At 32.2% G+C, this 144179-nt stretch overlaps 2 protein-coding genes across 2 annotated transcripts; one reads left to right on the top strand and one right to left on the bottom strand.

The window, feature by feature from the left end:
- Nucleotides 1-27533: 27533 nt before the first annotated feature.
- Nucleotides 27534-28647, bottom strand: LOC129226431 (proteasome assembly chaperone 1-like). Its single transcript, XM_054861033.1, has one exon. The coding sequence runs from the start codon at nt 28565-28567 to the stop codon at nt 27758-27760; it is 810 nt and encodes a 269-aa protein (XP_054717008.1). The 5' UTR covers nt 28568-28647; the 3' UTR covers nt 27534-27757.
- A 337-nt stretch (nt 28648-28984) lies between these two features.
- Nucleotides 28985-141156, top strand: LOC129226409 (signal transducer and activator of transcription 5B-like). Its single transcript, XM_054861008.1, has 23 exons — nt 28985-29149; nt 50539-50577; nt 52416-52543; nt 66554-66701; nt 79755-79844; nt 81164-81256; nt 82019-82100; nt 88903-89018; nt 91627-91778; nt 92985-93146; nt 96050-96184; nt 97484-97531; nt 100582-100669; nt 101439-101480; nt 101569-101649; nt 105448-105540; nt 107993-108131; nt 110175-110322; nt 110623-110762; nt 122535-122687; nt 124702-124762; nt 128341-128445; nt 136293-141156. Exons 3-23 carry the CDS (start codon nt 52416-52418, stop codon nt 136360-136362), a joined length of 2274 nt encoding a protein of 757 aa, XP_054716983.1. The 5' UTR covers nt 28985-29149; nt 50539-50577; the 3' UTR covers nt 136363-141156.
- Nucleotides 141157-144179: the final 3023 nt, after the last annotated feature.

The raw sequence follows: 144179 nt of genomic DNA, 5'->3' as shown, positions 1-144179 counted from the left end.
TCTTGAGACTGTTGTGTCGTGTGTTGATTGTAATAGTAACGCTGCTATGAACCACACCTCTTTTGCAAATAAATTCGGAAGTAATCTCGTGGCGCATGCGCCATTTTTTTTACAGGCGCATATGTTCATAACTTTTACGCCCTTGAAAAGTTCCTGAAAAAAAAAGTTTATTTTCCAAGTGCTTGAAAGCCTTGAAAAAGTATGAAAAGTTTCTTTATTGCTTGAATTCTTTCAAAAATCATTACAAGCAATCTAAAGCATACTTTAGATTGCTTGTAATTCTTTTAAAAATATTTCATCAGTGCAATTTTTTGAACATAGGTTCGATATGCAGTATCGCGAGAAATTGCTTTCGTGTTAGAGTTTTCAATCCTTTTGCATCTTGTAAATATTTTGATATTTATGACATTAGGAAGTCATTTTGACATATACTACTTTAGATTAGCTTATTTTTCGTTTAATTTCGATAATTAACGAAGGAATTAGTTTAGAAACCATCACAACATTGAATTTACTCGCACTTCGCGGAAAACTGATTCTCGCGTTTGAAATTTCAATCCTTTTGCATCTTGTAAATATTTTGATGTTTATGACAATAGGAAGTTCTTTTGACACGTAAAATTTTAGATTAACTTATTTTTCGTTTAATTTCAACAATTAACGAAGGAATTATTTTGGAAATCATGGCAACATTGAACATACTTGGACTTCGCGGAAAATGAGTTTTAGTTTGAAATTTCGATAAATTCCTGATTCGGTGACACTGGGTGTGGAACGGCTGTGCGTGGCGGAGTGTTGCATTGGAAAGGAGGAACCTGTACAAGGTTGCGTACGGAGGTGTTATATTTTTGTCTGCACGTTCGACACGTGCGGAGGTAACTCTACTGATTTATTTCTTATTAGAACCATATTCGGTAAGTCCCGTTTTTCTTTTATTATGAGAGTTCAACATGAAAAATTCGTCCAAAAGAAAAGTAGAGAATGTTGAATCTGCAAGTAGCAGAGAAAAAGAAATAAAAACTGACAACAACGTTTATGAACCGGCAATAAATATAGTAAAAAAAGCCAAAATAGCATTCAAAAATGGCTGTGAAACAATAAAGCTGATAATAACAGGCGTTGTCAACAAAATCCCCACAAATAACACTAAAACCCTCAACGAGCAACTAGACAAGATAATTGACGCGGATGACACTATCAATCTTACAGGCAAACAAAACCTTGTAATCACAACCAAGAATTTAAATACAGTGATTAATATCTCTAAAACCAAAGAAATTTGCAACACGGAAATCATTACCAGAATAATCGACGAGACTGTAACCTCAAAGTACATAATCAAAAATGTCGACACAGAAATAAAATTGGAAGAAATAGCGGAATACTTGACACAGGATAAAGTTCAAATAGCTCAAATAATAAGGTTCAACAGGAAAGGATCCAAAGAGCCGATACCAGTTATTCTAGTCAAAGAGCTTGGGAAAACTGACAGAAAGGAAGTAAAAATCGGGAGGATCATATACAAAACGCAAAAATACATTGAGCAACCGAAAGTTTGCTATAACTGTCTAAAATTGGGACATCAAAAGAAAGACTGCAAGGGAAAAACAAAATGCATGACATGCGGAGGGGATCATGCTAACTGCGAAAATGACCCCAAATGTATAAGATGTGAAGGCAATCACCTATCAACAGACAAAAACTGCCCAGTATACAAAGAAAAAATCAAAAAAGCCACCCAAACACAATTAAAAACCGACACCCCTGATAAATCTTGGGCCAGCGTTGCCAAGGCAGAAGAACCTGCGAAGGGGCACAACAAGGTAGAAAGAAAAAACAATGCAAATATCACTATAACGGAACTTAGCGACAAATTAGATAGCAGAGATAAGGAAATCAAAGAACTGAGAGCTGAAATCGAAAAATTAAAAGTCTTGATAACATTAACCAATCAAATTAAATCACATCAATGCGAAAGCTGTAACCTAAAAAGCGCGGAAATAGAGAAATTAAAAATAGAAATCTTCAAACTGAATAACTCAGTGACAAGCGAGGGATCACTCACCGATCTACCTTACTCAAGCCCATTCGAACAAAACGAATTTCACACAGAAGACATTGAATTGGATACGGGAGATATTTAGTCTCGCTGTTTTGTGTTCTGTTGTCTTTGCTGTTGTTAATATGTCGTCGTGGTCTAATTTTCTTCTTTCTTGGAATTTACGAGGACTTCTTGCCAATATTGATTTTCTCAAATTCATTGTCGCTTGGTCAAACCCCCCCATCATCTGCGTCCAAGAGACATGGTTACCCGATAGCAAAATACCCGGACTTAAAGGATACACAGTTTATAGTAAGGAAAAGGACTTTCCCCATAAAGGTGGAGGAGTGTGTACATATGTCAAAGACAATTTACCCTCATATATTATTCCTTGCGAAATCCATGGCATGGAATCCTTGATGATCCACGTAGTTCTCCACAAAAGGACCTTTAAAATAATTAATTGCTATAGACCTCCAGGAGTTTTCAATGACACGACGATCGGGGAACTCAACAATATAATCGACAAATTTTCAATCTTCGTCGGAGATTTTAACAGCAGAGCGCAAAGCTTGGGAGATAGGCTTACCACCCCCAGTGGGAAAAAACTAGAAAATTGGATCCTAGACAATAATCTACATATACTGAACGAAAATATACCAACCAGAATAAATAAAGGCAAAGAAGATGGCATTCTAGATTTAGCAATAATAGAAAACAGTAATAATAAAATTTTCTCATGGATACGCCTAGATGAACATGGAAGCAGCGACCATTACCCATTTTTAATAAAAACAAACATAGAAAAGAAAGACGAAACCTATATTATTAAATCGTACAAAAACTGGAAAAACATCACAGAGGATCTAAAAAACAAACTTCCCACGAACTCTCCACTAAATACCATAGACATTCAATACAACCACATAACCAAAAACATAAAAGAAACGATCAGACAACATTCTGTCAGCATAAGTCACAAAATAATGAACAACAACTTTTGGTGGAATCCAAAATGCGCAAAATTAAAAACAGACAGAGATAGGAAGAGAAACAAAGCAAGAAGATCCTCCTCTTTGGAGGACTGGATTAGCTACAAGAAAGCTAACGCCGTACTCAAACACCATATCAGAAAAGCAAGAAGAGAATACTGGAGAAAACAAAATTATAAAATAAACAACCCCCAAGAGCTTTACAATACTGTTAACAGAATTAAAAAAAATCTAGAAAAGGAATACACAAACAACAACCTAACAATAGAAATCAATGGAACCAAGGTAACAGATATTCAAGAACAGGCAAATCTATTTGCGAAACATTTCTCTAACAGTGACAATACAGAAAAAACGGTCGACACAGTCAACATTTCTCAACAAGAAGGAGAACTTAAAATGTCTGAGGAAATTACCATTGAAGAAATAAAAAAAGCCTTAAAAACAACAAGGGATAAAGCCCCAGGCCCAGACCAAATCTCAAACAAAGTTCTTAAAATTCTACCAGACGAGGGACTGGAAGTATTAAGAAACGTCTTTAATCAAAGCATTCAAACTGCCAAAATTCCCGAAGACTGGAAAATTTCAAAAATAGTCCCAATTAAGAAACCTGGGAAAAACCCCAAACAGATCAACAATTATAGACCTATTGCACTAACCCAAAATATCAGTAAACTAATAGAAAAAATAATATTATACAGAATCAACAGAAGAAAAACTAAAGTGTTTCCAAACTACATATATGGCTTCGTCAAAGAAAGAGGTACGGAAGATTATCTTTATGACCTTTACAACTTAATTTACTACTTAAGGGGGAAAAAAAGATTTGTGTACGCCATCGCCATAGACATTAAAGGAGCTTATGACAACGTTTGGATACCAAAGCTGATACAAAAACTCATACAATTCAAAATAGACTACAAAATTATAAAATGGATTCAAAATTTCCTCCACAATAGAAAGATAATAATAAGCTGGAACAACAGGAATTCAGAAAAAGCCATAATTAACCAAGGAATAGCCCAAGGGTCAATCTTATCACCATTTCTATTTAACTGTTTTATTTCCGACATCGGAAATCATATAAAGAAAGGAAGAATATTTTGCTATGCAGATGACATGACAATCATTGTATCCGGGAAGAACAAAAACGAAGCAGAGGAAAAGCTAAACCAAAACTTATTATCCCTAAAACAATGGAGTAAGGAAAACAAAATAACTATTTCAACAGAAAAAACCGTCTTAATTGACTTCTCCCCTAAAAACGAGAAAAACTCCACAAAATTTAACTTACAGGGAACAAAAGCATCAAATGGACAACAAATCACAAAATCCTAGGAACATATTTTCAAAACAACCTAAAGTGGAATGTTCATACAAATTACCTAAATGGAAAAATGAAGAAAATGCTGCATGTAATAAATTGGCTTGGGAGCATTCAATCTGGCGCCAGTTACGCTAATATTCTCAACGTCACAAAGCAAACAATTATAGCTAAAGCCAATTACGGAATTACAATCAGAGACAAAGATACAAAAGCGAATCAAAAACAAATTGAGACAACAGAAAATAAAGCTTTACGGAAAGCACTAGGGGTTAATACCTTCGCTCCAAATAAATTAATCAGGATCATTACAGATACAGAAAACATAGAAACCCGCATCAAATGGAATTACATAAAATACATCAGCAAACAAAAATTTAAAAAGAATAAAAATTATATCACCTCAATCAAAAATTTCCAAAAAAACCAACCACACATGTTTGAAATAGTCACTAACCTTGAAAAAATAGAAAGAGAAACCAGGGAGAACGAAAACTGCATATGTAAAGAATACATAAAATCGGAAACAGACATCAGCAACATCGAGTATATCCTGAAGAACAAAGAATTTCAAAAACCAAACCCAGACTACATCATCAGGCAGAGCTTTGAAGAATTCAAAACACAACACCCCAATTATAACATCTGGGCCACTGATGGTTCAAAATCAAATAATACAGCATTTTCTATCTATAACAAAAAGGAAGGATTAAAAAGGAAAATAAAAATCCCACCCATCTGTTCAGTTTACACGGCGGAACTAGGGGCTATCTGGTACGCTGCAAAATTCCTTATTAAAAAGGAAATCGGTCAATGCAGGAACGATCCTGACAGATAAACGGGAGGCAACCCTATATTTTGGCGCTAAATGATATCATTCTCAGACTTGGCGACAAGGATTCTTCCTGTACCTCGTGCGTGGTTTAAAAATGGCTTGAAGAATGTAATAATGAGTAATGTGTTAATGTATTTATTATGAAGAGATTTTTACAATTGAATATGCATGATAGTAAGTGAAACATTTTCTTGAATGTGACTATATTAAGTTGTATCTTTTTGTTTTTTTTTTTTATTTTGAAAAAGAGCATGTTCCTTTATGCTTACTCTCTGACCACGGATTGTATCGAATGACCAACACCGTTTTACAGCCGGAAATGGATAAATTTATTTTTTACCGATGTCAGCTTTTGCAGAAGCAGAGTCTCATTCAAATGAGCGGAATACGTGCATCAAATTTTTACTTTCCCCCCTTATTCACATAGATTCGTTGATCTGGACGTTTGAAAATTCCATGCAATCTGTGGTTGGACAGTACAACGGTCATGAAATTAAAAGCATGTATTAAGATTTATTATGGCTAGGCCTTAGGTTTTTTTCTAGATTATCATTCTGTGCATCTGTACTTTCTATCCGGACAAAATTTATATTTATTTATGCCATAATTAGACGTCTTTCAGATATCTAATATAATATGGGAAATTGTTGTTAGACGTTAGCTTGCATAGGTGTGCATTAAATAAACGTTTCTCGTGTGCTTGAGATTTTTGCTTCCCCCCCCCTTGAATAATCGAAACTATTAGGCTTCTTTTAATTTCCCGCCTAAATTAACGTACATTTCTTTAAGACGTCCTTAAGGATTCTTCCTGCAAGCGTGCATGTATTCACATCATTAAACGTTTATCCTTTGTGAAGCATTTAGATGTTTCCTTTTCCTTGCATAATTAAAGCTACTGAGTTGCTTAATTATCCAAAATTAACAATCATTTTTCTCAGACGTGTTGACTTTTGTCAGAATTGTTCCTGTCAGCCTTTAGTGTGCGTAGATCTGCGTCAACTAGAAATCTGTTATCGTGAGTAAATTGTTTAATTTCCTTCATTTAGTAAAACCATTTTGATGTATAATTAATTTAATTACAGCCAGAATTTAATTTATTCCTGTCATCTATTCTTAAGGGCAGATTCCTCCTGTTAGCCATTAGTGCAAAGATGTGTTTCTAATGAACGCTATTGAAAACTACTGTAAAGCATTTTTGTTCCTTGAACAATTAGGAATATTTAGCAGCAAATTTAATTTTCTGCCAAAATTAACTTTCTTTCAGATATCAAGTCTTAAGTAAGGATTCTTTCTGTCTCCTGTGTAGTTGAGCATCAATTGACTTCATTCTGACATTTATTTTCTTTTCCTGTTGCATAGTTGAAACTATTTAGGGCCATTCCTCCGTCACATGTGGGACAAAAATACGCTTAAATTTCATTAACATTTCATCATATCTCTTAATATTTCAATGAAACTGGGGCAAGCAATTATTTTAATCTTTAAATTTGATACAAAGATACTTCTGAAACAATTTTGTTATTTAAATTAAAATTTATTTACATGCGTCACGTACAGAACATCTAAAGTCAACCTCTGGTAACTTGCTTGTGGATAAGCTAATATTTTTGCTCTATTAATACAGCAATGACGAAACAAATTGCAGATTTTGAAAGCTATGGTTCCAATGTAAAGGAAACATATCTCATAAGTTTAGAAATAATTATTTAAACCATTGAAGAAAAAAATATGTCTATGCCTATTCCATTGAAAATGGTCATTTTGTCCTGCATGTGACGGTTTCTGTATTTCATAAAAAAGAAATAATTTTTTAAGAAAGTTTTGGCTAAAGAAGTCACACATGCATTTGTGATGTCTTAAGCAACAAAATTTTGTTCATTATCCTTTTTAATTATTTTTTATGAAATATACGAAGCGTCACATGCGGGAAAAAATTACTGTTTTCCATGGAATAGCCCTTTAACTGTTCAATTTCCCGGCAAAATATTTCCTTCAAAAATTAACTCTGTAAAGGTTCCTCCTGTTAAGTCCCCTTCCCTTCAACTATCATATCTTTTCTTCTTGTTGAATATTCTCCCTATTAGCCTTCCCGGGTGTGCCAAAAATGAACATTTATTAATTTTCATATTCTTGGTGTCAGAAATCAGTATGCTGTTTAATTTACTGTCAAAATTCATGAATTTTAGGTATTATTCTTATCCAGCATTATAGATGTGTAACAAATAGGTGTTTATCATGAGTAAAATACTTATTTCCTAATCCTTACATAATTGAAACTATTTAGCTCTTTAATTCATTACTTAAAATTATATGCCAGATTTTTAATCTCTACTGAACTTTAACTTTGTCTAGCAACAAATGAAAGATTTTTGTAGTTTGCTAAGAGCTAAATTATTTAAGCATGAAACACTATTCTATTAAATTAGTAGGACACCTGGTACATTTGTCAATAGAACCTGAAGTATAAGTTCACCTTTCAGTGAGCAGTCATTGTTACAGCAATGATTGAGATCTTAGAGATTGGGTTTTTCACTGGTCAGTCATCAGTTCCAAGTTCATCTGATGCACAAAATTCCTGCGGACATGTGTATAAAAATGCTTTATTTCAGTGTGCCCAAAGTTTAATGTTCTATTTGTATTATGAATACATTTTTCGCTTATTGTTTATTTTTCAGAAGGGTTCCTCCATGTTAACCAAGATGTCAATTGTTTGGTCCTGAATAGCAAGAAGTTGGATGATTTCATGGAAACTTAAAGCACAACACTAGTTGAATTTAGACTTTGCATGACAGTTACTTTATTAAAGTCTGCTGCAAAGTCTTAATTTTGCTGGTAATAATGCTTTAACTGGACCTTTCAATGAACAAGAACAACCATTAGAATCTTTGAAATGCTGGGTCTATGCTTTGCAGTCAGAAATCAGTATTAAGTTCATCTGATGCACAAACTTCCTGTGGGATAAGTATAAAAAAAATTATTTCAGTGTGCCCAAAGTTGAATGTTCAATTTGTATTGTGAATTATGAATACATTTTTTGCTTATTGTATATTTTTCAGAAGGGTTTTTCCATGTTAGTTTACCAAGATGGCAATTGTTTGATCCTGAATAGCGAGAAGTTGGATGATTTCATGGAAACTTAATGCACAACACTAGTTGAATTTAGACTTTGCATGACAGTTACTTTATTAAAGTCTGCTGCAAAGTCTTAATTTTGCTGGTAATAATGCTTTAACTGGACCTTTCAATGAACAAGAACAACCATTAGAATCTTTGAAATGCTGGGTCTATGCTTTGCAGTCAGAAATCAGTATTAAGTTCATCTGATGCACAAACTTCCTGTGGGATAAGTATAAAAAAAATTATTTCAATGTGCCCAAAGTTGAATGTTCAATTTATATTGTGAATTATGAATACATTTTTTGCTTATTGTATATTTTTCAGAAGGGTTTTTCCATGTTAGTTTACCAAGATGGCAATTGTTTGATCCTGAATAGCGAGAAGATGGATGATTTCATGGAAACTTAAAGCACGACACTAGTTGAATTTAGACTTTGCATGACAGTTACTTTATTAAAGTCTGCTGCAAAGTCCTAATTTTGCTGGTAATAATGCTTTAACTGGACCTTTTAATGAGTAAGAACAACCAATAGAATCTTTGAAATGGTGGGTCTATGCTTTGCAGCCAGAAATCAGTTTTAAATTCATCTGATGCACAAACTTCCTGTGAATATAAGTGTAAAAATAATTATTTCAATGTGGCCCAAACTTGAATGTTCAATTTGTATTTTGAATTATGAATACATTTTTGTTTATTAATGTATCTGTTTTTCAGAAGGGTTCCATAGTTTACCAAGATGTCAATTGTTTGATCCTGAATAATAAGAAGATGGATGAGGTTATAGAAACTTAAAGCATGACACTAGTTGAATTTAGAACTTACACAACAGTTACTTTATTAAAGTCTACTGTGAAGTACTAATTTTGCTGGCAATAATGCTTTAAAACCGACTTGTTAAAATTCAAGTGCATTCAACATCAGTCATATAGTATAGTCTAAATATATGATTCTTGTGTCTGATGTATTAAAAAGCATTTACAGAATTAATATAAAGGGATGTTGTCACTTAATTTATGACTAAAACCCTCTTTATAAATGCTAACATTTTTTAAGCTAATTTTCCTCGAGATAAAAAGTTTAGTTAGAATATTTTTACTTGGTCACAGATATATTTTATTTCTGGTGCAATTATTTTGCTTAGAATTGTAACACAGCCGGCTTTAAAAAAATTTGTGTATTATTCTATTTTAAAACAAATTCTTGCTGTTATCATACTAAGAATGAATATGCTTTTCTAAGTTATTCCTGTAGTTAGCTCTACTCTAGTTTTTTCTGGTGCATAAGTTTCATAAATGTCAAAAGAAAAGCATTTACAAAACTTCTTTGGCATGCTGGCATTAAAACTTGGAGATCACTATCTGTAATTTTATGGTGTAAGAAATTAGGGGTATGAGGAAAGTAGAAATTAAGCAAAGTATTCTAGTGAGTGAAGAAAATGAGCATTAAATCAACATTGCATTTTAAGTAAAAGGTATCAGCAAAACTTAAGTGTATAATAGTAGTGGTATATATGCTTTATGTTATTGATATGTTTCAAAAATCCCGTCAAAGCAATGACATATATAGTTTTTTCAATTATGTATTTAAATATTAAATTTCAAAACTATAGTTAAAAGAGAAAATGATTGTCTTTCTTTGGGTCAAATATATTTTTCTATTTATATTTTCGTGATATAACACGAAAGTTATCTTTAATAAAGAAGACATTTCTTTTTTGTTTAATACATTCTGTTAATGTTTGATAACTCTAATGAGGTTTTACTTTGTTTTTCATGAAACTTGGTTTCGATATAACACGATAGACATGCTTTGATTTACATTATTTCTAAGTCTCGTCACGGTTTCGATAAAACACGATACATATTGACATGATTTTTACTATGTACATGATTAATTAGTGTAAAAAAATATGTTAATAAGTTTAAAAAAGTCTCGTATAACATGATTTCGATACTACACGGAACGAATACGAAAGACGCCTGTATATTTACAAGAAAATTATTCAGCTTTATATATTAAATAGTTTTATTGAGAATTGTTATTTAACTTTATGTTTCGCATAGAGTTTTATTAAGAGTTTGTCAAATTTTAATCTATTCAGAATTCTATCATGTATCATATGAAGCACATTACTTGGAAAAATCTTTTCTATTTTAAACAAGTGTTATCGTTTTTTTTTTCTCCTTAATCCGTTTGCTATATGAACATTTTTCTGTATTAAACGTTTTTTTTTTTTTTTAATTACTAAAAAGTCATAGTTTTGATTTTTTTTTTTAATGAAGGCTATTTTGAGTGTACAAGCACCTGACAGGCTCGTCATTTCAAAAAAAAAAAAAACCAAGGGAACGATGCGGAAAATACTCAGTTTCTATTGCAGGAGAAAATCAAGAGTAGGGAATTTTTAAACGAGCAGGGGGGAGGGGGAGGGTGCACCCCTAGTCACGTTAATTTAATGTCTGTTACTCATGGAGTAGGAGAGGATAGGAATTTTTTTAGTTTGTCAGTTTGAACATACATTTGCCCTTTTTTCTTTCTTTCTTTCTTTCTTTCAAATGTTTATTGAGGCTTCTGCTTCGCTATTTGCCCTTCGTATACTTATATGCACATATTATATAAATTGGGCTAAGTAAATAACTTAATGAAGTAGTGACTTGCTCCTTGCCTTTTCGCTGCAATAAATTAATAAATAATAGTTTAACGTAACAAATCGGTGGGTAGCCTTAAGTCCAGGTAGGTTTGCGTTTTCTTTGAAGTGGAAGGGGGGGGGGGGGGAATTCTAACATATTCTCTATTAGGGGGCAGCACAATCGGAAATATTTTTCTGCGGTCCTTCATTTCGAAATTTGACATGGAGGGAGGGGGGTGTGCACTCAATGGGAATTGACTTGGGGGAAAACAACGAAAAACACGCCCACTATCCACTTATAACTAATAAAAAGCATTATTTTTCCAAAGCAAGGGGGACTTTCGACCTTCCTCCCTTTCGTCCACATGGAGGGGGGGTGGCAAGTGGGGGCTCAAGCCCCACCTTGGAAATTAGAGCTTCCTTGCTTTTAGTACTTTTTTTCTAGCAAGAAAGTAAAAACATTTCTCCAGCCATTAATGAATAAATTATTAAAAATGTCAAATTTTAATAACTCTAAACTGTACTGAAATCGGTTTCTATGCGGAAAGTATCTTACTAAACCATGGAAAAAATATCTGACCCCCTCCCCCCTTAAAATTTTGCTTATGCGCGCCCATGCCCCGAACCCCCTAAATGACGACGAACTTACTTGTGGCTCATTAGCAATCTTCGTGTTTTCATAAGCACTGAAGGATTAGTGAGAACTGCTTGAGACTCAATGAAGATGCCCCCCCCCCCCTCCCAAAGCCCAATATCTAAGGTTGTGCTTCTGTTTTTGGGCGTCCACTGATGTCCTGTGAATTTCTTCATTTGCAAGGAAGTACTGCTTGGCCTATTTACTCACGTTCTTAATAAGTCATACATATCATTTTATTACCAATCTCTGAACTCTCAATATTTATTGCCACAGTATCCAACTATTTATTGCTGCTTTTTCCAAAGCTTATGCATAACGGCATGGGGTTGGAAAAGCGATATACAGTTTATTTTGACACAAAAGTTAATATTGTTTCTCTTGAAAGTTGCGTATGCTGTATCTGTGTTACAAAAAAAGAAAAGAGAGAAAATATTAAAATTTTTAATGAACCATTTCTAATGAAAAATGTTACAACTATTATTTTGCAGATTAAAAAATTTTGAAAAAAAAAATAGAACCGACTTCAAAATTGCTCTAAAAAGTGAAAAATAATTTTATTCTTTAAACACCATCGATAATACTTTTAAACATAATTTTTGAAGTTGGCGCAAAAACGATCGATAAAATCATTCACAGCCATAACTCAACTACAAGTATAAATTTAACCAGGTTCAGTTTCTTCACTACCACATGCATTACGCATTGATGACAGCATATTTGAGTAACGATATAAATATTTCGTTCCTAACTTTGGATGATTTTTTGATAAAAATATGAACGAAGCATGATTACAATGGATTTTACTTTTTGTTTTTGCGCCAACTTCAAAAATTATGTTTAAAAGCAGGCCCGTGTCCAGATTTTCATAAAGGGAGGGGTTTTAATCTTACCTGTGGGGGGGGGAGGGGATTCAACCTCCCACAACCTTTAGTTTTACGACAAACTGTCGATCCCAGTATGGCGTTTATGCATCTGTAAGTACTGCTGAACTCCCCCCCCCCACTTCCCCTAGAAGGATAATTCTGTCTACACAAGTGACCAAAGTATTCCTTCATTTTACAGGTTTGCTTTAATTGAACCTTGTTTGTTTATTTTTAATTAAATAATCTGTTTCCTATGCAGTTAATTGCAACAAGAGTTAAAAACTCCACGAACTCTTTTATTATGTAGAATGAATATCAGATTTTATGTTCTGAAATAATGCATAATATGTAATTACTCGTAAACTAAACAAGAACGAGCTTATTGTAGTTGCAAATTATATTACTAAACACAGTCACTAAGACATCTTCATAGCTGCAACATATGCCAAATTCATCATTACCTCTTTACAATAAGCAATATTAATGCTTTGTATTGGTAGATCATTCAGCGGTTCTACCAATTAAATCGCTGGTTCTACCACCATAGTTTCCAAAATATTATTTCAGTCGGTAAAGCTTTAACAACTGTAAATTACATAACATTTGAATGTTTTGTTAAACTTTTTAAGTTAAAAAAAAAAGAAAGAAGTGCAAGCGTTTAGGTCCAACTGAGTTGAATTAGAGAAAAAAATTACAGAATTACTGGATTAAATCGCAGAAACACTTCAGAGAGAAATAAAACAAAAAAACGCTAAACGTAGACTTTCACATTAAAGTTAATTTAAATCAATCGTTTTCTTCACTTGACACATACTTTTTTTTCCCAATGGGAGGGGTTTAACCCCTAAAACCCTCCCCTTGGATACGGCTCTGTTTAAAAGTATTATCGATGGTGTTTAAAGAATAAAATTATTTTTCACTTTTTAGAGCAATTTTGAAGTCGGTTCTATTTTTTTTTTTCCAAAATTTTTTAATTTCATTCTTTTTAGTGTAAATGTAGATATTTCAGTAAAAGTAAGAAGTTACCTAGTAAGAAGTTCGGCTCTATATCACTGTATTGCTTTAGAAAAGCCTTTATTCAAAATTATCATTACAATTACTATTAATGTTACTGTTATATGTCACCAAACTTTTATAACAATGAGTTTCATATTGTCGCGTAGATGAAGATAGCGAAGACAATGTGAAAGCCAAATGAAGCGAATACTCGTTAGTCTCAACTCGAGGTCTTTATTCAGAACTACGAATGAACGTTACATCCCGTTATATACAAGAGAAAGTGCTGGAACTTTCCAGACTTCGAAAGATACAGAAATTAATGGAACATTCGAGAAAATACGGGAAACAGTAGAAATGAAATTTTAGTAAAATTCACTTTGTCCTAGTCGGGATTTGAACCCGGGTTGCTCGTTGTGGGAGGCGATAATTCTACCACTGAGCCACCGTTATCCGCGGAAGAAAAGTGCGAACTTCGCTACAATATCATTTAATAGGGAAATTGCATAAAAATTACTGTTTTTTTGCCTATAACTTTTTTTCTAAAGAACAAATATGGTCAAACAAAGTAATGGGACCTAAGTTGAGCCATCCCCTATCCATTAAAAAAAGAATCATCAAAATCGGTTCACTAGGTGAGACGCTATGAGTGGACAAACAAACAAAAAAAAACATACATACGGTATGAACTGATAACCGCCTCCTTTTTGAAGTCGGTTAAAAAAGTTTGCAAAATTACTGCATCTAGGGGTTCCCCCCTCCGCTTAAGAGCAAGGATGCACCCCCTCCAAAATAAGACCCCATAACAGGGAAAATACCAACTCGAAATACTTTCTTTCCCCCCATAACAATTTCGATGGTGCAGCGCGCCATGACCTCCCCAAGGAGGGTACCCCTCTGCATCTATGTGTTTCGTAGTTGTCCCCTCCCCCAATCGTGAGCAGCACCCAGGATACCCCTTAAAATTTCTATGGTACGGTTCGTGCCACGATCCCCTTGAGTGGGCACTCAAGGGGGTCAATTTATATGTTATCAAAATTAAGGTAGTTAGTACAACGAGGGGGCCTCCATAGCTCTGTGGTAGAAGCTTCGTCTTCCAAGCCGAAGATCGTGGGTTCGAATCCCGCCTGTGCCTTGAGTGTTATTTCCTTTTCTAGTGTTTTAAATCTTTCCTGTGTGTGTCCGGAGCCAAGGCGCTTGGCACGCAGTCCTCTATCTATGTGAAGCTGTCTAGCTTCTAAATTAATAGATAAATAAAGTGCAACGAGTGGGACTTCAGAGCAGACAACATGATTGAAATTTTTAGGGAGAGGAGGGTTTGCTAAAAGTTGTCTTTGTCGTTTTTAGGGGATCTCATTTTGGGGATGCATTTGAGGGGAGGCGACGTTATTGTTCTTGAGGGGGAAGAGGAGCATCTCTGATTTAGGAAAGAATTTTTTTGGTGCAAATGGAATTTTATAAAAAATGCGAAAAAACTGTAACGTTATTTAGTTTGTTTTATTATAATTCAAAATATATAACTTTAGAATACAGAACGAACCAGTTTATTTTCTTAAACTAATTTGCATTTAATGATGTTTATCATTCTTGAAAATACCAATACATGAAAAAAAGTACACTTAAAATCGGAAAGAACATACTCCTTCAGGAAGTGTTTCCAAAAAGGAGAAATAAACTGCAACTGTATTGCTTATGGTATCGCACTTTTTTTTTGGCATCATGTTCGTCATGTTGATAAGAATTCGCCTTGAAATAGATGAAGTCGCCAATATGGTAACCATGGACCCAGGATCGTTCCTGCATTGACCGACGTGTTATTAAAAATGACTCCCCAAATATTATTTTATCCGATTCCCTAAGTGCCATTACAGCACTAAAAGAAGAAAATGAAAACGAAGACGTACTGGTATACAACACAAGACACCACTTATCGGAACTCTCAAAAAAGAACAAAACCAAAATAGTATGGGTCCCTGGGCATAAGGGAATACCAGACAACGAAGAAGCGGACAAACTAGCTAAAGAAGCAGAGTCATGCTCCCAAACTCCTATGTTTCCTATCTGTACATGGAACGACACGCGAAATTAAATAAAAAAAGAGAGGAATAAAGAGTTGCAAATCATATGGGAGAGATCAAAATATTTCTCCAAATACAAAAATATTGTAAATTCAATCAATGAAAAGTATAAGTGGATTAAGAACAGAAGCGAAGAAACAAAATTGAATAGAATCCTAACCGATTCCTTCTTAACTAAAGAAAAACTGTTTAAACTAAGGAAATCAAATTCCCCCATCTGCGAGACCTGCCAAAAAATTGAAAATACCCAGCACGTAATATGGAATTGTAGTAAAAACACTGAACAAAGGAACTTTATTATAAAAACTATAAAGGCTAATAACTTATGTTCAAATGACATCTTTAGTCTGGATTTGCTTAGGGATCCGAGATACGGAAGGGCTATCCTTGCCCTCTTCTGATCCCGTCCTCTCTTTGCTCTACTTTTATACTATCTGATTACTCCAGTTATTTGCATATTATACTCACATTAATGCAGTTGCTTCATCCATCAAAAATAAAAAAAACAAATAAATAAATATATATATAAATTATATAATCCTAAGCAATTTATAATATATTTAAGACGGCTAAAAAAAGATCTGCCTTAACACAACTGTTTTAAATTCAAAATAAGATACGAAAGGGAGGCAAAGCGCTCTGTACGCAGTCCTCAACAATATATTCTTCCGGGAACTCCAGAAGAAGAAGAAGAAGAAGAAGAAGTTTGAAATTTCAATCTTTTTGCATCATGAAAATATTAAGGGGCCGTGGTAGCCTGATCGGTAGGGCATTGGACTCGGGGCCGGAGGGGCTCGGGTTCGATCCCCGCTGGTCGAAGACCCACCGTCGTCATTAAAGGGGACTGGGCGACGTTAAATATGCTCGTGGTCTCAATGTCCTCCAAGTGAAACGATACCTCTGGGGGTGCTAGTACCAGGTAGCTATTAGCTCTTGGACTAGTTCTAAATTCTCATTAACTGTTCGATCCGGTGATGGTGCTGCCATCTATCGGTATATAAAATAATGGAGGCAAGGCACTAGTATGCAGACCTCGACATAAATACAGTTGTAGTCAGTTGTGACTCTTGAATAGAATAGAAAATATTAAAATATTTTGCCCAATCGAATGTTACTTTCCCAAATGCTACCTTAGATTAGCATGTTTTGTGTTTAATTTAGTAGAAAATAAATAAATTTATTTTTTGGAAAGTATGCCAAAATTGAACTTGGTTCGTGAAAATTTGCTTATCCGAGCTTTCAATTGGCGATTCCAGCGGTCCAAGACGCCCTCTTCTGGCTTCACGATTAACCACAATAGCCCTTTAACCGCTGTTCCTCTGAATAGCAATCGCATGTTAATCGAAGTCATTTGTTTTCGTATTTCCTAATCTCAAAAAAAGATTTTGGCGAAATTAACGAATTGTTTGTGTCTGAGATGGAATAAAGTTTCAATTAAAATAGCTCGGTTGTGGATTTTACGCTTGGTGATTTGTCTAGAACCGTCTGTATAATGTGCTTGTTTTACATTTGCACAGTGTTAAGTGATGGACATTTACTTCGCTAGTTATGCCTCATTTATGTGAAATGTCATCTTTGTTTCGGTCGCTATTATTGTGAAACATATTCCTGAATATAATGTTTAGTTTTGCTAATCGATATGTTGTGAAATAGCTTTTGTTACCTTTTTGTGATGTTGTTACTGAATCGTGCGTATCTTGAGTTTAATATGTTTTGGAGTGAAGATGATGCATTTTGAGCTTGAGAATTTTATTCAAGTGATTTGTTCCTGTCAACTCTATATGAATGATATGGATTTATACTTCGTTTTAACTAGTTGGATCGTTGCACAGTCAGAAGTGTTTTATAAATTTGTTCTGCCTTGCAAACGATCTTACTGGCATGTTGACATTTTAAATGCTGAATTTCCATGAGAGAATGAAGCTACAAGTACTGAAAATTCGTATACATAACTTCAAAACAGTTTCAGAAGAAAAATATTTCAATGAATGTTTCAGCAGAAAAGTATTACCTTTCGAAGAGGTAAACACATCTGATAAAGGCTTGTGTTGTAAATTAAATCTGATTAAAGTGCTTCGCTGCAAATATTGATGTTGTCAAGGCCTATTCAAGAATAAAGCTCCTTAAGAATTTGCTACAAGAAAATTTTAATTAGTGTGTGACATAAACCCAAAAATTACTTTGTTCTGAAATCTGTAAAAAATGAGTAAAATATTAAAAATTCTGAAGTTATAAATAGACTCCTCAGCCCCATCTTTTGATGAATATCCATCTTTTTTTGTTGTTTTCCTCTACCTTGATCTTTTAATTTTAATACTCTATACTTGGACGAATTTTGTTCGGAATTAAAGTGTTTGGCCCTGTTTCTCGACAACCTCTCTATACTGAAATTTAAATTTTCTTGGCATTTACAGCATTAATTCAGTGTTGTCCATTTTACAAAAACCTCAATCTCAAATTTAGTTTGCTGTTTTTTGAATTCAATCCCCAGCAATCTTTATCAATGGTAAAACTTAGTGACAGAAAAAATTTCCACCTGGTATTAGCAATCATATAATTCTCCAAGTTTTGTGAAACATGTAGTTCAAGGAAAACTATATGTACAAAAGATCGTGTTTTCCATCAATTTCATCCACTCGGAGACTGGGGGAAAGAGGGCATTTTTGAGGAGTGAAAATGAATCTAGAGTCTTACTTTCGAGTCCACCGGTAACAGTTTTTTTTTTGTTCTATTCCTTCATATGTTTAAATTGCTTTGATTATTGAAAAAGTAAAAAATATCGACATTTTTGAATGAAAATCATTGAAAGATAATTTTTATCCTTGAATGATGCATGAACTTGCTGTCGATACTATCTCTTAAATTTAAAACGTGTAATCAAAGCATCATACTATAGAATGTTGAACGATATCAATAAAAAAGAATGTCAACCCTTCGACTTGCTTATTTTCATAACTTTTATCAAAACTCTCTCAAATTTTCTTCTGTCCCCGTGGAATCGCAATATGTAATGGTTGTTAATTATAATAAATTTAGCATTTTTTGTTGAAAATGCTAAATGTTGTAAATGTTTAAGAGTTATTTTTAAAATGTTCAACTCGATCTCCCTACCTTAATTATTAAATGCTGTTAAAAGTAATGTTTTTGGATGCAGCACAAATTCATTAGGTTTTTATTTATTGCTTGTAAAAATCAATCATTTTTTCATTCGGACACTTTATTGCCAGGCACAATATGCTGTGCAGCAACAGTACCCAGGCTTTAAGAAACACTCGTTCGGTGACAGTAAAAAGCATACCATTACACGATTAATGATTTACTTTAAAGTGCACATGTCGGAAATGCATAGCATTAATCGGTTATTAAATTTACATTGATTCTATAACTCGGCATACATTATATCCTTTAAAATTATGATAGTTGTTGCAAATACTAAGGCATTTTTCCTTATCTTGGCTCTCAACATAAACGCTGGATTGGATTCATGGCGATAGCGATTGAAGAAAAATAGTCAAAACTTCATTCTTATATTAAATAGAAAAAAATTTTGTTCCATGAAGTATCTAATCAATTACTCGACAAAATGATTCAGTTAAAAGCAGCTGTTAATATCTAGTAATCATATTGCTGTTGGAAGAGATGAATTAAATACCGAATATTCGATAAAAATTTGAACAGAATATCTAATGTTGAGTTATTTTTTTAAAATCTGTATGTTATTTTTTTAATACCAATTTAAAATAGTTTATCTATTTTGTGTCTAATGTGAAATTTCAATCTAGTTCCATTTAAAATCCTAATAGCATAATCATTAATAAAAAATAAATAAAGAAAAATCATTCCAAAAGCAAATTATTTATAAACTCCTGATTAAGGAGCTAAGTTAGGTTCATCAAAATTCTGCTAAGAAAGTATTTTCTTTCCAGTATATGGATTCATCTGATAATCATGATCTAACTAGGTCAGTGGTCGGAAGTAGCGGCGCTACTCTGTCATAGCTACAGTCGGACACCGATTTAACGAAATCATCGGGACTGAAACTTTTATACGTTAAATTGGGGTTATTCGTAATATCTGGGTGATAAAAAAATTTAAAAAATAATACACTCAATCTGTCACAAAGTTACTAGAGCCAAACTCAATTTTCTTTTGAAATTGAAAAAAAAAAAAATTCATCAAAATTTAAATTTTTAAATCTATTTTGATTCAAATACTTTTATTTTAGTGGTACCCCGCAGGCTTTGCCCGTAATAGAAAAATTAAAAGGTCTTTTGGTTCGCCAGTGTATTTACAATGTTATCAATGTGTGGTGAATTTTCTCGCCAGTTGGCTTGTGCCCATGTTACGGTTCTATGTTATAACTTCATAATTTACTCATCCATCTTATGATAGTTGTGTTCATAAAATTGGAATAGAAAAAGAACCGCATCGAATTTACGAAAAATCGCTTCGAGGTGCACAAACCCATACTACAACCTAACTTTATGCCTAATTTCATGAAAATCGGCCGAACGGTCTAGGCGCTATGCGCGTTACAGAGATCCAGAGAGATTTTCAGATTTATTATTAGTAAAGAAGACAGGCAGCGGCTCTTCCTACCCGCCTACTTCCTCTAGATATGTCTGTGGGCATTAACTGAAACATAAAATGAGAAATATAAATACAGTCAACTCTAGACAACTTGAAGTTCTAGCAACCAGCTAAAACCTTTGAGTTATGGGAAGTTCCCATAGCCTTGCCAAGGGTTTGAGGCCTATTGTAAACTTCAAGATGAAGGAATATTAAACTTATGAGGTGTCAAGTTATCTCAAGTTAACTGTAAAATTTTCTTTTCTCTATAAAATCTTCTTTTCCCGAAAACTAAAATTATATTGACATTTACACTTTGCAAACCCGACTCCCCCCCCCCCCCCCAGTTTTAGCTTCGATATTTTAATATTTCTTCTTGGAAAAAATAAAACTGGTTTTTGCCAACCGTAGTTCAAACTGAAATAAAAGTTAGTGAATGTATGAGAAATACTTTATTTGAGTTACATTTTATGTACACTTAAAAAGTGACAGCACAACATTTAAACACAATAAAATTGTAGCAGATATATCAATATGTAGATCAACTCACTATCAGTGCCACTCGGTAAACTACAAAAATAGATTACCTCTATTAAGAACGAGGCTTGCAAACTTGTTAAACGGTGATTCTTCTAGAAGAAAGCTTGTTTTGACAATGATTGATTTGATTAGCCAGGATTAATTTCATTTTTAATTACTTTTTAAGTAGATTTGCCCACAGAAAAATTCCAACAATTGTGACATGGACTGTACTAAGAAATATATTTTCACAGGTTTCAAAAAATGGGATGTTTTGTTTCCAGTTTTCAGGTTCTTCCAGCCAATCAATCCTAAATCAAATTCTCTCTGAAGCAATAGCAAAGAACATTTTCTAATTTCTACTCCAATTTTATCCATAGCACTGTGATGCCGAAATAATTGATTAGCAAGTTACCAATATGACAGATAATTTTGTTTATTAAATCTGCCAATATTGATAAACCAGCTAGTTTTGAAAGGAACAAGTGTGATACTTGAATTAAATCTTCTGCAAAAATGACAAGAACAGGGTCAACGAAATGCTTTTTCTCCACATAGTTCTGCATTTGCTTGCCAATGCACCAGGGTCCTTTAACTTGAATACAATAACTATAAACTTTCTTGTTGTTACATCACTCTACGAGGGTCCCCTCTTTCTATCACTGAAGTGATTTCCCGATGTATGGGGCCCACGGATCTTGTTGTTACAGTGGCCGCCGCTTATATGAATCAACTTTCTTCTAAACAGCTTCAATAAAGCTGAATTTTGTTATTTTTGACAATTTGATATTATCAATGCAGTTTATTCAATTAACCGGTACACACTGTATTAGCCTTACTTTAGTCATCTTTTGAATCACAGAAAAAAACCACAACATGAAAATTTTACTATGATTAAAATATAAAGTATGTAATAATAAATATACTCTTTTGAGCTCATTTGCAACTTATAGATATCAAAAGTCTCCAACTGAGAGTACTTTTAAACCCTACAAATCTATGTACACTGAAATCTCCCTACCACAAACTTCAAGGAGCCTCACATTTTGTACATTGCTACCGGGAATTTTTGTTGCAATGGAATTTAAGCAATGCATTGAAACTCAGACCAGGAATCAAATTTATTTTTTTACGTTGAAAAGAATATTTCATTGAAAGTTCGTCACAACGGGATTTCATTCCCTGTATTCTTTTTCAATCAAACCACTTGAGACTTTTGTAAAAAGTTTTCAATACATCACAAACTGAATACAAGGATGTAGCAATGGAGTAGAGGACATACCCCTCCCCAAAACTCAGAAATTTTCCCTTTTTTTGACTAAAAAACAAACCATCTATCTTTCCGTGTTTGTTTATCCAACTAAACATGCATATATGTATGGAAGTTTTTTAGAATTCAATTTTTATATCTCAAGACCATTTTTAAAACATTAATATTTCTCATAAGATATTTGGACATTGGATAGTTTTTAACGTTCGATATATAAGGGGAGACAAAATTTATCTATCATGTGTAGTATTTTCAAAGTTTTTGTTTTTACCTATGCATTATCAAATGCTAAAATTAGTCTGAGACTGTTAGATGTTTGCACTTTAGTTTTACATTTCAAATACCACTCATTGAGTATAAACAAAGCCACTATCGCAATGTGTACTTCTGATAAAATTTTTAAAGAAAGTGCATGGAAATGAAGAGAAATTAACTTGAAATAAGTAAAAATGAGCAGTGAACGAAAGCGTATTGCAGTATCATTTGATTTTCAAAACATTCCGCTGTAACGAATCTCTTCTGCCAGAAAATGTTTAAAATAAAAAAAGCACAGGGGGTACAATTATCTTTTTGCAATTAAGAGATAAAAAACACTCGAAACATGCAATGCGGAGTCAAACGCTATATCAGTAACATTATAAATTCACACCGATAACGTAAACATAACAAGGAAGCTATGTTAGTACTACTTGACATTAATGACAGTTGTACAGATATTTTACTACAACACTGGACGAAACTATACATAATACCCCCCTAACACTGAAATATATAAAAATACTGCACAAATAAGAGATTATTATGTAAAAAGAAATGCGAAATAGGCTAGAGCTCGCAACAAATGGGAAAATCAACAAAGCTTGCTATGTAAAATGCGATTACGGCCACGGTTAGTTACAGGTTTCGGTCCGACATTGATCATCCGGGCAACGCCCACTTTTTCTCATTGGAATCGCCAATCGTTTTGCATCTAATAAATATTTTTATATTTTTGGCAATTTGAAGTTGTTTTGACATGCTGCATTAGATTAACTCGTTTAAATTTTTATTTTAAATAACTAAATAATTAATAATTTTTTTTTAAATTCAAATTTCTAGTTTTGCAACCTTAACTTGCAAACTCAAGTTTAATTATTATTAGCTTTTTTTCGGTTATTACTGTTTCTTGTAGGGGGGGGGGATATTAAATGTAAACAATTGAGTGCATAACATTTAAACTTAGTGCTTGTATTTAAAACAAAGTTAAAATATAAAATTTTACAAAGGTGAATTTTTGTACATTTTTTTCATTGTCATGATGCCTGCTAAAGAGGGGAATTAGTCCCCCCCCCCCACCCGCATAAAAGTTCAAAGCACTCATAGTCTTGCAATCATGGAGTTTTTTTTTTTTTTTTTTTTAAATCTAAGTTTTATGATTCTTGAAAATATACTTTGAATATGAAAATTGTAAAACTAAGCCTCATGTGATCTGCTTCTCTTTGTGATTAAGCATTTCAGACATTTTTAGGAAAGCTTTCCATACAGTAAACCTTTTATTAAAGTGTCTCTTGTAAAAAAAAAGCAGTTTGTTTTCGTATACTTTTTATATTACTTTCTTTTATTTATATGTTAGCATTAAATGAAATCTGCATGTAATATTTATAGTGCGAATTTAGGGTAGTACCTTGAAGAACATTTTTTTACTCTTGAAAAGTGCTTAAATTTTTTTTCCCTCTAAAGGATATGAACCGTGTGATAAAGAGATTAAATTTAAAATTCAAATATAAAATCATTTTATTATAAACTCAGTTGTAGCTTTGTTGAAAATCAAAACAATACGTATTAGGTTTCGGTGTGAGTCATGGGGAAGTGCAAATTTCTCAGCAAATAGTTAGATGAAACTGATGAAGATGGGAACAAAATTAGAGACTGGGGAAAACAAGAGAATAAAGTTTTTTTGTTTGTTTGGTGTATGATAACGCTATATTAAGAAGCATTAAAAGACAGAAAAACATAAAAATAATTTTTAACTAAATAAAGATGAAGTGCAACTTCACCTATCCTTCATGAGACTACCAGCATCCCTGGTTCAAGTCAAAATCTATCATCATGCCTATTTAGTTCTAAAGAGGCTGCCTTAAGTGCTGAACTAAGTGCCCTCCCCCCCCCCCCCAATGTTGTGCACTCTTATTAATGGATAAAAAAATCAGTTTCACTGGTGATAAAAGAATTGCATCTCTCATTATTATAGTTAATTAACGAATTATCTTCACGAATTTAGCAGCTGGCAACTAATTTGCCTTTTGGTACTTCATGGGTTTAACTATGAGTGGTCCTCTTTTTGATCCTAACTGGTCCTCTTTAGTCTCCTTTTTGATTGAAAATGGTCCTCTTTTACCCTTTTCTGAAGCTAAAATGTGTTGGGAGCCCTGCAGGTAGTTAACTTTACAGGTTTTACTGTATATGTGTAAAAAATGTATGCAATTTTTTTATGAAGCACATATTATACGTATTTATGGGAAAAAAAAATATTACAACAAACTTTCATCCTTCTCCCACTTTTTTTTTTCTTTTTGCTGCCAAATAATATTAAAATTGGAATTAACGAACGGCTGAACAAAAAGATACCAATGCTGCTTATTTCCACATGCAAAATTTTAAGTACATTGATAAACTGTCAAAAGGGAAAAAGTTTTGTGAGCCATCTTTTTTAGAAAGTTCCAATAAATAAGAGTTCTATTATAAAAAACTGGGAAAGAAGCTGCTGATCATTAGGATTTCAGAACTCCAAAGCCTCAAATGGTTGGATGCGAGTAGGAGTGCTTTTGACCTTTTAGTGTGACATGATCTCTAAGACTTGGTTTAGGGGTCTGTACCGGGGGGGGGGGGGTTGGTCTGTTGTGACAACATATTTTCATTTTTATTTTAATCTTTTTCAACTCTTGATTTTTACATGCTGAAGGACAGTAACGAAGTACTCTTCTGGTACAGCACTAATTTTGATTTGCAATAATAGCAATGTTTTCTTCAAAGAGGTATTAATTTGATGCTTTTTAAGCACCTCGGAAATTACTATCTTTAATCATGAAGCTTTCGGGAGTCTTGCTAAAAAGACATGAAAAGATAAGACTAGCTTATTAAAATTTAGAAAATAGTAAAAGAAAAATTTAATTTCAAAAAAAAAAAAAAAAATATTTATAACTTAATATGTGTATGAACTGTAGTTTAAAACAAATCATAAGAGAAAAAAAAATCTTTCTAGTTTCTGTTACCCAGTTTCTCCAACTGATGATGTATTTCCATATTTGTACTAAAATCAGACAAATTCAAAATAAATAAATTTTGAAAATAAAAATACTAACATTAAAATGTTTTACATTTTTATGATCCATACTGGTAAACAGATCTTGTAAAGATCTTGGTTGTTTCTACAGTAAGTACTACAGATGACTGTGATATGGGTTTTCCTCTGTCAGTGCCGGATCTCATGGTAAAGAAGCGGGGATGGCAAATTCACTCTACTTCTGCTTTTCTCCCCCCCCCCCCCCCCCGCCATTGAAATTTGATATTAAACGTTCAAGGAAAAATTGTAAGGGTGGCTACTGAACAAGATTCGCCCTGGCTGAGAAAAATTTAAGACCAAGTGATGACACCTGTGACAAGGTGGTTAGCATGCCTGAAAAAATATTATCAGACAACACAAAAAAAGTAAATAAGTATATATATATATAAATCAAAGAATTTGAATTTCGATATCATAAATTTGAAATTTTCTTTTTTTGCAATCATTGGCACACAGGTCAAGTCGCTCTAAAAATCAAAAGACAGATACTCAAAATGATCAAGTGAGAACAAGGAGTCATTTGCGTTTTTTTAATAACAGGGGTCTGTCCAGGATTTTGCACAGGGTCCGTTTTTTGTGAAAAATCAAATAATTTTGTGAAAAATGAATTAATTTTTTAATTTTGTGAAAAATCAAAAAATTTTGCAAAAAAAAAAAAAAAAATTTTTTTTTTGTTAAAACGAAATTTTAGAATTTAGAGATGGCACAAACTGCATCAATTAAACTTCAAGTTGAGTGTTTTCCTCTTCTACGTCGAGAAAATCATTCTGGATTTTTTTTCTGATATTTGGCGGGGGGGGGGGGGCATCGATCTTTCAAGTATCAATATTTATCTACCATTCTACATTATGTTAAATTATACTACATATATTTCTGTACAGTACTTAAAATAATTGTAACAAAAATATAAATAAATAAAATAAAATTCAAAATAGGGTTCAGCATTCAACTTTTTGATCCAAGACACTCTTAAAAAGCACAGAATTTGGTTTAAAACTTCTAAATTCCGTGATTTTAACAAAAATAAAAAGATATTTCAATTGTTTACCTCTTAACAAAGCGTAATAATCATTAAAAATTCGAAAAATCGGATTCCCATAGCCGATGCAAAGAGATCGCAATTCTCAAAGTGAAGGCATCAAAAGTATAAAAACAGCTTGTAAAAGAAATATATTTTGATAAAAGTATTTTAAAATTGCATTTTAGAGTCCTATAATAAACATATTAATATCTGTGGACACAGTTGACCCAAAAAATAAAATAAAATAAACCATCTATTTAGCATTTTAAGTTTTGACTCCTAACAGAAAATGGAATTTTGCTTTAAAAACTTGAAATGAGAGTTCTAACAGAAATAAAGAGACTTTTCATTTATTTGAATCCTAATAAAGCGAAGTTAGCTTGAAAAAAGAACAAAATGTGATTCTCATATCGGATGTTAAAAGATTGCATTTTTCAAAATGTAGACATCTAAAGAGAAAAAAACGGTAATTAAAAGAGTTTATTTAAAGTTAATCATCCTTGTTAGCATCGAAAAATCAAAACCCATATAATTTTCTCCCAAAATAACAATTAAACATCGCACCGTAAAAACGCAAATATTGACAAGCTGGCAAAATGATGAGAATATTTTCTAATCAAGTCATTATAAAGGTTCAACGCCAGACGCTAAGTGGTGATAATTTTGAAGTTGGTAACACTATCTGAAGCGATCATATTTTTTCCTCACCCTTACTATCCCTTTGCAGTTCTAAGTTCATTTCGCAGATATATATTATATATATATTATTATTGTTTATTGAATCATGAGGGGAGAAAAGTGCTTACCAATGCCTTTTCAGAAAAGTTTACAAAAACACCGCTGCTAATTAGCTGTGATAAAACAAAGAACCCTTATATTTATTTGGCAGTAGCCATTATTTATCGCTTGCAGGAGCATTCCAAGAGTGCCGATTTTTTTTTTTTTTTCAAAATTAGCCGATTTTGTATAAGCTGATCCCTCTAATTTGACTTAAAAAAAGGTTCCAAAAATTATCGGTTTATGCACAGAAATATGCGTTATTTTGCTTTCAGATTTGCTCTTTCAATAAACAATTTGACAGATCCGATCTTGTTTATCAGAATTTTGTGAAGGGTCCGTTTTGTTTGATCGGGATTTTGTGAAAGGTCCGTTTTGTTTGATCGGAATTTTGTGAAAGGTCCGTTTTGTTTGATCGGAATTTTGTGAGAGGTCCGTTTTGGTTGATCGGATTTTTGTGAAAGGTCCGTTTTGGTTGATCGGATTTTTGTGAAGGGTCCGTTAACGGACCCAAATATCCTCTGGCCAGACCCCTGAATAAAAACAAGGAATAAATACAGTATTTAATAATTTTTTAATCTTGATAACATTTCAATGCAACAGAATACTTTTGCACATCTTTTATAATTTTTCTCATAGATGTAAAAAAATAAATAAATAAAGACAAGGTAACTCAGTTAAAGAAAACTGAATTGATTTTCATTTTTTAGTTCTTGGTGAAACAGAAAAGGTATGACCATTACATATTTGCATTATTTTACCAACATATCTAAGTATATAAATTTGGTGCTTTGCAATGAGCTTCTCGGCAAAGTTCAAACAATCTAGAGTTCCCATTAGCATTCACTTGTAGGTTGGAAAAGACAGGAATATCGAACAGAGCTTTATAAAACTCTGAATTCATAAAATCTACAACATTTGTATCGACATAACTGATGATACACAGTGCTGGTTTTTTTCTTATTTCAAATTTTGTGAGAAGGGCTGCAGGAAATTTAGATAAGAAATTGGGAACTTGCAATTTTGGAATGTTGCAAGCATAATTTGAAGCAAACGAGGAGGTTGTCAGCGTTTTCAAAAATCGGGGCTGCAATTTTGAAATAGCCTTCTCAGATTTAAATGCCGAAGCATGGACAGAAGTTAATATAATACCAAGATCACAACAGAAATGGTTGTGCAGCATATTACATAGAATTGTTGATAATTCTTCTGGAGTGTTTGAAGAAATGTCGAAAAATAAATGGTCTGCGTCAATGAGATATATAGCTGCAATGGATCTCGCATCAGATGAAAGTGAATTTTTTATACCATTATAAAATTCCGAACTATCGTCGTTTTGTGTCCTCAAACATTTTACTTTTGCAATGGCAGTCGCATTCTCCGGTAAAAGGTACGATTTCACAAAAGCCGAAGGCGAATCTCCAACAGCAAATATGCCAGCTTTGCAGGGAATATTACTACATGCCTTAGAAGTATCTAGTGTTTCCAGTTGAATTGCGAATTTTGGTTGATTGTCAACTTCTTCATCGTCAACAGCTCGAGAAGAAAGCTCCGATACTTCTCCAAAAAAACTAGCCATGATTGTCACTTTTTGACTGACCTATATCAGACTAGTGCCTCTCTGGTCTCCGTCTGCTCGGCAAATTTTTAATATTTACTAAATATACAAAAATTCTGCAGAGTAATTTAAAGTAAAACACAGTCAAAGTTAAGTGGGACCCAATCTAAGAGTTGTCATGGGGTATGTTCGAATAGAGTAACTGGTAACTAACCAAGAACGTTATAATCGAGCTACCTGATGAAAACTAAAGGTTTTTAAAAGACTATTTACAGAATATTTATTCAAACTGATCTTTACTGTAAGTTGAAAATCACATCTTGTCTCTTTCGTAAACATTTATGGGCATAGGAAAACTTTCACTATACCTTCCTTCTGACGTCACTAGAAGGGCCTTGGCCTTGGAATTTCTCAACAATTCTCGGAAAAAGCAAAAAGTTGTATTTTTGCTGAGATTTTCCTTTTAAGTTTTTTGTAAACTAATTCTTACGTTACGCGAGTTCATTTGTGATTAAAAAGTAAAGCATTGTCGCCTCAAATTTCAGTCTGATGTTATTTATTTACCTCATGTCGCAAGCGTTAACTGATGACTTATGATCGAAGGTATGTTGATGAATTTGTTTATTTTGTAGTTTTGTTGTGCACACATTTTTTCAATCAGTTGTTATACATGTCACAATTTTATATTTATTTTTTTCTTCTTTCGTTTTTCTCAAACCATTTTCCATCAAAATTTGCAATTCTTTTCTTTGATTTATTGAAATATTTTATACAGCTTCCTTTGTTTCTTAGGTTGTTTGGGTGCGTTCATTATATTTGGACGTAATCAAATGCTGGTCTCGTATCGATTTCAAAATGAATTACCATTGAAATTTAACTTTAGAAATCGCAGTTTAAATAACGTTTTGAACAAGTAAATGATTTAACTTTTTTCGTGTCGAAATGTACTCGCGTCACTTTCAGCATCAATGGGAGCTGTCAGTGAAGAAGCATTGCGAAAAATTTGAAGAAGCTTTGTGGCAATGTGTTCAATTATGATTCTACGGAAAGTAGTGAAAGCAATGCAGATGTTATTCTAAATGTTGTATATGAGTAGTTAGTAATTGCATGACATGAAGTTACTAGGGTTGCAATTTGAATCGATTAAAAAATATAGAACGGTATTTGAAAATGAGAATTAGTGCAGTTTCAAGGGAAAACATTTTCTTTTCTCAGAGATTAATTAGTTTTTAAAATTAAAATTTTGCAATTTTTTTCATTCATGTAATTTCCAGACAGACTACAAAAAAGGAAAAACAGCTAAAATCAGAATTTAATAAAAATTAAAAGGTGTTGAGAAGTTTGGCCATACATTGAATTATGTAGCGTACATTGTGCACGTTGTGCATGCTTCTCATGACTATGATGCACTTTCAGCAAACAAAAATTTCCTGATTTTGCACCATTTATAAAGAATATTCAGAGCATATTAACAATCCCATACATTATGCAACGTATATGTTTGATACTCCTAAATTAAATATCAATTGCAAATTTCTTACTAGAATTTATATATGAAAATTAACGGGAGTAACTGGTCAAAAAGCGAAATATTAATTTAATAAGTTTCTAATTTCTTAAAAACCAAGGAAGATATCTTTGCTCAATGTTAGCTGCAAATCTAGGCTCCCATTTTTTTTTTTTTTTTTTTTTTTTAACAGCAGTAGCACTAGCAGAAAAAATTGGAGCTAAATCAAACTAACAGTGGAGTTACTTTGTCAAATGCACACTAATAACAGTTTTAACATTTGGAAGGAGCCATAGGAAATTCAGTGTAGTAAGCAGAAATGGAAATATTGGCTAATGACATACGTATTATGATCATCAGGCACCTGGTTTTCCCTGAAGGTTTGTGCAGTACTTTATTTTTCCAAATTTTATGCTGAAGCAAAAATGCCCCCCCCCCCCCCCCGGTTTAAACTTATCTTTTGGCGGCTTTGACAATAGTCGGGAACAAAGAAAGGGCTTGGTACTGAACTCTAACTATTCCTTCACTTCTGTTAGTGAAGAAGTTTCTTTCTATTATTCATTTCGCCGTACATCAAACTTACCATAAAAGAGCATAATCTCTTCTCACAATGATTGCTTAAGACAGATATACAAATGGCTGAGAAACAGACAACCTGTTTGGATTTATGAGTGGAAAAGATAGTTTCAATTTGAAGAATTGAGCTTATCATAAAAAGTATACTAGCAGTACTCTCACAACGATGCCTGTGCTAAAAATTTAATGGAAGTCCGTTGAATAAAAAAAAATTGATGCCCCCCTCCCCATCTTATGTGAAATGATCATTTTTCTTTGTATAAAATGCATACTGGCAGTTCTCAAAAGGTGGGAACAAACACAGACCTCAACTTTGAAGCTTCAACACCAAATAACTTTCATTTTAATTAACTCAAAAATTTTTGAGTTAAACTATAATACTGTATAGAGACAAGAATTGACATAAATTATGGAAAAAATGCTCTTCAAATGCCCTTAAAAAATATTTTCTTTGCTAAAAGGCACAATTTTGGACATACCAAAACGTTAACTGAGCAAATGTACCATTAAAAAAATTTTTTTTTAATTATTTCCATACGTTTCAAAAAAAAAAATTAAAGGTATGAATCTTACACTGAATAACTTTTTGTTAATATTTTACACAGATAACAAAAATAAAGATAGATTATTTACTTTGTAAACGATTTAAAAAAAACGTAACTTTGAAATTTGATGTATGTCCAAAAGTTGCGATCTTTAAAATGCTATTATTTGAGAACTAAGTATATGATGTTTTTGTTTTAAAGGTATTTATCGATCCTCAGAATCAATTTTTAATTGTTTAAAAGTGTTTTCATAAGCTTTTATGCAGTATCTTAGAAGAAAAATGATTTTTCTTAAACATACATGTGAGATGTCCAAATGGCGTTACGATCTTGATGCCGATAATTCTGTCCGTTTATTCATAATTTTTGATGATCCACTGTCTTCTAACCTCAATAAAAAAGGTTATTATAATGTTATCTTTTTTAATCCATTGGTATTTTGCATAATTAATACGTTACACATTAAACAATGCATAAATTACAGTAGTAACATGGCTTTCTATGATCGAACGAAAGCCATTTTGCGCTAACATCGCCAAGCAAACTTCCGCTGGCGACATTGGCGACAACACAGCATACGATACGCTAAAGGTTACCAGAGGGGAATTCCAGTCTGACAAATGTAGTTTATCGTCAGCTGTACCACTTTTGGCGACTTTATCACCTGCGCTAGCAATTTTTTTTTTTCCGCTTTTATTATTTTAGAATTCTTTTTCTCTTCTTTCTTTTGGAAACATAATTTAACGATCTCCAAATAGAAATACGAATTTCTTTCTTCAATATTTTTTTTAGACATCATTTTAATTCTTATGACATTAGAAAAAATATTCATTATTAAAACTGATGTCACTTTTTACAATTGTATTATTTTTAATTTGAAGCTTTTTTTTAACTTTGCATCAATTTCTTCAAAATCATTCCAAAACTTTATTAAATGTAAGGAGCAGCATGTATAGCCATTCAAGTATTTCATTAATATCCTCTTTATTATTAAATTGCAAAATTTAAAAAGTAATAAATAAAATTTTCATTGGAAAAGTTAAAAATCAGATTAACAATTGTCAAAAATGATGAAACTTACGTTATGATGATGTCCAAAATCCGTTACCTACAGGAAAGCAATGTCCAAAATCTGTTACCTACAGATTGCTGATTTAATTTGCTAATTAACAATTTTTACAAATACCTGCTGTCTTTTCATGTTCATATATTGTGTTCTAGGTATGCATACTATAGAATAAAATCAAAATTGATGTCAAATTCGAAAATTTTTGAAATTGCTCAAAGTTAACTTTTTTGTTCCCACCTTTTGAGAACTGCCCATACACACCTTTAAAAAAATCAAAATGATTAAAATTTCTTTGGAATTTAAAATTTTTTGTCAAATCATTAAATTAAATTTACAGTTGCTTTAAAGCTATTTAGCGAGTGAAGTGGTTTTTACTGCAATTTAAAATATTTTGCCAAAAAAACCAAAAAAAAAGACATCAAGTAATATCTTTCGAATGTAAATTTGTTCCCCAACTATATTGTTTATCGCCAAACTCGTCCAGCAACCACGCTATCATAATCCATCCGTCTAACGAAAATAAAAAAATCCAGTGGAACATTAAAAAACCATTGTCGGTAAAAAAGAAGAAAATATCGTACATTTCACTCGGATAAAAACAAATCAAAAGTTTCTTTTCTTTCAAAACAAATCGCTAAAACAATGAATTACATTTACGGTTGCTTTAAAACAATAATCCTAGACTGAACTGCTCAGCACAAAGTGACCATGCTACCGGAACCCAGCCCTTTTGCGAGTGAAGTGGACGCTTTTCTTTGGCAATAATAAATGTTTCGCCAAACAAACAAAAAAGTATGAAATCACATTAACAATAGCTTTTAAATCTTTATATATTAAGAGCTGCGTTGCCCGGCTTTGCTCGGTCTACCTTGAAAATAAAAATTGTGTCAAGTGACATATATTCAACAATCAGGCTTAAATAAAAAAAACCTTGCAAAATTACCCTTCCATACAATGAAGACAGATATTAAAATACTTTTAAGAAATTTTAAAAGCGTAACCCTGGAAACAAGAAATAAAATAAGTTTAAGAAATTAAATGCAAAATAAGGAAAGAAACAATGGATTCAAAAAGCATAACCATGGAAACGTGAAAATAAAATGTTTGACAACCTGAATCAAAATGACATTTTTTGAATTTGATTTAAAAACGCTTGTAACTTTTCCTTTGAAGATAAAAGCTAAGTTCAACCTTGAGATCAATAGAGATCTGGAGTAAAAAATGTCGCTTTTTCCAATGGTGTCAAAAAGAAAACTGGGACAATTCCTTCACTTTTTATTGATAGATTTAATTAAGAAAGTAGCACCTAAATTTCAGCTAAGCCTAAAAAAGTTAGAGCTAAAAACGCAAATTACTCCCGCAGTAATTACGTTAGAGCATTGAAAATAATCGTTTAAAACGCCGAAAATTCTACCCTTTTCAACGATATATAATACCCTATGTGCAAGTAATTTTTCACTCCGATGTTCGGGAATTTATGTGAAATTTGGGCCTAGATTGCAATTAAAAAAGAACTATTTATCAGATTTTTTCAAATTATATCCTATGTTACTCAGTAAAAAAGCACTTTTCATATAGAGTTAGAATTTTTGAAATAGTTGCAGTGGTTCCGGAGATTATCTAGAACAAATAAACACACAAAAATCCGCCCGCTCTCTTTGTAATATTAGCATACTCGCCAACTCTACTGTTTTTACGGGAGACTCCCGTTTTTAACTTCCATCTCCCGATTTCCAGTTTTTACAATTTTCTCCCGTTTTTTCAGTCGATCATCAAAAAGTTTCATTTTTTTCTCAATAGATTGCGCCCCTTTCTAGCCAAGCCTTTCCACCAATGTCAGGGAATAAGAATGTTTCCAGTTAATAACTCTGTTAGTAAAAATTAATTTTTTGGAAGCTTTCCACATTGCATGTTCAACGAGGCACGTGCTGCGCCGAAAATTGCAGCAGATTTCAGTCTTTTTGCATCTTGAAAATATTTCAATTATTTTTAAAGTTTGAAGTTATTTTAACATGTGCTACCATATACCTACTTATTATATATGGGTACGTCCACAGCAATTGAACCTTTTTTCACAAATTTTTTTTTTCATGAAACCTCAAGTGTTATACACCATTTTAATCCTCAGAAATTGATGTTACTGAAAATGTAACTTAAATTTCCACATAGATAAATATACAATGAAAATTTAATGGGAATTAAGATCACTCAATTTTATTTCCACTAAGGCTTAAAATGTTGATTTTGTAAAACTGACTAAGGATCTCCCTTTTTTCAAAAAAATAGATACTTTGCATTTAATTTAATAGAGTATAATCTTATTTATCATATGTATGTAGTTAAAACATTTTTATTATTAATTAATAGCTAATTTCAAGTGCTTAATTAGTAGTCAATACATGCATGTCACAAGAGTAACAAAAACATATCAAAGCTTTAATTTTGAAAAAACTTTTTAAAATTTTCACTTCAAACTTCATATTTTCTGATTTGTTAATATCAGACACATTTTACACTAAATATTTCATTTTTTTAATCCATAGATTAAGCTCTGGGGTGATGTCACAAGAGTAACATTTTACTGTCACAAGAGTAACATTTTGTTCTCAGTAGGTTGACTTCTAATTCTAAGTAATACTAAAATGAAATCAAATAAATAAGATCAAAATAAAAATAAACAACAATCCTTCAAGTTGAGTAGTTATCTTTCTGATCAGAATAATTCTGAAGTATTTAATTAGACACTTAATCAAGGTGATTAATTCTTAATTATACTTCATCAGTGGATCAATTCTTCAAACACATTATACTTTTAATTATGCTATTAGTATATATTTTCATATACTTTCTAATTGTGTTTTATTTGGAATGTATGAAATATATAAGGTTTAGTGAAACAGCTCAACTTATTCATTTTTAGTTTAATATGCACATGGTGTTTGCTTTCTTCTTAGTGTTACCATTACTTAAAATTTCATTTTGGTTTCAACAAGAAGTCTGTTTGCAATGGAGGAAATAGCTCAAAATAAGAGAAAAAATGCTGCAGAGCGTCAGAAATTATGGAGGCAAAGGCACAAAAATGGAAAAGAATATTTGAAGATGAGAAAGAAGCAAAACAAAACATATTATGATAAAGTGAAAGGATTGATATCAGAATCTGAAAAGGCTTTGGCAAGAGAAAAGGCGAAGCTTAGGAAAAGAAAAAGTAGAGAATTAGCAAAAGTCAGACATGGTAATGAAACAAAGAAATCTTTAACTCCGCAAGCTTTAAGGAGAATGATGAAGCGTATAGAAAGAAAACTTCCAAGATCGCCTACTAAGAAGCTTTCTATCATTACAAATTTAGCTCAAAAATCTGGTGTAATTCTAAAAACCACCCCAGTTCCTAAAGCTAATGTTTGTTTAACTAGCACAACGCATAAATTAGTAACCGATTTTTATCTTCGAGATGATATAAGTAGAGTTGATCCTTCAGCTAAAGCTGCATTAGTACGGCGTAAGAAGAATCAAAACAATGCCATAAATCCTAGGCGGTATTTATTATTCACAATAAGGGAAGCTTTCCAAATATTTAAAGACACATTTCCTGACATTAAGATTGGGAAATCATCATTTGTAGCAATGAGACCTAGTTTTGTAAAACCATATAGAGGCATTCCCCAGAACATCTGTATTTGTCGATACCATGAAAATTTCGAAGAAATTTACAAAGCAATAGCAGAAGTATTACCCACCTTTAATGTAGGATCACCTAAGGATTTAATAGATTTTATTTGTTGTGATACATCTTCATTTGAGTGTATGAACTCTGAATGTGTGATTTGCGAAGATAATATAAAAATACTTTTTGAAGAAGTAGATATCCAAAATGAAGAACAACGTATTAGTTATTTTCAGTGGAAAAGCATTGCAGGACGTTTTGAGAAGATAAAAGTAACTGAAACCATCATTAATGCTTTACATGATTTGAGAAAGCAATTGTACCCTTTTCTGCTTCATTTATTCACTCAATCCTCAACTCAGGCATATTTTCAGTATGCAAAGAGCAACACAAATACTGAAAGTATTGTGTTGCAAGTAGATTTTGCAGAAAACTATACCTGCCTTTATCAAGATGAGATCCAGTCTGCACACTGGTCAAATCCGCAAGTTACTGTTTTTACAGCAGTCATATGGTGTGAAAGTGGCCAAGTGAAATCGTATGCTATTGTTTCTGATAACATAACACATGATAGATTTTATGTAAATGCATTTCTTCGCAAAATTTTAGAAGACTACCTTAAAGGAAACGCATCTGTAAAAAATGTAAGCATTTTTTCTGATGCTTGTGCAGCACAATTCAAACAAAAATACAATTTTTCTAACATGTCTTTGATTAAATCAGATTACAATTTGAACAAACTTAGTTGGACATTCTTTTCAACAGCGCATGGAAAAGGAGCTGTTGATGGAATTGGTGCTGTTGTTAAAAGATACGTTTGGGGTGAAGTACGTGCTAAAAAAGGAATTGTACGAAATGCTGCAGACTTCACAAAAATCGTTGATGGAAAAACAAAAGTCAATGTTATCCACATTTCAAACGAAGAAATCGAAACACCCAAAGAACGTGTGTCACCTCAATGGGAAAAAGTAAAAAGTGTGAAAGGCACGCAAAAAATACATTTTGTTGAAGCAAGGCGCGATGCAATCCACTACAAGCCCTATCCGCAACATCACTCATTCATAAAATATAGATTTAATACCGAAAACATTGATGAAAAAAGTGACAATACTGATGATGACAGTGAGGTTTTACTTAGCTCAGAAGCAAAGAATGAGAAGCTGCAATGTGGTCAATGGGTATCTTTAACATATGATGGTGCATGTTTTTATGGCATGATAACTGCTGTTATGAATGAAGAATACCAGGTTAAGTGTTTGGTCCCAACAAAAATAAAAGGAGTTTTCAAGTTTGAGCCTGATGAGCACAGTATTTGGTAAAAAAAAAACCAAATTATAGCTAACGCTGATGCTCCCACCTTAATCAACTCTCGAGGATTTTATAGAATATAATTGTTTTATTATTTATTAAATTTTCCATGCCTTAAAATGTAATAAATGTTTAAAAGTTCTATTATATGAAAATAAATGTATCAAAGTATCAATTTAGTGTCTTAAAAGTGTATCAAATGTTACATTTGTCCAGAAATACTATTTTGGACAAATTGTCACAAGAGTAACGTCACAAGAGTAACACTCTGTTTTTTACAAAAACAAGTACAATATGTTAACTTGTAATCAGATAACTTTTTTGCTACTATCCTTTTCAAGAGCAATAATACCTTTGGTAAATCTCTGAATTTCAATCTATTATTCCTGTACAATTCACAGGACTTGTAGCTCAAACTTAAAATTTGAAATTTGCCTTTTCCATTGGTCACAAGAGTAACAAATGTTTAATCTTCTCCCAAGGGAAGCAAAATTTCTTAAATTATAATTCAAATATGTTTTTTTAAGCAAAACACACATGACTTTCTGAAATAATCCTGAATTTTAACCTAAATGTATAATGTGACATAATAATTGGAAATAACCACACAAATTTTCTCTGATGGTCACAAGAGTAACGGTGGACGTACCCAATTTGACTGAAAACTGTATCATTCTTCTTTTTACCTTTCTCTCCTCACAGTTAAATAATACTGCCGAAAAATATACTATCTGCCCCAAAGCATACAAAATACTTCGGTGAGTTTCGCTTTGTATTTCGTTTGTATTTACAAAATGGTTATGAATCATTCATTTCATTCATCATTGTATTATCCTTCAATTTTTGTTCTATTTCAAAAACAGCGATTTTTCATCAAACCAGTTTTATTGTCGTTTAAATATCATAATGATCTTGCTCATTCATTAACTAAAATGTTTTATCATCTTAATGTAAAATATAGTCATAACTAAAATTTTATATAATTTATAGTTATTTGTTCTTATTTCTCCCTCATGAGTGCCCATATAGGGCGGCAAGTGGGGGCTCAAGTCCTCCCCTCCTCCCCCTGTGGAAATGAGAACTTCCTTGCTTTTTGTAGGGTCACACGGGGGAATTATGGGTCCCACTCTTTCTGGGGTAAATAATGGTCATCAAATTTTTACTGTTAAAAAATGCTTTTGCAAAAAAACTAAATTATGCTAAGTCATCCTTATACATTCAATTTTCCTATACTAAGGTCAAAAACAATGCAACAGTAAAGTAAATAAGAGAGAAAAAAGAATTTTCACACACTTCTATAAAAACATCTTCCAAAAAAGGTTGCCTAAAAAAATCATAATTTTTTTTCAAGATTCGTGTCTGTGAATACACTGTTGAAGGAATAATTTTGTTGGTGCTGTTTTTTAATATCAAACAATCTAAGCTTTTCATACCTACATACATTTTTTTCTTCTTTTAAAAAAAAAGTTAGAATAATTCTGAGTCAGTACATTTTCTGATATTTTAGATGTTTTTCTTGTTTATTTCTGCGTGAATAATATAAGTATTAACTTCAACTTATCCTTTTCTGTGCCAAACTCTCTCTTAAAAAGAAATTTTAATGCTCTAAGTGCAGCATTATAGATATTTTCTCATCTTCAATTGCTGCCCTTTTGGCTAGCAAATCAATTTCAGCTTTGCAGATAAACTATGTCAGCATGCAATTATGGCACACTTCAAGAACTAAAATAAGCAACAAGTTAATACAAATCATTTAAGTACCAAACAAGGAGACAAATTCGATAGTTATAACAAATCAAACTCGCTTGTCTATCCCTTAACTGCAAGAGAAATCGAATTTACAAATGTAGTCAAAATGAGAAAAACTCTGCTTGCAAAGAAATAAAAGTACCTCAACCAGCTAATATAGACAGCACTTAAATGCAAAATGAGCTTATTTTGGAATTGTTTATGACAACAACAAAAAAGAGGAAAGAATTTGCAAAAACAATCCTGTTTTAAAAATTTCAAAAGATGGTGCTATAACCAAATTCATTCTGTACTTGAAAATCAGATATACTTTGTTGTATATGTTGATAGTAACATTTCTACAACAGGAAAGTAACTTAAATTTTGGACAAAGAAAAAGCAGAAATGAATTTTTCTGGAACAAGGTGTCGAAATTTTAGTTAGTTCAAGCGAGACATTTCTAGAAGTAATTTGAAATAAGTTCATTTTTTTCAGTCTAGTTAATTGAAATTGAAATGAAAATCCTTGCGGTTGATAGAAACATGAATGATGAAGGAAGCATACAACTATTAAAGAAATTTCTTCATTGGAGTGTAGGCTTTGAGTGTGATTGGCAAAGTGCAATAGCCAATTGTAGTTGACTAGTAAGAGCAATCTTGCATAATATAGACGAACGCGCGAACGGAGTTCGCAGAAATTTTTTTTCGAACTGCTAACGTTGATTTAAAAAAAATAAAAAAATGTAAGGGAATTTTTAAGAAAATCCCAGAGTTTATTTAAGTTAAAGCCTTTCTCCAAAAGCCTTTTAAAGCACATGTGTAAAAAAAATAATGGTTTTGGCAGTTTTCTTCAGTTGGTGAAAAATAAGCAAACTATATGTTATTGTAAAAAAAAAATGATTTAAAGCATTTTTTTTTCTTTTTTCATATTTAAATATAAATTTAATTTTTTATTCAAGAGTGAGTTAGGCAAAATAATTATTTGCAGAAAATTTTCCAGTTAAGATTTGTGTTCGCAGAAAGCTTTTCATTTTATCTAAGTCTGAGTAAGAGTAACTTCAAATTTATTTCAATTATAATGTGTTATTTCTTAAACATAAAACTTTTTGTTACTAAGAAATGATAATTTAGAACAATTAATCACTTTTAACATGGATTACTTTAAAAAAAAGGGGAGGGGTGACCCATATTTGCCCCATGAATGACCCATAATTGCCCCGATCTGGGGAAATTCCTGGTCACTCATTAATTTAAATAAAGTAAAAAATAATGTAATTTTAGGTAAAGGGATTATTTGAATAATTTCTAAATTGTGTAAGCTTACTCCCTGCCAAATTAAATCGTTTTATCCTTTATACTTAAGAAAATATTAAAATGTTATGGTATTTTGACCCATAATTGCCCCGTCTGACCATACTTTTTCTCTGGAAAAATGTAAAAACATTTTTTCACCAACCATTAATGAATAAGTTATCAAAAATGTCAAATTTTGATAACTAATCTGTACTGAAATCAGTTTCCATGGAGAAAATATCCTGCTAAACCATAGGGAAAATATCTGCCCCCCCCCCCCCTTTTTAAAATTTTGCATATGCCCTTGCGACCGGCATATTGCCATGCGCAATTCTTTTTTGTACCCTAAACAAGAATCACCTTAGTCCTGTGATGCAATCAGAGGGGGGCCCACAGTGCCCGTTGTCACAACAGAATGCTGAGTTGAATTGTCTTAAAAGATCTTTCTTGCAGAAAAGAAGAACAAAGAACGTTTCTTAGGGGAAAAAAGTTATTTTAATATGAAAAAAAAGTTAGGAAAACCCATAATTCTTTGAAAAAGAAATTGTTGAATTAAAAACTTAACAGTTGATGACTATTGATCATCTAATTCTGCTCCTTTATGTCTCCTGTTAGTTCATTCCCGTCTTCTTCAGTTTTTCTCTTTTCTACTTTATCTGAAAATAAGAGAGCTGTGCCTCCAAAGCATACCCCGCCCCCCTCCAAAACCATTATAGATAGTTCCGAATTTTGTTTTCAGGGCCCTAATTTTTAAGCGATTTCCTGAAGAAGAGCCCTGATTTCCGCTATCTAACAACATTGAGGATGATCTCGAATCTCATCCCTCTAATATCTGAAGAGAAAAAAAAAAACGACCAAAGTTGCGTTTTTTGAATTTTAATTTTGCTAATTTCATGAGCCTAAATTCCTTTTTTTTTTTAAATATCATCAGGTTGTATACAACTTCCTTTTTGGAACTTCGATTTTGAAACATTGAGTGAAGGTGGTAAATCGATCAAGAGACATTTCTTGGGACCCGTTACTTTTTTTAACGTAAGCAAATGCTGGACTTTTCAGTAAGCAGACCATGATAATAACGTTTTTAAGGCCTTAATTTCAAAAACTTTCTGGTGAGTGTATAAACCTTCCCTTCCTTTAAGATAACCAAAAAAAATTTTTTATTGCGTTTTTCAAGCGTAATTTCGGAAATTTTCCAGGGTAGAACCCCCTGAGGTTCAATATTTTACATTTTTCCTACAGGGTTTTCATTCCCCCTTCCTTCCTTTTTTGAATGTATAATTTGAAATATATATCATCGCCTCACAGCAACAGTAAGATATATTAGTATTATTTCTGGGATTAGATGTCTTACTGTTGTTCTGAGGCGACAATATATAAATATTTGTATAAACAAGTAAGCCCACCCCCCTAAAACGACTTTCTGGGTGCGCCACTGCCTCAGCCGCCCCCAGAACAAAATCCTGGATTCCCCATTGCTCAATGTCAAAATTTGACTGGAAAAAATTGCTTTTTGAAACATTTTTTTTTTTTTTTTGCAAAAATTTCTCCTGACCCTAGTTTGGGCATATTTTGCAATTTTGCACTCCTGATAATATATAATAATGTTGAAAAAAACATCTGGAATGAACCATGTTACTTTTCTCTAGAAAAGAAATATATAAAAATAGACGTCACATACATATTTATACATTTGACATCATTCAATTCAGATCTTAACGTTCATTTTATTGTATGTTATTTTTTTTTCAAAGGTAACAAGATAAATAATCTTTCAATCATTTCTTCACTAGAAATAATTTAATGATATTTTACCTTTTTTTTTTTTTGAAAAAGTATGTATCCTTTCTATCAGTGAAAAAATATTGATTTTTTTTAAATTATTTTTTTAAATTAATTTTTTTCCTTGCTAGTTTTTTTTAAATAAAAAGTAGCATACCAAGAAAAAAAAAGAAGTAACCTAAAATTAATCAGCACATTAGAACAAACTCTTTTTTTTAAGCCGCACCACCCAAGTGCTCAGTCATAAAAATGATATTTTTGCTAAATTTGATTAGTTGCAGAGTGGGTATTCGACACTCTTCTGTAATGAATTTTTCAATAATTAAGTTATTATAATATTTTTAAAACATTTTAGTTTAGTAATATTAGTACTAGCTGACACCTGCAAAGCATTCACACTTGAGAGCAATGATTCAAAATTCCTATTTTTTATTATTAATAGCAGGGTTGTTTGGTTTAAACCAATTGGTTTTTTTTAAAAAAATGGTTTTAAAAAAAAGCCCAAAAAAAAAAAGAAAAAAAAACATTTTACAGGTTTACATTGATTTCCCCACACATATTGAAAAATGTAAAATTCCATTTATGCTAAGTTGCAGAGATAAATACTAAAATTGCAAAGTTGCTTCTTTAAAATGTATTACAAGCTTTAATCGAAAAAAAATATTAACATATTTTTTATTTCATATATGTGCCATAAAGCAGGTTTCAGTCAACTTCCATCATTATGCTTAATTTGCATGATTAGTTAAGATTTACTAAGGATTGAATCTTTTATTGTAGATGCAATCCATTATATTGCTCACTCCTGTTGCAGGGGTGTGACATTTTTGCCCATTTATTTGCACTTTCCTGGAATTTTATCTTTGACTTGTAAGGTAATTAACAGTCTAACTTAATTGTTTGCACCTAGTGATGTAAAATACCCGGGTATTTATTTTTAGGGGTAAATACCCAGGTTATATACCCGGGTAAATACCCAAAATGGGTAAATACCCAGGTATTTATTTCAAAAATTTATATTCAACTAAAATACTTTTCTGTATACAACCAACAATATACAAAACAATAAATTTTTGCCCAAAAATTGTATTTTGATCACATATTTAAAGAATTATTGTGTGAAACAGCTTAGCAATCTAATATGATATTCACATTAAATGTGTTGGATATGCCTGATCAATGTCGATAGCCAAATTTCAGATATAAAAAGCCATTCTACAAAAAGTAAAAAGATTAACTGGTTACAAAAAAAGCAAACATCAATTTTTTAAGGTCCTAGTCTTTTATAACGCAGTAATATGTCCCTGCATGACATCAAAATGTAACGAAATGTCGCTCAATTTATTATTACTATTTATTTACTTATATCTTATGCAGAAATTTCCTCCAAACTTAGTTCAATTGTTCAGGTGTATTCTGTATCACATACACACACATATATATACACACACACACATAATATACATAAACATTTAAAATTTTTAATCTTTTATTTTAGGATTTATGTTTAAAAAAGAAAATAGTCACCTTTTAATACCACCTAAAATTTTTTTGCAAAATGCGCAATTATTAGGGGATTTACCCTGCCTTCGGAAAAATACCCAAAAAAATATTTACCTTCCCACCCTACAGGGGAGCAAATGCAAATGAGCAAGGCAACAGAAAAGAATATTTTGCTTTTTTTTGCTTATTAATGTGAAAACTGTTTCTATATTTTCCATGTTATCACTTAAATATCAATAAAATAAATAACACGATAGTCTTAATAACTTCTCAGTTTATTCTTCCAAACATCCCTCATGCTTCCTTTTTTTTCATTTTGGATATGACTAACCTAGATTGTGATTTTGTTATCCTGAAGTTCATAATGAATTACTTATACTTCTCCAATTATGACATTGAAAAGAAAGATTCTTTGGTTCACCATATGTTTCTTTCATGATTTCATCAAGTCTTTCAATAAAAAAATATTATAAACTGTGTAATACATATATGTATCTATCAGTTTTACCAATTATTTCACATTTAGATTTTTTTTAAAAATCCCATTCACTTTTTTGCAATTTTTGTAAAATACCCAGTTTTTGGATATTTACCCAGGCCTTGGGTAAATACCCGGGTAAATACCCAAAAAATATTTACCTACCCGCTGGGTATTTACCTGATCCACATCACTATTTGCACCTAAAAATAAAGATTTGTTCTGCAGGTGAACACAGATAATATTTTTCGAATCAAATTTAAAAAAAAAAAAGTTTATACTTCATATTATGATACATAATAGTTCCTTATATTATAATGTGGGAAGATTAAAAGATAAATTTTTAAATTCCCAGAACAAAATGCAAATGTATGTGTAAAAATTGATTGAGAAATATATAAATCTTTACATATAAACTACACTCTTCATTGGTGTTTTTTTTTTTTTTTTTTTGGATTCTGTGTGCTCAAAAGATTTTGATTGGCTATACTCCTATGCTGCTTTATGACTACTGGGTGCAGATAATTCTTAGTTTTTTCCCCCCTTTTGTTCATTGGAATTGGGATTTTGGTATTTGCTTTGCCTTAGCTAACCTGTGCAGTTTACAAAAGTTACTTACTCATATTGTTTTAAAAAGAATGTCTAATTCTGGTAGAAAAAAAGACCTAATCTGGCTTTCATTTGATGAAATCAAAAATGAAGCCAGTATTTTGTATCATAAAGGGTCTATATATACATGCATACTAATATGTTAATCAAGTCAAACATTTCAATCAATATTTCCCCGCAGAAAGCTATTTTAATTATTTAATTTACAGGGGTCTGTCCAGGATTTTTTACAGGGTCCGTTTTTTGTGAAAAATTAAATAATTTTGTGAAAAATGAATAAATTTTGTGAAAAATAATTAATTTCGCAAAACAAAAAAAAAATTTTTTTTTGTTAAAACGAAATTTTATAATTTACAGATGGCACAAACTGCATCAATTGAACTTAAAGTTGAATGTTTTCCTCTTCTATGTCGAGAATATCATTTTGGAGTGTTTTTCTGATATTTGGCGGGGGGGGGGGGCATCGCTCTCTCAAGTATCAATATTTATCTACCATTCTACATTTTGTTAAATTATACTACAAATATTTCTGTCCAGTATTTAAAATAATTGTAACAAAAAAATAAATAAATAAAATTCAGAATAGGGTTCAGCATTTAACTTTGTGACCCAAGACACTCTTAAAAAGCACAGAATTTCGTTTAAAACTTATAAATTCCATGATTTTAACAAAAATAAAAAGTTATTTTAATTGTTTACCTCTTAACAAAGCGTAATAAACATCAAAAATTCGAAAAATCGGATTCCGATAGCGGATGCAAAGAGATCGCAATCCTCAAAGTGAAGGCATCAAAAGTATAAAAACGACTTGTAAAAGAAATATTTTTGATAAAATTATTTTGAAATTGCATTTTAGAGTCCTATGATAAACATTTCATTAACATCTGTGGACACAGTTGAAGCAAAAAAAATAAATAAATAAAATAAAATAAACCATCTATTCAGCATTTTAATTTTTGACTCATAGCAGAAAATGGAATTTTGCTTTAAAAACTTGAACTGAGAGTTCTAACAGAAACAAAGAGACTTTTCATTTATTTGCATCCTAATAAAGCGAAGTTAGCTCGAAAAAATAACAAAATATGACTCTGATATCGGATGTTAAAAGATTGCATTTTTCAAAATGTAGACATCTAAGGGGGAAAAAACGGTAATTAAAAGAGTTTATTTAAAGTTAATCATCCTTGTTAGCATCCAAAAATCAAAACCCATATAATTTTCTCCCAAAATAACAATTAAACATCGCACTGCACCGTAAAAACGCAAATATTGACAAGCTAGTAAAATGATGAGAATATTTTCTAATCAAGTCATTATAAAGGTTCAACGCCAGACGCTAAGTGGTGATAATTTTGAAGTTGGTAACCCTATCTGAAGCGATCATATTTTTTCCCCACCCTTACTATCCTTTTGCAGTTCTAAGTTCATTTTGCAGATATATATTATTATTGTTTATTAAATCATGAGCGGGGGGGGGGAGAAAAGTGCTTACCAATGCCTTTTCAGAAAAGTTTACAACAACACCGCTGCTAATTAGCTGTGATAAAACAAACAACCATTATATTTATTTGGCAGTAGCAATTATTTATCGCTTGCAGGAGCATCGCAAGAGTGCCGATTTTTTTCTTTCAAAATTAGCCGATTTTGTATAAGCTGATCCCTCTAATTTGACTTCAAAAAAGGTTCCAAAAATTATCGGTTTATACACAGAAATATGCGTTATTTTGCTTTCAGATTTGCTCTTTCAATAAACAATTTGTGAAAGATCCGATCTTGTTTATTAGAATTTTGTGAAGGGTCCGTTTTATTTGATCGGGATTTTGTGAAAGGTCCGTTTTGTTTGATCGGGATTTTGTGAAAGGTCCGTTTTGGTTGATCGGATTTTTGTGAAGGGTCCGTTAACGGACCCAAATATCCTCTGGCCAGACCCCTGATTTAGTTACAAGATTTTGTTCTAATCTCTTTAATTAATCAAGAAATTAGGTGTAATGTGACTATTGAATAACTGTTAATTACATGGAACCTTAATTACCTTCCGAAAATTAATTGTTTTTTTCGCAAATAGTATTTAAGCCAAAAAAACCCGGTTTAAACCAAAAAAACAAAAAAAACGGTTTTTTTACCAACCCTGATTAATAGTATTTTTTTGAAAAACAGTCACAATAGGCACATTTCCATGGACACTTTCGACCCTGGAAAAAACCTACTTTTGCACCTTATGCCGGTTATTTGTGGGGGTTTATGTGGAATTTTTCTCCTTCTACTTCCTTCTGGAGTGAAAGTGGAGTTTTTAGCAAGAATGCAAGTTCGTCTACTTGCTGGGTATAGCCGTCAGGGATGCTGGGTAAAAACCGCTTTCTCCGGTACAATGGAAAACCTCTTTTTACATGTAAATGGGAAATTTTTCAACTGGTTGTTTTCGAAGCTGGAGCTGTTATTTACGAGGTAGAAAACTGTGTTGTGAACGCAGCTAATAAGTTTTTTATTTGTTGCTGCTGGCTGTGAAAAATAATACCTTACTCTTAAGTTTTATGAAATGTTGAAAAAAAAGAAGAAATATTATTCGTGACACTGCAATTTACCTTGCTAAAATAAACGTTTCCTTTTCTGATTTTAATGCAACAGTATGACTGTTGTTCTGAATCCTGCAGTGAGTTAAGATTATATGTTCTTGGAAATTAGGATCAAGATCAACCCAAGAGAATAAGATAAATGATTACCTTTGCACTGAAAAGTAAGGTTCAAAATAACGTCAAAAAGCACAATTGCAGATTGCTGCAGATATGTGTTTCGGCGTATCAAGGAATGACTTTTTCAATGCAAAAGAAATGAGTTTATGGATGAACAGATATCCGACAAAAGCTTTTGTCTGATGTCTTTTCATCCATAAGGTCATTTCCAGTCTTGCATAATATAGACGAACGCACAAACGGCATTCAAAAATTTTTTTTGGCTCTGCAGAAATTTTTTTCATTACCAACGTTAATAAAAATTTAAAAAAAAAGAAAAAAATTTCAAAAACCCCACATTTTATTTCTGCTTCTTCCACATCTTATCCAAAATAATCTGAAAAATAATTATTTCTTCTTGAAATCGCGATTATAGTACGCTAATTACTTAAAAGACAAAGGACTAAACGGTTGCAAGTCTAGTCGAGTCCGCTCCTACTATGACTGTACACAGTTTTTTATTTTACACAGCATGGATAGCAAAAGAGACGGAACGATCTCTCCCGCTGTAAATTGAGTTCCAATGCGTTGACGTAGAGAGAGAGGGGGGGGGGAGCACTAATTTAAAACGTTTTTAACAGATAATATGCAAAAAATACGTATTTATTTTTGCAGAAATATTTACTTTCAAACAAGTAAGTAGTTTTGTTGATTTGTGTACGAAATCAAATATCTTCATAAAATTTTCAAGTAAAAAGCAGGTAGCTCATGTTTTATCAGATCTACATAAACTTTTTCACTGTAAAATGAAAATAATTATAATGATCATGTGATTTATATTAAGCAAAAAATAATAGTTTAAGCAGTTACCATTTATATATAATCTCAAAGGTTTTTTTTTTTTCTTTTTGCGATATAGTCATAATTTTGTCAATAAGTCGTCTAACTTTACATGTAAGGCATTATTTTAAAGATTTTTTTTTATTGCATTTGGCAAAAAATAAACAGAAAATACATTTATTTAAAAAAAAATCGGTTTATTCTGTTTTTGTTAAACATTTCTTTAATGTATAGCTCCCAACGGGAGTGAGACTGTACAGCTAAGGTGGTTAGAGCATCGGGCTAGGAACTAGGAAGACGAACACTGGTTTTGTTTGTCTTTGAATAACTTATTCCCTTGGTAAAGTTTGAAATAACGTGAAAAAGCAAATTGCACATTACTGCAGACACTTATTTTAGCGTTACAAGAAATGCTTTTTTCAATGCAAAAGAAATGAGCAGACTTAGATACATTCAGTCAGGGTTGGCAAGGTTTTGGACACTATTGTAAAAACCACGGTAAAAACCCTGGTTTTTACCATCCTGTCCAAAACCCTTGTGTCCAAAAATATCCAAAACTATATTTTTAGAAAAATTATATTCTGTGAGAAAACACCAAAAACAAAATAAAATGTATCAAAGTAATGCTTTATATTAAACATTTATTCAATGGAGAACATTCAATTTATTTATGCAGCTCATTTTAATCTAGTTACATTGAAGTTGAATTCTTGATTAAATTTTCAATTAGTATGCATTAGTTTATTATTATTATTACTATTATTTATTATTACTATTTTTTTTTTTGATAATAGTAACCGAATTTCCCTATGTTTATGCATATGTGCAAATAAAAGCAGGGTTGGAAAGGTTTTTACCATCCTATTCAAAACCCTTGTATCCGAAAGTTGTCCAAAACTATTTTTTGAGAAACTATATTTTGTAAGAAAATATCAAAAACAGAAAAAATTGTGTCAAAATTATTTTTTTCACTATTCACTTTAATATGTTTATTCAATGTAAACATTCAAAAATAAATAAATATGTAACTTATTTATGCAGCTGATTTTAATCTAGACACATAGACATTAAATTCTTCATTTGTATGCAGGAGAGTTTAATCATCGATTTATTGTTTTTAAATCTATTATTTAAAAAGTAATTTTTGTCAAAACATCATGTAAAATTTATTTTAAAAAAACATTACAATTATTATTATTTTTTTAACCACCTAATTATTGCACATTTAACAACATTCCTTTGAGTTATAAATGGATTTGAAATTAATTGTCTTGGTAGTGTTGTGAATTTCCTTTCATAACTCTAGCAACTGTTACATAAGGAAGATTTTATGTAATAGTTATGGGCAATTTCTTTAAGAAAAATATTTTTTAAATGAACATTTTGGAGAAAAATATTATCAAATACTCATTAATTAAATCTCATTAATAAATATATTTTTGCTTCATGAATATTGCTGTAAATACTAATTGATTAGATTATGACCCTTTAGCTTTAGCATTGTGTTGGACAGTTTAAGACAGTTTCAGACACTTTTGGACAGTTTTAGACAGTTTTGGACGGTAAAAACCACTTGTCCTGTCCTAAACCAGTTTTGGACAATCCAAAACCCAACCCTGCATTCAGTACTTCAGTTAGTGAAAAATAAGTGTAAACAATATGCTGTTGCAAAATAAATAAATAAAGCTCCCCCCCCCCCCATTTTTTATATTTTTGTGTTTAAATAAAGTGTGAATGAGGCAAAATAGTTATTTGCAAAAAATTTTCCAGTTAGGATTTGTGTTCGCAGAAAGCTTTTCATTTTATCTAAGACTGCTCATTTCTTTTGCATTGAAAAAATCATTTCGTGTAACGCCAAAAAAGGTGTCTGCAGTAATGTGCAATTTGCTTTTTGACGTTATTTCAAACTTTACCAAGGGAATAAGTTATTCAAAGACAAACAAAACCAGTGTTCGTCTTCCTAGTTCCTAGCACGACGCTCTAACCACCTTAGCTGTACAGTCTCACTCCCGTTGGGAGCTATACATTAAAGAATGCTTAACAAAAACAGAACGAACCGATTTTTTTTAAATAAATGTATTTTTTGTTTATTTTTTGCCAAATGCAATAAAAAAGAATCTTTAAAATAATGCCTTACATGTAAAGTTGATGACTTATTGACAAAATTATGACTATGTCGCAAAAAAAAAAAAAAAAAAACCACCTTTGAGATTATATATATATGAATGGTTTTTTAATGTTACATCCATTTATAAGGATAGTGTTTTACATATTTCTCTTTTTTCTTTTTAAATAAAAATCTACTGGTATTTTTCTTGATGAATAATTTTAAATGTAGTTATATTTTCCCTCTCTTTTGGTTGCACATTCGGTTATAATTTATGAAATATTTTACTAGAAAGTGAATGATTCTTTCTTTTGTTTATAGGTCTATTTTTTGCAACTTGATTGAATTCGGCAATGTTCAGTATGTATAAAAAATTCATTCCCTTCATTTCTAAGCATGACATATCATAAAGGTTTTTTTTTTTTGAAGCTATAGAAAAAAATGAGAATAAAGTTTGCACATGCATAGCATTACTCAGACACACAGTAGTTCTGAAAAGTATTATGAATTACTTTTGTACTTAAATACCACAAAAATAACTCCCCCCTACCCTCTTGCACTCTTGGAAGCCTGTAATTAAAATAATAGAAGTCTCTTTTTCCACTTATAATATAGTGCTCCAAATTAGTGGTTTTTAGTTGTACTTGCAACTATTACTATATTTTCAATGACTGGATTTAAACCTAGCCGTCACTCTGATGCTAAAGTTCAAGATTCACGGTTGGCATGTGGCGACTTAGTTTGAAAATGTGGTGCCTCAAAAAAAACTTTGTTTCCCCTCATGTCCCCAAGAAAAAAATTCCCAAGGTGAATAAGAATTACACACAAACCCAGCAGTTGAGAAAGACAAGTGCTTTAGAAGCATAAGCCTAAGGGTAAACACTGAAGGGGGGGGGGGGACTGATTGGGGAGGATCGTTTTTTGACCAGAAATGCAATATTTCAACGATGCATGAAATAGTGATGTGCCGGATCGTTAAAAATGTATATCCGTGGATATGGACACAGATCGTTATTGTCTAGATCTGTAAATATAGATACAGGACTCACGTTTTTGTTTTCACCCAATTCAATTGTAACCCAATTTTGCTTTTTACCCAATTAATTGTCCAAGAATAAGATTTTGTCATGGAATCTTTTTCCGGTCATCACAAAGGCACTATTTCATTAAAAATTTCATCTACAGCGAAAACTTAATCAAGAACATTGTTTATTCTTAGAAGACGTTGCCGCAAAAATTGGGGGAGAGTTGGGAGGAATAGCACCGAAGTAAAATCGGAAAAGTTAGTTCTAGCTTGCTTTGTAGAGGGTGTTCTACTAAACAAGAAACAGGTAAAAATGGAAGCATATTATTATTCATTTTTTAAAAAACCCTGTTCAATTATTACCTCTCTATATCCTGAATAGGTTCACAATCAATACTCAGAAATTACTGTGAATTAAATTGGAAATCGAGAAATGCATTCACAATTTTATTACAATGATGGAAAGACTTTAAGGGGAAAGTAGATAGAGAATGAAGAAATATTATTTTTTGGATATTAGTGCATCACATAAAGTCATTCAACTGGGCAAAATGAGTCTGAAGTTTCTGCCACATTGATTTCAAGAATCCAACCATCGTATCAATTAATATTCAAGACCTTTAAAGCATGATTACTTTCAAGCAAAATGCTGCTGAGAATCACCCGGAACAATTTTCACATGGATGATAACACGTGCCTTGCATGAGAATACACGATGCAAAAACATTAAAATGTACTCCCTGGGGGGGGGGGGGCAGGTATTGTACCTATAGCTGTATTGTGTAATTTTTGTGTTGAATGTTATGTTTAACTTTTTTAATTAAAAACGAAAGAAAGAAATGCATGAGTTTAGATCTTACTCAGTCGAATTAGACATTGCACTAGCAATCATCCAGAATTCTGCACTTCTATTTAAGTAACTGGTATAGCTCATTAAACAATGTACCGATCATAGTCCATTAATGCAATAGAATGTATAGACAACAGCCTCCCTTTATAATGAACACCACCATAATCTAATCTACTGATTTCACTTTTAATAGAATCTCCCGTTGTTTTTGAAATACATTCACCTTAAAATTCTACTCTCCCCAAAAAAAGAGAACCCCTAGTTTAAGCAACAACAACACTTGTTTTCTATGATGAATTACTCATAAGTTTGTTTTATTTCCAGATGGCTCACTGGGCACGAGTGCAGCAACTGCATGGCGAGGCCTTGCAACAAGTAGGACTAGTGTATGGTGATAATTTTCCAATAGACGTGAGATGTGCTCTTGCACCATGGATCGAAAAACAACCCTGGTGGGTGCACATTGTTTTGCCCCTTATTTTGAGTTTTGTTCCATCCTTGTAAGAAATAAAAAATACCTTTGGGATGACAAAATAATTTAAGCACATTTTCAAATACGCAAGTAAGCAATGAAATTGTAAATATTCGTTTTAGCAGTATTTGGCAACTCTTAATCAATGCATAACAAATAGCATAAAACTCACAAGTTGTAATTTTATGCAGAAGAAAGAGCAAAAATCTGCCAAAATTTTTATTCCTTGTTTGTGAATTTAATTACGTTAAATGTCTATTTTTGGACCTCTAAGTTTGATTCTTAATTGAATGGATCTCTGCCTGACAGCAAATGTTTTGAAAATAACTTGATTCTTGAAAAGGCACATGTGCAAAATTAAAAAGTGAAACTTTTGCTTTTTTCCTTTTTTATGACTAAAAGGCAATTCTAACTTATTGTACTTTTTAAAGTCTTTAATATTCTTAACTTTTGGGCAATTCCATTGTAACAGGGGTGACATTCAGATACTTTTTATGGGTTAAATTAACATTTTGAGCACTAAATCAGTTAACAAGTACTAAGAAAGTATTTTAATCATGTTTAACTATGCATTTGCTTGAATAATTGAGTTGAAGCAAAACTGTAGGACTTTTTAATTTTTTGAAAGACATTTTTTAAATCTTGTGACGGGTGTGACATTTGCGAAACATGAGTTTTTACCTGCACTCATATTTTTAGAATTTTCTGTGAATATTTTAATGTTTCATGACTATAGCATTTTTTTCTTTTGAAACACATTCAAAGAAAAATTAATTCATTATATTTATGACAAATTTAAGTTTTTTTACGAAACAGGAACTTTTTTTGTGTTCTGACGGATGTGACAAAATTTGACGGGTGTGACATTGTGCAAATCCGCTACTTGGACGAGCAATTTCTAAAAGACTAGTGATCAGTACAGATGACAAACTTGACAATAGGGAACATAAATTACATTTCATAAGAAAAAAGCTAGTACTGGGTGTGTGCACATTTAGTTTAGCACTTCTCTAATGGCCGCTAACGAAATTAGGTCCACTGTAGCTTTTTTTGGTAATTAGAAACAATTTCTTTTTTTAAATATTGCCTTCTACAGGGAAAAACCAACTGGGTCATCCATTAACTTGCATATTTTTCCTTATTTTTTCTTTAAAGTTAATATGTAAAACAGTTACATAATATTAATAATGTAATGGGTAATTCCACATCAAATCAAATAAAAAAATAAGTTTTTGACCTCACCATTTCCGATTTTAACAATAATTGGTGTGAGCCACACATATAACAAGATAAGTAATCCTGCTGATTTTTAAAATTCTACCTTAAAATTTTTATGAAATACAGGTCTGTAAAAATCTGAAAAAGTGCGAAAAAAGCAAAAAGTTGTGACATTCAAATGACTAACCTCTCTCATAATTATAGTGGAATAAAATTTAAACGCGATTGTAAAACTAAAGAATAGATCTTTCTATTGATATGAAACATGACTTTCTTATGACAGGTTTAAGTTTCAAGGTCATTTACTGTGACTTTTGACCTTGAATATCTCAAAACGTGTCCCCTTAGAATTTTTTCAAAAAATTTTTTTTTATAGCTCTAACACTATTCTTCCACTACACCAAAACTTAGACTGGGATCGCAATGGCAAAGTACTGAAAAAAAAATCAGGAATGTTCGCATGTTTTAGATTGTGGAATTCCATATGTCAAGTCAGCCACTTTCTTGACCTCCTCACCATTTCCGATTTTAATGAAAATTTGGTGTGAAGGACATATATGACAAGATAAGTAATCCTGCCAGTTTTCAAGATTCTACTTCAAAAATTTTACAAAATACAGGGCTCTTAAAAAGTTAAAAAGTGCGAAATAAATGGAATGTTGTGACATGCAAATGACTGTAACTTCTATACTAATTACAGTAGAATTAAAAATTCAAAATTATTGTAAAGTTAAAGAACAGAGCTTTCTATTGGTATAAAACATGGCTTTCTCACTACTTTAACAAATATTTTTATTAATTTTGTGATAGAATTTCTAACATTGGTTCTTAAACAAAACTCTGCTATTATACAGGAAGCTTTGACATGGGCTAAAAGTTGCTGTTTTTCATTTCTAAGATTTGTGGCTAATTACAGATCAAAATTATGGTTTTCAAATAAAAGTTCTGTCATACTCTAGCTCTTGTTTAAGAAACCTGTCGATTTGTTAAAGTATGCATACTCAATAAAAATTGCGCCCAAAAAATTAAAACAATAATAGTAGGACAGAAATAATGCAAAACATATAACAAAAATATGTAAACATTCTTGATTTTTTTGGAGTCCTATGCCATTGCGGTCCTACCGAAGTCATGGCATAGTAGAAGAACAGGGTTGGAGCTATAAAATATATTTTTTGAAGAAATTCTAAGGGGGCGTATTTTTAGATGTTCAAAGTCAAAAGTTATGGGGAATGACCTTGAAACTTAAATCTGTCTTGAGAAAGCCATGTTTTAAACCAATAGAAAGCTATGTTATTTAACTTTACAATGGTTTTTAAATTTATCTTCTACTGTAATTAGCATAGTAGTTACAGTCATTTGCATTTCACAACTTTCTGTTTATTTCACACTTTTTAAGTTTTTAAGGCCCTGTACTTTGTAAAACTTTTTAAGTTAATTCTAAAAATTGGCAGGATTACTTATCATGTCATATGTGTCCTTCACACAAAATTTCAGTTAAATCGGAAATGGAGAGGAGGTCAAGAAGGTGGCTGACCTGACGTACACAATGTAAAACCTGTGAACATTCCTGATTTTTTTCAGTACCTTGCCATTGCGATCCTATTCTAAGTTTTAGTGTAGTGGAAGAACAGTGTTAGAACTATAAAATATATTTTTTTGAAAAAATTCTAGGGGGACATATTTTGAGATATTCAAGGTCAAAAGTGAATGACCTTGAAACTTAAACCTGCTGTAAGAAAGTCCTGTTTAATATCAATAGAAAGCTCAATTCTTTAGCTTTACAATGGTGTTTAAATTTTTATTCCACTATAATTAGAAGCGAAGTTATAGTCATTTGAATGTCACAAGATTTCGTTTTTTTCGTACTTTTTCAGTTTTTTAACAACCCTGTATTTTGTAAAATTTTAAAGTGGAATTCTAAAAATTGCGAGGATTACTTATCTTGTCATATGTGTATCTCACATCAAATGTCATTAAAATTGGAGATGTTGAGGCCAAGAAGGTTATTGATCTGACATGGAATTGTCCAGTGCTTTGTAGTACTACATTGGCTTGGGTGGTTCATGAAAAGAGAAATAAAAGCTACATCTGGTGTTAATATTTTTAGTCTGGGAGTAAGATATAGTATTTTGAGTTGCAGTGATACCTATATTTTACAATGTAAACTTTGCAGTCCTTTTCAGCTTAAACATTATCAGTGCTGCTTTCCCTAATATTGTCACTTCTCTGAACTTCATTTCTTCATTAATTCTAACTTGCTGACGATATTCACTCATTCTACTGTGTTTGTTTCAATATTCAGATCAATTCTTGTCATCTTCACTGCACAGTTAAATAGATGAAAAAACTTGGCTCAATTTAACAATGTTGAATGCATTTAACCCCCCACAAATAAGACTACTGTTGAATTCCATACAAAATGGTAAAAAAAATCTAATCTCATGTCAGTTGAAAATCCCCTATCCTGGAAAAAAGCACTAATTTGATTGTTATATATCATTTTTGATTGAGCTCTACAGCAATCAGAACATTTTCTCTCTTTTCATGGTTAAGACAATCCGTTTTCAGATCAGTTATGTTAGCATTTTAAAATGTCCCATGGAGCATATTTGTCATAATGCAGTAACTTACTTCCATAAGGGAGCAAATTGTATTATCTTTTAACCATGCACAACTTGTAAATGTGATAATTGTTTAGTGAGACTTTATTTCATCCTGAAAGCCTGTGCCATAATTTTGGGCAAAGTTTACTTGTATAATTCCAGTGTCTTCAATATTATGTTTTATCTCATGAAAAAAACCAGAATTAAAAGTAACTCCCTTTATAAACAAAAAAATATTAAAATACAAATAGTTCAAATCTGTCATGTTATGAGGTTTTCAGATATTTTTTTTAACAACAATGCTAATTTGTTAAGAAATAAAATGGTTTAATCTTCTCTTTCATTTAGAAAATTTTTAAAAGCTATTTTATATGCTGTCACACATGTTCCTATGATTTTGTCAAATCCGTCACAAACGTTTGTCACATCCATCATACCAAATTTTCCCAGAGAATAAGTATTTGATATAATTTAAATTTTACTCTTATTCAGACCTGCAAACTTTAGAACTTTGGAAAGTTTCATGTTTTTTCATGGAAGAATGCATTTGCTATGGTAACTTAAGCATCTTTTTTGTGATGGGTGTGACATTGAGACCTTTTAACTTAATTTATACTAAAAATCCTCTTAAATATTTTTTTTTGAAAAATTAAGTGTTCTAAAAGATAGACAAATGTCACAAGTAGTATTATATATACACACATTCAAAACTCTCCTGCTTTAAAACTAGTAATCCTGGGCGAATGAAAATACTATATTTTTCCTAAATACACGTTTGCTATATTTACGTTAACTTTTGGGTGAAAAAAAAAAACAATAAAACAGATACTTTTATGAAAATATTCTTTATAATTTCATAAACCTCATGTTATTAACTTTAATTTGATGCATTACTTGTAGCAATAAAACATTTTTTAAATTTCAACCCTCATGTCCACTTTTTTGTGGGTTGCCCTTTTATAATTTTAGGTCATGGTTCACTTTTATTCTACTTTTGAGAAAAAGTTTCTACTTTTGATCTTAAGTTTCGTTCAGAAGACATTTGTTGTAATTTCAAGCTTTTCCATTAAAATCTGTTTTTGGCAAAAAGCAATTAAAATCTTAGAAATTGCTGGAAAAAAATCACAAAAGCAAGAAACAGGAGATGAGGGATGATATAAAAATAGTAGTTTTAGTATCAAAACAATTAGGCAAACTGAATGAAAAAGTCCAGAAAAACAGGACTTCTCTTGACAGCAGCAAACATGCCAATTTTTATTACTTTCTTCTATGTCTAATATATAGAAGAAAGTATTAAATTCGTGCAAAATTTCGAATTTTGAATTTTGTCGGATTCGAACGTTTTGAGGTGTGCTGAGTCCATTTCGACTATTTTTGGAAAATGTCTCTGTCTGTGTGTATGTGTGTATGTTACGTCTGTGTGTGACCAGTTTTTTGTGGCTGCTCTACAGCAAAAACTACCACATGAAATCGAACGAAATTTGGGACACATATGTACCCCTATGTGAACTTGTGCCCATTGATTTTTGGTGCAAATTCCTCCAAAGGAGGTGGAACAATGCGACGTTTATTGAGTTACGCGTGCTTGCTATTCCTCAAGAAGTAACTGGCGGAATCAAACAAAATTTGATCCATAAGTTGCCATTAACAGGAACAGGTGCTGATTCAATTTTGGTGTCAATAACTCACACGGGGGTTGAGCTATAGAATGTTTTTTGTCATCAACGAGGAACCTGCATGGTTCGGGTAATCGCGGAACGTTGATTGATTTGAATAGTCTTCTACTTAAAACTCCCAAAAATCAACTCAGTTTTTGAAAAACTGACTTGGATTCTTCAAAATTACAGCTTAAAATTAGCTAAAAACGGAATGAAGCTCACGTGACACAAAAAGAGGAGAAGCATGCACAACGTCAAGATTCAGTCCCTGGGTTACAATAGAACCGGTTCCGAAGGAGTCGAAACGAAGGGGATAGGAGCGCAGTGTGGTTTGCCGTTGTTTATTGAAAACAAAGGTGCTCTTATTTATTTGATCTTCAGAAGAGGAAGAGGTGTATATCTTAGCTGAATCACCCACCCTCAACCCCCGAAATTCCGACAACAAGAAAACTGACTTTGAATTGAACATCAATATTTTATTCACAAGTAAATTACTTCAAATTGTTTACACAATAAATTAAATACAGAGCATTTATTGACCCTCTATTTGCCATGGGCCTACGGTTTATTGAGACACAACCCTCCCCCCCTTTGAAAAATTCATTTTGAGCTGTACATCATTAACTAATTCAAAATAAAATCACTTTAAAGTAAAATTTAAAAATTAATAAAGAAAACAAAAACAAAAGATTTATTTCTATATTTATGGATACCACTCAGAATTTTACAAACTAGACCAGTGCCAGTGACTGCAGGGCCTGACTAACTAAAACTGAGGCCAAGGCCTACAATGCTTTGGACGCCCCCCCCCCCCCTATTCTATCTCTTTAAGTGAACGCAAAATAATGTTTAACATTTACTTAAAACATAATTCATGTTTTTTTTTTCATTTTCACAAAAATACATGATTTTTTAATGCTGCGCATAGGTTTTTTAAAAATTCGAAGCCCCTTAGGAAGATTGACCCCAGGCCTAGTAGACATGTGCCTTAATCAGGCCTGAGTGACTGTCACAGCTTGCAAAAGATGCTGACATTCATAAAACAGTATTTGTGTTCATTAATGAGGCAGAGCAAATGAACACTACTTGCCATTTTAGCCGTGAAAAATAATGACACTCAAAAAATAAATTAAGAAGATATCAAACAAATTGCTAGTGTCAAGCTACCTCTCCCCACATGGAATATGGGGGAATAAACCTTCTTAATTTAATACTTTATAACATTAAGCAGATATTAACTTTACTGTTTTCTACCTTTGTTTGTCAAATTTACTCGCTTTTTTTCCTAGTGGAGTTGTTTCCATCAGTCAAAAGTACTACTTTTAATCACTGAAGTTTATAGAACGAAAAAGAAATAACTCAAAGCCAGAAAAATCTTTTATTTTCAAAACGTTAAATTTTTAATTAATTTTTCAAAACGTCCGATTTTTAAAACAAGGCGTGGTCTCTATAACATCAAAAGTGATGAACTTTGGCGCGCACTCCACTGGCGCCCCTGAATGTTTACGCTTGCTGTCTAGCACGTTTCCAGGTTATGATAATTTAGAAGCGAATTAAATATTGTAATCTGCGGTAATGGCATCAGTGAATGGTATTTCATCACTTGTGATATCATGTGAGAAAAGCGTGATGTACGCGTAAAAAAAGGAAATTGAATCTGCGCACCGATTAAAATAATTTTTAAGAATATTAAACTTAGTCAAATTATTTAAAAAATGGTCAAATCCTATGTTTTTAAGCATGCTCTTTCAGGAAAAAATATTTCTTATAAATTTCGGAAACAACTCCATTCTCTTTATATATATATATATATATTTTTTTTTTGGCCGGTTCAAATTGATAACAGTATTCCTTTTTTCAAAAATTGTTTTTGAAAAGCTAACACTTAATAAATATAAATAAAAGTTTCATTTGCTACTTTTTTAATATTAACTACCTATATAATTCAGATTTTTATTCATTAACAATTAAATTATGAAGACATTTGTCTATTGTGCATTGAAGTTACAACGAACCAGCTTAATTTTTCTGGTCGCATGAAGGGGGGGCGGGGGAGGGTAACGTCACGTCTTCGTACGATTCGCGTTATGGACACAGAAGTTAGAGCAGAGGAAAGTAATACAAATTAATAAATGAAAACTATATAAATCTTTATTGTAACTCCTTTCGAATTTTCTACTTCTTTCAATATGTTTTGAAGTAAAAAAGGAAATATTATTTTAAATTTAAAATTTTTGAGAATTTATCATTTCTTCAATACGTTTCTTCCTCATTTTTATTGCTTGCAATTAAAGTATTTTATTTATTCATTATTATTTTTATTCATGAATTTTGCAGACTGGAGATGCAAATCATTCAAAAAGCCTCTTCTTTTTTTTTAATCTTAAAAATTACACAAAATTCAAATCGAGACTTTTGATTTCAATAATTGTTTTGAATGCAATAGTTGAAGCAGAGCAAAATGAAATAAATCGATACATGAAAAATAACATTCTATCCTTAAAGAAAATAAACTTGTTTCAATTCGAAGAATTAAAAAAAAAAAAGAGAAGTGATCAGGGATAGCTTTTGTAAAAAGTAAAATAATTTCATATAATTAATATATAATTCTGTTAGTTTCTGTAAAGTAACTTTTGCAACAGAAGAGTGAATAACACAGTTTAATATTTTTTCTCTCTCTCTTTAATAGTGTTGATGGCATTGCACTTTTTTTATCTATTGGTACTCTAAAAATATTCAACTTGTTATGTACGATGCTGAATATTTCAATGAGGTAAAATATAGTACTTGCAGTTCAGCAGTTTGTGCGTGTACCCATCTTGAGAATGCTAGCGATGTACGCGCACGTGCGTCCAGTGCCAGAAGGAGCGGGAATGAATCTTGACGTCATCAGCGGAGATGGGGAAACTAAGGGGGCGGGGCTAATCGGGAGACTTTAAAAATTAATTAAAAAATAACTAACAGTCCTAATGAACTGAAATCGGTGTCTATCGTTATAAAATGGCTTAAATTTTCATTTAAAAAAATAAAAAAATGCATGCAGGTTCCTCATTGTGACTGCTGTATTTCAAGAAATAATGAACGGAATGAAAGAAAAATTTATCGGCAAGTAGCCCTTAGTGGGCATAAGAGCTGATTTTATTTTGGTGTCAACAGCTAAAAAGGGGGTAGCGCAATCGCACGTTCTTATTTTCCGTTGTGAGTGCCGTATCTCAAGAAGTAATGTTACGTTCTGGTTGAAATTTGGAATGTATGTGAATCCATATGTAAACAGGCTTTGGTTCAATTTTGACTCCAATCGCTCCAAGAGGTGTTGATTTTTTTTTTTTTTGCGAATAAAAATAGTTTTATTAATGCAACAATAAGAAAGATAAATCGTAATAGATTGTCGTCTGCGTATTTCTCGTGATTTTAATTGCATGGAAATGATCGGAAATATTATCTCAATGATTTAAAATTTTTAATTGTTGCCATCCTATGTTTGTTAACAAATAAAATATTTGTAATTAATTCAAGCAAAACTTTTAAAATAACTTTCAATTTTTGCTCTTTGCTTTGCTTTTGCAATAATTCAGACATTGGGATGGTTGTCAAGTTTTTGCATGTGTAATTTTGTTTTTGTTGGGAATATTGCTTCCTCGTCAAGCATGGGGAGGGATCAGAAAAAAAAAGAAAAATATAGAAGAAAGTTTCGTGATGGCCACAACATACTAGTTTTATTTTTTTATTATTATTTTTAACATTTGCTTTTTTGAAAATTTGGCTCTATTCAGTCAGTTAAGAATAACTTCAATTATATTAATCAGTAATTATATTGGTTGGTGCAGCCTTTTTAAAACTGAATTCAAAAGTTATTTTTACTTTTAGCATTTTTCTTTTGTTTCTCATTTAAGTGGTAGGGATGCTCTAAATATTCAGTTTTTTGGTGCATCCGAATTCTTTAATATTCAGCAAGCGATTAGTTAAACAATCATGTATTGTTTGAACTATAATTGAGAGTTATAGTACAAGTACTGTAGTAAAAAGTTGATTAAAATTCTTACTTACCAATATTACTTTGAAAGTAATTTTAATGTAAGAGATAACACTCAGAGATGTAAAATTTGAATTTTGTTGCTTCTCCATTTTTCTTAAATTTTATGACACATTACATTTTTCTTCCTATTAACTCATTTAAAGATCAAACATTAACCAAAGAAAAAACAAACTCAGAGTATCAAGTCAAGTAACTGCTATTATTTTACATAAAATATGCAGCTATAAAGAAAGCTCATTTTACAAACGTGATTAATAGTATATGAAAGAAACACGAGGATATTCAATGTTGCAGCTTTACACCATATCTATACTCTCAAGACCTGTGTGCACTTGTTTGTGTGTGTGTGTCCGCAACCCTATCTCTTCCGAACTGCTATTGTCTACCAGGTCAATAAATGTACTGTTGGATACAGTCATCCAGAGGAGGTCTTTCCACCCTATCTCACCCCTCTGAACCTTAAGGTGGCTGAATATCCAGGATGTTCTACTAATATTAATAACCAGGGGTAAAAGCATTAAAATAATCAGTCATTTGCCTCATGGGGTGGAGCCCTCTAGTGAAAAATTAACTATTTAAATTAATCATTGTAATCAAAGTTTATTAATTTTTTGCACTTGAAGAGAAAAAAAAAAAGCAGTGTGAGTAAGTAAATATTTTTTGAGTACTTTCATTAATATTATGCCAAAAAAATGGGTAAATTCACAAAAACTGGGTATCTTGTAATAAAACGTTAAAGTTAAATGAACATTAATTTTGAATCTAAGAAAAATAATAAATAAAATTGATGCATACTTATGTATATAATGCATTGTTTGTGTCATTTTTCATTATAAGGTTTGATAAAATAATTAAAAAATAAATATGAATCAAAGATAAGTACCTTTATTTGCAATCAATGTGATAGAGAAATATAAGAAGTGAATCAATCATGAATTTCATGATTTCAAAATCTGAATCTGTATCTGTCATATCCAAAAAAAAAAAGGAAGTGATGAATGTTTGGCATAATAAATTGAAAGGTTATGAAATACTGATTTTGAAAGAAAAAAAAAAAGAGAACATAAACAATTTCTTTTGCATTCTTGCTGAAAATTCCAATCCTGTTGCATCAAATTTAAATCAAACCAATATCATTTGTAAGAATTAGTTTACTTTTATAAAGACTTTACTTAAGTTCATGAAGAATAACTAAAATCTATCTAATGATGAGGGAAATTTGTATTGTGGATCATATTCAGAAATTGGGAATTATGTATTTTAAAAGTTAGACAAAAACAATGCCTCTAATGCTTGTACCAGAGAAGCCAATTTCTAAAAAGTCCTTTGGATTGCTTATATTTGTAAATTTTTTTGTAAGGAAGCTATTTATTTGGGCCAAATATAGGGTTTAAATCCATTCATTATCAATGAAAGGTCTGTTATATTTAGTTTGAAATGATAAAGCAATGGATTTATTCATTAAATGATATGTACATTTCAAGTCCTAATATCAGTTAAATGTTTTTATGTATATGTGACACAGGCCTGGCTCCTGGAATAGGCAACATGCGCCATCGCCTAGGGCAGCAAATTTTTTATTTATTTAATTTTTTTTTTTGGGGGGGGGGGCAAATTTTATGATTACAAAATATAAGGAGGCAAAAAATGGTTTGAAAGATGAAAAATTCAAATTTGTTCCCTTAGTTTTTCTTGTTTGCAGTTCAAATTACAGCAAAAGGTGAGAGTATGCTCAATGATTTAAAAAAATATATATACAGTGAAACCCCTCTATTACGGACACTAACGGGACAAACTTTTTTGTCCGTAAGAGAGGGGTGTCCGCTTTACAGAGGTTTTTTTAATTTAATTAACTTTAGTTATTTGTTTATGTTTTTTGAAATCTTAAATGAAATATGTGTGAATTCTACTCTTTCATATGCATAGATTTTTTTTAATTTACTAGTTTTTACCAACATATACATAATAAACAATTATTTTATCAGGTTAAATTCAAATATTACAGTTTTGCACACTCAAAGAGATTTAAATAACAGGTTCGCATAAAAATTACATACCTAATTTGTACTTTTAAAAAATTGTTCGATTGATGTCTGTTGATATGTTTTGATCGATGAAAGTCTTTCATTTTCGAAATGTATCTTAAGTTCTTGTACCAAGTCTAGTCCTTTAGGATCGTTGTGTTTAATTGAAAATTCCCTGAGTCCATCTAATACGCTTAAAGCTTCGTTATCATTTTTAATTGTTTTAAGGTCTTCTTTTACGGACAGTTCATCTTCATCGTCATCCTCAACTGTATGATCTTCGTTAATTTCGCGCACTATGCTTGCAATTTCTGTTTCGCTTTCTTCAGTGAAAACTTGGTCGTCGATGGGAGCATAGTCTTCAGCGGTCACATTTGTGAACCCTGCTTGTTGCATTAACGACTGCAAATCGGATCCATCATTGTCACAATCAACTTCGTTGTCAATTTCCTCTGTGGCAGATCCTTTTTTGAATCCAACGCGATTAAAGCAACTTACTATTGTTTCTTTTTTAACTTCCTTCCATGCGTGCTTAACCCAGCTGATTGCATCTAACACATCAATTGTTTTGGACAATTCGCTACTTGTTTTAGTTTCTTCCATTTTATTGATTAAATGCTTCATAACTAGTTGTCTGTATTGAATTTTAAATGCTTGAATTATCCCAGCATCCATAGGTTGGCATTTCGATGTTGTGTTTGCTGGCAAGAAGACTATTTCTATATTTTTCAAGTGAAAGTCTTTGGGATGGGAGGGCGCGTTGTCCATAAAAATAACAATATGCCTTTTTTCTCTCCCCAACTTCTTATCAAAAGTTACAAGCCAATCAGATATGACACTGGTTGTCATCCACGCTCTTCTATTTGAATACCAGTCTACAGGTAATTTTTTTATATCCAGTCCTTTAAAACACCGAGGTCTGGCTGCTTTTCCGATGACAACTGGTTTTAATTTTGTACCATCCATGCTGGCACCCAACAAAACTGTTAAGCGTTCTTTGGAGATTTTGCCACCAGAGCAGTTTTTTTCCGTAAAGTTAAGGTTTTATCTGGCAGAGCTCTATAAAACAAACCGGTCTCATCAATGTTATAAATGTCACATGGCTCGTAATTTTCAATCAAACTAGGCACTTTCTCAAACCATTTCTCGCAAACGTCAGCATCCACATCCATGGATTCACCACATATTTTTTTAAAAACGATATCATGTCTCGTTCGAAAACGATCTAACCATCCATTGGAAGCTTTGAAATTTTCTATACCCATTTCAGTAGCTGCTTCTTTCGCCTTTTCTTGTAAAATAGGGCCAGAAATCGGAATATTTTTGCTTCTTGCGGACACAAACCATTTAAACACAATTTCATCCACTGCAAGGGCATTACTTTTAGGAAAATCTTTTTTCTTCTCTTGGTTTCCATTTATGAACCATTCTTTCTTAAACTTCTCTTTTCCTTTTAATATACAGCAAATTTGTGTGCGTCCCACACCAAACTTTTCAGCAATGTTCCGTATTCCAATTTTATTTTTTTCTGCGAAATCTATAACTTCAATTTTTTCTTTAAGAGAAAGAGTACGACGCTGACGATGAGTATTCAGAGCCATTTCAATGAGAACGATGAAACAACTGAATGCTTTTACCCTTAAGTTTACTTTATGATATTGCATTGGCTTTACTTTTACTCTCTATAAAATATTTTTGTTAGATGGCGCGTCAACTCGGCTCCACTTAGACACAACACGCCTGCTTGTTAGTCATCTGAAAAGGAACAAGGCAACGGGGGAGGGTGGGGGTATACAGACAGAAACTTGCAGAATAATCATTTTCTCTTTTCTTTTCTTTTATTTTTGACGATTTGATGATGTTTTTTGGAATGAAAAATGCATTTCGGTGTCAAGCTGAAAATTTTTTGCTACGCAGTAGATGCAAAGTAAAATTGCAAAGAAATATTTTTTTTATCTCCGTATAAGCTGGTCGACTTTGCATTAAATGAAGCCTTTCAATGGAGTAGCTATTTAATTCTCAAGTTTTAAATACTGTCCGCAAAAAAGGATATATCAATGTAAATGACTTCGAAAAGGGTGTCCGTGTCCGTATTTGAGGGTGTCCGTACGAGAGAGGTTCCTTATACATTAGGTTTAATGTCTCTCTGCCGGGGAATTAAAAACTGTCCGCATAAGAGGGGTGTCCGTTAGGAGGGGTTTCACTGTATATACATGTTATTAAGACGAGGGGGCGGGGAAGGGGGGAGCACTTGTTAACATCGCCTGGAGTGACAAAACTACTGGAGCCAGCGCTGATGTGACTTGATATAAATTTTCAATCTATGTTTTTCGCGTGTTATGTAATTGTGATTGATGAATGTGTGTGTATTTCATAAGGGTTTTGTTCTAATCATTGCATATTTTCTAAATTAACATGTATTGAAATCATTTGATTTTTATCCATCAGGGAAGAACTCGATCCAGACAATCCCCAGCATGATACATATCTTGCCCAGATAGTGAACACATTAATTCAGGAGCTAGAGGCTAAAATATCGACATGTGATAACTTCCTCATGAGAGTCAAGTTGAGTGAAGCTGCGTCGGATTTCAAGGTGAATGCTCTTCACTTTTCTTTCTTTTTTTTACATCTACTAATGAGGTTATTGTTATCGTTGTTTAACAAATATCACAGCACGGGATTGTGCAATACAAAATACAGGAGTATCCACCTATGGCACAAATTATGGCATTGAAATTTTTTTTTAGGAGGGGGATGTGTTTTAAGTGGTATTTTTTTCTTTTTGGGGGGTCTTCGTGATATTTAGAGGAGGTGCGCCCTTAAGAAAGTGATAACACCTCAATGTTACCTTGAGATTTGATGCAAATTTATGGCATCCTTAATACCTAACACAGTTACTACTTAGTAGTGTGCTTCTGTTAAGAAGGCTAAGTTGACTTATTAGGACTTTTAATGAATATCTTGTTTCATTTACTTGGCCCATTTAGAAACCATTTCAGCTTCTCTTTATTTCAAGTGTTATGTGCCATTGATTCAGAATCTGCCATTGCACAAGAAAAATAAGCCAATGTTAGTATCTTTTTTTCGCTTAACTTCCAAACAAGGCAATGCCTGATACAGTATTTTTCATCTGTTACCACTAAGCCCCAAAACCTTCTTCCAGCAATAGAATTTGATGCTTTTTGCAATGGAATCTGTTAAAAATAAATCAAAATGAACTAAAAATGCTACATTTATGAACTACTTCCAGTGTTTAGGTACTTTCTTTGGGAAAATGCAAAAAATTATCAACCCCAAAGCCTGTTTTAACTGCAAATGTGCAAAAAATTGTGAGTTTTTTTCTTTGTTTTTCTATTCTAGTCGTAGAGGAAATGCAGAAGTTATAAATTTTGAACTTTAATGATATTGTTTTTCGTAATACATATTATAGGAAACATTGAAACTACCTCAGAATAAGTCTGCTATAATTCCTTTTACAAAACAAAAAATATGATAAATCTGTTTTTAATGTATGTGCTTTTATTATTGTTGTTTTGATAGGTAAATGTAATAATGTAAACAAATTTTTGAATGATTATAAAAACTGAAAATCCCCATCAAATTTTAAAAAACCTGCCTTTAAATCAGGGTTAAAGTGTAATATTCCCTACCTAAAAATCAAACTCTGACAGCCGATTGCTGCATGCTCAATCACAGTAGATCATGATTTGTTGTAATCTACAATATTTCTTCTTTACTCTTAAAGTCTTCTTGACATTTGTGTTAAGCAAGAAACAAAACTCTATTTTAATACATTTTCTTTCTTGCAGCATATTTTCTCAAGATTACTGAAAAATATTTTAGAAATAAAACTAGGTATATTTAAATTATTTTTAAAATGCAAGTCGCTGAAATTTTTCAATGACATCCATGACATAATATAAATTTATCCTGGCATTGGTTTGGGATTTTGCAAATTTTCTCAGATGTTTCAAATTTTTTCAACCTTTTTAATGTTCACATGGATGTTAATTAGTTTAGTGTTAGAAGCTAAAATATTTTCTGCATTGAATGAGGGGCTCTTAAACCTTTTACTTGGCCTGATTGTCATGGAGAAATCTGATGCCTGGTTTTACTTATATCTCTATAACTAGGCTACTTAGAGATTTCGGGATTTCACTAAATGATTTGCTTAATCTTAAGGTACAACTTAGTGCTGAAAAATTAAAATTCTAAAATAAAATTATTATTTCAGTTAGGATGGAAAACAGCAAATTTTGTGTAATTTCCCTATTAAATGTTTTTGTTGCCTTGCAACTAGGGACGTACTGAGTAGCACTTTGGCCGAGTAGCCGAGTTACTGAGTACTCGGCCTTTCACTACTCGGCCGAGTTACCAAGTACCAATTACATTTTAAGAAGAACCACCGACACACATGTGATGAATTTTGAACTTATTGGAATAGTAGTATAGACCTCCTTGTCCATATAATAGTTTTCAAAACTAAATTCCTGCTGAAATTTAATTACGCATTACATAAACAATTTTGTTTGTGTCAAAAATTTTACAAAAAAAAATTTTTTTAAATTAAAAATAAATAAATAAAAGGTATGATTAATCAAGTTGGAATTAAAACAAACTACAGTAAAATCCCTCTAATGCGGACTAACAGGACAAATTTTTTTGTCCGCAATAGAGGGTGTCCGCAGGACAGAGGTTTAATAATGTTATTTGCATTGGAACTGGGGAATTAAAAATTGTCTGCATAAAGAGGGGTGCCTGTTAGGAGGGGTTCCACTATATACCAATCCCGGTAGCAGAAATTGCGAGACATGTGTCGCAGATTTTTCAGCGGCCTGCAGATAATTTTCGAAAGAACAAAAAGAAAGAAAGAAAAAATAAATAAATAAAAGAAAAATAAATATCTGAAACACAACTTGATAAAAATAAGGAGAAAATAAATGTCTTTTGTGAGCCTAAGAGTGACCTTTCTCCTTGACCCCACTTCGGGCTGCAAAACTTCTTTTTCTTCCTGCTTCCACCCCCATGTTGCTAAGTGGGCGGTCTGAGGGTTCGGGGAATGTTCCCTTTCACCCTTCTTTTCAACTGCTTATCTCTGCTCTTCATCATTGTCACTATTTCATCGAAATGGCAGCGCAGCTGGAAAAAGTGTCTTGTTTGGAGTGCAATGAAAAAATTCTTTTTAAAAATCTGAAAATGCATTTTTCAAGGTTTCATCCTAATAAAAAGTTGCAGTACAAATCGATTTGTAATGTCAATGTGCTTGATTTATTTAAGAAAAACGAAAATAAGAAAGATGAACTAACTTCAGAAATAAGTGCAAGCATAATAGAGAATAGTGAACAGGAAAACAGTGAGGATATCGATATTAATAAGTCGTGTAACTCTTCGAAAAAATGGAAATTATCTGATGTCTCTGAGGGCAATACTAAAGACAATTCCACTTTACAGCAATTATTGGACGTTGTTACGAGTAAGTTAAATTTTTATTTGTATTTTTAACAGTAATGAAGCTTGAAAGCTTAACATACTTATCGTCAAAATATTTTGGTAGGCCTTTTCGCCTATAAAATTAGGCTTTTTGCCTGTAGGAGCGAAAAGGACTGTTTCTGTCTCTCTCTTTTTTTTATTTTTTTAATGCGTAAGTGGTAAGTAATAAGGGATTGAGATGAATAAATTCTGATCTGCGACCTTGACCTGACAGCGCACGTGGCCGGAGTCTAAAAACAGATCTTCCGACTGAGATTAGCGGGAAGGGGAAAATGGAAAATTGCGGGTTGATTTCTGTTTGGTCTGGGTTGTGTTACCCCCCCCCCCCCCACCCTTCTCCTTTAAATTGTTGTAAAATTGCTTCGAGATTGAGCAGGATGCTACTTCTCACCATTTCAAACAAAGAATGAAAATCTCCTGCAATTTGCCACTAAAAATAAATCTGCTTTCTTACTGTAAAAAGTAACACGTTTTACTGAAACTACGAACAGTTAAAAAAGAAGTAATTGAATATATATACGAAATATACATTCTGAAATTAGAAAAAGAAATTATTTGTCGGTAGAGGTGGCTCATAAACTTTTGTAAGGGAAAAATATTGGCAGTATTATAGGGCTCCAAATTCTGCGTTACTAAATTCAGCAATTTTTGAAATAAGATTTTTTTTTTCCAATTACCTTATGGAAAATGACAAAGCATTTACGATTTTAACTTTATTTTTTCTGGTTTCTGACCCAAGGGGAAAAAATCAAGAACTTAAATTTAAAAAAAAAACACCGGGAACGTTCTGCCACGTTTTTTGAGAAATAAACGTTAAAAAAGGAAAATGAAAAAAATGTACAAGCCAATACTTAGTGTATAAAAATGTATCCTTTTTACAACTGTACTGTTTTTGTTTCTTTTATTCTAAATAAATAGCAGTTATATTTAGCTTTTTTTTTAAGAGCTCAAGTATCCTTATCTACATAAAAGACATCGCGAGTCCAGAATTTGGCGTTTCTTTCACTGTTATTTCAGCGGCCTTTTAGTGTAATTAAAGTTTTTAATCAACAGTTGGACAATATAAATTTTTCAAGAATTCCTCAATATTTATTTCTTTAGTGTTTAGTTAGACAGATTGAACAAAAGTTTGGAAAACAGTCAAATTTTCAGATATTATTAGGAAAAAAATTTGGAAATTTTTTCGTGCGTGTAGATCGATTCCCTAACTTTGAATCTCGTTTTTGTACTAAATTGCTCGATTTATGCGCGAGTGCGATAATGTATAGGTAATTACCTCGATTAAAGTTCATAAACTTACTAAAATACCATCGGACGATTGTTTGATAAATTATTTCATCCTCCATTCCTTAAATTTTCGGTTGCGCGATCGGAAGTTCTAAGTGGACAGGATGTCTTCCTGCTGGTGTGTCGACAAGCCGCGATGACGTTTTCCTATGGGGCTGTTCACAATGGTACCCCGCGTTTTTCAGGGGAGGGGGTTTCTTGAATTTGTGACAAGGGTGCAGGAGGGAGTAACAAAAAAAAATGTGACATCACGCGTTGTTTTTTTTTTTTCTCTTTTCACACATTTTATTCAGCAATTATTTTTTCATACAGCCCCTTACAGTTTTGACTTAGAAGTGGATAAAATCGGAATATTGCTACATCCCAAATTTTTCGTACTTCCAATAGTTATTTCGTAATTTGAAAAAAAAAACAACACACACAAAATATTCATTTGAAGAATTTGATGCTGCTAAGTTATTTTTGAGAAGAGAAAAAAAACATTCAAGTGAATCAACATGATCTTGTTAAATTTAAAAGTTCAATTAAAAGCACACTCCCCCCCCCCCCCCCACCGACTTTTTTTCCTCTTTTAATTGGGAAAATAGTTTAATTTACTAAAACACATTTTTATCCTTCTTCAGGACTTTCTCATCAAGTTAAAGAGTTAACTGAAGTGAAACAACCATCAATTAATACTCCAGTTGTTCAGAGCAAAAAAAACTCTGCTCATATTCCAGAAGAATCATTGAACAGTGAAGATTTAACAAAAGAAGAAAAAATTGACCTTATAAAAAATGCAAGATCAGTTGAGAGAATTGTAAAATGGTCAGGCTGCTTAGAATTAAGAGAAAATGGTCTACTTTGCACTTTTTGTGGTCTTTTCATATTTTATGATTTTAATGAAGGAGACGACTTTAGCGAAAAAAATATGCCATCGTCTTTTCGACATCTCAAATACAACACTGAAAGGCACTTAAAGTGTACAAGACACATTAAAAACATGAACGAAGTGCTGCTAAAGGGACAAGAAGACATAAAGTTGGGAAAAAAATAGCGAAGAAAGTGCAATTAATTGTACAGCTTCTGCTTACCTAACGTACAAACTAGACGCATCATATGTATCATATGAAAGTATTATTACTGAAATGTACAATAGTGGAGCAAGTATGGGAGTAAAAAATCACTCTAAGGAATTTGCACGGAACTTTATGCCACATGTTCACACCATATTGAAACAAGAAGTGACAAATTTCATTGTACAAAATGATTTGCCGATTGGTTTAATAGCGGATAAGATGACATCGCACAAGGCATATGATAGGCATAAGGGTGCCCATTTTCGATATTAAAAGGCCATCTTTATTTGAGTCCATCTACCTTGAACATCAGTGGGTGGATGACTCTACTGGAGATGGCTTGTGCAAAGACTTCCTGAACACCTTAGCAAAATTTGGTTTTGACCTGCCATTTGTGCGAAGGAATTTGATTGGTGTAGCAGTGGATGGCCAATACATAAACTGTGGAATTGAAAAACATCTGCAGAATATTCTGATTAAAGATGTATCTGTAGTTTGGGATCCTATGCATCGTTTAGAACTTTGCATTAAACATGCTGAAACACCTAAACTTGTTAAGGATGCTATTGATATCATCCAAGACACCATGAAAGAATTTTATGCAGGGAAGAAGTATGAAGTGCTATGCAATTCAGCAGACGAGTTTAGTGAGGTTTTTTATAAACCAAAGTTATTTAAAACAATGAAATTTGTTTCACACTCTGACACTGTTTTTAAAACATTTCTGAGTGACTACAAAATGTTTGTTTCTGCATGTGAAAGAATTCCAGAACTGTTTAGCCTTCGTGATAAGCTCATGAGGAAACAAAATATATTTAATATTTTACTCATAGCTGACCTATACAATTTACTAGCTGTAACTTCAAAGAGTGTGCAATCCGGAAATCTTTTGCCGTGGCAATACATTGATAACATAAAATTACTTAAATCTGCTCTTAATATTTTAGAATATAATTTAAATCTTCTGTGCAATATAAAATCTTATGAAATATTTTCTGAACATATAGCAAGTCTTCCATCAAAGCTTCTCAAAAATACAGTCACAAGTTTTGAGATGTTTAGTGAATGCACATTTAAAGGAATTCCATTACCTGATATACCAGTATCAGCTAACCATTTAAGGTCCCTAAAAAAGGATGATATAACAGTGTTCACTACATCTCTCAAAACTTTCATCAAATACATAAATTCATTGCAAACTAAAATTGAAGAATATTTTTTTTTCAGAAAAATCTGGTAGATGCACAAATATAATTGAAAAGGCAAGTTTCCTATTTAACTTTGAGCATTTAATTTATCCAAAAAGCTGTACTTCCATTGAAGAAACACAGGAAGATAAAAACTTCACCAAAGAAACATTTGTTTCTTTTATTGAAGAATTAAAATGTATTTCAACTCCTGAAGATCTTGACACCCTTTGGCTTGAATACCAACAGTTAATCAAATGGACTGTAAATTTGTTGGAAGAAAGTAGATCCGAAGGACTGGTTTATGAAATGGAAATTTTATATAAAAAGGCTGTGAATGACCTGGCGTCAAAATTACCCACATCCATCAAATTTTTCATCAACATTATTTCAATCCCTGTCTCTGAAGCTGCTTGTGAGAGTTGGGGCTCTGTTATTGATAAAGTTAGCGACATGAAAATGCGAAGTAATGATGGGAATGATTATGAAATTGGGACCATTGATCAAAGAGTTTTTATCCTTCTTAATGGGCCTCCATCTGGTTATGTAACAAATAGAAAATTTTTAAAAGCTGCTTTCATTTTAATGTTCGGAAGCTCTTACTATAAGCACTTTTCTAGAGTCACAAGTTCTAAACTCATGGATAGAAAGTTGTCATCATATGTTGTGACTAAAATTATTAATAATGCAAATTGTTTACCGTGTTTTATGTAAAAAATTCATATGCTTGTTATATTTGTTATCCATCATATTGCTGTTACTTTTTTTTTTAACTGTCTTGCTGTTTACTGCTATTAAGAGGGATGCAAAATTTCATTTAAATCTTAACTGCCTCTGAAATGTTTAACTTTACTGAAAAAAAGAGTTCAATAAAATATTTAAAAAAAAAAATAATGTATAATATTCAATATTTAAATTTGAAAATTTTCCCAAATTTTTATGTTTGCCGGATACAAATATTTGATAAAATGATGCGCAAGGAACTTGTGTATTTTATGAAAATTTTAAACGAAACTGGGTAATACATATTGCTACAGATTATTTTCAACTGCTCAAAATAGTGTCGCAGACTGGCTAGAAAGTTTCTGCTACTGGGATACCAATCAATTATAGTTCTAGTCTGTCAAACATAAATAATTTTTAAAAGCAGATAAAACAAATGTGTAGGAACACTGCAGACACGTGTTTTCGCCCCCCCCCCCCCCCCGCATTACAAGGAACGGCTTTTTCAGTGCATAACATGTGAGCTTAAGAATATAAAATTCGACAAAAAAATCCAACTTTTGTCGGATGCCTTTAAATCCACAAGTTCCCATTTTGTGCATTGAAAAAGGAATTCCTTGTAACTTCAAAACACATGTCTGCAGTGTTCCTGCACTGTGCTTTTAATGTTGTTTTATTTCCTTTTATTTTTTAAGCAAAGGTATTTTTATATTTTTATAACTAATTTTTGTTTGTAGCAAAAATCCATTTTTAATATAAAAATTCCATCTTTTCTATACTTACCTTTTTTGCATAATTTTTAATAAATAAGTTTTATTTACTTTGGGGACATTAAAATAAAGATTTATTCCATTGAAGCATTACAAACTTCATTATTCTCAAAATTTAAATTTGACTCATAAATTTTAATTGTAAATGATTGCAGAATATAATGCTTGCTCTTTTTTTAATAAATTTTAGTATCTGTCTTGGACAATATTCAATTTTTTGCATTGACCGAGTATCTGATCAGAATTTGGCCGAGTACCGAGTAGTTACCGAGTACTTGGTACGTCTCTACTTGCAACAGCAATGTGAAAAGCAATCATAATAAAAATTTTAAATCAAGGATTCTCTGAAGCAAGCATGAAATTAGCAAGCGTAAATCCTGAAGAGGAACAAGGATTAAAATTTAGTGCCGATTGCTTAAAGTTTTAGACACTTACAGGTGCGGACTGGCCAGGTCGGCTAGTCGGGGATCCCCGACTGTGCCAACGGCCGAGTGGGCCACTTTAAGGAATTTTTTATTGAACTTAATACATTTAATTCACATCTAACATTTTTTTAAAGTGTAGTAATAGAAGAAAAAATGAAATTTGTTCTCTCTATGGGAAAAAAGTGTTTGGAAGCAGGTTAATTTTTCTCCCATCCTTAGCCCCAGGGGTCAAAGTAAATAGCCGAAGTCCACAGGTGCAAATGCTTTCCTCTCTTTGTCAACTTTCTTTCTAGTTTTCAGAGCTCTGGGGTCCATGGCTCCCACATTGAGGAAATGGGAGGGGGCCAGAGAAATTAGGATCCGACATGGCCTGAAAAAGGGCCCGAGACGAAAAAAGAGCTTTCAAAAATCTTATATTAGTACGTCTATTAACAACAATTGGCCTGCACCACTAGACAAAGCGGCCCTGGCCCTGCTATAAATGTATGGGCCATGCTTTGGGGTCTCAAAAATTTCTGTGCACACCCCTGACCTGACATTCTTTGGTTGCGGCAGATTCAACTAAATGTTGTCAGTTGGCAATCAATTTCATTAGTCTAATGTAATTTATTGCTATACGAGTAATTTCATCTCAGAATCGCATCGGGAAAGCAAGTCTAGACTACGATAAACTGAATCTGAAACAGGACAAAATTTCAAGTTAGAAGGGCAAGCTCCTGAACATAGGCGGATTTAGGCCTGAGTTCCATGGGAGGCAAGGAAGAGGGGGGGGGGTAAGATTTTTTTCTTTTTATTTATTTATTTATTTATTTTTTTAAAGCAACATTAGTTGTAATTAGGGCCAGACTTAGACTTAACAGGGTCCCAGGGTTGCCAACCTTGGAAAAACAATTTGAGGAGCATCTGTGCTGATTTTGAGGAGCAATTTAAAACTTTGCGGAGCAATTCAGAATTTTGTATAAAAATCAAAATTAACTAAAACCACTTATCTGATGTTTTTTTAGAGCTTTAATAATTATTTTAAGCACTAGTATGAAAATAATTATTTCTAAATTAATAAAACAGCTGTATACACAATTTCAATCTTTGAGTATAAGCATCTTTAATTTCCCATATGTACATGTTTGTTATGATGAAATAGCAAAATTTAAGCTGGAAAACTTCGGCAGGGAAATGCGGAGCAAAAGAACTTCTTTGCAGATCCACGGAGTTTCACCATTTTTGTCTAGCAACTCTGCAAAATGAGAAGCAGTTGGTAACCCTGGGTCCCTATGGTATTTCAGATATGAGGTCCAAGGGCGCCCATATAAGGGGCAAGGGGGGGGGGCTCAAGCCCCACCCCCTTGGAAATTAGAACTTCCTTACTTTTAGTATTTTTTTCTTTACAAAAATGTAAAAATATTTCTTCTCCAGCCATTAATGAATAAATAATTAAAAATGTCAAACTTTAATGACTCTAATCTGTCCTGAAATCTGCTTCCATGGGGAAAATATCTTGCTAAACCATGGTTAAAATTTCTGAGGCCCCCCCCCCCTTACAATTTTGCATATGTGCGCCCATGATGAGGTCCCTTTGTAGTCCTAAAGTCACGATAGTATTAAGTCTACAATTGAGGACTTTGATGCCCAAACTTTTCCTTTTAAAAAAATTCATTTTTGTGTGCGGAGAATTGGTTATTCCAATTGGAGCAACAACGGGTCACAAATGTAAGTTTAGACTTCTGCTTTGTAGTAAATAATGTGGGAAAGATATTAGCCTTTCGATCGAACACTAATGTTATTTATTGGTCTTACCAAAAATGAGTGAGCCTGGACTTACCTGGTTCTGGGTTTTTGCATCGAGGCCCAAGAAGGAAATTGTGTATTACAGATTTAAAATGGTCCGGGACACATTTTGAAAAAAAAATGGTATTAAACAATTTAGAGTTCTGAAGTTTTTTTGCACTGATTAACCATTAGTTTGATTCGCGAAACATAACCTAAATTTAAAAAATATATCTTTAAATTTAGTTATTGTTTTTTTTTTTAAATGAGATTGCTTTAAATTGCTAAAACTCAAAATATTCTTGGTCAATTTTCAATTTTTTTTCAAAAAACTATGCACAAATATCTAAGTTTTAATTTTTATTCGACAATTTGAAAAATATTAATTCATTAAGAATAGAAAATATTTGAAGAAAAATTTTGAAAAATTCAAATATACTTTTTAGAAAAATCATATTTTTTGAAGTAATGGTTTTTTTCAAATTCACCATATAAAACTCAAAGTAACTTTTTTGAAAAAGATATGCTCCAAATTTCATTACTTTATCTTTATCAGCTCTTGACTTATAAGAGTTTGAATGCAAAAATTCGGGAAAAATTGCATCATGGAGAGAAACGCGTTTGAAGTTTTAAAGTTAAATATAATCTTAGTTAAAAGAATGCAACAAAAATAATTATATCTTTCATTCTAATTAAGATAGAAACATGATTCAAATGCCCTTTTAAGCAGAAAAAGACGGAGAAGTTTTTTAAATGATAGGAAAAAAATGCAAAATTTGACACATTTTGTTTTCTGTACTCCTTTAAGTATCGAAAATTGCCCAAGTTTTTGAACCTTAGGCATTCCCTTAAAGTCACTGAGGATAGCTTAGAATTTCACTTATAGAAATTTTCATGGGAGAGCTTCGTAACCCTTTTTTTTTTTTTTTTTGCACTATAGCCAAAAATTGATTTCAGTTTCAGAAAAAAATGCTCAGAGAGAAGTAATGTTTCCCCTAGACCAAAAAAGGGGCAGTTCACTTTCAGATAAAAGGGATAAAAGATAGAGAAGTTTTTTTGAATAAAAAAAGTCTTTTTTTTACTTTTTGGTATACTAGGTACATACAAAGTTCAAGTGTCTGTAATTATTTTTAAAATATTAAAAAGCTTTTTGATGGTGAAAAAAAAAGGTTTTAAAGGTAATGCAAAAAACATTCAGATATATTCTAATCAGATTCTTGTGGATAAATGATTGAAACGAAAGAATGACATTTCAAGGACAGGTGTCGAAGGTTAGCTTAAAAGCGGAAGGGCACGGTGCCTTTCTAAAAAATCTTGAGAGAAACCTTTCTCTTTTCCTTTCAATGTTTCCAAACATATTATAAGAATATATTTTTAAAATTTCAATGTCGGAAAATTTCGAAAGAGAGTCGCCAGATTCCCCAATAGTAACGAAATGTAGTTTAAAATTGGGTCAAATATACTTCAGTTTTTAAATACTTCCAAATGATATCACTGACCCTCCTATTCTCTCAAACGTGACCAAAGTTAGTTTTGCATTTAAGTTGCATTTCTTAATAGTTCAAACTCTAAACGTTTTTGTAGAGAGCTCCCTATGCTGTTCCATTAATTTTACTAAGGGATAGCCTAAAATTGCATTTCTAAAACTTCCCATTTCAGAAAATTTCTGGGAAGAGCCCCCGACATTCCATTGCAAACAAAGACAGACTAAAATGGATTTCAATTTTGAAAACAAAAAAAAAAAAGTTAAGAAAACGAAATTGTGGGGGAACCCCTTGTTTTCTCTCTCCTTTAACGTTACCAAAAATTGTAAAATTGCCTTTTTTGACATCAACTTTGAAAAATCGTTTGGAAAAGAACTAGAACCCCGGGTATTGATTCTTTTCTTAGGCCTATATAGATCAACCAATTTCAAAAAATTTCCACGGGATTTACCTATTTCCTCATCTCCTTCCTCGTGTCCTTCCTATGTTGTCAGTATAGAAGCCTAAAGATGTGCCTTTTCAGGCTTATAACCATAAGTATCCTTTCAAGGCACATAAAAAAAAATGTCAGTGTTAGCTATATTTTACGTTTCGCAATTTTTTATTTTAGAACTTTAAATCTTGATTTAGGAACTTAAAGAAAAATAGGAACTAGTAGTAGTTTAATGTCTTTGCTCGACTAATTTACAGAAGTAGCCCAAAATATTCTTTTGCCGACTGGGCCAAAGTCAGCCAGTCCTCCCCTGGACACGTATAATAGTTTTTTTTCCCTTTTAGTACCAAGCATTTATATGAAAAAATAAGATGAAGTTTCATGAGGGTAAAATTATTCTATTTCTGAAATACATTTACACTGAAAAGAATAAAATAACAGATTTTTTTTTTTTTTAAATATCAAGTTTTTTTTTCATAATGCACTCAAAAGGACAAAATAACTTTTCTGTGTCAGAAAGGACTATTTAAAAATTCCTGTAGTTTTTGAAAATTCCAAGAAAATGACACCACAAACAAAGAAAAGTGCAGTTCCAGTCATTTCAAACCAAACTTTCCCAATAAGAAAAATATGCATGTTTCAACACTCAAAGTTATAATTGAAAGCTGGATAATGATAAGAAATTCTCTTCATGACTTGAGCCGCACTTTTCGTTTCTGGTGTCATTTTCTTGGAATTTTCGAAAACTACAGGAATTCTTAAATTGTCCTTTCTGGCCCAGAAAAGTTATTTTGTCCTTTTGAGTGCAATATGAAAAATGCTTGGTATTTTTTCAAAAATTCTGTTATTTCTTTTTTTTTTTCTTCTTATCTCTGGTTAGACTTCAAATCGATCACAGAACAGCTGAAAAAATTCAAAACTTAAAGAGCATTTAGATAGTTGTGAGGAATAAACAGTTTTATGAACTGTCAAAGTTCGAATTAGTGTTACACACTGCATATCTATTATTATTATTACTTTTATAGCAGAGGTACTCCAGTAACCCCAACCAGCTTGTGAGAATCATCAAGCACTGTTTACAAAACGAAATGCGTATCCTGCAGCAGGCTGAAGATGTGAGTATGATTTTTTCAAATTTTGAAACACATTAATATTTGAGATAGGAGAGAAGGGATGATTGAGATAGGAAAGAATTTTTTAAATTTAATTATTCTATAATGTATGAGGGTCATCTGGAAAGTAAAAAACGATTTTCTCTTTATAATAAATAAAAGTAAGGTTTCAAAAAAATTCTGGAAGTCTGTGGGGGACCTGCGTCCAGGAGATCCCATAGCACCTACAGCCTTAAAATGTTGTACAAAATTGCTTTGAGCCTCGGGGGTGAAAAACTATTTGCATATATTAATATTATATATTGTTGGAAAGGGTGGAATTTTCCAAGTTCTACGCAATTTGTTTCAGTGCTCTAACTTAAATACGGCGGGAGTTATTTACGTTTTTAGCTTGAACTTTTTTAGGCTTAGCTAAAATTTAGGCACTATTTTCTTCATTAAATCTATCAGTTAAAAGCAAAGGAATTGTCCTACAGTTTTCCTTTTGACGCCACTGGAAAGGGCGTTTTTTTTTTTTTTTTTGCTCCAGATCTAGCTCGACTTATGGTCGAGAAACTAATCTTCTATCTCCAAAGGAAAAAAAGTTACAAGCCGTTAAAAATCAAGTTGTAATAATCTCATCTGCATTAAAATTATTGATGTTTTTTATTTGGCGTTGCCATAGTTACGTCTTTTCAATTTGCATGTTTCTTCTTTCTTATTCACAAACTTTTAAGGGATTTGATCTTAACGGAAAATCTTAGGCTCAACTCAATTCAAGCCCTGAGCTAAAGAGCAAAATATATTACTAGAAACCACAAATATGAAAGCGACTTTTCCAACATACAAAACTGCGGTTTTGCAATGCTCAGGAGCCTTTTAGCTTTTATCGCTCTGCAAGTTGGTACAAATTAGTTTGCAACCCGGGGAAGAGGTGCTTTTTGTTCCAAGGGGAGCTCATAATGCGCTATTAATCTGTTTATTTTTAATTGACGATTTAAATCTTCAAATCAAATAAGATTGTGATGGGCGAGCATCAGTGAACATGGGCAGAACCCCCTAGTGTATAAAAACTTTAATAACTGATATAAAAAAGTAAATCTTTGTTTACTTACTAATTGATAATTAAGTTAATTTTCTACATAGTCACCGTTTAAATTTGAGCACTTGGCGTTCATTGTAACAGAATTTCACTGTATTGCTTTTTTCTGTTTCACTTTTAGTATTGATATTGAAATGACTAAGACTGAATTGATGAAAACTTAAAGATTTTCTTTTGCAAGCATTGCTTTTAGTCAGCAATTAATGTTGTTATTGATAATTAATATTGTTCTTTTCCCCAGTTTTGCCGAGGCTTAACTAGTCACATGCAAGTAGCCCATAATCATGTGCAAGAAATCAATTTAGCTCTTGACAAACTGCGAAACAGATACCAGGTATGATTTGATGCTGTATTTTTATGATCATTTCCAGTTTTTGCTACTTATGATAAGGCTCATCCAAAATACTGCCATTTGTATTGTGCTGCTACCAGTAAAATTATGAGTCCTCAAAATTTTTTAACAGTACTTAAAAAGCCTTTAATTTTCACTTTTAAAAATAAGCATGAAATTATTCCCAAAGCTTTGGAATGAAATGTAAGGACCTTGATTCCTTGTGTTTCTCTTTGAGTAAAAAAATGTGCTTTAGTTTTTTGTTTTTGTTTGCTGTTTGGAGTAGGTGCTTGTTTTAAGTATATGTCTAACAGTGATGAGAGTGAAATAGATGATTACTTTCAGTGTACAACTATGTTTGCCTGTGTATCATACAGCAGATAAGTTTTAACATTTTTTTTAAATTAAAATTTTACATTAAACTTAAATTTTTTTGTATGTTTTCATTTTTTATCATATTCTTCATTTTGTGAAACTAACTAGTTTTCAAACAGCAAAACTTGCTGTTTTTCCCCCTCCTTTTGCCCGTATACATAATGTAACTATACACACCCTGAATAAGAAAAAGACTCACTGGGGAGTAAATCTTGTACATTTTTCTCAGTAGGTAAAGGGTTAATGCAGAATGTAATATTATCATTTCACTCTTACAAATTGTAAAATTTGAAACAGTTATTTGTAGTTTGATCACTTTACATGATATTCAAATAGATGAAACTTCTTTAACATTCACATTTACCACTCTTTGTTTTGAATGTTTTTTAGGAAACTTCCAACGACTTACGACAAATGCAGCAAGGGCAAGAAGCTTTTGTTATTCAGTATCAAGAAAGCTCAAAGCGACAAGGTATATATATGTATTTTTTTCTCTCAATATTCATTTGATAATTTGTCTACATTTAATTTGCAACTTTAAAGTTGTTTTAATTGTATGTATGTCTTTCTTATACTGTTGAGATTGATAAATAAAATCACATACTTTATTTTTAAGTATGAAACAGCCTTAAAATTTAAGTTATGTTTTTGTTGGTACGTTATTTTCCATGGACTAAGTTTAAGTTTTCCCCTGTGCTTTGTTCATTGTGTTTTCTAGATTTTGTATTTGAGTTTGATAGTTTCCAGAATGTTTTACTTCAGTCCAAATTTCCTCATCATCTGCGAGCATGAAGTTACGATTACTTAAATATCTTTAAACTGAAATAAAGTCATTGATTTATATGTTTAAGAGCAAATTGCTAACTGTTCCCTATAGTAATTGGACTTGAATTTGATAAATTAATTCTACTTCATTCCACTTAAGTTCACCCATCTTTTGAGCTAAAAATATTTTTATCCAACTCAACCTACGTACACCTATTTGGTAAGTTTGAAAGAGCTTGCTCCTCCATTTTCTGTGCTTCTTGTAAATCTACAAAAATGGCAAAAGAACTTAATTTCAGGTTAAAACTTGTTTTAAATGCACAGTTTTGAGTGCTAAAATCTGTCCAGGGGTCTGGCCAGAGGATATTTGAGTCCGTTAACGGACCCTTCACAAAAATCCGATCAACCAAAATGGACCTTTCACAAAATCCCGATCAAACAAAACGGACCTTTCACAAAATCCCGATCAAATAAAACGGACCTTTCACAAAATCCCGATCAAACAAAACGGACCTTTCACAAAATCCCGATCAACCAAAATAGACCCTTCACAAAATTCTGATAAACAAGAATGGATCTTTCACAAATTGTTTTTTGAAGGAGCAAATCTGAAAGCAAAATAACGCATATTAAACCGATAATTTTTGGAACCTTTTTTAAAGTCAAATTAGAGGCATCAGCTTATACAGAATCTGCTAATTTTGTAAAGAAAAAAAAATCGGCACTCTTGTGATGCTCCTGCAAGCGATAAATTGCTACTGCCAAATAAATAGAATGCTTGTTGTTTGCTTCTTGGAAAGAAATTAACAGCTGGAAATAAGTTTGGTTTCAAATAATTTTGTTTGTTTTATCACAGCTAATTAACAGCGGTGTTGTTGTAAACTTTTCTGAAAAGGCGTTTGGTAAGCACTTTTCTCTCCCCCCCCCCCCCCCCCCCCCGCTATTGATTTAATAAACAATAATAATATACATCAGCGAAATGAACTTAGAACTGCAAAGGGATAGTAAAAGTGGGGAAAAAATGTGATCGCTTCAGATAGGGTTACCAACTTTAAAATTATCGCCATTTAGCATCTGGCGTTAAACCTTTATAATGACTAGATTAGAAAATATTCTCATCATTTTACCAGCTTGTCAATATTTGCGTTTCTATGGTGCGGTGCAATGTTCAACTGTTATTTTGGGAGAAAATTATATGGGTTTGATTTTTCGATGCTAACAAGGATGATTAACTTTAAGTAAACTGTTTTACTTGCCTTTTTTTTTCTTTAGATGTCTACATTTTGAAAAATACCTTTATCTTACCTATAAATCTTTTAACATCCGATATAAGAATCATATTTTGTTCTTTTTTCAAGCTAACTTCGTTTTATTAGGATGCAAATAAATGAAAAGTCTATTTTTGTTAGAACACGCACTTCAAGTTTTTAAAGCAAAATTCCATTTTCTTTTATGAGTCACAAAATTAAAATGCTAAATCAATGGTTTAATTTTATTTTTGCTTTAGCTGTGTCCACAGATATTAATGATATGTTTATCATAGGACTCTAAAATGCAATTTAAAAATAATTTTATCAAAAATATTTCTTTTACAAGCCGTTTTTATACCTTTGATGCCTTCACTTTGAGAATTGCGATCTCTTTGCATCCGCTATGGGATTCCGATTTTTTGAATTTTTGATGTTTATTACGCTTTGTTAAGAAGTAAACAAATAAAATCTCTTTTTATTTTTGTTAAAATCACGGAATTTATAAATTTTAAACGAAATTCTGTGCTTTTATCAGAGTGTCTTGGGTCAAAAAGTTAAATGCTGAACCCCCTCGTCTGAATTTTATTTATTTATTTATTTATTTATTTGTTACAATTATTTTAAATGCTGTACAGAAATATTTCTAGTATAATTTAACATAATGTAGTACGGTAGATAAATATTGCTACTTGAGGGAGCGATGCCGCCCCCCCCCCCCGCTAAATACTAGAAAAACACCTCAGAATAATATTCTCAACATAGAAGAGGAAAACACTCTACTTTAAGTTTAAATGATGTAGTTTGTGCCTGCTCTAAATTCTAAAATTTCGATTTAACAAATTTTTTTTTTATTTTTTTCGAAATTATTTTGTTTTTCACAAAATTAATTCACTTTTCACAAAATTATTTTATTTTTCACAAAAAACGAACCCTGTGAAAAATCCTGGACAGACCCCTGCTGTCAGTTCATCACCATTCAATTCTTTTGGCTCTGAACAAAAAGTGACATTATATCATCTTAAAAGCTTACCAAAGCATGGATTATTTAGTTGAAAATGTTCTGAACATTTTCTTCTCTCCACATCAATACCTAATAACTGTCTAGATAACCTGCCTAAAATCGTCAGATATCCTGCCTTTAAAGGTCTGAAATGGTGTGGCTGGATAGTTACCGGATAACCCGTGCATCCATATTACAAATCCTTGAATTTGTTAGCAATTAAATTTGAATCTTGGACTTCTTTGTTGCTGAATATCAAAGGATCCTTTAGTATTTGAGTTCTTTTACAGTTGTGATTAATCTTCAGTCTGTAACCTTTTGTCTATCCACACAAGAATCCATCTTATTGAGAAAGATGTTCTGGGTTCCTCTTCGGAAAAAATTTTCCTCTTTGTGATAGCACTTTACTGTCACCAAGACAGAACATCTAAATGCTTATATCTGTACCTCAGAGCCAGACAAACGTAAGTCACATTATGATAATTTTGCAGTAGAGCGAAAAAACAGAAAATAATGATTTTATTGCTTTGTTGCAAAGCTATTATATAAATTACGCTACAAAATATGACTGTTAATACTAAAAAAATATGTATACTTCATGTCTTGTTGGTTAATTTTTGCACAATTTTACAATTATTTATAAAATTCAAAAATAAATGATTCACTATATCAGAACTGGACTTACGTTATTGTAGTTTAACATCAAAAACAGTTCCGTACCTCAGGGCCATAATAACGTAAGTCACATAAATCTACTTTGTACGAGAGTAAAAACCAGGGTTGTGGGTTCGGATTGAAAATGACCAACTCCGACTCCGGGAATTTTAGAGCCTTAGTCTCCGACTCCTTTACTCCAAAATTATTTAGACTCCGATTCTGACTGACTCCGTAGCACAAGCAGAGTAGCGGACCCAGAGAGAAAATGATTAACTCCGATTTCCGAGTTTGTGATTTCAAACCTTCAAATCCCAGCTCCGAATCAGATTCCTTTACACCAAAATTAGACTCCGAATCTGCGTTCCTGGGGAAAACTGAGAGGAAGGATTTCATTTCCTCGTTGCATAGACAAAATATGAATGTTATCTTTAAAAAAAAAAATGTATGCTATACTCCTTATTGGTCTATTTCTGTACAATTTAACAATTATTTATAAAAATAAAGATTTAATGGCTCATTATATCAGAACTGAGCTTACATTATTGTATTTTTACACCAAACACTGTTTTAAAAGTAAACTGCAAATATTCATAGTAAAAGTTTAATGATACTTTTAATACAAAAAGTAATTGACAATTGAATTAGAATATATAAGCAGAACGCATTTAATTTTAAAATTTAGAAAAAAAAAAAAAAAAAAACTGAGATAGTCTATGAACTGCAGATGATCTTAGTCCAGAGCAGTTGAATCATCTTCAGGAAAGTTTCCTTCGTTTTCTCCAAAAGGAAGATTTTCAAAGTAAGGTCTATACTCTATAGGAATCCACTGCATCAAATTCATAAGGTCTCTGTATTTTTCATTACTTATCTTTTTTGTGGTTAGTCTTAATTTTGGAATTGTCTTTGGCATAACAACCCCTTTCTTCTCATTTATTTCTTTTTAATTCAACTGCTTTAAAGGATTCATTGGCAAAGCTGGTCTTATAATACAATTTGCTGTCTCCTTTTTGAAGCTGCAACCAAAAGGCGTTAGATATCAAAAATGGCTCTTTATTAGTGTTTGTCTTTCTTGAAACAGAAGGATCTTCTTTGCTCCTCAAATAAAGAAAATCTAAAAAGTCTTCAAGACCCATCCTTCTTACAAGAAACAGGTTTTTTCTTGAACACTAACTAATAAAATTAAGCCTAATAATTTGTAGTGTAGATAGTGTAGTTTTTTAAAAATGTTTTTTAGTTCGCTCTATATAACACTAGGTTTTCCATCAACTTCCATGTGAGTGTGTCCAGCAAGTAGAAACTTGTGGTTTATTTCATTTTAAAGTAGAAATTTTTTCTAATATCCATATGTACATGAACACCATATTGATATTCCTATTTTGGCCACTGCAATTATCAGTCCATACCGTTAAGTTTTCTGCTGGATTTTCAGAATTTTGAAGTTCTTCATTTGCCCATGTGAATATATATATATATAAGCATGATACAATTTCTTTCCCTCCTTGCCCGGCTGTCACTTCATCCCAAATCATACGCCAAGTTTTGTCGGTGGTTGTGTCAAGAATAGTACTATTTAATGTCCAGAGTTTTCTTGAGTAAAAACTTTGAGAGTTCTTCAAGTCTGGAGTAGGAAGACATTTTCGGAGATCAGACATAACGACTCTCCAGCCATTATTAGCACGGTCTTTTTGTTTATCTTCTCTTTTTAACTCATACCTGAGTGAAACTTCTTCCAAGTGCTTTTCTTTTTTAACTTTAATTTCGTTGCATTTTTCCATAGTTGTTTCATTTTTTAATTCACAATCTAATTCGTCACAAATATCACAAGTGCCGTTGTCTGGCAAGTGGAAAGACAAATTGAAGTCTTCATTGAAAACTTTTGAATAGACCCACTTTTTCTCTGGCTTATTTTTTGATTTCTCGCATTCATTGACGTATAGCAAGTACATTTCGGAAATGTTTAGGTGGTTGCCCACATATTTACGTTTGGATCTTTCCCTGCTTCATACACTGGAAACTTTGAAATATGTGCTTCGATTATTTCTAATCTATCATTTGTTACTTTATTTACAGGAATACGCTTGCCTCTCTGGTCTGGTATCACCAACGTAGATTCGCTGGCATTTTCTAATGCGACTCTCATAAAGGTTTCAGAAATAGATAGTGTATTGAGAAAGAATGTTTTGCAAACTACTTCTTCCCTGTTGCTAAAATTTAAAACAAATGTACGGCTTTAGGTTTTGCTTCCCTTCGTGCCATCTCTTTTACGTTTTCTTGCAACAGGCTTAGTTTTCATGCTTGAAAGTACAAATTGTCTTTTAGAATCCCAGCTCCTTTCATGGTTCCAATAGTCAGTAAATTTTTACTCTCTGTTCCTCTGTAAATCTCCGACAGCATTTTTTGGACATTTATCATTGCAGGGGCACTTAATTAATTTTTCATTGGTGACAAAATTTTTTGTGTTAACGTAAGCTTTTCTGTTCAGCCTTAGAATAGGCTTATATTTTTTTTCTATTTTTTTTTTTTTTTCATTTCTTACTCTTTTCCTCCCTTTCCCTTTATTTTGATTTTCAACTTTTTCATTCTCCTCACTATCCGAGGAACTATAAGGGACCAGAGAAACTGCATTTGCTCTGTCATTTAAAGGCATACCTGATATCGTAGTAGAAATATCAGAACTTGACGATTCACTTAGTAAGCTTGTTCTTGAAGAAAACGTTGAAGGATCATTCGACTGCATTCTATCCGGACAATGATCATTGTTTATTGCAAATGAATCAGCATACAACAAAAAACTCATCGCAGTATCTTTTAATGCTTCACTTTTAAAAATAATAGAATAAAACACTCAATAACTGTTTAAAAAACAGACACTTGCATTTTAATATTCCAAGCACATAAACAAATCTCGCTCTTGGCAAAACATGTTGACAAAATATTAAAAGTTTAAATCTATGCAGACGATAAATTAAGAACTTATGCAATTGAATAATTCTGTTTAATTATTATTTTTTTAACCAATATTATTTCGTTAATAATAGACGACATTTTTCACAACATGCATAAAGCAATAATTCAAGCCATATGTTATTAAGTGGACTTACGTTTTTCTGGTTCAAACAAAGGTGGGACTTACGCTGTTATAGCACCGGTTAAATTATGAAGGAACTTTTTTTTAAAAATTTCGTTGTCATGGCTCAATGTGGAATAAGATTATACATACAATGCAGTAATAAACTGAAAATTGCCATTTTTGGACTTACGTTAGTCTGGTTCTGAGGTACAGATATTGGGGGCTTCTCTGCTTTCAACCTTCTTGCCTGCTTTCAACCTTCTTTGCTGTCTAGCTCTTTTTCTGATATCCCTTTGTCTAGTGGTGTTGTCATTCCCAAAAGGGTTGATATTGCTTCGTTGTGGATTTTTTTTTTTTTTGCAATGGAAATAGACTGAAATAAAGACTGATGATCTTTTCTATGGGATACAGATCACTGAACTAGTTGATTGAAAAAATTCCCACACTTATTTTTATGTTCTTTGCTTGCTGTTAACATAATTCCTGGAAGGAAAAAAATAATCCTTATCTCTATAATTACATTCAAATATAGCCCAGCTTCAACAAATGAGTGGGAATCCAGAAATGGTAGCCCGACTCCAACATGAAAAAGACATGTTTGACAATGCTTTGAGACAGAAAGTACAAGATCTCGTCCATCTCAGAATGGTAAGTATTGCTCCTCTTTCCATTTCTACATTTTTGGCAGCCATTCAACATTGTTCCTATTTTCCTTAGCATATAAGTTTTACACTATAGAAATTGACAATGCCCGAATGAAGCTCCAACGTATGGTTCAGCATTGTTAGCGGTTGGTGGAGAGCCAAAAATGTTGAATCTCCTCGAAAATAAGAAGGATAGTAAATGTGATTAGTAAATCAAGGCTTTCATAATGTGCTCCTTATCTGAATGTCAGTAAAGCATCAGTTTTCAATTAAAACTTGTTTCCTATTTTAAACTATTGACTGCAGAAAAAACTTTTCGACAGCACTTGATTGCAGCAACCTATGCTTCTCTTGTTTTCAATCGGTTTTAAATTGAACTCTTTCCAATTGTCATCAATCCTGAGCTGCACAGCAAAAGTAATTTATTGATATTCAATTTGTAACAAATACATTCAGTGAGTTTGATATGATTGAGATACTTAATAATATTTCAAACTGCAGAAGGGAAAGTCTATAATCTTGCTGCCAGGCAGGGAAATAATTGCAGAATCAAGATGTGATACTTTATACGCAGTCTTTGCAATGACTGTTTTGGAAAATTGAGTGCCTAAAAATTATTATATCCATAAAAGGCAAATTACTTTTTGTAGAATGATATAAAAAATCAAATGTCAAGTTTTTCCAGCTCTTAATTGAATTATGAACTAAATAAATAAATAAAATTAGCAACTGATTTCCATCATGTGAAAGTAAAGCATCTGATACACTTTTTGATCAAATTAATATTTATTATAGATTTGCTTTAGGATTGATGGTAAAAATCTTTCACCTTGGGATGGTGTTATTTTGTCTTTAAAATATTTTTGTCATTTAAACTTAACACAAAAAATTTATGCCATAAATATTTTATGAAAACAAAAGTTGCTTCTATGATAGAGCAAAAAGCACTGCTTAACTATGTTAGCAAGTCTTAGGCTACCTAATAGCAACTGGTCCCAGTTAACACCTGGAGTGATCTTCTATCCTCTAGAAAGTGAAGCTGTAACACTGATCTGTCTTTTTATTGGTCATGACTGTTGACCATATTTGCACTGGCTCAAGTTGCATGATTTTCTCTGCTTTACTTTTAAAAAATTGTGCTAATTTTTTTTCTTTTTTGATACAATCAGTTATAACTCTTGCAAAAGATACCTTATAAAATAGACAAATTGCTTGCCTATGCTTACTAAAGATCAAAATATTATGCATATAATTTTACAAATACAAACTAAATAAAACTATGTGATGATTTAAAAATGTTAAATATGGAGAATCAAATTCATTTGTATAATGTATGTGTTGATTTTTTTCCTTTTAAATTAATAATATTGCCACTTAAATATGGCTTGATGTTGCTACACCGAGGCAAATGTTTAGTTGGTTGTGCTACACGGTGTTCCAAAAATAACTGATACATTTGAAAAATTAATAAAAACTAAACAGGCAGAGATAGAAATAAACTGTTCGTTGCATTATGCTTGGGTCAACAGTAAGTTTTCAAACAGGCAAAAATTCAATATTAGTTACAATGTTAATCAACAGATGGCGCTGCAGATATTTTAAAAGGTGTAAAAGAAAGCACAATCTGTAAGATCGGCAAAATGACCGATATATTTGAAAAATTAATAAAAACTAAACGGGCAGCATTGGTTTTTCAAATATACCAGTCATTTCGGCAATCTTACAGGCAGCCTTTTTTTTTTCATACCCTTCAAATACTTGCAGCACCATCTGTTGAGGAACATTGTAACTAAATTTGAAAGTTTGTCCCAAGCATAATGCAGCAAACGGTATATTTCTATCCCTGCCTGTTTAGTTTTTATTGATTTTTTAACTGTATCAGTCATTTTTTGAATATCTTGTACAAACGCAAGAGAAAAATAATAGGTTGTAGGAAGTTTGGTATGTGATACTTCTCTGTCTGATGCCAGACTATACAGGGAAGCTGTACTGTCCTTCAAAAATATATTTATTTTTAACTGGTTCTGTATTATAGGTTCCAGTATTGAATTAATTGTAAAACTCTTTTTGTCCTTCCCTACACCACTGGCTGAAACCTAACACATTTTACTAAACCTATATTCGAGGCAAACCTAAGCTGGCAACACTGTGGAGGCTACACTGACCCTGATCACAATTATGTCCCTACCAGGTTAGGTTTGCCCCAACTAAAATTCTTTCATACCAGAAATATAGTTTTGCGGCCTGTTGGTATCCCTCACTTTTTTTCTGATTATGTTGGCTAATACAGTGAATGCAATTGTAAAAACTAATGCTATTCAAGTCAGTATGTTTCATTTCACAATTAATTAAAAAAATAAATGTGCCGTTGCCTTATTTCTTTATTTTCTGTGTCTTTGGCTTTATTTGAGTTCACCAGTTATTCTCCATTATTTTTACATTTGAAACAAAACCTTTCAAACTGGTAATTTTATTTTATTAGGTTCTTGTTCACTTGAAAATTGAAACTTCCTGCCTTAAAATAGCATGTTTCGTCATTTTCTCTCACTCAATCAAGGGGGTTTATTTTATGTGCAAAAACAATAAGATGCTTTCTTTTTTTTACTTATCAGAATCTGGTCGACACTTTTCATAAAATGATATTGGAGCTGACTGAAATCCAAAAAAGAATTCTAGACATAGAGTTAATTCGATGGAAACGAGGACAGCAGCTTGCCGGTAATGGTGTCACTTTTGAAGACAACTTGAATCAAATCCAAGATTGGTAACTTATTTTACATTTTTTTAATCTTGTACATTCCTATTCGTGTGACTTCCAACTGAGACGTATAATCAGTGTAAATTCAAAGTATTATGAACATAACTAGGAAATACAAATAAAAAATATGCAGTGGTTAAGACGTTCTAGACCAGCAGTTAAGAAAAGTTTCCTTTCATAAAAAAGGAAACAACACAATAACAGAAAGCAAATATCCTATACAACATCTTTTACTTGTATTTTGTGGTACTTTTTGTTACTTTTCTATGATTTTTTAGCAATGTTTACTGCTTCCGTACAATTATTACAGTAATTGCTTATCTTATTCTTAACATTGAATTTTTTTTGTAGCAGTGCTTTAATACAAAGTAAAGTTTTATTTATACATTTATTTTATCATTATTTTTTTTAATTTCATTTTCTGAAAAAGAAAAAAAAACAAAGTTAATTCCATATTATTTTAGTCTTATGTATTTAATGTCTTTGAGTTGAAAGTTTTTTTTTTTTTTTTGGAAAAAAAGAAAGAAAATAGGAAAAAATCTCACCTGTCCCTAAAATTATTCACATGTTTTTAACAATCTGTAATACAACAGATTTTTTTTTTTTTTTTTTTTTTGCAACGCAAAAAAAATAAAAAATAAGAAGGAAGATTAAATACAAAGGGAGAAAAAATCACTGATCACAGAATTTTTTTCATCCTGTCTGTGGATCAAAAAAGGTTTAGAAACGCTGTTCTAAGTCTAAAGTGAAATCAGTTGTATGAACAATCTAATGATATCTGAGAGTTGTTGCTAAATTTTCCCATCAACTTAAATAATGAAATATTAATTTTAAAAAAATTCTCTTGCAATTAAATTAATATGTCTCCAAAATTTGTCAGTTTGCAAGAGGGAAATCTTTCTAACAGCTTGTTCATTCATACTTTAAATCAGGTTTGAATGAATTGTTAAATCAAAGCCAATAAGAAAAATGTTTAGAAATGATAAAATTGGTAAAATAACTAAAAATTTGAAAAGTAATGCAAATAGCAATAGTAATTGTTTCCAGTTTGGCTAGTTTTGTTGATTAAAAGTGTTCCTCTGTTTCATATTTTGGGTGTTTTCTCACTCTGCATTGTATTGTTTTGATTTTGTAAATTGATGTAAGTCGATTATTCAATACTCTGTTATTTAAGTTATACTCCGTTACTGTAAGAGATAAATATAATTTCAGGTGTGAAGCTCTGGCTGAAATAATCTGGAAAATTCGCCAACAGATTAGACAGGTTGAAACTCTCTGTGGCCAAGTGCCGCTTAATGTACCAGGCAATGTGATGGAGAAGATCACTGTGCTCAATACTCAAATCACAAACCTCCTCTCATCTCTGGTCACTAGGTAACAAATATTATTCATCTCTTTATGTTTTCAATTCCCTGTAAAGTGCTAAGTGTTTCTTTTTAATTTATGTGGAATTGCCAACTGCTCCTTATTTTGCTAAGTTTCTTCACAAAAAGTGGAACTCCTCAACTTCACAAATAGTTATTTTGCTAAATATTTCTCAACAAAATTCATTATGCAATGGTTTTAAAGAAATCAAATGCTTAGCTAAAGTTGCAGAAAATGTTTACTATCAAATTTTTTTCGCCAAAGAAGACTTGCAGAATGCCAAAAAAAAAAGCCACTTGTTCTTCCTTTATATCAGGGGTTTCCAAGCTATGGCCATTAAACAAAGGCCAAAAGTGACCCGTGAACATCTAAAATCAACCCCGTGGCAGTAGTTCAGATATAATAACTATCAGGATAAAAATTAATATCAATCCTTAAAATATTTAATACCATAAGGCAATTCAACTCTTGAATTCTGTTTGAATCTAACTCAAATAAAAAATAATTATAATTTTAGTTTTTCTTTTCATTAAAAATTAATTATAATTCATAATATCCTCATTATATTTTATTTGCTCATGGAAAAAGTTGAGGATTTTGTTTCTGTTTTCCAATTTAGGTATTTTTTAAGCTTGAAATTAACTGATTTCATCAGGCAGCTTTAAATCTGTCACTCTCATTTGGTTCATGATGGAAAATTGAACCCAGGGGTTGATCTAGGTTTTAATTTTTGAGTCCACATTTTGTGAAAAAAAAGGAAATTTTTGTGATCTCTTTTCTTTTTGTGAAAAAAAGGACTATTTTTTTTGGGCATTTTTTTTCTATTTTTTTATGAAAAAAAAAAACCTGTTATAATGTATACAACATGTTTTGTTTAGCTATCTCTAGTGTAATCTGACATCCCTTTGTCCTTAAGAACTTCCCTGGGAATGACTTGGAAGCTTAGAAAAAAAAACCCTCTAGCTCAGCTTTTTTTTTTTTTTTTTTTTTTTTACAAATTCTTTGCTTTCTGACAAATTGATTGAATTAACTGAGCTTAAAAGAGATGAAAGCTCCGTTTTTGGGAATGAAATTTTGTGAAGTGGCCACTTTCATTATAGAGAATTTTGTAAAGGGGCCGCCAAGTGGACCTATTTTGCATCTGAATCTACCCCTGAAACCTGAAGCTTTTCATTTGGCTACCATCCATATTTGCATTAATGTCAAAGACAATAGATTATTTATTCTGTTTTCCATATTTGCATTCAACTCTTTTAACTTTGCTGTCAGATAACTTGATTTTAGGCATTGCCAAAGAATAGCAGGTAATTTCTTTTTGACAAAAATTATATGCTATATTTCTTAGTACTTTAATGTTAAGTACTTTAATGTTTTAAGTTAAGTGTCTTAGTACTTTAATATCTAAAGATTATTGGCCACTCCTGGCTGCTTGTCACTATGGAAAGAGACCAGTAGAGACTTAGATAGAAAACTGAAGACTCAGAATGACTTCCTTCAGGGAGTTTTGCGGCTAAAAGACGCATCACATTTAAACTTCAAACCAGAGTGTCTTGTTCCCTTGCAGAACCCAACAGCTTCAGTACCAGTTCAAATTAATCTCGGACTCTGTCAAAGTGTTTTAAAAGACAATGTGGACCCTTCCATACTTAGATCCCTGGCCCTTGAAGTATTGGGAACTTGCTTCCCCGAACCTGAGTGGCTACGGATATACACAGATGGGTCCGTTCTGCCTGATAGCGAAAACACAGGTGCCGGAGTTTACTCTGAGCTGTTCTCATTTTATGTCCCTGTGGGACAAGGTACTGCGTTTGACGGAGCGGTTGCTGCGATCTCTACTACAGCCTTAGCTCAGCTTCACTGCCACCTAGACAATTTCAAAAGAGCAGTAGTACTTTCCGATTCTAGAGCTGCCCTAATGGCTATTGTATCTGATAACAGCCCCTTGACACATAACATTCTGGATTGTCGTCATCACCTTCAGAATCTAGGTACTCTCAAGAAATCTATCGTCCTCCAATGGGTTCCTGCCCACTGTGGGGTACCTGGTAACGGGATTGCAGATTACCTGGCCAAAAAGGGCGCTCTGGTTATGCCTTGTATTCCCCGACCAATGCCTTTCTGCCGTATTAAAAAACTTGTTAAGGATGCAGTTAGGACCCATGCACAACACGAACTTATTACCCTCGTACTCAGTAAAAACTGTAGAGATGCTGTTCTGATGTTCTGATGTTGCCTAATGGCCCAAGATGCAGAGCAGTTGTGGAATTCCGCCTGGCCACCGGCCATGACTGCCTGTGAAAACATCTTAGAATCAGAATTGTTCCTTCTCCTTCTTGTAATCTGTGGCTCTGGAGAAGACATGGACCGTGCCCACCTACTGCAATGTACCGCGCTTCTCAAAACCTCCCTCGTTGGGCGCCATTGGGAGACTAGAGACAATATGGATTAATGAACTTTGCTGCTATATTTTTTGTTCTCTGTTCCTCTTCTCTTTTTTTCTTTCATGTACTTATCATATTGTAACTGTTCACAATCTGCCATTGGAAATAAAAACTTTAATGTGAAACCTTAATGTTGACTTTAATGTTAAAACTTATGACTGTTTTTTTTTATTTATTAATTTACTTTTAGCTATATCCTTCCCGTAATCAAAGCTGTTGGTGACATAATTTTGCTTTTTATAGAACTAGAAGGAAAATGTAATTGATAAACAACTCATTAAAATATTTCTAACATTTCCTTTATACATGGTTATTTCTTTGTTAAATATATCATAAAATATTTTTAAAATTCTCAAATTTTGTGCTACTAAACACTTTTAAAAAGAACTTAATGATGTGAATATAATATTTTGATTAATGTATTAGTAAACAATATACATAATTACATTAAGTATCATTTTTGCCTTTTAGCACTTTTATTATTGAAAAACAACCACCACAAGTCATGAAAACCAACACAAGGTTTACTGCCACGGTCAGGCTTCTAGTCGGATCTCAGCTGAGCGTACACATGACTCCTCCTCAAGTAAAAGCAACAATTATAAGGTAAGATGACCAAAGAAAACTCTCTCTTTCTATTATCAGTGTATTGCTGTTGATGCAGCTTCAAAAATGAAAACAAGAATAATTATTGCATTTTGAGGCTATATTGCCCCCAAATGCATTTAATATTCTATAAATCCCATATAACAAGAAATGTATATTATATCTGAATTTTGATTTCCTGTAGAAAATAGGCAAGTGATTAAAATAAATCTAAATTTCTACTGATGAACAGTAAAATTACTATATTTTTTATGTTTTAACCATTGCAAAGGTTTTTTTCTTTTCTCATCAGGTCAATAAAATTCAAAATGTTTTTTGGAAATTTATTTGTTTATTTATTTTTATTTACTATATTTTTCAGATGGTAAATCTGCACTTTTTGAGCAGTTTTTCTCAAAAATAATATTGTCCAACATTTGTCATTAGACCAGAAATCCAAACAAGTTTTATAAGTTTATAAAATTAAATTGGCCTTCAAAATACCAGAAAATTCTGTAGCTATTTTTTTTTCTTGCATTTTTAAGAACCGCGAAATTTAATCACTGGACATTTTGATTGTTGGTGATAGATGTTTTCTTCTGTTATTCTTTACATTTTCATTCAGGCACTAGCAATATTATTTTTTTAGGTACCTATTTACTTTCAATAAAACCAAGAGTTTCTTCCTGTTTTCTCAGCTGCATACAATCTACTGGGTTTCACTCTCCATGTTGTAAAATAACACCATGTTATCTAAGCTCTGATCACAGTTAACAATTTGCTGAAGGCAGAAAATACCCTTTTTTCCTCATCAATCTTCATGCAAAAAAAGTATGATGATTATGCAAATGGAGATCTTAGTAATAGTTTAATTATTGAGTAGTGTGAAATTGTTTGTAAAGTTATATATACATGAAATATACTGCCAGCTCAGTCAATCCCAGCCGAGTACTGCAGTTTCATGCTTATTAGCACTCATCAGCCCAGCATAGGAGTGACTGAGCTGGAGGTGGAAGCCTAGATTGCCAAACAAACTGGTAGCTAATATAGAATTAGCAGTGACCAGACGAGTGACCGAAACAATGGTTCGGTTCAACTCAAATATTGAAGGCAAGGCAGGTATATTCAGTAAGTTAACTTACTGAATATACCTGCAAACTTACTGAATAAAAGTTATATAGTGTTTTTGAAGTTGTAGCTCAGGAAATACTTATTTTTCCATTTTTACAATTGAATTCTCATTGCTTATTATCCATCTGCTTATTATTTTTATGCTTATTTATCATTTTATGGTGTTAAACAATTGTGTCCATTTTTTAGTGAAGTTCAAGCAATTGCCCTTCTAAAAAATGATAAAGTTGGACCTGGGTAAGTTCAGCTATTTTCAGAATAAATTTTTGTGCAACAATTCGTGAAAGCTGTAAGCTGAAAAGGAAAGTGAATGTTTTATAAAATACTATTTGCATTAGAGAAAGGTTTTCATAGTGTGAAATTTCTGCAGCTATTGTCAGAAATCATGACACAGACGTGGAGGAGTGTACCACATGATTAGTTAAATTTATTTCTTTGCCAGATATTTTTTAAAAAAAGAGGCTTTTGTATTTGGGCATTACTGAGTTTACTTAACTTTGAAATCAATTCAACACACTGAAACAAATTATACATTGGCAAAACTATGAACAGGCCAAGTTTACCAAACCAAGTTTTTCTTATTTACAAAAAGTCTTTAAGTTTCTCAAAAGTAGTAGCTCTAATAGACAGGATTATTAAACTAAGAGTATTTTGTTATACCTCTAGTTGGGAAGTAAAATGTTCAACTGTTTTTGTGAAATAACAGGGTGACGACAGATCAGGGAAATCAGGGGAGATCAGGGAAAAGTCAGGGAACTTTATTAATCAGGGAAATATCAGGGAATTTCGAAAAAAATAACAAAAAATCAGGGAAAACTGATTTTATGAAGAAAACTTTTTTTTTTTTTTTGCTTTACAAAATTAAGCAAAATTCCCGCCAACTATCCCTTCAAAAAAAAAAAGTAAAAGTAATCAGGTGCGGTTATACACTGTATATTTGTGCATCTTTTTTCCTCAACGTCAAAGTATTCAATCTTACTTATTAACCACAGGATGAACTTCCTAAGATTGCTTCTGTGTCTGCTAGGTTGTTTATTTTACCTAGCTTGAAATTTCCTTTCACGCTTTCAATGTGACGTGAAATAAACAACCATACAAGCAAAAGGAAGCCTTCATTAATGCCTTTGCTCCTTTGTCTTTATTCCATTGTCTCGAAGTGATTAGCGTACTGTAATCACGATTTCAAGGAGAAATCTTTGGTTTTTAAATTAATGCTGATAAAAGCTTAAAAGTAATTACTTCTTCGCATTTTTAATTTAATTGCTAAAATTGAACTTTTAATCAAAAAACTTAGTTTTTTGCCGTTATACTATTTGCTGTCGCCGCAGATTATAAAGGTTTTCTTTTCTTCAGACTTAAATGATTCTTTTATTTTATAACCAAGTTGTATTCTTCTTTTATATATTTTGAAATTAATTGCTTTTTTTTTTTGTTTTTTTTTCCTTGCATTTCAAAGTTGTTTGTTACAAAAGCAATCTAAGATTTTTTTCGTTACATACTGAAATCATTTGAAATAGAGTTAACTTGTGTACTTAAGTAAATATCTTTATTTTTTTATTGTTAAAATGCTGTATTCATTCATTAAAACCTATGTTCTTGATTAGAGAAAAGCCCCCTATGAATGGATTTCAAAATATTTAATCTGTTTTGCATAAATATGTCAATTAGTTATATAAGAATAACTTCATTACTTCTATTCTTTCATTATTACTTGTTATTCTTGCAACAATTATTGTACAGTTTGAAAATTTAGTTCAAAATAATTTCAATTACTTTTTAGTTCTATCATAAATACATATATGTTTTTAAGAGTGATTTAAATAGTTTCTTAAAATTCTTATGCTAAGTGGCTTCTGGAAGTAAAGTATTTTTTTTTTAAATTTTCTATAATCTTTCCATGTAGAAAAATTTAACATACTGTTTTGCAGTTTTTCTCCCCAAAAAAATTGACTTGATGTGTTTTTTTTTACCATTTTGTTAAAAAAGTAGCATCTTTTTAAAATATATCTTTAGTTCAACAACTTAAAATGTTAAAAATACTGCATTTTCTACGAACATACAATGGATTTCAAGTAGAGCAAGGAAAAGAAACCATTATCATTGGTAACGTAAATCAGGGAAATTTGGTGAACTTAATCAGGGAAATCAGGGAACTTTTTTTCACAGTTCCTGTCGCCACCCTGAATAAAGTCTCATTTTGTTTTAAAGCATCAGTTAAAAGTTAGAATCTTTTAATGATTGAGATTTCAAATCTTTTGATAAGAGCTTGAATTTTTTTAATGCATTTTTTTCTCATAATTTGCAATCTTCAAAATCCTTTCACAACATCATCAGTGGAAAATTCGTGAAAATTAGTTCCATATTTTTCGACACATGAAATGGTATGATACATTAAGTATTCATGTTGATGAAAAAATACCATAGAAATTCAAATCTGTTGCGCGAAGAAGTATGCTTTGTTGCACCATGTATAAACTTCTATAATATGTCATAGCAGATTGGCAAGTATTTCTAATTGATGCTAAAGTGGTCTACATTATAACGGAGATAACACTTTTGCCCAATGGTAATGCTTACCCTTTACTTTTTTTTATTTCCATTTTCTGGAAAATGAAGAAGGATTATGATTAAATCTCCATTAACAGACATTTTCAAATTGCGAAAAAAATTTTGAAGCTTCTAACTTTAGACCATTCTATAATTCAATCTGAAATGTTAACACTCAAAATAATAGAGTTATTCTATCAAGAAAAAAAAAACTCTTATGACCAAACGGCACAACCTTGAGGGTTACAGATTTGGACAAAATTCTAGCTGTAGGTTCCACTAGATATGAGCAAAGGGGCTATGCTGGTTTGACTGCATAAGCCCTAGTTTCTCTGCAACGAGAGTCCAAATATGATAGTTTGGACCCAGAAGTGTACTTAGTGAATTGCGACTCTCTGAGTTAAAATAAAATGTAAAAGGAAGGGTTTGACTTTAAAAGAACACATTGATGTTGTGAGAGATAATCTTTATGTATAAATGGCTACTTCTGTATGTATGTATGTACGTATATATGTGTGGGGTGCTGAAACTAAGGCATGAGAAGAATGTAAAATTTCAACATTTCCCTATTGTTGGTGTGGAATCCGAAAAATGTTTCTTCAAATAACTTAAAATATCATTCCTGCTGATAGTGCACTTTACTTTTCCATGGCAGTCTACTACTCAATGTATTATTTCAGTGGTTTCTATTAGAATATTGGTATTCAAATATATCCTTATCTCTATTTTTCTAATTTTAGTGAAGCAAGTGGTGAAATATTGAATAATATTGGTACAATGGAATACCAGCAGTCTAACAGACAGCTTAGTGTAAGCTTTCGAAACATGGTAAGGATCATTAATTTTTATGAGAGTGTTTTTAAACTCATTATGAAAAACTTGTGCGAAAACATTTCCATCAAACTAATTTAATTTTCAGAGCATAAAATTTTTAAAGATTTGAAAGGCTACAATTTTTTTTTTTTTTTTTTTGTTAACATAGTTCTTAATTTCTTAACTTATGTCGCTTTCAGCTGAAATGGTGCTGACAAAATATTGATTATTATTTAAGGGTATTGGTAATGCTTATTTAAAAAGCTAAAAAGCGAAGATGTAAAAAACAAGCAAAAATGAAAAACACATACTGAATATGTGTATAAAGATCAGTTTTTGAATTTGCTGATGTTTGTTTTCGGTTTGTCACAAGGTAAGATGTTTATGTTTTTACTTTATGTATTACTGTCTGTTACCTATGTAGAAAATCTTATTCTATTATACATGATGTTTGCATCTATGTATAGAAGGGAGTTGTTGCCTAAATTAACGTTAAAGACACTTTGTTTTGGAATACGTCCCTGCAGTGTATACGACTGGGTAGCTTATCCAATAACTTTTCTTACTTAGTACTATGTACTTAGTCATTGTTGTAAAAGACATAGCAGCTTATATCCACCCAAAAATTTTGATAAAAATTTGTATTTTCCGCGGCAACAATTTGATAATTTTGTTTATGGAAATTCTGAAAACCATTTTCAATTTCATTACTTTTTTGTTTTTGTCGCACATTTCATTGCAGCATCAATTAGGCTTCTTAATTTTTCCCTTTCTTTGTTCTTAGCAACTGCGCAAAATTAAAAGAGCAGAGAAAAAGGGAACTGAGGTAAAAATTGTTTTGTATCACAATAGTTTTTAAACTTAACTTAAACAAGATCAAAGTGTAATCAAGCTTTTTTTTATTTTTTTTTAAGTCTGTGATGGATGAAAAGTTTTCTCTACTCTTCCAATCACAATTCAAAGTTGGCGGTGGAGAGTTAGTCTTTCAAGTTTGGGTAAGTACTTATTATTAATCAGGTTGCCAGCAATGTCTTTTACTGTCAAAATTATAGAACATGCTGACATATATTATACATACTATGGCTTAAAAGTGATTTAAAGGTGAAATAATCTTACATTATATCATATATGCCTTAGTTTGTTTCCCGCTATCCCTAAACGCAAATTTCCATCAAAGTAACTAAGTGCACTAGTGAACCTTTGAGGAAGTGTAGCAGTAGAAAGCACAAAAGCCAGTTCATTCCTCACTATGCAGAAGTAAATCAGCTGATTAAATTAAGAAATAACAGCGTCAAATCGCAGATTACTGCAGACACGTTTTTCGGCGTACAAGGAATGCCTTTTTCAATGAAAAAGAAATTAACTTGTAGATGAAAAGACATTCGACGAAAACTTTGTATCCATAATCTCATTTCTTTTGCATTGAAAAAGGCGTTCCTTGTAATGCCAAAACACATGTCTGCAGTAATCTGCAATTTGTGCTTTTTGACGTTGTTATTTCTTACTTTACTATTTCATCACAAAGGTATTTATTTATGTTAAATCAGCTGAGTTTACCCAATCTCCCCAAATTGGTTTTACTTATTGCTTGACTTTAAGAGACGGGAAATTTTGTCTTGCAACGAGTTGGCATCATTTATAAGCTGAGAAAAAAATCAAATTTAACTAAAAAATAGTGGCTATTGTTGCAAACAGGTAGTAAGAATAAATATTATTGTTATCTCATTTCATTTTTCCTATGTTGGGAATAATCCTTACCAGGGCCGTCCCAAAGGTAGGGTGGTGGGTGCCCCCCCCCCCCCTGACCCCTAGTCTTTCAGAAATGTGGCTGCTAATTTCATTTTAGTGATGAAAAAAGTGCAGTCTCAAAAAATTGAAATAGTAATAATAACTGAACAAGTAGAATACAAGTGACAAGAAGGATCTTCTCTGCAAAATTTTGAAACAAAATGCTTTACGCTCTTTGAATGTTATTTAGAAACATCTAGGATTCTGCATTATGATTCACCTCAGACAGGGCTGACGAGAGTCTAGTTGTGAACTAGAACCTGAATTGAGGGTGGACAAAACTTACATTTCAAACAGTTTGTAGCAAAATGTAAAAAAAGGACTCAGTGCATTGTACAAACCCATGACAAGCTTCAGTTTAGTAAAAAATGAATAGATAAATAAGTAGGATAACTTCATAAGTGCTGCAGATGTATTTATTTATTTATGATTTTTTTTTTTTTTTTTTTTGTAAAAATATCATTACGAAAGTCACAGCTAAGTGGAAATTTGCCAGGTTTAAACTATTGCAATGAATAGTCACACTAGTATTAATTATTTAGGTGTAAAAATTAAAAGAAAACCAAAATTTGATCTCGAGATTCAAAAAACATGATATTTATGATAATATCGAGTGGGGAAAAAAAAACCTGAAGTGGGGCCACAAGCGCTTGAATTTCAAACATAAAAATATCCAACTGGAAATTGAATATTTCATTGTAGAAAAACTATAGCACTCAAATGGTTTTGAAAAAGAAACTTAATTTTCTGGGAAATGATCACAAGAATGTGGTTGTCTTTCTCTCTAAATTAAAGTCAATCCAGATCTGACTAGAAATCTAAAGATCCTAGTGTTTTCAGTTAAAAATCCACTTGCTTAAATGCATGCACCACAATTACTTGTTCCACCACAAAATCCAATAAATTTAAAATATTTCTAGAGTGATCTTGACCTGGGTCAAAAAGTGACTAAACATAATTCTCTATTTTAAGAATCTTTGCTCTTGAAATTGAGAAGTATTAAATTTTTTTTTCTCCAAACGAGAGTGGCTTTGAATCTTTACCAATGGATTCCTTCTGTCTTTTAACCCTAAAGCAGCTGCCTGAGCTTTCTCCGAAATTTTCTCCTTCTTCATCCCTTTGGGCTGAGGTACTACACTTGGCGGCAAAATTGCTGGGATTCATACAGCTCTGTCCCAGCTACCATGCCACTTAGAAAAATTCACAAGAGCTGTTATCCTTTGATTCCTGAGTTGATCTGTTGGCTTTCACTCATTGTGAAGAGATAAAATGGAGGGAGTGAAGACTTTCCTTCGCGAAGGAAAGACCCCCAAGTCAAATGTTGGTTTTTAAAGAAAAGCATTGGAAAAAATCAGGTTTCATTTGCTAGTTTTACGCAGAACGCGGTAACCATTCGTCGATGTTGAGTCACATGACTTGGGGTCTTTGCCCTAGCTTTTGCGTAGCCAATGATTAAACTTCCTCCCTCCATTTTGATACCTGCTCTAAGATTTTCGCTTGAAATAAAGATCCCTTAACACAGGACAAATAAAGTTCCAGGCAGTGAGAAAACTAACTTCCTGTCTGAAAAGAGTGCTTTAATAAAGCAAAATATATCTCATCCTATACCCTTCCATACTATTAATAATCTTATTTAAGGATCTTTCGATGTACATGCTCTGAAATATCCCTATAATCGTGTTTCTCATAAGTCCTGGAAGAATGAGATGATCAGGATTTTAAGGAAAAGGTTTCATTTATTTAGGAGCTGTTGACCTTATTTGAATGGGAATTTTTGAGAATAGTCTGTATTAACTTCTTTTCTACTTCTATTTATATTCTTGATTTATAGTGTATAGCTTTTTTAAAAATTTATTTATAACTTCAGTCAATTCGCAATAACTCGAATCTAAAGGGATCGACGAAAGACTTCGACTTATCGAAAGTTTGACTTACTGCTAGTTTCAGTTTTAACATTTTAATGTTAAAAACCATCGAATATTTTAAGTAACATATAACAGACAAAGTTACAGGACTTAAAAGTTTTTCAGTACAGTATGCACAGTTTAATCAAAAATATTGAGAGTAAAAAATCAAAAGCATGGTTTTGATTTTGATACTGCTGGAACTAGTTGAATAGAGCTGATTCTACTTCAAGAAAGGTGCACATCTTCATTCGTTTGGATTGTACCGCTTAAAAAGTTTTTCTTTTTCTTTTAATATCATTGACAGAGTACTTGCTTAGACATCTTTAGTAGTAAAGAAAACTCACTCTGTCTCTCAGGAGCTTATCAGCAAATTATCGAACTAAAGAATGAAGGGGAACGCATCTTATCTTACGTCAGTCTTTGAATAAAGGTACAATCAGTTGAATTGACAGCACAGCTTAAAAGCAAATTTGTAGTCAGTAACATGTCAAAGTGTAAACAGTACAGTACAACAAAAGAAAACAGGCTAACACATTTCCGCACGTGTAACTCCTTTATCACACATTTACTCAACAGGTGCTCTTGCTTTAGAGGTCTATTGAGCAGGAATTGCAAGTGAAGGTGAATTAATTTTTTTTGTCATTGTCACTTGTTTCTCTCTTCCTTTTTTTTTTCCGTTCTTTTGAAATAAATTTTGAGTTATCTTTGAGAAAACTTAGAGTTATAGGAAGTAAACTTTGAGATATTGAAAATAATTAGCGTGAAATTAAAGGCGAAGGGGTCGGGACTTGATAAAAACTTCGAGTTATAGTAATATTCGAGTTATCAGACTTCGAGTTTTCACGAATTGACTGTATTTAACTTCTGCCTGTGTTGGCATAACCTAAATTGATTTATAAAATCTACATTAGTGTGAGCAGAGCCACGGGAAAAATCTAGTAAAAAAATAAGTATCATTTTCTTAATTTAGAAAGCGTTTTCATTGTCCTTGTTTGAAAAAATAAAATTGCAATAATTTATCATCAGATGAGTTAGACTTTCAAAACAAGAGTCTCAAATGATTCTGCAGCTGCATGATTTCTTACTATTTTTTTTCAGACACTTTCTTTACCTGTTGTAGTCATTGTTCATGGTAATCAAGAGCCACATGCCTGGGCCACTGTCACATGGGACAATGCCTTTGCTGAGCCAGTGAGTATATTTCATTGGACTGTGGTCTTTTTGGTCATTTTGTTGTGTGTTGGGAAACTTAACTGCATTTATTTGCTCATGCACTTAGTGTAAATGCAAAAAATACTCATGTACAATGGTTGTATGGTAAAATATTTTTCTTCCAGGCGCGTCCCAATCCTTTGGGATAGGGAAATTCTCAATTCACTGAAAGAAACTCTGAATTTTACCAAATGATAAAATACACAAGTATGCACACATTACTACATTTAATAAGGAAGTTCAGGCTCTGCTAGCTGTTAGCTGCTTGAACTGTTTGAAAGCTTTATATTGAAATTTATATTGATGTCAAACAGGTACAGTCAGACCCCAATTTAATGAACCTCTATTTAACAAATTTCGCTATTTGGCGAATTTTCTTTTTCCCCGGCTAAAATGAAGGCAAAAACCCCTACTTACCAAATTATAAACCTCGAATTAACAAATGAGCTTTTTTGTTTTAACAACCGGAAAAAAAATTGTTAATTTGGGCTAGGAAATATTGGATTGTTTTCCAAATGATGTATCCATATTGTCTGAAGCAGAAAAAGACTTTTCTTGGAGCTTGCAATGTTTAACGGTTGGGGGGGGCAACCAATAAATAGCGATTCTGATGCAGAAAAAGCGATAATACTCCCATTGAAACTTACTTTTCCAAATGCTTTACATGGCCTGGAAACTAAAATCAAATCTCATGCAGCAGGCTGTAAATGACACAGTAATTTCTTTTCTCCATAAAGTCAAAAGAGAATATTTCGATCAAGTATCAAGGAAATTGTTGAACACCTATTACTCGGTACTTTAAAATTTCAAATTAACTAGTGTATAACAAGTCGCAGAATACTGAAAAAAAAGTGTACACTTTCTAATTATGGGTAATTTTAGGCAGTGCTTTTTAGAGTTTTTAGAGAAGGTACAGTGAAACCTCTATGAATGACCACCTCTATACAGCGACCACCTCTATTAACGACCAATTTTCCATGGCACCGATTTCCCCCCGTATATACCTAATGTTAAAATACCTCTGGGAAAGACCATCGAAACCTCCCACAACGACCGGCATATCAAAAACTTCAGCTGTAACAAATGCTAGGAATTTTTCGTTAGAAACCAAAAAAGAGAGACAACAAATGAAAAGTAATAGAACATTTAGTTTACACACATATCAGTCTTCTCTTGTTAACAGATGTAGAAAGAAACCAGAATAAGGGATTAAAATCTATTCTCCCTGTGGTTTCAAACACGTTCCTTTCTTGTCTTCTCCTGTTCTAAACCTCAAAAATGTCATGAAAAGGAGGGCGTAGTTTTTCGGACCCTTGGGAAGTTAAAAGGTTGCACAGGTATATCACCAGTCAAGTCAGGCGTGCGTCCCCTATCATTGAGGAAGGGTGTTAAGAATAGAAGTTCTCTAAAGGATTGCTTCTTGGAATTCCTTGGTTACTACGGGAGGGGGGTGTTGGAACGGTCATATCCTAGGTCATTAGAGTGAACAAAATCTACAGCTTATTCGAATAGCTAAAGTATTGGTTTCAGTGTTGCATTGGATCTGCATTTGATCAACATTGCAGTGAAAATGTCGAAAAAGCAAGTTGATCTCACGCTCGAGAAACGCATTGATGTTATACATTTAATGAAGGTGATGAAAACGCGGGGTTGACGGATGCTGTACGACCAAGGCTGTGAGCTCAACAAACTCTAACAGAGATGGATAATCTTATGTTGCACTCAGATTGCACTAATGATGAGGACAATAATTTATTTTTACAGCTAAAAGTTAAGTTAGAATCTAAAGTTGTTTCAGACGAAACTAAAAGCCTGAAGCAGGCAAATCTCTTTACATATTTTAACGCTACTAAATAGTGTTTAAATGTAAAAATCATGTAAAAATTATATTTTACATTAAAAATTTAAAAAAAAAAAAGAAGTTTCTTTGTTTAAACGTTCTTATTCTATTGCTTTTGATTACCCTGCAGGAAGAATATGCATAATTTCCATAGGTGCTATATTACCTTTGCATGTTAAAAAATGACCTAATGACCTGTAAGAGCGACCAACCTCCATTAACGACCACTTTTTTCAGGAACGGAGAGTGGTCGCTCCTGAAAGGTTTCACTGTAACTGCAGTTTTTGTTAATTTTTTTTCACACCCCAATATTATAAATAACCCCGATTTAAAGTATAAAAGTTTCGGTCCCAATGAATTTGTTAAATCGGGGTCTGACTGTAACATAGTTTTTTTTTTACTTAAACCTGTGAGAGTATAACAAGAGAAGAACATTTAATTCTTTGTGTAAACTAAGTCTTTGTTTTTGTTGTATGTTAATTACTAAGTAATTTTGTTTTGTAGATTGATTTATAACTTTCTATGATGGATAGATAGTTAATATTATTTTATGTGTACATATTATTGAAAATCTTAAATGCATTTTCCTAGGGCCGTGTTCCTTTCCAAGTGCCAGAGAAAGTGAACTGGCAAGAAATGGCTGAGGTGCTAAGTACAAAGTTCAGGGCCGCAACTGGTCGGGAACTCAATGAAGACAACCTTCAGTTCTTGGCGGGGAAAATATTTAGAAGTATTTATTTGTTTAGTACTATTTTTTCTAGCCTTGCTTCAAGGCTAGATATAAATTATCATACTTAATTGTAATCTTTCCTTCTTGGCTTATTTTTTACTATGTATAAAATATTAAACCATACTTATTGATTTGACCACGACATAGATTAACCCTTAAGTAGCCCACCCATTGTCATCTAATTCGCTCTATCCCACCACCCCTTACATTGATAATGGGGCCCATCTCTGTAACTGATTATGAAAGTGTTTTGGCTTTCACCAAATGTTTTTGAATAATTTGCCATTATTTGTTAACCAACATCCAAAATGGCCCCAACGCAACCAGGAATATTACCAATGTAGGAGAGGGAAATGGAAAAAGTTTTCTTGGACCCTTTTTAATTTTGCACCTTTCCTATAGTATTCATCAGCATTCTTTTTGTTTAGGTTACCTCTATAAATGGTTGAAGATTCACTGGATTTTTGATAAACAACAAGTTTTTTTTAAAAATCACTTAAGACTATTAGTCGAAGTAACTTGGAAGAGGACTGTCTAGTTAGTAACATCACTCTTGTTTTTGAGTTTTTCATTCAACCTGAATTTGTAATTCAGAAAGGTTGATACTTTGATGAAGATTTTCACTGAAACTGCTCAGTATTATAAACTTTGTTCAGCCAAATATACCTGTGAAGAAAAAAGCACCTTGATCAAGATTTAAGCTGAATATAAATAAAGCAGCATTTTTTGATATACGAGTCACTAATAAAACACAGTCATAAGTTTAATCAGCGTTGCTTTGAACACAGAAATATAAACTCTCTTCCAGTAAGTTATGAAAACAGCTCTAACTCATAGATGAACAGTGCTATACAAATTTCTGTGCTGTGTTACATGAAATTCAAGACTTCTGAACAGAAGCTTGAAGAAAATCATTGTTTCTTGACAGTTGAGCTTTTTATCCTTCTGTGAACATTTCAAAATCAAAAGACAGAAAAATAACAGCTACCGTATATACTTGCGTATAAGTCGAGAAATTTTGTCCAAAAAAAATAGATCAAAGGAAGGGGGGTCGACTTATACGCGGGTCAAATTTTCCGAAAAATTTTTTCCGATCAACGAGAGCTGGGAAGCTACGAGAAATGCCGATGTGCGGTTACAGGTAGTTGCTGATAAGTTGATCGTGTGAAAAAGTAAACTTATTCCAAATAATAACTAAAAAAACCTAAATAATACACATAAATAAAGATAATTTTATTCTTCTTTATTAAGGATCAAATCAGCAATTAACAAATATCGTGAAACATATGAAAATATTTATCGTCAACAGTCACGCCATTCAGACTGAGAGTGCGTTCGACGAGCACGACCGGGAGCGACCGGTTAGTGAATCACGTGACAGCTAATGATCAGGTGCTCAAATCAACCAATCAACTGCTTAGAATGGTAACCGCTGCGGTAACCGGTTGATCATAGAACGCCGCGGTTAGTAACTGGTTACTTATCGGTTTACCGGTGAGGTTCGTCGAACGCAACCTCTGATATCATTGACGATTCTGCAGCCGCCGATGTATACGATGACACGGTGATGACGGAAGCGGACTTTAATGAACTTTTTTTTTGCGTCCGACTCGGAATCCGAGTTTGAAGGCTTTTAGAAATGTTTTCCTATTTAATTCCTATTTTATTTGTAAATAAATGTGTTCATTATTTTGAAATTTCTTTGAAAATAATTCGCGATGTTTTTGGAAAGTATGGGGGTCGACTTATACGCGGGTTTTAGATTTTTTCTGGATTTTTTCTCTGAAAAAGGGGGGGTCGACTTATATGCGAGATCGACCTACATGCGAGTATATACAGTAACTTCTTGTCTAAGAACTTACAAACGAGAAAATTACCTTTAGGTAAAAAGACTAATGCATTTGAAGTTATTGTTTCCGAAAATAGTTTTTATTAATTGCTGTTCATTGACACGTTTTAATGTCTTGATATTTGCTCAAGATTGTTAATTAAGTTTGTTATTCAATGTTTATTTATGCATGTATATTTTCCCCCCTTATGCAGATCCCCAGTATCAAGACGGAAACATGATGCTGACTTGGTCTCAGTTTTGTAAAGAACCGTTGCCTGACAGAAGCTTTACTTTTTGGGAATGGTTTTATGCAATCATGAAAATAACACGAGAACATCTGCGAACCCTTTGGATTGACAGGTATAGTCTAACAAGCAAAAATTTATTCTTTTAACCCTAGACAGTTTAAAATTGACTTGCAATGAAGCTGGTGAAGAGGTCCATGTTAAATTGAATTTTTCAAAAAAATGAAGTGACAAAAATTTTTCATTACTTTTCCTGAAATCAGCGCTAAAAAATGCATTAAGTTCAACTATTACTTCTCTTGTATTTTTCCATTGCAGGTCTGTCTAATTTACAGCGAAGTTTGCATTTTTTTAAATATATTTCTTGTTGTTAATTGAAAAATTGCATTTGATGCAACTTTCTACTTTCTCTCAGCTTGATCCTAGGGTTTGTAGGAAGACATCAAGCTGAAGAAATGCTTCTGAAAAGGTGTAATGGAACGTTCCTCCTGCGATTCAGTGACTCGGAGCTGGGTGGGGTGACCATTGCATGGGTGACGGACTCACAACAAAGAGGTACCAGTGTTAATGTTGATTTAAGTAGTTTGTTGAGTTAATGTAAATTAACTGTTTTTTTTTTTATTCTAATTTTTAAAATAAGAAGCTATTTACAATATTAGTTATTTTGCTAGAAACAAATTTTCTTTTCTTTAACATTTGTGTACTGATGATTTGAGCAATTGCGTAGGCTTTAAAAATAATATTTTTTACATTTGAAATATTGTATGTTAAGTTATTCTTTCATACAAGACTAAGTTAGAGTACCATCAGTTTTCAACTTGTTAACTCTTCTTTTAATATAACTGAAGAAAAAAAATCTTTAGCCTAATGGTGTTGCATACTTAAGCTAAATTTTTTCTTGGGGAAAGGTGAGGGGAGGATAGAAGCAGGGTTAGATTTTTATCTAATTGTAATGCACATATTTTAATTTAACTCTATTTTTCTTCACATCTTGTTTTTAAAATATTAAATAGTTGTAGGCACTGCATGTGTTAGCCATTAAAAACTACTGAAAGCTGCTAAAAGTTGTAAAGATTATTAGGAAAAGCTTTAATATGAGAGTAGCATCGCTGTAGGTAGGATGAATGAGCTTTTAGTAAGTTGATTATTTTTCATTTTCGGTATTTTATATATATTTAAAAACCTATTTTATTTTTTATAACTATTTTTGCACAAGCTTTGTATATGATTTACCTCCAGTGAAAACAGGTTTAAGTTGAAGTAGGCTAATGTATGTTATTTTTAAATTTTTGAATGGAATGGGAAAAATATGCAAAGCAATATAATTTGAAGTGTTGTAATGGAATAGTCTTCTTAAATTCTAAACTTTTCCTGCTACTTTTTTTTCCTACTGGAGGTCTTTTTTTATTTTATTTATTATTATTATTTTTTAAATCTTAAATTTAGCAGCTATGCTATCATTGTTTGCACAATTAAGAGAAGAACTAGAAGTAGAAAAGCTTTTGATAAATACAATGCTTCAACAGCTGCACCAAAGCACTGCTACATCTGGCTTAGTTTTGAAAATTCTGTATCAAAATGGCTATTTTTGTAATGAAATTGAGTAAAATCTACTCCCGTTTTTTGCTTGTCAAAATCATTTTTGAATTCATTTATTTTTGCATAAGAACTTAGGAAAAGCTGCACATAAGATGTGAATATTAAAAATGTTTTTTCTTTCTTTATGTTCTTTTCTTTTTCCAAGTTCGTCTGAAAATAAAAGTCCAGACCCCGAAGAGTTCCTATTTTTCCTAGTTTTTCCTACTTTTTAGAGCTCTCTCCTTATTTTCCTACTTTTTCCTTTTTTTTCCTACTTTTTCTTTCTTTAGTATAGCACTTCTAATTGTGCATTGATTCTTAATTTTTACAATGCCGCACCGATAATTTTCTGCATGTTTTGATTTTGAAAAGTAAAAGGAACAAACGGATCCTTAGCTTTTCATTGAACGACTACAGTAATTTCTGGAAGGAACGTTTGTGTGTTTAAAAGTTAAATTTTCATAAGTGACTTTTTTTGCCGTTGCGGCGTTTATGATCGACTTTTCTTTTTATCGCCCTGACTTCAGTCCTACTGTATTAACGAAACTAAAAAAAAATAGATACTGGCACATTCTGATGCAATCATATATTATTTACCCATCAATTAGAAGCTTTAAGTAAAGTAAACGGCCGACTGTTCAAAAAAATGCGTGAAAAACCGAATTTCCTATTCGCCAATTTTTTGTATGATTACAAGTGAAATGGATCTCAATTTAAACAAAAAGATAATATAAAACCTTAAAAGGAACATAAGGAAGCAAAAAATGAAAAACTTGTACACTATACATATTTTATACAACATAAAAGCGACAGATAACAAAAATTCGCAAAAACTGACTACTTGAAAAATAATCGCGGAAACTTTTTTCGTACATAAGTATGATTATTGTTCATTCTAAATCGTAAACATGATTATAAATTTTATAAAATTTCATTTTCTTTCCTTGCAAAGAGTGTATTTGCAAAAAAAAAAAAAAAAAAAAAAAAAAAAAAACATAGCAAAACCTGGATGGGCAAAACGTTCCCGATTTTTGGAGAAAAATCAGAAATCAATTTAAATGCAATATTTTGTTTTTATTTCTTCATATTTTTAAAAGTTGGGGGATAGAGCTACTAACTAATATGTATTTTTTTTCTTTTTAATGGGTATTTTCTACTTTGATATATCATCAATATCGAGGAGTTGCACATCATTTTTATGTGCTGTGTTTATGGCAATGCGACATTTCTGAGCATTTGAAATTTTTTTGGCAGACTCTTACTCTTTTCGGGTGCGGCAATTATACCGATGCGGCGTATCTACTGTAAGTTATTTTACTTAGTGCGCCTGATCAAAGGGAGGGGGGAGAAAGAGATATATATACAGGCATTTGAGTTCAGGTGCTCCCCCCTCACTCTCAATTTCGAGAACAATTTCCGAATGAATATTTTTGTTGTATGGTGAGGATTGAGATAAACTACATGCCTTCCCTTTTTTGCACAAAGAAACGTTAGTAACTGATCTTTGTCTTTGATAGAAATGTTATGTTTACCATGCATGGATTTTTTATTTTCGTGACAAAAATTTTGGAACAAGAAGAAGGTAAAAATCATCAAACCATTAAAACAATATTCGTTTTTATTGCTTGATTAAAATTATAACTGACTCATCACTTTGATCCCCCCCCCCCCCCCGGAGGTGGCTAGCGAAGGGTGTATAATGAATGCAAATTTTATCTGCAAACAACAAAAGCCCCACAAGCATTAATTTTCCAAAGCCAAGGAGGGGAGAAATTGACCCCCATAAATGACGTGCCTGAAACAAATGTATGTTGAATGCTAAAAATACATAACATAGTACAAACTATTTAGTTGACTTATTTCGTTATTTATTTAGTTTAATTATTTTATTATAAATTTTATGTCCCATATTTAAGAACACATTTTATTTTAGTTCTGCATTTTCAGTCGTTTTCCTTTTTTTTTTGAGCAATCACGATTGCTTATTGCTTTCACTTGACTGTTTTTGGCGTCCTATCATTTTATTTTCCCACCGCCACCCTCCGCTCCATCACCGTCGACCGGCTCCTCACGATGCTGCTCCTATTAGCCCAGTCAATAAAGGTTTCGTGTCGCAACTAATTTAGGGAAAGCTAAATTTTTGCAGATTGTTAGTACATAAAGTATACACTAAAAAAGTACAAAGTCCCGACCCCCACCCCTCTTGCTTTCGCCCCCACCTCCTCCGAAACATTGCAAGAGCAGTACTATGATTATACGCTTTTCGTGTCGCAACTAATTAGGTGAAAGCTGAATTTTGGCAGGATGTTAGTACATAAAGTACACACTAAAAAGCCACAAAGTCCCGACCCCCACCCCTCTTGCTTTCGCCCCCACCCCCTCCGAAACATTGCAAGAGCAGTACTATGATTATACGCTTTTCGTGTCGCAACTAATTAGGGGAAAGCTGAATTTTGGAAGGATGTTAGTACATAAAGTACACTTTAAAAAAATACAAAGTCCCGCCCCCCACCACTCTTTCTCCCCCCCACTCCCTCACCCCCTACGAAACACTGCAAGAACAGTACTATGATTGTACGCTTTTCTTGTCGCAACTAAGAGAAAGCTGAATTTTGGCAGGATGTTAGTACGTAATGTATTCTTTAAAAAAGTACAACGCCCCAATCCCCACCCCTCTTGCTTTCTTCCCCAACCCCTCCAAAACATTGCAAGAGCAGTACTATGATTATGCGCTTTTCGTGTCGCTACTAATTTGGGAAAGCGGATGTTTTTCAAGATGTTAGAGCAAAAGTATACACTAAAATAAGACAAAGTCCCGACCCGCACCCCCCTTTCTCCCCCACCCCCCTCCGAAACATTGCAAGAGCAGTACAATGATTATACGCTTTTCGTGTCCCAACTAAATAGGGGAAAGCCGATTTTTTTTCAAGATGTTGATATACTAAGTATACACTAAAAAAAACACAAAGTCCTTACCCCTATTGCTTCATCCCCCCCCCCCGCTCCGTCCGAAGCATTGCAATAGCAATATTATGATTATACGCTTACAGCTCAAAAACTAATGATGATACCGGAGTATTCCTTTTTTTATTTCACTTCTTACAATATTATAAACCAGTGGTGCCTAACCTACGTCCCACGGGTCACATCCGACCCATGAAACTGATCAGTGTGAACCGTTGTTTTGCGAAATGTTACAACTCAAGGACTATGTAGCAACTGGTTTCTGAAAAACAGGTTGCATTCAAAAAAAAAAAAGGCATCAAGTTATTATAACTACAATTTTTCTTTTATGAGGGGTCATTTAACAGTTTGTTGGCTTGGTCTGAAATATTGTTATAATGCATTCCACTACAGTGTCCACACATAGACGTACAATTGAACCCAGTTTTACGACAGCTGCAGTTTGCAACACAATGTCTTACAGTTGCAAGATATTAGTAGGAGATTTTCACTTTGAGCAGAGAGGTAATTGTCATGATCTTAGGAATCAGTCTGTTGCTTGAAATATATTTCCAAACCCATTCTTCTGCTGGAAGTTTAAAACCTAACCAAGTTTGAATAAAAGTTTGTGAAAAGCAATTAATCACAAAAAGTGCCTTAAGTCCACTTTTGATTTATCAAAACTTCCACCAACTTCAGACGTAACCCGTCAATATCTTTTTAAGGTTTCCACCAGAGTCTTTAGGGTCAACACCAGATTCAAACTCGGTTAGATTTTAAACTTCCCCCAGAAGAGTGGGGATGGCATTATACTTCATGCAACAAACTGATTCCTAAGTTCATGAAGATTACCTCTGCTTCAAGTGAACTTCTCCAATTAGTATCTTGCAATTGAAAAGATTATGTGTTCCAAACTGCATCTGTCGTAAAGCTAGGTTCGATTGCACGTCTATGTGTGGACACTATAGTGGAATGCACTGTAACAATATTTCGGACCAAACCAACGAAATATTAGAAGATGGCCCCTTATTACGTTGTTGATCCATTTCAAGAAAATGACTATTATCATATTATTATCTATAAATTTTGTTAAAACATTTCTTTCCAAGACGTAATGATAAAAAGCTATTAATTTGTTGAAGTTACTTTTTGGTTTTTGTTGTGAGATTTCCGCATATGATTAAGTTGGTAAAATGGTGAAACTGAGCTATCTACATAAAAATTGTATGTTTCATAATTTGTGTATAACAGTGGTCCCCAACAATGTTTTCAGAAACCAATTTCTAAATATTTGGCTAACAATTTGTAAATTTGTCATTAATTGTGCTCTTTGAGTTGTAACATTTCACAAAACAACGGGCAACACGGATCAGCTTCGCGGGCCGGATACGGCACCTGGGCCTTAGGTTTGGCACCACTGGTTTATAATATTGTTAGGAGTGAAATAAAAAAAGGAATACCTTGGTAACATCATAAATTTTCAAGCTGTACGCGTATAATCATAGTACTGAACTGATGAGTGAGCAATGTTTCGGAAGGAGGGGGGGGGAGCAGCAAGAGGGGTTGGGATCGAGACTGTCTAGGTTTTAGTGTACACTTTATGTACTAACATCGTGCAAAAATCCAGCTTTCTCTTAATTAGCTGCGAAAAGAAAAGCGAATAATCATAGTACTGCTCTTGATGGTCTAAGTGTTTCAGAGAGGGGGGGGGGGACAGGAGGAGTAGGGGTCGGGACTTTGCGGTTTTTTAGTGTTTTCTTTATTTACTAACGTCCTGCCAAAATTCAGCTTTCCCCTAATTAGTTGCGACACAAAAAGCGTATAATCATAGTACTGCTATTGCAATGTTTCAGTGTTTCGGAGGGGGTGGGAGGAAAGCAAGAGGGGTGGGGGTCGGGACTTTGTGACTTTTTAGTGTATTCTTTATGTACTAACATCCTGCCAGAATTCAGCTTTTCCCTAATTAGTTGCGACACGAAAAACGTATAATCATAGTACTGCTCTTGCAATGTTTCGGAGGGGGTAGGGGGAGAAAGCAAGAGGGGTGGGGGTCGGGACTTTGTACTTTTTTAGTGTATACTTTATTTGCTAACATCCTGCAAAAATGCAGCTTTCCCTAAATTAGTTGCGACAAAGCCTATTTTTTTACCTCAGCGAAAACCGTCTCCAGGTTGCATCCATGTCCTACACACACGCGCATACATACACAACTACACACACATACACACACAAACACATACACACACATACACATACACACAACTACCCACACATTCATGCCTGCACACAGACACAAACATATGCCTACACACACATACACATACCCCCCCACACACAGACACAATCACACATGCCTACACACACATACACATACCCCCTACACACATACACCAGGGGCGGCTCGTCATTATGGGCAGGGTGGGCCCGGCCCACCCAAAAAAATTGTAATTAATAAAATACATTATTAACAAAAATATGGTTTTGTGTTCCAGTTTAAAAAAGCAAAAAGTATGGCGAACAAGAGATTTCCAACATCTAGCCCCCCCCCTCCCCGAATATCTATAAACATAACCAGAAAGTTTTTAAATCCCATTAATTTTAGCGCTGTGCACAGCTTTGAGAACTGTGGGCTCGCTCGAAGCTGCCCCCGAAACTAAGAACCACGCCTCTGCCCTTAGCCAATCGCAAGGACTGAATCAGAAAGCGAAAAACGGCGGGTGACAACACCCGAAGGAATTCATTGCAACTCAAGGGTGGGCAAAATTCGCCGAGCCCGAACGAAATCGTAGTTGTCTATAGCGGTTTGGAAGCGAGGAAGAGTAGCAACTTCGCTCAATAGAGTAACATGTAAAAGGGCAGAGAATCAGCTGCCCCCTGCCCATGTTTCAGGGAAAACCTTTTATCATACCGTTCCGCTTCTGTTTTTTTTTTAGTTAATTTTTTTCCTCTTCAACAGCTATTACTATATATAGCATGGAAATTGCCGGTTTCACGAGATTCAGTGCATTTGTGTTACAACGCATACATAACTATTTGTTTGTTTTTGGGGTTGGAGATGCTTATTCTCAATTTCTGTGTAAGGACTTTCGAATAGTAGAGTAGTCCGGTAGTCTGACCGCACCGGCCAAAAAAAAAAAAAAAAAAAAAAAAGACTGGTCCTCAGATTTTTTGGTGGTCGCCCACGCAAAAAAAAAAAAAAAAAAAAAGAAAAGAAAAAAAAAGAAAACTTTATAATACCTAATGATAATATTATCGAACACTAAATCTTTTACGTCAGTTTTGAGATTAATTTTCATAATTTTCTATGATTTCTCAGCAACTTTTTTTTTACTTATGTCCATTTTTTTTTACCATAGTTACTTCTTGTCGTAACATTTAAATATTTGTATAACAGTTATTTAATAGAGTTTTATTTCTGTATTTACTTATTCATTTATTATTATTATTACTTTTTAAAAAGGAGGGGGGGGGGGACTTCAGCCGTTCGTAAATTTTTTTACTAGTTTTTAACGGTTCACGAACATTTTTTTTTTACAAGTTTTAAAAAAAAACAGCACAGGTCCGCGTGAATTTTTTTTCTTTTTTTAAAGCTTTTGCAGGTCCGAATGTCCAAAAAAAAAAAAAAAAAATCGAGAGACGCTGTAGAAATAATATTGCTGTTTTTCAGCTGATCGCAGTTCTATTGGTACGTGTACCTTAACTTTTTTTGTATCATATAGGTATAATTTTGCCATTAGTTAAAATATTTAAGATCCTTTCAAGTTATTGTGTCCATAACTAGTCGATTAAATATTTTGTTAAGGGTACATGTGTGACCGTAATTAATTTTTCAGCCACTCTTACTCAAAATTATTTAATGATGATGATAAAACAAAAGTTAAATTTGAAAGTTGATAAGTAAAAAATGCAGCAATAGAAATATTCTGTTCATTTCTTTTATATTATTTTTGTTGTTGTTCAGACAGTTTAGACGCGATTTGTCAGTTATCCATGTTTTAGTTTTAAGGTTGCTTGAATTGTTAAGTCCAGATGCTTATATTGCAATTAAAGTATTTTTGTAAATATTGTTGCATACCTTTTTATGCCTGTCCTGAAAATAATTTAATTCACCTAGCAATTCCGTTTTTTGCGGGGGTGTTTTTAGTGGTAAGGAACGCAAATATTTTTCAATTTCGAAGCCTTTTGTTTTCTTTTCTTTTTTTTTTTTTTCATTCTTACATGAAAGTGTTATCTTCTAGAAGTAACCAGAAACAATGGCCCAGCTAAGTTTCAATTATTTTACTCATAAATAAAAAAAAATAAAAAATAAAAAATGCCTTGTTCAAGGAAATAAAAAAGAAAAAACTTTTAATATTAAAAAATTGAGGTCAATTTAATATCAAAGTAATAATTTTGTTAGTTGTGCAAATAATCTGCTGTTTTAATGATTAGTGGGAATATAATATTAAGCTCTCTTAATTAAAGTACGGCTTAATTAGTAGTTTCAAATGTATGTTAAAAAACAGTATTTAGTAGATTTGAGGATATACTGGCAATTTATAATTTTGGTAGAATGCCTATTATTGATGTATTCCCCCCCCCCCCCCATCAGTTATTTTCACCTCAGAAATAATGACATTGATATGGTCTGTCACGGAGGTGGGGATCTTTCCATTAATATAAACCTAATTGATACATTTTTCATGGGAAATTATTTTTTCTTCGTTGCTACAATCTGCCCATGTTAAGCATATGAAAACAAGTTCACTTCTTTTTTTTACATAAATTTACATCCCTGAAATTCAAGTTCACGGAGGTGAGAAGTCAGAATAACCATACCAAGTTTTTGAAGCAAAATCTATCTTTTTGTTTTTCGACAAAAATCTCACAACTTCAACTATGGCTGAAAATAAACAAGGGGACTCCCTTGTATCATGGAAAATAAAATTTGATTTCATTACTTCCACGTGTTAATGAGGGATGGCATTTTGTGTTTAAGTAACAGAGGTGAGAATTTACTATGACCCCTTGTCCTACTAAAACGAACTAAAAATCAATATTAAAAAATTAAATATACTTAAACAATTAGTATTTGAGAAACTTGTGAAAGGAACAATAAATAAATAAGTATATAATTTTAATTAAACACGTTATTAAGCAACAAAAACAGTCACACAAGTTGTGTGACATGCCATGGAGGTGAGAATTCACCTGTTGTGAACCAAAAATTTTCTAAAATAAAAAATATTATTAAAAAATTGTTAGCAGATTTAAATAGATATATTTTTGATGAAATTAAAAACCATTGTTAAATGAATTGTTCCCTAAAGTTTTTACTGTAAAAGCCCTGTGACAGAAAAGTTCCTTTTTGAAGAATGACTCATAAACATAACTGCTGGCCCTCCCACTAAATTAAGGCACGAGCCGCCACTGACATACACATACCCCCTACACACATACACATACCCCCTACACACAAGCACACATACCCCCACACACAAACACACATACCCCCACACACAAACACACTCGTGATTGCGAAAAGTATAATTTGAATTCAAGGAGTCAAAATTCAAATTACTCTATTGGTGAAAGGTGTTTCTTTGTTTAGATTTTATTTTCATATTTTTGTAATTAATATCTTTGTTTCCACCAGTTTTTTTTTCATCCTAATGATTGTCAGTCATCTTAACGTGTGTGTAGTCCTATCTCTTCCTATTTTTTCCTACTTTTTTAAGTGATTTTTTTCCTACTTTTCCTACTTTTTTAATTTTTAATTCCTTATTTCCTACTTTTTCCCCTCAAAAAACCACTTCGGGGTCTGAAAGTCTCTCCTCCCTATCCCCCTCTTCCGCCAAAAACATTACGAAACATTTGAACTTTCATTTCCAGATCTTCAATTTTGCAAAATTTCCAGGGAAAGTCTAAGTTTACCTTACAACATCGCTTAAAACTGGGTTCAAAAATCGCTTAAAACTGCATTTTTGGAGCTTCAGTTTTGAAAGATTGCTGTCCCTAATGTTGCCAAATATGGTTCTACAATCGTGTTTTTAAGACTTAATTTTTAGAAAATATTCGGGCGGATGCCCCCGAACCGCCTTTCTTTAATATCATGAAAAAATAGGTTTTTGAATCAGCCGCTTTTAAAAATATTTAAGTGGGATAGTCTCTGAACCCCTCCTTATAATATCATAGAATATTGTGCTTAAGTTTTTAGGACTTCAATTTTGAAAAAAATTCCAGGGGAAAGCTCCAAAACCTCTTCCCCGTAAAAATCTTCAAAGTTTGTCTACAATTGCATTTTTGAAACTGCAATTTCGAAAAATTGGAAGGGGGAGAAGGAATTAATTTCTATTTGCTTTTCAAAAAAGAAAGGAAAAAAAAAGCAATCCTTACCCTAATGTCAATAAATATGGCCTATAAAGCTCTGTTTAAGGCTTCGATTTCTACAAATTTCTGCGGAGTACCTTGTGCCGTTCTTTCCCCTAACATCACCAAAGACTGTAAAATTTCGTTTTTAAAATAACAAGTTTCAAAATTGAGAGATTTGATGAGAAAATCAAATCAATCAAATTGATGAGATTTTTTTCCTATTGTGCCCCCCCCCCCTTATTAAAATTATTTTCTAGTTGCACCACTGTTGTGTGTTGTAGGATGTACGTATGTGCAGTGCATATATCGTTACAAGATTTTTTTTTTTTTTTTATTATTCAATAAAATGTCTTTCCATTGTTACACAGAAATTATTACTTATTTTAAAGTACTGCTCATGTAGTTTTAAAGAAAAACTTAATAATTTGAAGAAAATAAATATTAAAAAAATTTTTTTTTCCTTTTGTCTGCATAAAAATTCTGAATCTGGCCCATGGGCGCCAACAGATTAATATATGCAGATGGGTACACCTGCATGGAAATTGCTGAGATTTTCTTTACAAGTTTTTTAAGTTATTTATTTTTAGTTTTTTAAAATTTAGTTTATCTATTTTTATTTTATTTATTTTAAAGCAAATACTGAGATGCATTTCATCTTTGATAACGTTAATGAATTTATAATTTTTACATACTTCTCTGATCATAGTATTTTCTCACTTTTGTAATTTGGTCTTGCTTAAAATAGAATTAATTTTACTCATTCAATTTTTTTTTGTTTTTAAAAGATTAAAAATAATATTACTATTAAAATATTAGATTAATATTGCTTTCTAAAATTTATTTTGAAAAGCCAGGGGGTGAAAATACTTCTCTTGCAGCCCCTTACCGGTGCTGCGAGGGAGGCGTACTGGATATAAATGTGATATTGATCAATTTCCTGATGTATTTTATAGCTTTACCTTATCTAATTAATTAAATTTTACTTGTAAAAGCCAGGGGGTGAAAATGCACCACCCTGCTGGCAATCATGGACATAAAGATTAATATCTTTCGTGATTTACTCATAGTAGTTTAAGTATTTTGTAGCTTGTCCTGTGTTTAAAAAGAATTTAATTTTATTAATTTAACACACACAAAAAAATAATAATTTACGAAAGTTAATTTTTTTTTTCAAAAACTGGGGGGGGGGGGGGTGCAAATGACCCATCATCTGGCCCTTTCACTTTTTCAAGGCACAAGCCGCCACTGATCTCTTGTATATATGTTGATTTCAGTTGAATTTTTCTATGGTACTAGACAAATAAAGGATAAAGCAGTGTTATTATTTCACATAATATTTTTAGTGTACTGTTTTGTTACCCAAAACTTGCAGTGAAAAAAAAATGGATTGATTGATATTTACTTAATTTTATACATTTTTTTTCTTTTTCAATTAAAAAGCAATTATTTTTGCAGAGGGCCAAGAGGTATTTATGGTCCAACCTTTTACAAGTCGGGACTTTGTGATAAGAAGTTTAGCTGATCGAATCAGTGATCTTAAAAATCTCCTCTACCTATATCCCGATATTCCCAAGGATCAAGCATTTGGAAAATACTACACATACACTGGTGAGTAGTATTTACATTTAAGTTTATCATTGAAGAAATGATTTTATGCTAAGGCCTCAAGATCGCATATTGAACACACTTTGGCAATTTATCAAATTGATATCCATTCTCTGTGCTTTCATGTTCATTGTTCATTATTGTGCATATCTTTGAATTTAATATTATTTTCATCACTCACCATTCTGTACTTTCTTAATCACTTTATGAAATTACCAAGAAAGTCTTGATTTATTATTATGATTGGTTGAATGTGGAAGACAACACTTGAAAGTGTCAATCAGAGATGTCCCCCCCAAAAAAAGTCATGAATTTCAAAACAAGTCCCTTCACAAACAAAAGTTATGAAACAGTTTAGAACCTATGAATAGGTCATGCATATTTTTTACTTGAAAACTTATTCATTCTAATGATTTTTATTCATTTACCATGTTATCTCAGCAATTCATTTAAATATAAGGGTTACAAATGCAATAAAGAGCAATTCTAAATTCTACTTTCAAAAAGAAAAAAAAAACATTATATTTTAATGTATCATTATAGATGAACTTTCCTACATCAGTAATTGTCGTTGTAAGTTCTCTGTTTTACAGCTTATGAAACTAGATTCAACATTTCTGAAAATGGCTTCACTTTGATAGTCATGTGTGTTACAAAATTTGAGTAACCTTTCTGTTTCTCTGGAATGAATGAAGTTCTTACTTTTCTTACATGTAGATTACTAATTATGACATGATTCAACCTTGTAACAGCTAGGTCAAAAATTGTATAATAATCCAGAATTTATTCATACTCGTCAAGTTTGCATTTCATGTTTAGGTAGACGTGTTGCCAATATGAACGCAACCTGTTTTGCACATTATTCCTGATAGACGTGAAAACACTTACTAATTAAGCTAAACCTGATTGCGTTATCACATTGCATATGTATCATCTTTTCGAAATGCATTTACAGTTGATACAGTTTGTTATTCTATGCATACCCGAAGGAGTATAGTCAAGAGTACACCTAAAAAGAAAAAAAATCCGAGTCCATTAATATTTCTCCATGTCACAGCTGAAAGCAAGTCCAAAAGATTTTTTTTTTCTTTTCAATTAAATTTTTTGTACTTGGTAAATAATTTGTTTTACTTTAGGAAGTATAATATTGGCTATAATTTTCTAAAATGTTCCACATTCATAATTATACAGCTTTTTGAAAGTATAAATTTCTACGACTTTGGTTAACTCAAATAGCCTGCTTATGAAGATACTTTTTTGTCAATGAAATCCAGTCACACAGTCTTATATTTTTTAATTTCCTCTCATCTTAATATTTAAAATTTGCACGGGAGCTGAATAAAATCTTGATGAATTGAATTAATCGCAAAATATCTCATGTAGTTGAGTTCATTGCTTGGGTTGAGATCTAAACAGCGTTTACATGGACCTTTTCTACCCCAGAAGAAACCTGCTTTTAACAACAGTCCGGTTATTTCCCGGGTAAATGTGGCTCTTTTATCCTCCTGCTGTAAATGCGGAGTTTTTACCCAGAATTCTCTTTGCAAAACGAGTTAGTTTACTAGCTGGGTATAGCCGCTAAGGAGACCGGGTAAAACCGCTTTTTCAAATACTGGGTATGGTACAAGCTCTTTTTACATGTGATTGGTGTGTTTCCCAGCTGGGTTTTTTTTTTTTTTTTTTTTTTTTTTGGAGTTTGAACGGGGAAAATGCATGGTACAAAAGTCGCATGTTAATGTGGCTAATGAATGCCATCCATTGTTTTGGCTATTTTTCTCAGTTATGATTCAATTCATGTACATTTTGAAAGACATTAGTTCATTCATTTTGGAAAGTGTGTTTATGCACTAAGTTTGTAAGTTATGTTTTCCTTAAAAAGATCCCCTGATAGGGTAATGGTATTGATATTATGCTATGTATTTAAAGGTTTACATTTCTTTATTTTTCAACTAATTATGTTAGCTTACATTCTATCTGTTTTGTTTCTCTAATGTTGAATACACCTCTCTTTCTTCAGAGAATCAACCTTCATCTGTTAATGGATATGTGAGACCAGTTCTAGTTACTCAAATTCCTGGGTAAGTATTTCTTAGCTAGTCAAAAAAAGGGGGGGGGGGGGGTTTCTGGAGAAATATTTGATCTGTTACTTTGTGATTATAATCCTAATTTATTAATCATGTAATGTTGGATATCAAACCTATCCAACTACTTTTACAGTTAGCTGGTTTTTATGAAAACCGAATATAACTATATGAGCTTCTTCACAACTGTATCCTTATTTTTTATTATGCTTTTAATAGCAATTTTGACTTTTCTTCGCTATTGATCTCTATTTCAAAATAAACACAGGGATACTGATCTTTTTCTGCGGACTTTGAGATCTTAACAGTTTTTTTACAAAAAAAATTAATTTGAATTTTGACATCTTGAATTCAAATTATGTTTTCGCAATCACCAGTGTGTGTATGTAGGCATGTGTGTTTGTGTCTGTGTGCAGGCATAAGTGTGTGAGTAGTTGTGTGTATGAATGCGTGTGTATGTGGGGGTATGTGTGTGTGCAGGCATGAATGTGTGGGTAGATGTTGTATGAGTGTGTGTATGTGTTTGTGTGTGTGCATGTGTAGGTGTCTGTCTGTATTTGTGTGTGTGTTTGTGTATGTGTGTGTATATGTGTGTGCATGTGTGTGTAGTTGTGTATGCATGCGCGCGTGTGTAGGACATGGATGAAACCTGGAGACGGTTTTCGCTATAGGAGCAGCATCGTAAGGAGCCGGTCGACGGTGATGGTGCGGAGGGTGGCGGTGGGAAAATAAAATGATAGGACGCCAAAAACAGTCAAGTGAGAACAATAAGCAATCGTGATTGCTCAAAAATTTATACTTAAAATTCATTAGTAAAGTTAATTTGAAAACATTTTAATTTATTGGTGTGCCATTTCATTTGACAGGTTAAAAACATATTCCATAACTTGCAATCTTCCATTCTGGTTTGCTGATTAAAATGTATACTTTAAATGAATTTGAAATCTTTAAAATATAGTTGCAGAAATTTTGACACTGCTGAATTTATATTGTTCAAAGTTCGAAAAACTAAAGGAATTATTTTTTTACAAAAAAAAAAAAAAAAGTATGCTTAAAATGCATTAGTAAAGTTAATTAGAAAACATTTTAATTTATTTGTGTGCCATTTGATTTACCAGGTTAAAAACAAATTTCATAGCTTGCAGTCTTCTATTCTGATTTGTGGATTAAAGTGTGTACTTTAAATGAATATGAAATCTTTAAAAAATATTTGCAGAAAATATGCCACTGCCGAATTTGTATTGTTCAAAGATGAAAAAACTGAGAAGGAATTATTTAATTTTACTCTAAGAGTATAAGTAAACCCTTAGTATATACAGAGCTGCCTTTGGCGACTATTTTTAATAGTTTGCTACCATGACAACTATTTTAACCTAAATTAAGGCAAAAATGACTATTTTGTAGAAAAATTACTACTATTTCATCATAAAAGTGACTAAAATGTAAAATAAATGGAAAAGTTTTTGAAAAATCTTCAGCTTCAAGTATCATTGGGTGAACTTTTCTAATTTCTTACTCACTCAGGCCTGCCAAATTACGTGAAAAGTAGCTAAATAGGCTAGCGCAAATAATTTATTGCCTAGGATAAGTAAAACAGCCCTTTTTTGTTTTTTTTTTCTGGCTCTATCAGGCACCTGATTCATGTTTCTTGTGAACAAAAATAACACTAGCTTGTATGGGTTAATATTAGTTACTAGTTTTGGTTTTGCGGTTGGCAATTACAACATTGTACCTTGTACTTCCTGGTACCAAAGGAAGTAGTTAAGATTTCACTAACAAATTCACTTCATTTCATTTCAAAAAATGAAAGCTAAAGGGGGCAAGGCAAACTTTTCAGGTATTTTAAGGTACTTTCTATCATTAACTTCTGGCAAACCCTGCTATTTTTCTTTGCTTGTTTTTTTCTGCTGCTGTAATGTTCCAACGATGAATTTTTAACGAACGCAGAGCAAATCCCAAGCATGCCAGATGATATCCTTCATCCAAAGAGGATATAAATTTTGTTTAGATCGGATTTAATCACCACAGAACGTAACTGCATTTGCCTGTGTAAATTCAAGAATGGAATGATGAGGTGGCTTACACCAAAAATGGCCAACAGGTTAATTGAGGTAGCGAGAAGCAAAGGGATGTAAGTGGCAAAATTAAAAATTTGGAGATAACCAGTACAAATAGTAGGTGAACCTCTCTTCTGTCTCGGGGCTAGAAATGGTACTAGTAGTCCTGGCAGGTGCTGTTGTATAACATAATTTAGAAAAAAAATTCAATGAAATCCTATCTATGATCTTATCTTTAAACACGTTTTACTCAATGACTATGACTACTACTTGAAAATGTCCACTTACATCCCTTTGCTTGTCACTGCCTCAATTGTGGAATAAGGTTTTGGGGACCCTTGCAATGTACTTTTGGGGCACCCCTTAGAGATGAACAGATCTGTGTAAAATATTTTTCATGTACCTCATTGGACTTCCTTCGTAGCCCTATGTCGTGGGAGCTCCTCTCGATTATAACATTAGCAAGATGGTAAATCCGTCACTTTCTCGAAGTAATTTCAGAGCTTCCTTTCTACACAGTCACTTCTTTACACAGCTACGCTCAAAATTTGTATGTTTAATAACTGTACTATTATTACATGCATACAATAAATGTACTATTAAAAGTATTAATTTAAAATTTTGCATTCGTCAATTTTTTCTCTTGTTTAAAACATACTTTCCAACTCTACTTTTTTAACGGGAGACTCCCGTTTTTTGCTTTCATCTCCCGATTTCCCGTTTTTTACGATTTTCTCCCGTTTTTGTACTTTTTTCAGTCAATCATCAAAAGTTTCACTTTCTTGTCAATAGATGGCGCCCTTTTCTTGTCTAGCAATGTCAGGGAATAAGAATTTTTCCAATTAATAACTCATTTTGTTAAAATTAATTTTTTGGAAGTTTACCACTTTGCATGTTCAACGAAACACGTGCTTTGCCGAAAATTGCAGCAGATTTCAGTCCTTTTCCATTGTTTAAATATTTCTATTATTTTGGAAGTTTGAAGTTATTTTAACATGAGCTACCCTATACCTACTTAATTTATATTTTATTTTAATTATATATTGATTTTTTTTTCCGGTTTTTAATAATTAAGTATTTTAGTTACTTTTTTGGTAGAGACTGGGGAATGTATGAAACTTTAAGCAAATTCACTCCTTTTTTTTTTTGGTTTTTCTTTTGCAGTATATTTTTCTTACTGCTACCAATTAGCTTACATCTGTGAAAAATCCCCATTACACTTTAAATTTCGTATTTATGTTATTTAAAAGCATAATTTTATAATTCTGTTGCGAAGATATGTCACTGGTGAATCGCCTATGTACCTCTAGTGGAATCTCCTGTTTTTCTTTCTTTGAAGGTTGGCAAGTATGCTTAAAAATAAAAAAACTTCTGACCTTGTTAACATACAAAGTTGATCTTAATGACAGACAAGTTGGATACCCCAGACTGCAGAAAGAACAGTTGTTTTTTATTTAGAATTAAGAATTGCTTTAAATTTCTTGCTCTCCAATTCTCATGGTATTTTTCCTTATATAGCTGGAGTGGAACTTGTGGCTTGGACAGCTATCCCGGCACGCCCCAGTCTGTGATGCAATCTCCTGATCCTGGGTATCATGATCCTCACAACCCTGCTGATATGCAGTAAGTTTGTTTCCAGCCTGGAAATCATCCAGAAACAATCCTGAAGACTTTTAAAGGAAAAAAGTGCCTTTTCTATTTTAATTGATTGGCCCTTGAATAGGCTTGATAAAGGCAGTGCTCCACAAGATATCTGAACAGTTTTAAAAGGTACTGAATTGGGAGTTCAGCAATCATAACTCATTTATCTTAACTGATTTTATAAAGTACTTATTTAATTCTGAATTCCCTATTTTGAAACATTTTAACTCATTAAGAATTTCATGGTATTTGTAGCAGTTTACCTAGGAGCTGCCGTAAAATTTATTTTTGCTTGTGTTTCAACTCGTCATTTGTAATTTTAAATCACTTAAACTCTGTAGGTGTTCATTCTGTTTTCCAAAAAACTGCCGAACTCTAGCATTAATTGAGTTCAGTTAAAATTTATATAAAAAATATGACTAAATTGCCACTCCAAGGTACCATTGTTCAGATATCTAATACGAGCATAACACTGAAAGATAGTTTTAGATTTATTTTGAGGTTTACACACTCTGACACAAAGCAAAATATTTTTCACTACTTTCAAGGAATGTGAACTGTGATAATTTGATTATTTTCATGAGTTGTAAAATAATAAGTTGAAACTATCTGAAATCATTATAAAATATATTTGGCTCACTAAAATGGTAAGTGAACTTTCGAGTACTATAAAATTAATTCTTAGTTCACAGTGGACGATTAATTAACCTATCATTTAATGAAACAGCTTGTTATGCAGCCATAATTTTCTGCTTCATTCCTGATCTCCAAGAAATACTCCATATGTCCATATTTTATCCAGTGCTGAAAATAGTTTTGAGCAATAAAATATATTTTTTACTGATGTATTGCAAGGTTTAATAATATATATATTTTTTGCATAGTGCCTTGTAAATTTGCATTGTCTAAGTGCGTTTGGAAGTACTTTTTCAATGAATACATTTTATCAAGCCTATTTTTGAAGAATGTATGTGGTACTTTGATCTTATGTGAGCATCTTAACAAACATTTACTGTACGTTATTGAAAATGGTTATCTGTGTTGCTTGGTAGTTTTAAAGCAGAAAACATTTTTCGTGTATTCTGCATGCTTAAAAAATGTTGAGCTCCAATTTCAAGTGTTTATAATTTTGCCATTTTGTACTGAAGGATAGCACTTGTAGTATTATTAATTCAAGGTCACTGAAACTACTATTCAAGCATTCAAGGTTTGATTCAAGCTTTGGATTTCCATGATATAAACTTTGCAACTTCAGCACACCATTTGCCTGACTCTCTCAAAGAATTAACTACAAACAGATAATTTATAAATTTATCAGTCTATTTTGTTAAAAATCCCCACTGCTACCTTTCAATTCTAGGATTTTAACTATACTTTTCGCACGAAGTGTTTCAATTCAGAACATAATTTAAATTGTTAGTTTGACGTTATTTAATTCTACATATATTTATCATGAATGAAAATGTTTTGAATTAAACGTAACCATTTCATACATTTTTTCAAATATATTTTCATGGTGCCGTGAGTTTGCGAACCCCTGCTCTAAAGTGTTGGTGAATATTTTTGGACTATGTTCTAACTTTATTTTTGAATGCTGTATTGTGTTTGTGGCAATGACCCTCTCTAAACATTACAAATAAATGCTAATGTTTTCTTTTTATTCTTATTCTGCAGAAAAGTATAATTTATTCAGGATTAGGATATAAAATTTTTACTGAATTTTAGAATATTTCGGCAAATATTGGGAACTATAAGTAAGCAATATTTAAAACTTTAGGCTTTGTTATGGAAAAAAGGGGATATACATTGCTAACTTTTTCAAAATGGGAATATACAAAAGTTTAGAAGTCAAGCAGGCCGATCATTTAGGGAAATCAGGAGGGGGCAATTGTCCCTCCCCTGACTTTGAAAAATTAATGTACCATGTTTACAGGAGCATGTGTTGTGCCCGTCGTAAGCACCACATCATAATATTGATCAAGCAAAGGGAAAATGCTTCATAAGTGGCGCACCCCAAATTATGCAATTTAAAAACAAAATCAATAGTGAAGGAAACTGAAATTAATGTCAACAGATTAAATTTTTCAATTTTTTTATTGTACTGTAAAATCACGAAAGTAACCCCCCTATCGATCATAGCCCACCCACCCCCCTTTTTTGTGCAAAGTGAAATCATTTTATAATCCCAAATTTACTCCCCCCCTTCACCTAAAAGTTTTCGGATCATCTCCTTTTGCCACTCCCTCCAAAAAAAAAAAAAAGTTAACATTTTCTGCTTTACTTAGGAAGCCTTTACAGAGGTTTAGTTTCTCCCTCCATGTGCAGGTTTCCTAATCTAAAAAAAGAAAGAAAAGAAAACACAATGATTAAAAAAAAAAAAAAGGTCTGGTCTCCATGGTGCATTCCTTCGAAAATGTTTAGACTCTTTTTGATGCAAAGGCGCCTTTTTTTTTTCTTATGTATTACAAAAGAAATTTTAGTGCTTTTTATTCATTTTGGAAGGAGCATTTTTGTTCTGACATGTAAAAATCTTCAACAACAAAACTTAACAATAATCTCTTTTAAAGGAGAAATAAAGTACTTGAACGAGTTTAGGATCATTGGAAATGTATATTTTACTAAATCGAGTAAGAGATTTGTCTGTTTTTACGTTTGCAAATTTTGTAATACACAGTTTTCGAAATTACGATTTTCGTAACGAATTTGGGGTCATGATTGTGATTTTTGCTTCTATTTTGAAACAAGAACATTAAGATTTTACCTCTTTTACTGTATCTTATTACCTTCAGTTCATAATTTATTTTCAAGCGATAAATTATAGGGGTTTTGCCAACTCAGGTGCAAAATCCTTTCCTTTGAAAAAAAAAATGGAGCCCACGTGCAATTTATTACAAGAAGAAAATTATGACAGGTTTTAATTAATTAATTTCTCACTCTTCATTCACTCTTATTTACTTAGTATTTATTTTCTGTACTCTAAAATTAATACTACTAAAAACTATTATTTTGGCTATTGTTTCAAAAAAATCTCTATTATAACCCCCTCTTCTGAAATCAACAAGTTTTGTTTTGAAAATAGGGGGGGGGGATACTTTCGGGATTTTACGGTATATGGGTGATTCTCCAAAATCCTATTATGTCCCCGTAGCCTAACACAAAAATTGTATAACCCAGAAAGTGTTTTCATTTTTTTTTAATAGTTAAAAATAACGTATGTGATGTTATTCGACTCTTATTAAAACAATAACTAATTTAGTTTTTTCTACAAAAATTTTTGAATTAACCGGAAAGACACACTTTTGGCGTGTCCCCATGCGTTTTTCAAATGGACTAAAATTGTTTAAAAATTTTATATCAACATTCCACAAATTCAATTTGTAGTACAAAATTAAGCAAGGTATAAAATAGCAGTCTTAAAATTAAAAGCTTTTTTTAATTTGCTGCTCTATAAAACTGTTTATTATCACCATTTTGTTGGATTCCTTGAATATTTTGTTAATATGATTTGTCTGCTGTTCTCATTAAAATTTTGAAGTTCAAGAATAGGGTATGAAACATTTTCGCTGTCATTCTCCTGGAAAATATCTGTTTTAAATAAACAAAAAATTTTAACTCTACTCATCGTGTGTAGTTGAATTAAGAGGTTAGAACAGAAAAATTACATTATTTATCTTAAATATAATCCTGGGCCTACATAACAAGCAAATCGTATGGAACTTGTCATACTCCTGTCGTAAAAAAAGTCAAACTCCTTTCCTAAAACAATCACTCAAATAGCATTATTTCTCAAGCATTGATAATGCATCCCTTAGAATAGTAGGATTTATTTCCATTGCATTAGTTTGAAAATAAGATTGATTGAAAAAAAGGAAGTTAAATTTGGCAAACGACAAATAAAAAATGTATCAGTTTAATAATTCTATTTATTTATTTATTTTTTTTGTTGTTGTTGTTATTGTTCAGATGAAGCGTTCCAAAAGAGATTTATTGGTTAGACATTTGTTTATCTAAATGTTACTCACGTAAGTAAGTGAAGTTGCTGTAAATTTCGCAGTTGCTTTAAATTAAAAGTAAAATATATGTTATCAATATTGCTGATTCCATTTTTGTTTTATGTTTGTGTTTCTTGAACCATAAAACGATTCACAGGTAATGAGAAGGCAACTTTTCTTTTTGTAAATTTTATCATACTGTGTATGGCTAACTTAAAGAAAGTTTTAATGTAGCAATCAATTTTTTTTTTCATTGAAATGAATGTCCATTATTCGGAGTCTAAGCTATTCAGAGTGAGTAATATGAAAAAACCTATATGGGACTTGTACTCTAAGAAATTGGGGGTGTCCGTTAAGGGAGGTTTTGCATACATTTTGTTTTGTCATTTAATAACCATACTTTTTGATTTAGGCGTCAGTTATTTCTTTATTACTATAGTTACATTTTAAATAACCCACGAAAAAATTCATTTTGTTACTCTCCTGGTACTGCTTGTCTGTCTCTTGCTGTATGAAAATTTGACTGCCTGTTTTGAAGGTGTCACATAGTTAAAGTTAGCTCTATTTTCCCCTTAATAAGTTTTTAACAAAGAGTAAGTATAATTTTTTTCAGATTTTTTTTTTTCAGCATTTTTATTTTAAAAAAAGTTATGACTGGAAAATGTTTTTGGAGAATCACCCATATATAATGTAATTACTTATAGTTATGGACTTAAAATCCTTTGATCATAAATCTTGTTGAATTTCAGATCGCTACCAAAAATGTTAAAGTTGCGGATATTAACTGAACGATCACCTTAATGGATGTTTTAAAAAGTTGTAAACTTTCATTGAAATAATTACCTTATATACTCTATAAAACTGAGCAATTTAGTCAAAAAAAAAAAACTTATTTAAGGCTGGAGGGTCGAAATTATTCACAACATGAAAATTCCAAAAAAAATTTCCCATACAACTCTTGAAAATCCAAACATTTTCCCTACTTTATTTTGGCTCTGTAACTTAACAATAAAGAAATAAACTGCTGCACATTCTGACAAAATTTTGTATTGTCTACACGTTAATTAAAAACTAAATCACAGCGAAAGCCTGACTCGACAAAAAAGTAGGAATTGTCGAATTCTATATTTGTCAATATTTTACATAGTTGATTGCTTGGAAATAAGTTTATTGAAAAAAATGCTCATGAAATACAGCTGCAAGAAAATAAATTAAAAGATTGTATTTGTATTAAGCCAGATTAAAAGCAACATTTACCTAAAAAGCAAATTTTCCGAAACTTACTAGTTTCAGAAATCAAGATTGCAAAAATAAAACCTTTTCATACACATTTAAAAACTGGGCATATTTCAAATTGTTTTTTTTAACCTTTTAACTACATTATGCTTTCCTTGTTTTTAAAATAATCTATTTTCTCCAAAACATAGTAAAATGTTTAAAAAAAGTATGTGCCGCTCCCATAGTATCCAACACAGCAGAAAATTTTTCTTATAAAGCACTACGGCACTTATGGCCAAAAATACGGCATTAACAAATGAGTGGATGTGGGTTTCATTGTTTATATATATATTATTTGTATCAAGTACATCGCCTGCCGCTTATTAAAATCACATTCTGAGGACACTTGATTTTATACAGTAGAACCTCTCAATAAGGGACACTAAGGGGACCGGACAATCTGTCCCTTAAATAGAGGTGTCCCTTCTTTGGAGGTAGATAAATTCATGCATGCTGTGTTAGCTTAGCAGCATTTCATAATAAACGCAATTTAATAACATTTAAGATTAATTATTGAAAATGTTTCTAAAATTCAGAATTACTCAAACCTGGGGAAAAAATTGTAAAATTAAAATTGTATCAAAAATGTGGTATCAAAGTTTTGTAATCGATTTTCTTGAATTACAATTTTGAATTAATGTGTTACATGGATTTTTTGATGTCATGTAATTTAAAATGCAAAAACACAGTGTGATCATATTTCAAGTTTTCCATACGAAGCTTTTCATGAGCAGCACACTATCTGTTGGGGCTTAACCCATTTGAAAAGGAATTATGAGAGTACAAAGCATGAATGTAGGACTCAGCAAGAATTTTAGATTACTTATTTGTTTACTTACCAATTAATATCAAGACAAACTTTTATATGTTAGTTTAAAAAAAAAAAAAGAACCTTGAATTTTCTCCTGTAAATTCGAAATTCCTAATGCATTTATACATAATGTTTTTATATTTTTTCTCTGTGGCTGTCCCTTAAATAAAGTGTTTTTTAATGAGAGGCAAATGCATGAAGGACCCTATCCTGAGGGACTGGGACTAGAAAAGGTGTCCTTTAAATAGAGGTGTCCCTTATTCAGAGGTGTCCCTTAAAGGAGGTGCTACTGTAAAATGGCTGATTTTATAAACCAGCATACCTACTCTCACTTAAAAAATGAAAAGTTTTGAAATTTAAATACAACTCTAAAAACGAAATGAATTTTTTCATTTATTTTTTTGTTTGAAGTGTTCCAAAATACAGTTGACATTTTAAATAAACATGAGGTGCATATTTTTTTTTTATTTGCGCAAGGGTTTTAATTAAACAACAATACTTTACCATAATGGAAAAGTTAAGATTCAATATAGTTTGAAAGTTAACAAAATGTTTTTAACTTTCTACGTTATATTTTCCTCTTTGCTCTATAGTGCATCGGTTAACAACAAACACTTTTTTGACGTCTATTAGAAAGGGCAAGTTTGGCACTGAGATTTCCTTACCTTCTGAGATTTCTTCACTTCTTGGTGCTTCTTTATCAAAATTTTACGTATGACGGCTAAAAGTTAGATTTTATAAATCGGCGATAGTGATTTTATTAAAGACGGTTTTAGCATGTTTTGATATTGCAATGATTCTGTTCTTCCAGATTTTATTTTAAAAAACGGCTGATTTTATAATCCGGTGATTTTATTAGTGGCAGGTACTGTACATAGCTTACCCCTTTGGAAAATTTTGAAATGATGGGCCTGAAATCAAGCACTAGTGCTACTTTCCCTTTCTTTTAAAAATTTTGAATTCCAGCTCCTAGTAAATTATATAGAAACATAGATATCTATTTTGATTTTGCCTGTTTTGTTTTAAAAAGGTACCTCAATTCAATTAGTAGTTTTCCCCAAATTTACTGCGTCAGTTAGATGATACCTATATGATATTAGCATCTAAAAAAGGGAGTAAAATATTATTTTCATTATAATCATTTATGATTATAAAAACTTGGAAATGGTGAACAATAAGTATTGTGGTTTTTGCTAGAAATTTTTGTTAAATGGATATTTGCTTGAATATATAATGCTGAGACAATTGTAATCACTTATGTTACTCCATAAATCATTTCATGTTGTAAATGAGATTTTTATAGTCAAAGCATTTTCACTGTGAAACTATTTTTTAAATCTTTATTTGGAAAATATTTCATGTTCTAATCGTGTTTGACATTGTTTGATTCATTGCATTTTTGGATATTGTGATATTTGCTGCATGTTGTTGATCATTAATCAAGAATCATTTCATATTTTTCTTGACATTCACTTTTTCTCTTTGATTCTATCCCCCAAGGAAATGTACTCTGTATGAAGCATGTTCGTTTTGATCTTGATTAACTTCTGTGTTATGTGTTTTCTGCATTTCTCTTCTTCATCCTTTGTCTTTCCTCTAAACCAAAGAATTTTTTTCGTTGTTCTTGTTTTCTTGTTGTGACTTGAAGAAATGGTTTATTTTTTCTTTGAAATGAGATATTTATGTCTAAAATCAAAATTTATCGTTTGATCCAAATTGGATTTTTTCTCTCTCTTTACCATTTTCAGCTGTGATCCTGAGAATTATGATGTCTATGGTGCAGAACCTTTTGGGATAAAAGTTGAGAGGTGGATGTAGTGCTTTTGTGTCACTGTTGATGTATAATGCAGTACAGCCTGCATTTCTTTTTATAATTCAATGTTACGAACTATATATTTTAAATGCCAGTTGGATTTGAGCATCCTTGTGTGGATCATTATCAGAGGACTTTTAATCAAAAAATCATCCATTTGGAGGTAAACGTGAATTTGATTTGTATGGTGACGACATCTTGTTAATATTTTCATAGTTTGTATCGAACTTGTTGCGCTTGATTGTGTGCAATTCCATGATCATTTTTCTTTGTATTGAAAAGTAATGACAAGATATAATAAAATGTTCATTTTATTGTAATTTTATCGTCATTTTAATTCATTATTATCAGACCTCATATGATGTTATTTAGATTTGATGTTGAAAAAAAAAATCTCACAGCTTCGACAAATGTTGTTATTTGTTATGTCTAGATATCAATATTTTGCAACAAACTTATTTTTGCTGAAGTGGTTTGTTGTATAAAGAAAGAAAAGAAATGTCGTTCTTTCGTACATGTCTCAACAAACATGTCGAACTTGTCTCGCTGCATCATGTTTTTCATCTGTACATTCATTTAGCACTTCAAGTTTCTTTTTGTTATCATTGCTTTGCTTCTAATAAAATTATCTTTCCTATCAAATGAGGTCTGAGATCAATTTACAACTTTTCTTGTGCATCAAAATAAATGTTTGCTGTCATGCAGTGCAGTTAGATACTTTTGAATTGATAACATGATCCTGAATCTGAAACATCCTCTCATTTTATATGAGAGCAAATGTCAGATTGAAAAAGCTATTTCTAATGGGTTTTTGCGTTTCTTTCACAACGATCTGAATTTATTGGAGAAGCCTGTGTGTAATACAATAGCAAATCGTGTTACCTTTTTTTTTTTTCAATGTTGAGATATATCAATTGATACTTATTTACTCAACACTATGTAATAAGTATGTATTTTTAATTTCATATTTTCTAATGATAAAAAATACAATATAGCTTTGTTCTAAGTATGAACTTTAAAATCTCTAAATACATACCGGTAATATCCTTAGGTACATTTATTTTTAAGATGTCAATAAAAGGCACTTTTCCAAATGAAAAGCTACTATTTTTTGAACATATTACTTTTTTTATTTTTTAGAGTGCTAATAACTGGGTAAAAAGCCTTGTTAATATCATTAAATAGTCTTACAATTAGACATGATAGCACTAATAGCTCTTTATTTTTGAGTAAAAAAAAAAGTTAGAAGTATAACCTTGACAATTTCATATCAACACATAAAAATATGGTCCTTATAATGTTCTTGTTGGTATAAGACATATTAAAGTATTTTTAAATTTAAGAAGATGTATTTTTGTACATAAGACTTGATTTTTGCATTTTAAAATTGACTTATCGTCGCCTCAGAGCAACAGTAAGATGTCTAATCTCAGAAATAACACAAAGATATCTTACTGTTGCTCTGAGGCGACAATATACTACTTTGATATATCTCCATATTTAAACGGCCTGCCTTTTTAAACAAATATAGCACTTCTAGGAATAGGGTATGTTCGATAACGCTTCACAGGGACCGCGCTAAGTATTCGCCAATGCGCCAAATGTGATAAAATCGTAAATTCTGCAAAAAAAATTTTGAATTTGGCGAATTTATTGGCGAACAGAAAATTTTCTAAAATATACACAGAAGAAAAAAAATCTTCCTTCAGATGTCAATCTAGATAAAAATTAGGTCCGTTCAAAAAAGTCGCACCCCTAAAAACGGACCCTTCGCAAAATTCCGACCCCTAAAAACGAATCTTTCATCACAAAACTCCCAGACTAGCAATCACTGAAAGTTGTTTTAACCCTAGATCACTCTGAGCAGAATGAGGTGCGCGCACGTGCGTTAGCATTGGATCGGAGCGTTATCATCCATCGGATCGGTGGAAGGATGACGTTTGCCTCTCGCCTCTTTGCGTCACTGTACTTGCGCCTCTCACTGATTGGATATCGAGTGCGCAGCGTGGTTACCGAGTAGAAATTGTTGGCGGATGCCTTGTTGAATGGTGCGTTTGTTTCATTGTGTTCGATGTCTGAAACATCAGAGTAAGATAGGAATGCAGTCTTTACTTTATTAAAAGCTTGTATTTCTACTCTCAAATATTTTTAAGAATGATAAATATCACTTTAAGTTGTTTTTAGCCATTTTTCCTTTGAAAAATTACATATGATTTATGGAAAAACTACTAAATTTGCATTTTTTTTCTCACAAAATTCCTAAAAACGAACAAAAATTCCTGGATATACCCCTGTCCTTATCCTCAAAAAATTGTCAAAAATTAAGTTATACTTCACTCTGATGAAATATTTCTGCAGACAAAAATACATTAAAATGAGTAAAAGTTAATCTTTGACTAAGAAATTTTAAAATTTGGCTAATTTACTGGCGAACATTTCGAAATCCTTAGCGCGATCCCTGCTTCAACATGTCTCCGCTAATTTCCCAACCTACGCATGCATTTCTTAGAGCCAACTAGAGGGTGTACTGCCTTCTCGAACAAGAAGGATGTGAAAGATTTTTCTTGAAACATTTTTTCTTCTGATGTTCATTTATAGTTCAGCTCTATAAGTTGAGACCTGGTGTTCCAAAGGTACCACATTAGCGGCAATAACACTTTCCCTTTTTGCTAAACTCCTCGAAGAAATAAACTCTCAACATCAGCCGTAAAGTTATCAGAGCTTATTCAGGATTTGCAGTGAAGCTGTAACCATGTTATATTATCTAAATAGGATTGAATTTTCCCTCAAAGAATTCCCATGAACTTTCTATTTTTTTCCTTTCTGGATGATAATGCTGCAAATCTCTTTCATGAAAACTATTTAAAATATTATAATATTTATTTTAAAAATTTGGATATAATAACCACTTAGTAGTGAGCATTTTAATGCTTCCCTTGAGGTTCCATACATGACTTGTCTGTATTATAACCAGTGATATGAATTGGGTAATTAATTACCCAGTGGGTAGGTAAATATGTTTTGAGTATTTACCCTAGGCCTGGGCTTTCTATTTTTTTTCCTTTCTGGATGATAATGCTGCAAATCTCTTTTCTTTCATGAAAACTATTTAAAATATTATAATATTTATTTTAAAAATTTGGATATAATAAGCACTAAGTAATGACCATTTTAATGCTTCCCTTGAGATTCCATACATGACTTATCTGTATCACAATCAATGATATGAATTGGGTAATTACCCAGTGGGTAGGTAAATGTTTTGGGTATTTACCCTAGGCCAGGGCAAATACTCAAAAACTCTATTTTGGAGGGAAAAGTAAAAGGTGAACCAATGATAAATTTTCATCTAAATACAGAATAAAATATGTGAAATTGATACATACATATGTAGCATACGGTTTGTACTATTTTTTATAAAAAAATTTGATGAAATTATTTAAAAAATTTGCGAATCAACTTATACTTGCAGTCCAAAAAAAATGTTGGTGGTTCAATTCACCTTGCAGATTTTAAATCCAATGATGCAAGGAAATAGTCTGAAACGATCCAACCTACTTGATGGTTTACCTTTTGTTCATGAAGGACAGAATCATTTGAAATTAGAAAGTGTTCAGCTGAAATCATTGTAGGATTGCTCATCATAAGATTGTGTGAAAATTAAGTGAGCGTGAGTTTACTAGTAGGGTGGAGAAATTTGTGAGGAACAAGTGTTAAAGTAACTTAATACATTTAAATGCATCAGTTACATCTCCTGCAGGAGAAAGAACTTTCAGCATTTTCGGGTTAGATTTTAGAGATGGGCAATGTTGTTCTTTGTAATAATCTGTTCTTCAGGAGGTCATTCTTTTTTTTTTTTTTTTTTTTTGACTCGTTCATTAAACTTGTTCCTTTAAAAATGTTGCAGGTGATCTCTCTGCAAGACAAACTCACGTACATTCGATATGTTTCATTTGATCAGTAATATTCTTTTTAATGCCTATAAAAATAATCAAAAAATATTTTATTTAGGTCCAGATGGTAGAAAGTTCAGATGCACATATACCAATAGATCATACGTAACGAAAAAAGAAACAACAAAAATATTAGTGACTAGCCGGAGTACCGGATAATTAAACTTCAAAAGCAGGTCTCATCTGAATATTAGAAAGCTCATTACAATAAAAAGGGGCATTGGTTACTGCCATGGAAAATAAAAACAAAAATAGAACATTCTACATAGTGTAACCATTTTTTTTTAAATATATATTTCTGACGTGTACATTAAGTTTGTATTAGACAGGAAACTAAACTGCTAATATTCGCTGCACTTTTGTTCTTCCTATAAGAGGAAACGGTTCCAAGATCGCATGACTTTATGAGATTGCCAGAAACCGATATCTCGAGTTTCCGATTTTTCTAAGGGATAGAGGGATTCAAAGTAAGCTCTCAAAAGCTAATGTCAGCCCTTCTGCTCTCACAACTTAATATTTGTTAAGTTTTAAGTGACTAGCTCGCTGTTCTGTTTATCTTGTCCATTTCAAACTTTAATGCTGACTTATGAGAGCGTATCCCATATGGAAGATATCAAGTAAACAACGACTATTACTGTAAAGGTCAAAATGCTCTAAAAAGGCGTGAAATGTTGAAATCTTTCCAAAAGACTATTGTTGGTGAATTTTTACTGTAAATATGTAATTGTCTTTTGTTTAATAGTTTAATCCAGACATGTTTTACTGATGTGTTATGAATTTGCTAATGTCTATAACAAGGTTTGGTGTTTCAGATTTTATTCTGTTGAATATGAAAGAGATGAATAAATAATGTGTTTTTATTTTTTGGTAGTCTTTCTTGCACATGGCTAATTTATTGAGATTATTTCATATGTTGAATGATTGAGTTTGAGTCCATACTTATAATTAACTAGAATGTTCAACTACTTGTATTTTCACCACTGGACATATATGTGTGTATTATAAACCACATATGAGGCTGCGAGAAGCAAAGGGATGTAAGTGGCAAAATTAAAAATTTGGAAATAACCAGCACAAATGGTAGTGTGAACCTCTCCTCTGTCCTTGGGCAAGAGATGGTACTATAGTCCTGCTATACAGCATGATTTAGAAAAAAATTTCAATGAAAGCCTACCTAGGAGCTAATCTTTAAACGTGTTTTACTCAAAACTTGAAAATGTCCACTTGCATCCCTTTGCTTCTCACTGCCTTGTATTACATTGGGAAATAAGGCACATAGTTGGAACTTTAGTAGCATTAAAGGTATTCAGGCATTTTTGCATCCTTTGCTTGAGTTGACTTTAAAATTAAGTAAATAAGTGATTACATTTCAAGACTATAAAACCCCTTAAATGCTGAAAAAACTTTATAAAGTTAAGAGATTTAACAAGTTAAAAATGTTTTTTAAGTTTCACTTAATATTTCTAGACTTTCATAATTTAAGAAGAATCAAGCTGAAAATTTCTGTAGCTTTGTTAAGCCTAAATGAAAGTAAATCACTCACTGTCAATACAATGGATACCAATCGACTGTCCCTTGGCCAAAACTCTTGGAAACAACATATATACAATACTGATTCAAGAGGAAAAGCTGTTCAGTCCCTCCCCCCCCCCCCTTGTTCGCGAGAGATTGGCAATGAAAGTGTTAATTTTTTGTTGTAAAAGATAGTATTTCATTTAATAATATTTTAATATAAAGATATAGCTTCAAAAATATAATTTTGTAGCTGTTATTCAATTTTTCCCCCATCTGCGTATTCCCCCCCCCCTGCAAATGTTCTCATTTTAATTACTGCTTTTAAACTTTTTTTAAAAAAACTTCTTGTTTTCTTATTTTTTGGTAGTTTTTCTTGCACATGGCTAATTTATTGAAATTATTTCATATGTTGAATAATTGAGTTTAAGTCCATACTTATAATTAACTAGAATGTTCAACTACTTGTAGGTAATAAATGTGACCCTTTGTTTCACTATTGTTTCTAAAAGTCCTTAGTTTTTAATTCTTATTCTTCTCGTTTATTTTTTTAATATTATAACTTTTCTAAGCTAATTCATTTATTTTTTTTCTATGGAAAAGTAAACAAAGTTCTGGATAGAGGAAATATATGCTTTGATCTCTAATAAAAGGGAATTACATTAGTACTAAAATTATGGCTTATCCTGTCAAAAATAATACATTTCAAGTACAGTAATTTCTCAAACAGTCATCCCAAGGGACTGGTTAAAAACCTCAAATCATTGCAGTTTGATTGATTGCAAGTAACAAGGATTTGCATTTATATGTAATAGTGTGAAAAACAAATACAAATGTATGCGTAGGGAAGAGTACGTTAACAAAAAGTAACAAATTTGTTGCTGAAAATGTATCAATAGAAAATTAATCATTTACACCTTTTTAAAGAAATCCGTTACCTGCAAATGCTGGAGTCTCTGCTGAATTTGAAAAAAAAAAAAAGTTTTATTTTGTGCAAATACAAAAGTATACAGTTATCTACTTATTCTCTACTTATGAATGTTTTTGCTGCATTGAAGAAAGATATAAGTGTTTTGAGTACTTGGAGAGGGAACACCAATTTCTTCATCTCCCTTACCATAATCTTTTTCAACATTTTTCTTCAAAAAGTTTGCATCAAATAATTATGCGCAAACTTCAATACCTTTAACCATGTTTTTGACACGGATAAAGGCATCTATATCATTATTCCAACATATTTGTATGCTGTACTATGTTATTGGAATCAGCTTTTAAGTAAAAGTTGAACCAGTGCTTTCGAGTTGGAGTGTCAATTGCTTCTTGGTTTATAGGCTGTAACGTTAGGAATGAGAAATTTCAACCTTATTGCTTTCAAATTTGATAATTTGCATTGATCTGGACATTGATTGACTAAAATCAAGTCTGCTACTCCTTAAATGGGACATCTTGTGGTATTTTTGCTATCACATCTTACGATTTCATATGAATGATTGTCTTTTAATATAATGCTGAGTATTACATCTAATAAAACCATATTAGAAGCCTCTATTATCAGCTTAATCATAATAGCTGTTCATTATATGGTTTCTTGGATCAAAAGCTTAATTGAAAGATAATTATAACACAATTACCACTATTTTATTTATTTGGATTTCACACTTAGTTTTATGATTCTATTTTAAATTTTGAAAACATTCAAGAAAAATATAAATAAAAATTTGTTTCGGGCTCATGTTTTTTATACAAAAAATATTACTTTGTAATAAAATGTTGCATATTGAAATGAATAACATCCATGTGACAAACCTGGTTATGTATAATTATATATATGCCACTGGCCAAAGAGCAAAACCTGGTAAATGTCGACATTAAAACACCAACGAAAAACCAAATATTTGCAGTAAATGTCTCCAATTTCAGTTTTTCACCTTAACATGTACATACAACTTCTGATATTTACATGTTTCAAAGTTAGCTGTTCTTTTGTTTTTCAGCACAATATAAACAGATTTTAATGATTTACTGAATAAAAAACCGTAATATTCCTCAACTTCTATTAAAAATCTTTTCTTCAACATCCAAATATGCTATTAAAAAGTTGTGCCTGATATCTAAAAGTTTTTTCTGAAACTTGAAGATGTCTCTTGGCACCTTGAAATATACCTTAGAACAGAGCTTCCCAAACTTTCTACCCCGCACACCTCTTTTCTGGTCCAGTGTTTAGTGCAGACCCCTGTCATTTGAGTGTATAGATACTTGTAGCTGAACTTAATTAAGTTAACCATTACAAATTTAAAATGAGAGTCTGTTTACAAAAATGTAGGCAATTCACAATGCTTATTCTGGAGTACAAAAAT

The sequence above is a fragment of the Uloborus diversus genome, chromosome 7 (genome assembly GCF_026930045.1).
Source record: "Uloborus diversus isolate 005 chromosome 7, Udiv.v.3.1, whole genome shotgun sequence".
In the NCBI taxonomy this organism is placed as follows: Eukaryota; Metazoa; Arthropoda; class Arachnida; order Araneae; family Uloboridae; genus Uloborus; species Uloborus diversus.
This window is presented reverse-complemented; position numbering and strand designations above follow the sequence as displayed.

Excerpts from the sequence above, each read along its gene's own strand:
- LOC129226431 (XM_054861033.1), bottom strand. The coding sequence starts at position 28,567 with ATGGCTAGTTTTTTTGGAGAAGTATCGGAGCTTTCTTCTCGAGCTGTT.
- LOC129226409 (XM_054861008.1), top strand. The coding sequence starts at position 52,416 with ATGGCTCACTGGGCACGAGTGCAGCAACTGCATGGCGAGGCCTTGCAA. Across the intron at positions 93,147-96,049 it reads CTCTCATCTCTGGTCACTAG|CACTTTTATTATTGAAAAAC; the intron begins GTAACAAATATT and ends TTTGCCTTTTAG. Across the intron at positions 97,532-100,581 it reads AATGATAAAGTTGGACCTGG|TGAAGCAAGTGGTGAAATAT; the intron begins GTAAGTTCAGCT and ends TTCTAATTTTAG.